The sequence below is a fragment of the Haemaphysalis longicornis genome, unplaced genomic scaffold (genome assembly GCF_048455015.1).
Source record: "Haemaphysalis longicornis isolate Haplotype H1 unplaced genomic scaffold, Haemaphysalis longicornis Haplotype H1 scaffold_1, whole genome shotgun sequence".
Classification (NCBI taxonomy): Eukaryota; Metazoa; Arthropoda; class Arachnida; order Ixodida; family Ixodidae; genus Haemaphysalis; species Haemaphysalis longicornis.
In genome coordinates this window covers 165,761,804-165,905,982 of record NW_027526203.1, presented here as the reverse complement: position 1 = coordinate 165,905,982, position 144,179 = coordinate 165,761,804, and the positions used below count along the sequence as shown (strand labels likewise).

General features: G+C 50.1%; 2 protein-coding genes across 3 annotated transcripts; one reads left to right on the top strand and one right to left on the bottom strand.

Moving 5' to 3' along the window:
• Positions 1-25,063: 25,063 nt before the first annotated feature.
• On the bottom strand, positions 25,064-86,517 carry LOC144138973 (uncharacterized). Its single transcript, XM_077671480.1, has 3 exons — positions 86,475-86,517; positions 34,412-34,650; positions 25,064-25,873 (listed from the first exon to the last, which is right to left on the bottom strand). The coding sequence occupies exon 3, from the start codon at positions 25,864-25,866 to the stop codon at positions 25,354-25,356; it is 513 nt and encodes a 170-aa protein (XP_077527606.1). The 5' UTR covers positions 25,867-25,873; positions 34,412-34,650; positions 86,475-86,517; the 3' UTR covers positions 25,064-25,353.
• A 654-nt stretch (positions 86,518-87,171) lies between these two features.
• On the top strand, positions 87,172-132,040 carry Ak1 (Adenylate kinase 1). 2 transcript variants are annotated; one of them, XM_077671471.1, is made up of 6 exons: positions 87,172-87,366; positions 114,072-114,264; positions 115,248-115,411; positions 119,273-119,389; positions 127,481-127,666; positions 131,932-132,040. In XM_077671471.1, exons 2-6 carry the CDS (start codon positions 114,219-114,221, stop codon positions 132,007-132,009), a joined length of 591 nt encoding a protein of 196 aa, XP_077527597.1. In that variant the 5' UTR covers positions 87,172-87,366; positions 114,072-114,218; the 3' UTR covers positions 132,010-132,040. The 2 variants fall into 2 exon arrangements, with proteins under 2 accessions (XP_077527597.1, XP_077527592.1); XM_077671466.1 differs by lacking the exon at positions 87,172-87,366 and adding an exon at positions 99,090-99,204.
• The last annotated feature ends 12,139 nt before the right edge of the window (positions 132,041-144,179 follow it).

The window sequence follows — 144,179 nt, the reverse complement described above, 5'->3', positions numbered from 1 at the left end:
ATTTCTACGGCTTAGCGCCATCGGGTGTGTCTTCTCTGCTTTCGTCCTGCTTCAAGCGCTAGTTAAAGATGTGACGTTGGGAGTGCTTGTTGGAGAATCTTGAGTGCCTTAGGCGAAATAAAGCCGGAGGCGAAATTTCGAACTGTCGTTTTATAATCGGTGATGATTGTGTTAGGGGTCGGCTTCTCCTTTAGTGCTAATGCTATTGCCTCCTCTTCTGCCGTGGCGGCTGGGTTGGATTTGTGGTTGATCAGAAGGTTGCAGCTCAGCTGTGGCCGAAGATGAAGAATAGGTCAGCCGCGCCAGCTGGGTGGCCTCTCCCAGCACGGCGGCCGCTGCGGCTGACCCCTGCTGCTGCCGCACCGAGCCGTCCGTGTAAACTATGGCGTGGCTGTCTAGGTCGCCCCAAACGAGGCCCCGAGCCAGCTGCAGTTGTCCACAGTGGGGCGTCCACCGCTTGCGGCGCAGACCCAGGGTATCCAGCCGCACATCAGCTGCCAGAGCAGGAGCCCGGCCACCAGGTCCCGCATCCACGGGGGCCACCACATCCTCGTAGAGTGCCAGCATGCGCGCCATGCGCGAGTGGTGGTGGCCCCTCAGTCGCTGCAGCAGCGGGCCGCCACCCCCCCCCCCGCCCCTCCCTGTGCGTGCCGCAGCCGGTCAATGTGGCCAAGCGCCCGGTGGTCAGCCGTCAGCTCGCGGGTCCATTCACGCCCCGCCGCGGCCAGCGTCTTCTCGCACGGCGAACTATGGGGCAGGCTGAGGAAAGCGCGGACCCCCTTGCGGTGGTCTCTTTCCAGCTGCCACCAGGTTGGTTTCAGCAGGCTCACCAGCGGCAGCGCACACATGAGGAAACCCACAGCCGAGGCGCTGTACAGCCGGAGAGCCGTCCGCTGTAAGCAGCCACTGTCTCGGGCCACCATCTTTTGCACTGCCGCAATGGCCAGCAGCAGCTGTTTGGCTCGGAGCTCCTTGGCTGCCTGTCGGAAGTTCAGCCGGTGGTCCAGGGTGAGCCCCAGGTAGCGCAGCCTGGTCCTTCACTGGAGCTCCTCGCCATTGATGGTCAGGCGCCGGGTCCATCCACGGGTTGCGGCGTCCGGATGCACCAGCATGGCGTCTGTCTTGGTCGCCGACAGCTGTTGTCTGACGCCCGCCAGCTTGGTCCGGACTGCATCCATGGCCGCATGCAATTGCCGCACTATGGCTCTGCCCTGACCCTTGGGCCCCAGCACCCACAGGGCGATGTCGTCGGCGTACACCGAGATGTACACTCGGTGGCCCCCTCCTCTGGGCAGGCAGCCTAACCAGGTTGAAGAGGAAGGGGCTGATGACGGAGACCTGCGCGGTGCCCACGTCCACCGGCCGGGAAGCCAACAGGCGTCCCCCACCATCACTTGCGCCTTGCGGCCTGTCAGGAACGCCTCGACGAAGCCCCCCGCAGCTTGCCCGCAATGCCAGCCTCCTCCAAGGCCAGGGAGATGGTGTGACTCTGCAGGTTGTCGAAGGCGCCCTTCACGTCCAGCAGCACCAGGGCCGCCACCTGCTTGGAGGCCCTGGCGTGATTGAGGGCCGCCACGACGTCGGCGAGAGTCGGTGGCTGCTCGGTGCCTCCGGAAGCCCGTCAGCTGCTCGGGGATGGCCTCTTCCTCCGCTGCGATGGCCTCCATCCTCAGCAGTGCCACCCGTTGCAGCCGCAGGATGTGAAGGCCATGGGCCGGTACGCCGTGATTGCCACGAGGTATTTGCCTGGCTTTGGGATGGGTCGCAAGATGGCTAGCAGCCACTCAGGTGGCAGCCGGCCCGTGCCCCATATGACGTTGTAGGCGGCCAGGAGCAGGCTGAACCCCACCTCATCCAGATTGCGCATCATCTGGTAGGTTACGCCGCCAGCTTCTGGCGCCGTCTTACGCTTGCAGCTGCGGAGGGCACTGCGGAGTTCAGCCTCCGTTATGGGGGCGTTGTTGATGGGGTGATCCACCTCTCCCGTCCCAGCAACAGCAGCAGCGGGCCCTGGTTCCGACTAGTGTGGCGGCAAGAAGTGTGCGGCGATGAGGTTGGCCAACTCCGCAAAGCGGGCCTACTTGCGGATGGCCATTTCAGCCAGGGGGTTGCGGTTCTTCTGCGGCTTGAGGATGGAGTTGGAGATGCCCCAGAAGCGGCGGCAGTGTGGGTCGGCCTCCAAGCTGACGCATAGCTTCGCCCAGCGCTGCCGGCTCAGGCGGTTGGCGCGACGGCGGCAACTCGCGTCCACTCGCCAAATGACAGACACGAAGCCTACCTCAGCCCCTGTGCGCCTGCGCCTCTTAGCTTCGATGCGCGGCCCGGCTTGTGCGGTGGCGCTGCGTGCAGCACGGCCACACTGCGCCGTGTTCGCACCAAGCGTGGACGACCCTATTCATGGAAGTATAGGTCTTGATCGGTAGCCCTGTAATAAGAGAATTTGTCCTAATCTTGGCGTCCCCAGATATAGAATCCTAAGCGTAGTAGTTTTCATCAGGTACAGCGAGGAATTGTTCGGAGCATTTAAATGAATCCTTTCGGATATTTGTGAGGTTTAATTGGATAAGACAGACTTGGGGACTTCTTATTAGTGTTGTCACGATTCAGAGCGCCGCTACCCTGTGCGCACGCGATAAAAGTCTGGTGCACTGCGGTGCAGCTCTCACTGTTGCGGTGAAGTCAGCTCATTCCGCGCTGCAAAGACATGGCTACAAGCTAGGGGCTGGCTTGCGCGCGCCTCGGCCGGATGCGTTACGGACAGCGGCGCGGAAGCTGCAGGAACCAGCGGAATCCAGTTGTAGAGGCAGCGTGTTCTTTCGCTAAAAATTGTTTCGCCAAAAAATATTTTACCGAGTATCACTTCTCAATTCGAAATTGCTAAAATAAATTTTTGAAGCATATCCGGAAGATTGAAAAACTTCCGAATCTCCCTCGGCATGGAATCATCCAGGAGCACTTATCTGGCGTTAACGCGTTTCAAATCGTGACGTATTTATGGCCACTTTAAACAACCAAAGGTTTTGCTAATGCCTTCGAACACTCACCGTCGAAAATTTACACCAACGAAACGCATATATTGAGCGTCCAGTTGCACAGCGGCTCGTGCCTCTTCCTGTATAAATTATCATTCTAATTGTTCATTATAATGATCAGTCGACACTAATTCCAGTTTCCCTCGCTGAGAACTCTTGTATGCTGCATTCACCGTACCGTAAGCGCGCTTGCTGTGGACCACACCTTATAAAGTAAAGCCTCGAGGATGATCGTGACATCGACGTGGATGTGTTGAACAACCGACAGCGTAAATATGCATCATGAAGTTGCGTCACAAGATTTGATGGTTTGCGATGAGGAGAGGCAACATTGCCGAAACAGGATTTAAAAAAAATCGGGAGCATTGTTAATCCACACATCCCACAAAGCCTGACCTTGTGTGACGTCTCTTGGAGTAAACAGAGAGACAAATGATAGAGTATGTTCACATGCTGATGTTCCTTTCTGTGCTGTTTCCTGCAAAGCAATTCAAGAGTGGTGCTCTGTTGGAGTCCCCCACTTTTTGATTGACACAGCCTTTTCGTGAGCGCTTTTTTCGTGGCATTTACCAGTTACGAATAACAACAACCTCCGCCATAGGCCCCGACTACGCTGGAGGGGTCTCGGGGGCCCGAGCCCCCTTCAAAGTTTCCGAGGAGGGAACATAGCCCCCCCCCCCCCCTCCTCTGGCGATGATGACTCCCCCTGACCCCTGCTCCAGAAAGTGTAATTACTAGCGCTATCTTTTGAGTTGCCTCCATCTTTTCACTTAAAAATTTTATTGTGGCTAAAAGCTGACTGCATCATTGTTGGCGCAGGTATGCACGGCTTACTTTCATACTTTCCACTTATTCCTTTGAATGCTTACCATAGGAGAACAAGCGCACTAGAAGCAGCAGCAGCGGTTGCACCATACGCATTTTTTTATTTCTTTTTTTTTTCTTTTGACTGCGATCGCCACGTAGAGTTATGGACAAATGAAATGCGAACACGAAAGTGTGAACAGGAACACTCAAAATAAAAGAATCTGGATAGTGGAGATAATGGCTCGATAGTGGTATATTTAGAAAGACACCTTTTTAATCTTTGTTACTGTAATAGCCACACGATAATTTCACTTGAGCGGAACGAAATCAAGCAGTTTGTGTGTTCCGGTTCATATTTTCGAGTTAGCCTTTCATTTGTCCACGCGTGTACACGCAAAATACATTTATACATACGCACAGGAATAAATAATTGTTTTGAAACGAACTTTTACTGTTCTTACTTTTCCGTCAGTAACGTGAAAACCCCCTACAGGAACGCCAACTTTCTCTGACGATGATAATGATGAATGATCGTGGGTGAAGTGAAAGAAAAAAACGCTTTGGCCGGAATCGAACCTGGGTCCCTCGCGTTACGAAGCCGGCGTCTACCCTATTACCCCCCTTTTTTTATTCATTGCATGGAAGACTAGCCCGAAAAGCTTTAAAGTCCCAACCCTTACTACAATAACAGTCCGTTCACTGACACATATTTTAAAAGTTGGGCAGGCACACACACGCCTCAAGAAGATGCAACCAGTCCGGCGGCTGTGATTGCGCCGCACAGACACCATATACAAGCGCACATTGTTCGCAAAAAATTCTCTTTCTACGCATCTATGCGTCTACGTACGTCGAACGTCGACAATGCGAACATGCTAGCCAAGCACTCCTCTTCGGTTATGGAGTAATTCCGCTCTGCCGGTGTGAGCGTACGGCTCGGCGCAGCTCGCTCTCATGTTCTCGCAACAAAACAGCTCCCACTCCGTAGTCACTAGCGTCTGTCTGCAAGAAAACGGTTTGTTCAGGCCGGATAGCAGTGTCCACTATTGCACCATCCAAAGAAACGAAGGAATCCTTTTGTTCCTATTCCCAAACCCACTTTACGTTCTTCCGCAACAGCTTGCAAAGAGGCCGTACGAGTCTCGTACAATGCGGCATGAATTGCCTGTAGAAAGCAACCATGCCTGAAAACCTTTGCAGGCTTTTCAGGTCTAGTGGTCGAGGGTAGCTAAGGATGGCCTGCAGCTTCTCATCGTTCGGTCTTAGGGTACCGTTGTGTATACAACAAACCCCTACAGATACAAATTCGGCAGCAGCTGCACTTTCTTTGGGTCGATCGGTTAAGAATAGATCACCACATGATCCAGGTAGGCAATCGTATAGTTGTACCTCGCGTCCCCCAAGACGATGTCCATCAACCGCATGAACGAAGTTGGAGCGTTCGACAAGCCAAACAGGAGTCTAGTAAATTTGAAGAGCCCGCTGTGGCAAGTGAATGCGGTCTTTTCAATGTCAGCTTCGGACATTTGAATTTGCAGGTAGCCTCTGATAGCATCCACCACAGTGAAGTAGCGTGTGTTGCCCAGATGGTCTATCACCTACCGAATGCTTGAAAAAGGGTACGCATCTATCTCGGTCAGTGCGTTAAGCTTTCGGTAGTTTACGCACAGCCACACTAAACCGTCTTTTTTTCAGTGTCAAGACGACAGGGGACGCCCAGCGGCTTCGCGAGGGTCTCACTGCGTCTGTTTCGATCATTTAATCTAGTGCGCGAACAAGGAGCTTTCTCTTATGAGCTCTTATCGGCTTCGGATTGAACCGTAATGGTCGAACATCACCCGTGTCTATCTCGTGCGCTAGCCCACCTGTCAAGCCAGGTCTCTCGGTAAAGCAATCCGAAAAGTGCAGCAAAGTTTCCGCCAACATTCGGCGCTGATCACTGGATCCTGAAAAAGACGGGACGATCGCCTGGACCTCGCAGCTCATCTTTCCTGACGCTTCTCACTGGCTCTCCACGCCACAGTACAGATTAGTTGCCGCCTGCGGTTGTCGGCACGTTTGCGAAAGGAACGTGCCGACAAGGAATGAGTGAGTGGCCCGTACTGATAGCCGTTCCTCCCCATGTTGAGCACAATACCCTCCTTCGAGAGGAAATCTCTCCCCAGTATGACCGAGGTAGAACAGCCAGGCAGGTAAACGAAACGCTGTCTGCGCTTCTTGCCGTTGCCATCAAAGGTGAGCGTAAGCCTAACGGCTTTCTCTGCTTTCGCTGACCCAGCTGCTAAGCTCAAGGGTGTCTCAGCAGACCTAACCCGGATTCTCCTTCTCCGGCAGGCTTGAAAGAGTTCGTCCCCGATTGGAGAAACAGTCGAACCTGTGTCGAACAGTGCAAAAAGTTCATGACCGACTAATTGCACTCGCATGAGCGGGTCCGACGAGGGTCCCCATGTGCCCTGCATGCGGAGGGGGTCAGATGTCTGTCAGTGCCAGTGTCGGGAAGCTCTGAGGGCACCCCCGACCCCCCCGACCCCCCCTCTGACCCCCTTCTCGCTTTCCACCGGCGGCAACGACGAGCTATAACGGCTTTCATCGTCGCCGCGATCCGAGTTTACCTTCGCGTTACGCATTTTCTCGGGACATTGACGCGAAAGGTGGCCAGGTCTGTGACAAAACCAGGACCAGCGGGCCGTTTCATCCTGCCACCCCCTTCCGACGCCTGCGTTGTTTCCCCCAGAGGAGCTTTTTGGGTGGCCGCTATCCGCTCCCCCTTGTCCACGAAAAAGCCGGCGTTTTGCCGAGGGGCCGATCGGCGGTCGTTCAGCATTGAACAGTGCCTTTGCTCATAAGAATACGGGTCTAGCGCCCTGAGAGTGGTGGAGTAGTCCACTGTTGTCTCTTGCCTCACGGCCATTGTTTCAGCCGAGTGGGCGCTAGGCACTGATCCTCCTGACCGTGCGCAACCCGGTTCGAGCGACTCCCCGGGCCTCGGCGGCAGCCTGTAGCGAAGCTCGGCGAGTAAATCCGCCTGAACTACGCGCGCTTCCTGTTCGAGGGCCTCTAGGTTGAGAAAACTCCGGCCCCGCAAGCACGGTCTGAAACGCGGGTCTGCACACACGCGCTACCTTGTCCTCGTCGGCTGCCTTGGGATCGGCCCGTTCGTATAGCTCCTGCATCGCCCGCACGTACTCGAGGAGGCTCTCCTCGGGGTGGTGGGTGCGAAGAGCGAGCTCGTCCCTCATACGATTTTCGTAATCAGGTGGCATGAACTCCGCGCGGAAGCGGTCCCTACAGCCATCGGCGCGAACGCCGGCTGGCAGCGCCTCCAACGCGCAGCGCTTCGCACCAGTGCCACCGGCAGGACTCGCCTAGCGCCATTTGGCATTAATCGAGTTGCTCGAGGAACTCGTACACCAATTTCGCACTGAGCGCTACTGGAGACGCGGTGGAAGCCGCCGGCACCGCAGGTAATCTCCGCGGACATCACGGACATCTGCCTCATCGCTGCGGCAAAATCTGCGGGCTGCGATTGCGGAGCAGCCTCTTGGGCAACGGCGCCTGCCGCTGCGTCTCCCCCCAAGCCCTGCGGGCCATCCTTCTGTCCCGTCTCACTCCTTGTGGTAGGGGTCATCGCGAGCGAATTGAGGGAAAAAAATCAGCTGGATCGACACCGCCAAACTGTACACGAAGATACCCAGCAAGCTGCGCTAGCTACATGCAGAGAAAAAAAAAAAATCCAACTCAGAAATCTACAGTGGATATAAAGAGACATCCATACAATATATGACTAAAAAAAGCTGAAGCACAGATACATCAAAATACCCGAGCGACTTCCTTCACAACGCTACATTCATCTAAAATGTAATGTTACCCCTTAAGCCATTACACAAACAGAACAAAAAAAAAACGCAAGAGAAAACTTCAAGCCTCTGCAGCCATCGTTAAAACTAAGCAAACTAAAACACTGTCATGAAAACTAATTTACAAAGCATGCATCTATACGGCTGAAAGCCCCGGGTAGCCTACTGCCAAAATGGTGCTTCCTTGCCGGAACAAAGGAATGTCGACGCAAACTGCAGTGGGCCCCTCCCCAGCAGCCGCAGACACCAAATGTCCACGGGTGGGCTTAAGATTAGCCCAACGTTCGCGCAGTTGTGGGCCTGCTCCCTACGGCATGCCAACAGATGAGGTACACTGCGGTTCTGTGAAAACAGCTCTACTTACATCGCTGAGGCGAGATAATATCTCCCAGATGCCACTAATAACCCGTCCTCGACACCTCGCCGTTGCTCACTGTCCGAAACGATAGAGTCTGACCGCCTTTTATTCATTTATTGATTCCGTGTTCCCCGTAAGAAAAAAAAATAGGGGAATGAAACCCGCTCCAGCCAAGCCATGGCAGGCTAACAGCCAATAAAAAATAAGTAAAAAGGAGCGACAGCCCAAAGGTATTTTTCCATATAAATCAATTTGTAGATGAGAAAAAAAAAACAGTGACACTTAGCACAAAGCCAAACTCTTCACACCTACCCAAATCACAGGCAGCAAGCTAATGGCGAACAGGTGAAGTACCAATGACAAAACTAAATCAGAATCAGAATTAAAAGCAGCCCCGCACACTGCAAACAACAAAAACCGGTCACACTAACAAGGGAAAAAAATTGGGCACATTACACGCGGAAAAGTACCTCTCATAAAAAGGCCAGCCTCTGGTCCGGGTGTTCGCTTGCCACTGGATAAGCAGGCAGGCAATATCTACTGGCGCCTGGGCTGCCTGGTCGAGGGCGCAGCTCGCCGCCCGCTCGTCGCTCTTGAGCCGCAGCCTTGAGCCGCAGCCTTGAGCCGCAGCCAGGCCCTCGTCAGCCAGCTGCGCCGCCTTCTCGCACGCTCCCCGCACCAGGAGCAAGCGCGGGTTGCCCTCCCGGACGCGCAGCAGGGCCACTTGGGAGCTGCATAGCAGGGCACAGCGCTCGAGGGCAAGCTAAAGCTACAACAGCAGGTCGAGGCCCAGGCTGACGCCCGCCAGCTCGGCCATGGCTGAAGACGCAGCGCAGTGCAGCCGTGCCTGCCGGGGGGCCTCGCCGGCACGGCGACCGCTGCAGTCAACCCTGTCACTGCTGCGTGGAACCGTCCGAGTAGGCCAGGGTGTAACCCTTCAGGTCACCCCAGATAATGACCCAGGCCAGCTGCAGCTGCCCACAGTGGGGTGTCCACTGTTTGCGCGCATTCCCGGGATTTCCACCTGTACCTCGGCCGCCAGGGCAGGGGACCGACCGGGGCCCGCCGGGGTCCGCAGGGGTCACCACCTGCTCGTAGAGGGCATGCACGCAACCCATGAGCGAATGCCGGCGGGTGCACAGCCGCTTTAGTAGGGGGCCTCCCCCTTCGCCCCGCTGCAGCAGGTCAACGAGGCCCAGGGCCCGCTGCTCTGCCGCCATCTCGAGCGTCCACCCCCGCCTTTCGGTTTTATCACATTATCCCAGCCGTTGGTACGCAATTTCGGAGTCTGATCTGTTTCTTATAATATTCTTTAAACCTTCACTGGAAGCCTAGCTGCTTGAAGAATATGGGGGGGAGAGGGGGGCGTGACAAAACAGGAGTCATGCCAAGGGCGGTCATAAGGCGATGAGACAAAACTGCTCCACGTGGCCTGTGACAAACATGGCCGCCTAAACGCACCCCATGTTTGCCTGCTTTCCGCCTCCTACTAGAGAACCGCAGAATCAGAAAATGTGTTGGCACGCTAATCCGACGCAAAATATACCTAACTGCCATTATGTTCGAATAGAACACGCAAAATGTACGTAAGAGAATGGGTTGCAGTAAAAAAAAATGCTGTTTTTGGCAAAAGTAATTAGAGTTGCTTGGGCTTGAACCCAGGCTGTCAAGGTGAAATGTATGTATGTATGTATTTATTGCACAAAAACAAGAAAGGAAGGTCCACCAACAGGCGTCAATTGTCTCGCCTAGGGGCGGACACCGGAACGCCTGCTGGTGTAGGGGAGGTGGGATAGGAAGGAAAGAGTACATAGGAATAGGGGGATAGGGTAGAGGGCTAACATAAATATATAAAACATGGGCAAGAATAACCTATATACAACGTTAAAAAAACAACGAAACACTAGACAAATAAATAAATATCAAAATACAGGACACGAAGGAGTAGGACACCTGCACACTTACACACACACACACACACACACCCACCCACACACACACAGGAATTCTACCCTAACAGCTACACTCCACTGCGACCCGGGCAGTTACGTAGAGTTGTAGCTTAGTGCATTGTGGAGCCCCGAGGCCCCCAGGTATGCTCCCAGGGCCTCGAGCACTTTGTCCCGTTCCCTGGAATTTCCTGGGGGCCAAAGCAGTTCCTCGAGCGGCCGCACCCCTCGGAGCACGGCCAGAAGCTCCGCCCGCCCTGCCGCAAGGTGAAAACCCTCGACTCTACTTTCGCCACTAAGGCCAAAAGGAAAAGACGTATTAGCCATTAGGAGAATAGAATGAGATTCAGGAGAATAGAATGAGTTTTCCAAGCGAATCAGGTGATGTCGCTAGTGGGGGACCTCTGCGGCAAGGTTTGTCAAACACTCCTCCAGGTCACCATGTGCGAAGGCAAACTGCCTTACAACAACATACGGTACACACCCGAGAGAGATAGTGACAAAGAAATAGTCAACATTCTGCGCACCTCCCTAAAAATGCCATGTTGATTCCTTGCGGTCTTCAGAGAAATAGTCATTGCTTTCGCCGGCAACCGCTTCATTAACACATTTTAAGCACTAGACAGCTTTCGACGAAAGGGTACTATAATTTTTGTAGAGGAGCCGAGTTTATCGGACCAGGAACTGCAAGCGCGGTCAGCGGCCAATCCATAACTAAGGCGAACATAACGGCGGCTGACCAGAATAGGTGGAAGAAGGAGTGGCGAGCTCGGGAGGGGAGAATACAAATGTTTGAACATCGGAGCTGTTCTAGCGCTGGCCTTAAAGGGACCCTGCAACACTTGCTATCGACTACTAGTAATGTGTTTTGGGATAAAGTCTATTGTCCCAGAAATCTCCTCCCGCAAGAATTATGAAAATCCGTTCACAATTAACGAAACTACGTGCGATGAGAAATCGCGCATAATCGTTCCCTCTCAACTCGACCGCGGAACGCGACGAAAGCTGCGCGCTCTCTCCCGGAGAGGGGGGCGGCTCGCGGCGTTCTCTTCGGCGGCCTTCGATATATCACATGCCGGGTAGTTTTCTCCTTTTCTCGGCAACGCGGAGGGGCCTATTTCCGGTCTGGTACCACAAAAAAGCAGGCATCGGTGCCTGCTCGCAAGCGCGCGCTCGGGCTCGTAGGGCGTTTTTGAAGCAATAAACGTTTGTAGTCGAGTGGTCCCGTTGAAAAGGAAGTATTGAGCTCATCACTCAAACTCCGCGCGCACTCAAAACACAAAAGAAACGGCAAAACTGTGCCTACAGGTTCAGACATAGAATAGGTTCGTACACAGCGATGACGACGACGGAAATGGGAGAATCTAGCCGCGAAGTTGACCAGTGACAGCGGATCGGGCAGCCATGGCCTATGTGACGTCCCTTAGGCCATGCATAATGAGGACAACTGAAGAGAGAGTGGTTGGTTTTTCCGCGTCTTTCACATCGATTTGCGCGCTCACCGCTTCACTTGCACGTGTAATATTTGGCTCAGGTATTCCTGGCAGTGTAATCTAAACGTCGCGCAGGTTTACTTGCACTGCTCAAAGAGTGTTGCAGGGTCCCTTTAACGCCCGTCTCTATCGCGTCACGCTCTCTCCGCAGCAGGTTTCACCGCTTTTAAAAATTCCTACAAAAATAAAAAAAAGGATCTAGGGCCTTCATGTTTTGATGTAAGACGTCTTATATTGCCCCTAAAAAAATATGTCTTTCAAGAAATGCATTTGTGGTTAGAGGGTAAGCGACTTTATGAAGATCGGTGTAAGCTTCGTCTTTGTAAGCTGGCTTTCTCACATAGCTTGTCGCACAGTAAAGCACGACCATCAACGGAGGGATAATGATTACAGAAAACGGCTCTAACTCTTGTGCTATCGAAAGTATTCCGGAACAAATTATATGGTAATTAGCCGATAAGACGATTCTACCACTACTCCGAGTTTCATTTACTCATCATGAGTAGTTAGTTCACAGTGAAATTGTAAACGTTACAGAATTACTGCCGGCTGGGCGCGGCTATCTACGGAGGGAGTATGGTTGCAGAAAACGGCTGCAACGGTTGTTTTTCCCGAGTCATTCGGAAAAAAGAATTAATGACAATTAGTTGCTAAGACGACTGTAACATTATGCACTAGAAAGAGGCGGAAACTCAACGGAATCTTCGCAGCTCACGCCTGGAGGATCAGCTTCAGTTGATTTCTCGGGCGCAGCTGGCTGCACGTGCCCAGGATGTCCTGGACTGAGGACGGTCCCCGCGCGAGAGAACGGCTCCACCATCTTCCGTTCTCGTCAAGACAAACATTCACTCCTCCGCCTCCTCCTCCACTCCCTAAAACTCTGCGAGTTTCGTTGACGGATCAGAGCGTCCTTGCAGGTGAGTAGCGAAGTTTTATATGTCGAGTCGAAAGGACAATCTTGCGGTTTCGCGTACGCAGAAAACTCCTCCGACGCAACCCCATGCGCATGCGCGAAAAAAAAAACTGCTGTGGTTTAGCTTTGGTTAACCCTTGTTGATAGCGAAAGCTTCCCTGCCGCTGTAGGAGCGACCACAGCTGGATGTTCGTCTTCCTCCATTGCACACGGCTCTGCGCCGCACGTCGCCTCCTGGACTTCCTTCGTGGCTTCAAGAAAAAAGAGCGCTACAAACCACGACTCTTTTTTCTTGAAGCAATATGCACCAACTAGCCCAACAGAATATTTTACTGAAGCATCTTCCTTCGTGGCGCGCGTTTATCGGTCCGGCAGCGGCATCCTTGCCTTCCTCCGCCAGGTGGCAACTCGGGTCCCGCGCAGGTAGGGTCTACGCGCAGGTCTCCGTTCCCTTCCCGCCAACCTCTCCCCGCCATCGTGCGGCTGCTGCGTACCGGAGGCTTGTGGAAGGGGGTGGGGTTCGACTTCTAGCTCTCAAGGTCAAAACTGGTCACCCCGCGAAGACTGCCCGAGGTAGCGTAGGGTAGCTGTCGCTACAAAATCAGGTTGGAGAGGGGTTACGGTAAGTGGGCAGGAGCGATAAAGAGTCACTCGCAGCAGAGGGCGCGCACAGCGAGCTACTGCGTGAATCACAGCTGAAATGATAACCGGGGGCAGGGGGCGGCCTGCGGAAGTGTGGGCGCAGCAGCGTCAACGTGAAAATGGCAAGCACCGCCCGTTGGCTACTTTGAAATGGGTAAACCACGCGTCATATGTACTCCTAACCTGCAGACAGCGTACGATCAGCGACGCCACGAGCAGGAACGGAACGAGCTTGTCTACGCCGTGCCGATGCTGCAGCCCGGTCACAACAGCCGCTTGTAATGATCCCCGAGGGGTAATACACGGGTAAACAACGGCAGCACGCTACACCTGGTTAAACATCTGTACGGAGTCCAAGAATGCATTTTTCTTCAATGAGCCCAATTAGCCAATAAATACCCCGTGAAGACTAACTGCAAATAGTCAGTCGTCTGCAAAGAAAGAATATTAACGGCGCCCCTTGCCTGTCGCGTCTCGTTGTGATTCATTTTTTGGGCTTACCAATGCGGCGAGGTTAAAGCGCGAGGAATGTCCTGCCGGTTAGAAATTGAGCATTATTAATACTGTTCGTTTTTGGGTTTTATATTTTATAACACCGGGGGAAAAAATCGGGTGCTATTTTTCAAACTGGTATTCAGGAGAAATCGTGTTTTTTTTTTTAGTAAAACCATTCCGATGTTCGGTTGTTTTTTTCGGATGAAATCTATATGCACTAATAATAAATTCAGTTTATTTCATCAGAAGGTAGCTTCAACGTGTTGAAATTGCTTTTGTTTCAAGATGGTAATCGGGGGGACATCAGAGTTTTCTAACAAATGCTTTTCAAAATTTGGCGTTTCTTTGGAAATGAATCCGTAATAGTTACACTAAAGAGCATTAGCAACCTCCAAGAAATGAAACACTTTACTCCCGAAAAGCTGGTCATCGATTTTTTACACATCCTTGTTACATACATTATCATCTGCATGCGCAACACGTTGGTCTCCATTCGAGACCTGTCCTATCGTTGAACGTATCTCAGCCGGTAGAAAGTACTCTTTTCATCACACCTTCCATTAGCTAGGCCCAACAATGTCAGTGCAGCATTTGCCAGCCTGGGGTAGCGAGCGGCATAGTCATGCCAATACTCAATGAGTTCGAAAAGCTGTGTTTGTGGGGCTTGCTTCCAGCAAGTGCCGGTTGAGAACGGCGGACCGCCAGCGCACGATTGTGCAGATCGCTACTCTCAAAAGGCCCAGTAGGGGAAAAATTGGGTATGATCCGATTGTCCTGAAACATGTTCGGGCTGCAAGAATCGGGTAAAATCGGTTTTTACCCGAAAACGAACAACCCTGTTAACAAAGAGTGCCCAACGATGGCCTTAAAGCGTGCCCGCCTTTCTCTCCGGTTACTAGTTGCGCTGAACGCTTGAAACATGAGCCAGTTGTTCGGTATAATATTCAAAATACGACGAACTGGTTGCTGCAATCATACAATACGAAAAGTAGCCTCAAAGCCATCGAGTCACCTATGAATCCGTTACATTGTTTAGTCCGAGATTTCCACATAATCAGTTTGGAGCAGCTACGTTACAGTGAAATATTTGCAACTTACTTTAGGGGTATTCCCCCCCCCCCCCAAAAAAAAAAAACCTCAAAATCGGTTTTACAGGTCGGGATTATTTTCACGGTTTATTAAAACGTTTGCCACGCCCAGAAAGACGACAAAAATTCCAAAATGTAATGCCTGCGTTTCCGGCACACTCGTAAGCTTATTCTCACGCATCAAGCTCTGTTGACATATCATATACCGACAATAATAACACGACAGTGTTTTATGCCCGTGTACACCGAGATCTCACTGACGTAATATCCGTCACGGAAGTGACATCGCCAGAAAAAGTGCAATTGACGCGGCGGAGCCCGGATTCGAGCCCCCGAACTCCCTCACCACAACGGGAGGTACGTGGAGTTCTGCCGACTGCGCTATGAACAGAGACGTGAGCAGCTGTACGAACGCGCCTTATGTCCTTCCCTATGACTGATTCAGATGGTGCTGACGTCTAGGAGAGGCGAAGCGAAGAAGCGCATCATGACACTAATGAGCGCCGACGGTAGGTGCCTCGATGCCAGCGCCTTCGTGTAGTACGGTGGACACCTGCGAATTGAGGCACGCTCCGCTCTCGTGTTGTTCCCATGACCGCTATGTGTTTCAAGCTGCTGTTTCTGTGCATGTCACTTTTACGTGGTCTGGCGAGGTCAGGCTCACGAACCCTTCGCACATGAAGGAGGTTCCTTTAACATTCAACTGCTCCTGTGAAGGCGCCTTTCACTTTCGTGTTTTACCGATTCCTACGAAAGAGGGATCAACCACATTTTTTTTACTCCTTCTGTTCCTGGCAAGGAAACCTGGGAGGAGGAGGAAGTAACTTTATTGTGTCCAGAGGAAAGGCCTAGTTATGGCCGGTGTGCTTCAGACGACGGCCAGGATGCCTTGGCTCCTAGCGGCGTCTTCGGCCCTCTGGACGGCCCAACGCTGGATGACAGGGTCCTCGCTAAGCAGCACGGTCTCCCACTGCTCCTTGGTGTGAATAATAAATGTTCCCTCTGTATTGCTGAAGTCTTTTCTTTGTATAGCAGGGCATTCCCAAAGCATGTGTGCCAAACTTGCAAGCTGAGGGCAGTGCTTACATTTACCGTCACGAATTTCTGGGTGGAAGTGCCTGTAGAGGCCTGGGCTGGGATATGTATTGGTCTGAAGACGCCTCCATGCAACTTCTTGTTTTTTGGTCAGCGAGGGGTTGGCTGCAGGGTACTTCCGTCTTTCGCCTCTGTATTGGTCGAGCACGTCCCGGTAGGTGCACAGGCGATCCTTGGTGTTGTCGGCAGGGTGTAGGGCGGATTGCAGGGGCTCTCGGTAGGTGAATGTTCGAGCAGCCTCGTTGGCCCGTTCGTTGCCCTCCAGGCCCGCGTGTGCGGGCGTCCATATTAAAGTGGTTCGGGTGTCTACGTTCTTGTCCTGCTGGGCAAGGACTCGCAGTGCCGCACTGGAGATTCTCCCCTTTGTGAAGTTGCGGATTGCAGGTTGAGAGTCGCTGACAATTTTCCTCGCTCGGGTTGTGGCTAGGGCTAACGCTATGGCTAGTTCTTCACCTTCTTCGGGGTGTCGTGTTCGGATGGAGCAGGCGGTGAGAACCTTTCCTTCCTGGTCGGTGACAACTGAGACCATAGCCCTTCGCTGTTCGTAAGAGGCAGTGTCCGTGTAGACGACTTGAGGTTCTCCTTGAAGCTGTCTCCCTAGCGCTAGGGCTCGCATATCTCTTCGCTTTTCGTTGTAGACTGGATGCATGTTCTTGGGGAGGAGAGGAATGTAGATGCCTTTGCGTAGTTCGGCTGGAACAGTGTGTTTTTCTCCGAAAGATCTCTCGTACGGGATGCGTAGGTGGTCGAGGATTTGCCTGCCGGTGGCCGTCTTGGTCAGACGCTCGAGGTGTGCAATACGATGCGCCTCGATGAGCTCTTCGAGGGTGTTGTGTACACCCAGTGCCTCAAATTTTTCATTAGAGGCACATATCGGGATTCCCAGAGCCTGCTTATGCACCCTCTTGATGAGACTGTTGATTTTATTGCGCTCTGCCTGTTTGAGGGGTAAGAAAGGGGCTACGTACGTAATTCTGCTAATTACGAACGCATACACGAGCTTTAGCAGAGTTTTCTTCTTCATGCCTCTATTCTTGTTGGTTATCCGCGCAATCAGTCTCGTGATCTGATGGGTGGCTTTCTCTAGTGTTTGCACTGTCTTGCCGTTGTGTCCGTTGGCCTGGAGATGGAGGCGGAGGATACGTATCTCGGCCACTTCGGGGATTGGGGTATCACCTACTCGCAGCGTTATGCTGTGATTTTGTGGGGTATCCTTGGGCTTTCGACCTCGTCGCGTGGGCTTGTACGACAGTTGTTCGGACTTTTCCGGAGAACAGGAAAGGCCGATTGTTTTGGCGTGTTGCTCCACAGCGTCCACTGCTAATTGAAGGCGATCTTCTATGTCTCCATCGCTGCCCCCCGCTGTCCACAAAGTGACATCGTCAGCGTAAATGCTGTGATGTACTTCATCTATGATTTGCAATTTGTTGGCGAGGTCGATCATGCTGGCGTTAAATAGGAATGGAGAAATGACTGATCCTTGCGGAGTTCCAATGCTCCCTGTTAAGATTTCAGGCGAATCATGGGGTCCCACCTTAAGCTGTGCCGTTCTGTCGTTCAGAAATTCCCTGATATAAACCTGGGGGCTGCTAAAATTAATTTTTTATTAAACTATTTATCTTCTCGATTTCTTGATTTGGAAATTCAGAATAGTTCCGATCTCGGTAGAGGACGCGACAACACGCATATGCCGAAGATACGACTATATTCTTCCTTTAAAGCAAATCTTTCAGCCTAGCACTGACCATGTCCGTACATAAAAACGCTCTCCATGAAAGCTAACTTTCTCTGACTATGATGATGATGATCGTGGGTGAAGTGCGAGAGAATTAAAACGTTTCCCTGCGAAGCTTGGCGACGGCTCCGTTAGGCCTCCTCCGCTAGAGGTTCATGTGCAGCAGAGGGAGGAGGTGCAGGCGTGTGACAGCGCGACCTATATAGGCCTAACGTCATGTTCTGAGGTGAAAGTCGATCGCCGGTACCCACAGCTCGACGTACGATGAGAATGACGGTGCTCTGCAAGCCGCAAGGCTGTTAGCATCAGGACGTTAGGCCTAGCGCCATATTTTGAGGTTTAACACATTGAACCGGCACCCACTCGAAAAAGCACTCTTTGTAAGCCAAGAAGCAGCTAGGTACCAAATCACGCCGTAGACCCGAAAACTCAAATCTTAGGCTTAACACTGTCGATGCTTGATTCGCGAACGGAATCTTGGGAGGCTTTGGTTCTCCCAACTCAGAACCCCTCCCGGGCTGTTCCCCCTCCCCACTTTTAACGATTCGGGCGCAGCATTCTGTACTTTGTCGTGCTTGACGGTTCCCCGATGCTCGGCGCGGCAGAAGGGCAGGGCCAGAGTTTAGGGCCCAAAGTGGGCTGCTAGAAGGACTCGCACCGCCGCGTTCCTAAAATGTATTTGCCCGGTAAACCAGCTCGCAAAGGAGGAGAGGCGCATGGAAGTGCGTTGCTTTCAACAGCGAGGAATCAGCCTGCACATACTCGTGCAGTAAAAAAAAAAGTTCTTGCTGCCATGAGGAGCGTCAAGATTCAACAACTGTTTTAATGATTGATTGATTGTAGGGTTTAACGCGCCGACGCAACGCATGCGATGAGGCGCGCCGTAGTGGAGGGCTCCGGATTAATTTTGACCACCTGGGGATCTTTAACGTGCGCCGAAATCTCGAACACACGGGCGTTTTTGCTTTTCGCCTCCATCAGAAAAGCGGCCGCCGCGGCCGGGAAACGAACCCGCGACCTTGTGCTCAGCACAACAACTGTTTTAATTGATTGGATTGTTAATGTGTTCCGTTAATGACGACACATTAAGTGTTGTGGTGAAAATTAGAATCTATTACCCGGTCACGAAAATGGGCGCCACTGTGCGCCACTTTGTTAATTAATTTCATTGGACAATGCGTTCTCTCAATGGCAGAAATTGAGTGTTGTGGAGAAAATAGAAATTATTTATGCGCAATACCTCCTGTGACTTAGGAGCAGAAGTGGGCACCGACAAACTGCTGTCCCTTAAACAGCTAGCCAACATTCAGCGCGAGGGTTTCACAGATCGATAGCGGCATGACCGAACATTGTGAAGCCAAAGATTCACCGCCTATTCACTGGATGCTATCTTCAAGATAGGCGAATTGCTCACTAAGGAGGGACACAGATAGAGCTCTGACGCAAGTGCCGTTCTTATTATGCCGCCACCTCGGGAGCACTTTGCTGAGAGTTGCTAAATAGGTCTTCAGTTTTTTTCCGCCAGAGGCACACAGCCATGCTTCCTACAGTGGTCCGATAGATGGGAACATGGGGTCCCCTTTAAGGCGGAGGACTGTTCTCGAAGATAAATGTTCATGAACATGCCCGTCTGGCCTACCTGAGATCCATCGAAATGAACGGGATTCGGTAAACAACCCCCTCCGCACATTTTTCTGCATTTTTCTCGTCTTTCTCCTGCATTTTTTTGCTCTTTTAGTCAGTATACGTCTTTTGCCTTCACAATTCAGTTTTTGAAGCAGTATTGTATTGTTAATGAGGTAGAAATTTTTTGAAAAGTCAAGAAACAGTCCGAGTGCCGGATTGCTCCATTCCAAATTTTCTACGAGCAATTTGTTTTGGGATATCAGTGCGTGTCGCAAACTTCCGCGTACAGCGTATTGGTGTACAAATTCATAAAAATTTACACCATCTTCCCGCGAGGTGAACCATGGGGTAGATGCAATGCATCGGGGGTTGCCGTTGCGTTTCCGTTATGTTAGCGATGTCAGCGTGTGGATCGCTGTTGTTGTGTATCTTATTTACGCAGCATGTTCACCCCCGATGCGTCGCATCTACCCCATGGTTCCCCTCGCGGGAAGATGGTGTAAATTTTTAACCAAGCGCAAGCTGCGCGCTAACGCACAGCTGGCACGGCGACGGGAGCGAGCGCAGCCGAGCGCAAGCTGCGCGCTGACCGCACTGGGCACTGGCGCACAGATGGCGCTGCGGTGAGAGCGGTGGAGCGCGCAGCTGCCGCGGCGAGGAGAATGGGGAGGGATGCGGACTACGCCGCGACAACGACGCGGGACAAGGCGAGTTAAAGAGATGCGTTTCATCTAAAATATTAAATAGCCTTTAATAATTATTGTATACCGTTTTTATTAACATGGTACAGACATTTTCATTTATTAACATGGCATTTTCATTTTCTATTTCCCCTGGGAGCCTTCCAGAAATTTCTCGAACCCAGCATCTATGAATCATCGTTCAGCCACCGACGTGAACCGGGGACAAAGTGAATTCACGCGCGTCAGAGCGCGAATAAATAACCAAAAATAAACGGCCACTGCTTCGTGGCCATAAGAAGTATCGAGATTGGCCCGGAAGCCGCGTCGTGTTACCAGCATTGAACCGCACCGAGCCTTCGAGAAGGGGAATATTCCAGCCGATAGTGATGGGAGTTGCGTGTTTTTTTTTTCTGCGCCTGCGCGCAGACAAATCAGAACCGTTGGATTGTCGTAATGATGCGGTGGCTTTCGATTGTGCGCGCATCATCACTGGCGACGAGCCTCTTTGAAGACTCAAGCGTACTCAGGGGTCTTGCACCCTAACCGTCATCATATGGCCTGGCCTGTAGTACCGAAGCAGCGCTTCATAGGTAGCCAACAACGCCCCTTGACAGCGGTGCATCATCCGGCCCAGTAGGACTTTTATTGTAGGACTTTCGTGCCTTGCATATGAACGAATTGTTAAAGCAAAGCTTTCTAGCTCTACCAGCCAACGGTTCTTTCGTGGCGTGCGGAACAACAAACTCCCAACGCGGCGGAGGCTGCGGGGGAGGGGGGGGGGGGGGGAGGAGGCGGAGAGTTTTACTCACGGAGCACACTGTAGGTGGCGCGGCGAATTTACCGCGCGCCAGAGCTGCTCACTTCGGCGGTCGCGCCGGCGGGACCAGTAGTATTAACTCTATGGGCGGGACCATTCCGTCGGCTTTGTCGTCTGCTTTAGCGATGATTGTTTTTGGCCTGTTTTGGCGCAGCTTCGCGTCCTTTCCGTGCTTCCTTCGCACGGCTTGAGTAACAATTGTTCGACACCACCTCCGGGGTAACCCAAACCTGACGGAATTAAGTGGTTGCACGGCCAACATACGTTAAGGGGGGTTTGCAAGGCGAGAAAACAAAATGTAGAGACCACATAACACATCTGGCCGCTATTGGCGATGATATGTTTGAGTGGCGCCCCCTGGACCTGACGTCAGCTTAGGGACTCGCGCCGCTGTCGTCTGCTACACTCCGGTTGTGAGGAGCAGCAGTGCCTGTGCTAGAAATCGCCCGCTTTGATGCTTTAGTGTATTAAAGAGCGTATTTCTGGTAATTCAGTTATTTTTGCCAGCTTCTGACAGATCCGAATAATTTCAAGCTGTATCCCCTACAAGTTTGCAACACACCGGGAGAGAGAAAACAACTTTCTTCAGAGCATCGGTCAGAAGATCGTGTGTAACCCGTCCTTTCTAGCTTATTAACGAGGTTCAGCGCTAAGAGCTCCTCAATAAGTGTTTAAAATGCATAGCCTCCCTTCAGTATTTTTGAGATGCTGTTATGAAGACTCAACAGTCTATTGCTAGGCACCAAGCAGTGGGCACCTACACGCGCATCGCACAGCAGGAAATAAGGCGGCTGTCTTCTTTTCCGTTCGTATCGACTTGTATCAGATGAATGTTTTTTTTTTTCTGTGCCCAACGCATTAATTTTTGTGTGCCGTCACAAACGTGTTATTAGTAGGTTTGGGGATGTACGGGAGGCTCACAAGGATCGTGTGGATATTCTCTTCAGGCTGTATGGCATGCATTCCCTTCTTCACAAATTTGCTTTCGTTATGGCTGCGTGCCAGCAGGTGTATATCCGCAGCGTGCGTTGCTTATTGACATGCAAATACAATGAGAAGGTTTTCGCTACGCCACCGCGATCGCGCCCCAGACAATGTTGTCCAGAGTACTCGAAGGCGGCTTTTGTGCTCCGAATTTCTATCTTAACCATCGTTATCATAACGAACTGGCTCTCAACCCGATCAATTTTGACAAGATTACGCTGCTGAAGGCTTGATATTCTCGCTAACGAACGCAATAAATAGCTATACGTTCATATATTACAGAAATCGAAACCGGTGAATATGTCCAAGCGGTTCTTTATTGTTTTCCAACCCCTTCAGGCTTAAACCACAGATCCTGGTTTACTCGGGATGGTGTTCTATGAAGTGAAGAAACTCTTACTCTCTTGTCCGGGATTGAGGACCACGCCCACTAATCAGCTCTATTTTACTGTTAAATAAAGGTGTCTCCTCCTCCTGCTACTCCTCCTCCTTTTGCGTGCAGTTTGCTATAACGCATATCTGAATATTGGGAAGATATGGCTGTGGGAAATATACCGAAATATCCCTCCAAGCCTGAACAAACATAGTTTCACTGTATCATTACGGTAGACGTACGTGACTCGTTTTGCTCAATAAACCTCCGTACTGGTTATAGAAGCCTGGTATAAAACCAGCACACAGTGGGTTATTTGTAATTCAACCTTCAGTTTTCGAAGCCCATAGTGCATGTCGGCATACTTTCATGCCATGACAACACATAGTGATGTGATACAATACTTTCGAGCGCTCGGCAAGGTTTCAAAAACTGTTTTACCTCACATATGATTACCGTGAACCTTAATGCCTCCTGCCAAAGCCGACAGCCCCGAAGAACTGGAATTTGTTTTGGTCTTGTATTTTCGCTGTTGTCAATTACTAGCAGCTGGCTGTTTCCTTTGTTCGAAAGATTCCTTAATACAGAAGCTGACGTATAGCTATAGCTCCGAATCTTTGCGCTCCGCACAGGACCGGCTTCGCAAGGAATGGTGCGACGCCGGCAATGTTTCTTCGGTAGCGGTATCAAAAACGATACTTTAACTTTCCCCTTTAGCTAGTGCATGCGATTTTAAGTCGATTACTATAACAAAAAGTTACGCAAACGCAAAATCTGGTGCGGGCAAGCATCAGACGGCAACCGGGCGTAAAGAAACAGCAGGGACAGAGAGCCCGAGCTAAGCAGACGACAAATGCGAGAATCCCTAAGCCGACGTCACGGAGGCCGCGCTCCGCAGCGCCGCCCTTGGTCGCGTTCACCGCCAATAGAAACGTTACCTTTCGCGCACTGCTTGCCACGAATGGGAATCCGTTGTCTAAATTGGTGAATACCAATTCGGTTGTGTTTTAAATTACAAAAGGCGAAATGAGCAACTGGTTCTGATAAAAAGCGATAATAAAAGTTCCCTCAGCTTTCTTTCAATCGTCAAACTTACTAAACTAACTAGTTTGAATCAGTATAAATGGGAATCACTAAGTTCACATGCCGAATTGTTTCGGTGTGTGCGATTGTGTCTCGCGGAATGCAGCCCTAAGCTAGCAAATCAGGATGGCTAGGTTCCGCTGTCTCACCCTCCGAAAGACGCTCCTTTCCGTTATCTCTCACTTCCGACTAACGGGCGGGCTACAGCGGCGGCGTCCGCCGCTCTAGCCCGGCCGTGGCCGACGCTGCAGCTGCGTTCGGTACGCCACTCCCGCGAATTCCAGGTAACGGCTGCAAGAATCTCTGGTCTCGTCCTTTGTAGAGCCACTTGTGTGAATTCAAGTGACGTGGCATGGCCGTTGTGGGTGTCGTTTAAAGCTTTGCTTTCCAACCACCTTCACAACGTGGATTGGAGCCAATTGTTTTTAGATGCGACGACATCTCATTCACTCGCCTTGTCCCTCCATACGGCGTTGTCGTTGTCCGTCCACACCCCTCCCCCATTCTCCTCGCCGCGCGAGCTGCGCTCTCCGCCACTCACCCCCTCTCCTCTCCGATAGCGAACACTCTCTCGCTAGAGTGAACCAAGTATTCCAGTTCACTCTACCCGCGAGGGGCATTGGATTGGATTCAATTGGATTGGCTTGGCTTGGCTTGGCTTGGATTGAATTGGATTTTGATTGGATTGTATTGGATTTGGATTAAAGTGGATTGTGTTGCGTCATAGCCGCGCCACGTTGCGTCATAGCCGCGGCAGGGGGTTCACGGCACGTTTCACCTGATGGGAGAATCAACCTAACCGAAACAACGGAACCCCCTATGCGTCGCATCTACACAGGGGTTCCCGCGAGGGGAGGTGGGAGTAATTTTTTCTCCTCTAATCTGTAACATTGTGTTAACGCTTTTTCTCCGGCATTTGTACTGTTCTTTCATTACCTGTGGTCGATGTTCATAATCCCACGCGTGTTCTAACATACGTCTCTTTGTTAATTCATTCAAAGCCTTGTCTCATTCTTTCCGCTCTGGTCGGCGACAGCCGCGCATTAGACCACCAACCCCTCGTCACCGGTGCACTGGAAATTCGGTGGAGTTGATTCCTCGCCGGAGTTGACTTCCCACATCATCTTGACAGCGCACCCTCGTAAGCAAACGGTGACAGCGTGAGTACTGTGGACTTGTTGCTACGGAAGCCATATATTTTCCCCAATACTAGGGAATATACAGGAAGAACAGACCCCAAACAGTAATTGGACGTTTCTGTTGTAAGTAATAATGCCATTTCTGTAAACATTATTGCATACAACTGTTAGTTAGCTCTCTCCGTATTACGCGGGGAAATTTCCATCATAAACAAGTAATTAAGGTATGGGTAAGACGGGATAAAATCTAAATGACGCATTTCACAAGTTTTGTTTCAATATTGTCGGCATCCGCAGCAATACTATTGCTGGGGTAAGAAATGCAGCTACAAGCTCGCAGCCAGAAATTCGCTCTTAAAATATAGTTGGTTTAGTTCGGTCAGTCAGAGTGGGTCAGAGTGGCAGGCAGTAACGTCACCAACTGATGGAAGGTGCTCACTAAATGGATGCTTCAGTACCATCCTTATTAGCGATTTTAGTTACAGCCTCAGCTGCATTACTCAACACACTGTTAAGTACTTTCCAAACCTTTCATGTGTGTCGTGTTGAGCTCAATTGCCACTTGAGCTCAACATGTTCGTGATGTCAAAAGAAACATTTTTCTAAGCCGCTTAGAAAAATGTTTCTTTTGACATCACGAACATTTTTAGTGCCAACATTTCTATATTCCTTGAGTACTTCGAGGGCTTCAGGTGGTTTATTCAACCTTCTTTGCGTGTTTTATGCCTCTTGTCAGGACAGCACTGGAAATAAGTGGCAGAGAACTTTTTTTTACTTAACTCGTACGCTTAATTGGGATCCGCTTAAGAAGTATCCTCTAATGCCTAGTGTGCGAGGAGTAATGTGCCTGCATGCAAATTGCGAACACAGTAATGTGGGTGGGCTAATGAATTTGCTTTGTAACAACAAATCTGTATTTAAAAAATTATCCAATTTATAAAATCATCGACGATTATTTTTCGCATGTAGTATTTCAAGACGGTGTGCCCGATTTATTCATCTGGTGCATAGTGCAACGCCATCTTCGTTCCAACACATACACTACAGGCTTACGCTTCCAGATCCTCACATCTTTTTCTTGTGCCCAAGCTTTCCGGTCCAACCGAAACAACTGTCTCGTTCGATTAGCAGTCTTCGTTCCCTAGGAAGCCTTAGCAGGGCCCTCGGTGCTGGTCTAGCGGTTCCTATCCCGTTTTCCGGGACAAACCGGGGTTGGGGTCCTTTCCATCCTTCACGCTGAGCCCATACCACGTAGAGGACAAACCGTTCCGCTTCCCTGCAGCGGTGGGCACGTTGTATTCCGATGTAGTGTTGCCGGGGCTTTTACCGAGATGGGGTGATGGGAAATGCTGGTGCGTAGATGGTTTCCCGGGTTCACTGCGAACAGAAGCGGGAGCAGCCACGTTGCTAGTAGCCACCTTACGCTGCTTCTCAGCAGTTAATTTTGGCGCCTTGGATGAATTGCCGGGGATAGTGGATTTGGTCGTGAATTTGTAGATGCTGGGAATGGCAACTCCTGAAATGGCGTCGGTACTGTTGTTTTTGCTGGCACCCCTCGCGCCCTCCACGTCCAATTCGAGAGCCACACTGCTGTGCTCTTGAGTGCGCCACCCTGCCTCGGAAAGGAAGCAGACCATGGCGACGGATGCCGTCATCGCCAGCGTCACCGAGACGGCCGACACTTGAACGATCCACATGGTAGGCCTGCGGAGCGGCAGAAAAGCTGGGTTGCAACGTTTTCACCCATGTACTCTGGGCAAGTGCTCTAGGTGCAACGCGTGGTAAAATCGCGTCTGTCGCTGTGTCCGCGTGTGAAGTACGTTTACCAAGATAACAGGTGCAAATATTCCGCGCGAAGAAAAGGCAGCATGTTAGGCAAGACACACACGCCGGGCATGCTAATCACCACGACGCTTTAATCAAGGTCACCGAGTCAGACGCCACCACACGACTAACAAAGAAGTTTATGTTTTCTAAATGACATGGGAAGCTTTGCACAGCGCAGTGAGACACAATTCTTTCTGGCGCCGCTTTCTTCCGCAGCCATGTGCTTTCTCTATCATGCTGAGAGTATGCAACTACGAAGGAACTGGAAGGGTCGCTTGTGTTTTAAAAACCGCTTACTGCACTGTGTATACAGAGCAGCCGCGTTTGTTAGCGTTCTTTTATCCCCCATGTCCGCGAAATGCAGATCGACCACCGTCCAAAGGATAGCTTCAACGAAGCTTTGCTTCCTATCCTTGACGCCTAAACTTCGCGTTACATAAAACCAACACCTGAAACGCTACGTTCGCCAGGCTGTACATGTCGAACATAGCAGCCCCTAAAAGCGTTGATATAAGCAATAAACACTGCATCGGCTTACAATTGTCACACAAAATTTCCCTGGTACCAACGAAGAACTACTAGACAAAGTTTGCTCTCTATATGTCCCCACTGGTGACACCCAACAGCTCCCAGTATATAAAGGACCACCCAATACTGATCTTGATGCCGATATTACAGAGGCAGAGGTACGCAGCATTGCCCTCCTTGATCTCCGCCCCGGGTCAGCGCCGGGGCCGGATGGAATAACCAACAAAATGCTCCGTAATCTGGACGACTCCTCCGTATCGGCTCTTACAGATTATTTTAACCACTTTTGGAAGCTCGGTTATCTCCCCCAGGCATGGAGGCACGCCCAGATCACCCTAATTCCGAAGCCCGGGAAGCCTCTTACCATCGATCACCTCAGACCCATCTCACTCACCTCATGCATAGGTAAAGTCATGGAACACATCATCCTCTCTCGCCTCACGCTCCACCTTACACCTACTGATGCTCTTCCGCATTCAATGATTGGCTTTAGGTCCGGATTATCCACCCAAGACGTCCTGCTACAATTATCTCGAGACGTAATAACACCTACTACTAAGCGCGACACAGCAGCAATATTGGCTCTAGACCTCACAAAAGCCTTCGATCGGGTCTCGCACGCTGCCATCATGCGCGGCTTAGAATCGATTGCCCCTGGAGAACGCGCTTACAATTACGTACGTGCGTTCCTCACGGCGCGCACGGCATTTCTTCAAGTAGGAGGTCTTAAATCGAAAATTATCACTCTTCCTTCCATTGGTACCCCGCAAGGGGCAGTATTATCACCCCTCCTTTTTAATCTGGCTATTCTTAATATTCCCAAACGCCTAGAAGTAATACCCCACCTTCACTACAGTCTGTATGCGGACGATATAACGCTATGGGTAACAGGTGGTAGTGACGCACTAATTGAGGACACCTTGCAGCAAGGGGCCCAAGCGGTTGCCGAAGAGGCTCTCTTGGCAGGCCTTGCGTGTTCACCCGCCAAATCTGAACTGCTCCTTCTACCATCTAAATTCGGATCGCGAAGCCCCCCAAACATGGCAGTTTCCATAGATGGCCACCTGATCCCAGAGGTGCCTGCCCTTAAAGTGCTAGGGCTGGTAATACAGCGCAACCGAGGCAACACGCAATATATCTCAAGATTAAGTTCCCATGTAAATCAAACAATTGGACTCCTTAAACGAATTTCCGGTCGAAATCATGGACTCAAAGAACAGGACAGGCTACGACTCGTACAGACATTTGTCATCAGCCGGATTACTTATTCCCTCCCCTACCTCCGAGTCACCAATGCGGATTTGGCCAAAGTTGATACTCTAATTAGGAAGGCATACAGGGCAGCACTACGAATTCCCCAGAATGCACCCACTGCCAGATTTGAACAACTAGGGATCCACAATACGGCTCAGGAGCTTATTGAAGCCCACCACATCAACCAACTCCGCCGACTTTCAACTACCTCCACTGGTGAGCACACTCTAAAACGTTTGGGTATCCGCGCACCAGAGATCTCCGACCCGAAGGTCCGCACCACAGGGCTCGCAGGGAGGAGCGAGCGCGGGCACTAGCGAAGAAATTGCCAATCCGCCCAGACATCATGTATGTTGACGCGGCAGAATACCGCCATCACGATGGCTATGCCCTCGCAACCATCAACAGCCCGGATAGCCCCCCGGTTACCTCTCTTACCGTGCGTACCACTTCCCCAGCGGTGGCGGAGGAGGCTGCAGTAGCACTTGCATTAAAGGGACACTAAAGTGAATTTGTCAAGCTCCCGTTTTTGCTTGGACTGCGTAGACTGGCTCAAATTAGCACACTTTTCATCGTTTATCCGGTTGACAAATCGGTAATTATTTTACAAAGCGCGAAAGAAGAAAAACTACCATGCGCGGTTTGCGGCGGCCGCACCAACTAAAGCTGTGACGTTAGGAGGAGCGGGCACCGTGATTGGACGATGCCCAAGGTGAGCAACCAAACAAGTTTCGGTTTCGGTTCTGTAAAACACAACTGGTGGCGTTGTTGGATGGGCATTCTGAATAACTCAGTAATCATCGTACCGCGCTTCTGCCATGTTGTCAGCTGTCAAAATGCATAAAGATAAGCCTCCCAGAACGGCTTGGAATCGTAGCATTCACTAGCCGAGGTATACGCAGTGCATGGACGCCCTCCGCGTACCCGCAGACGCCCAAATGTCATGCGCTTTGCCCCCATATTTGGAGCTTGCCTCACTCATGCCTGTACCGTAAAAAATTTCCCCGCATTTCCCCGAGGGGAAGAATGTGAAAGTGCGAATGCACGAGTTGAATTTGCACGGTTCGGTAATGTTCGCGAAAGAGAGATCACACACACACACACAACTACAAAGAAAGAAAGATGCATTTATTCACAGACACCTATTTGTGTTGTCGTTGTACTTGATTCATAAGAAAGGCGACATGAAGGACTTGAAAAATTACCGGCCGATCAGCTTACTGTCAGTCGTCTACAAGGTATTTACCAAGGTAATCGCTAACCGAATTTCTACAACCTTAGATTTCAGTCAACCTAAAGAACAAGCAGGGTTCCGTAAAGGTTATTCAACAATGGACCATATTCACACGATCAATCAGGTGATAGAGAAGTGCGCTGAGTATACTGAACCCCTATATATAGCCTTCATAGATTATGAGAAAGCATTTGACTCGGTCGAAACCCTAGCAGTCATTCAGGCATTACGGAACCAGGGGGTAGATGAGCATTATGTAACAATACTAGAGGATATCTACAATGGGTCTACAGCTACGATCATCCTCCATAGGGAGAGCAGTAAAATACCTATAAGAAAGGGTGTCAGACAAGGAGACACAATCTCTCCAATGCTATTCACAGCATGTTTACAAGAAGTATTCATAATGTTGGATCGGGAACAGGTGGGTGTAAGGGTTAATGGAGAATACCTCAGTAACCTCAGATTTGCTGATGACGTTGCCTTGCTAAGTAACTCGGGGGACGAATTGCAAATCATGCTTCCCGCACTGGGCGAACAGAGTAGAACCGTGGGACTGAAAATTAATATGCAGAAAACTAAAGTAATGATCAATAACCTCGGGTCAGCACAGCGGTTTGACATAGGTGGCGAGGCAGTGGAAGTGGTAGGCGAATATATCTACTTAGGCCAAGTTGTGACCCCAGATCCAAACCATGAGGCAGAGATAATTAGAAGGATCAGAATGGGGTGGGGTGCATATGGCAGACATTCTCAGATAATGAATAGCAGCCTACCATTGTCGCTGAAGAAGAAAGTGTATGACAGCTGCATCTTACCGGTACTCACCTACGGGGCAGAAACTTGGAGGCTCACTAAGAGGGTTCAACTTAAATTGAGAACAACTCAGCGGGCAATGGAGCGGAAAATGATAGGTGTAACATTAAGGGACAGGAAGAGAGCGGAGTGGGTCAGGGAGCAAACTGGTGTTAAAGACATATTAGTAGAAATTAAGAAGAAGAAATGGACGTGGGCAGGACATGTAATGCGAAGGCAAGATAACCGCTGGTCATTAAGGGTAACAGAGTGGATCCCTAGAGAAGGCAAGCGTTGCAGGGGGCGGCAGAAAGTTAGATGGGCAGATGAGATAAAGAAGTTTGCGGGGATAAATTGGTCACAGTTGGCACAGGACCGAGGCAATTGGAGAATAATGGGAGAGGCCTTTGCCCTGCAGTGGGCGTAGATAGGCTGGTGATGATGATGATGATGATGATGTACTTGATTGCTAGAGCGGATCTCAGCTTTGAAATTTCGTGTCAGTACTCCTTTAAGCGGGTGCATTAGCCCTTCTCACGCCCGATTCCTGGCCAATCCCCCACGTGGGTATGTGCCATGCACAGACAACTGTTTCTTTTGTGCCTGCCCTAAGCAGCGCTAGTATTGAACCAAAAGTGTAAAACATAGGTATATTAGTCTTTTTTGGTAAGATGACATGTCATCACCCCGATACAAAGGGGAAACCAATAGAAATCATCATCATCATCATCATCACCTATTTGTGTTGTCGTTGTACTTGATTGCTAGAGCGGATCTCAGCTTTGAAATTTCGTGTCAGTACTCCTTTAAGCGGGTGCATTAGCCCTTCTCACGCCCGATTCCTGGCCAATCCCCCACGTGGGTATGTGCCATGTCAGCGGCCAGGCAGCGCGCGCCCATCTCCCCCCGTTGCCAAGGAAGACGAGGAGCGCGCGCACCCGCAGCTGTTGCTATGTGGACGGACGGCGGTCGCCGGAATTCAGGGTCGCTTATAAAGTGCATTAAAAGCGTGTTCGCACCAGGCCAGGGGTCTGTTCATTCTGGCCTGTGCCCAGTGCCCGCAAGCAGTCGGTGCTTATGGCAACAGCACGCCAACGAGAACTCGCTAGCGCGCCAGTGCCAGCCTGCGCGCGTTCTGTGAACTAGTTCGTGGAGCCATGAACGTTGCGGCCCAAAAAAAGGTGAACTCAATGTAGAAAACATCGGAAGAAAACGAAAAAGTTAACTTACAAAAAAAAAAAAAAACACGTACCCGCGGGGACTCGAACTCGCGAGTTGCAAAACACTTACGACAACACACCTAGCGCACCAGACTACTAGGCCACGAGACCGGCTCAGCCGACCTTGGTAATATAAGGTATATATTGTACAACACGTTTACACTTTTATTTAGTTTTGGCATTTCAAGCAGCTTAGGTGACTATTTGTTGTATTGCGCTCGTGCAGTAAGCGTACCCCGAGTTTCCACAATAGCTCACGTCTAGCAATTGCATTTCGTAGACGGAAAAGCGTTCGCAGATGCGTAGTCGTGCTGCTGACCGCCGTGGTTGTTCGCCCAGCGCAAAAAAGTGCTTCCCGCACCCTAGTTTTACGCTGTACGGTAAAAATATCAGTTGATTTTATTTCCTTAGTACCTATATTGACTTCGCTGACTCTTCTCCCGCCTTCAAGAGGCCTTATATTTTCCTACTGGCGTACCAGTCAGCGAAGCGTCGCATGTGCGCTTGTGCAGCGCTTGTGTGAAGCGACCTTAACTTGGAGCTAGATACAGTGTACAAACTAACCAAGTAAATAAAGGCACATTCTTCCATTCACAAACGTGTCCTGGCTTCGTTTCAACTGAGCGAACGAATTGCGACGATCCGTCGGCGGCCGGCGGACGAAACGCTGGGCCGACTGACTCTGTCTGAAGGCCGGGGAGCCGTGCAGTAGCGCAGCCAATTGCGAGCTCGGCACCTCCTGACGTCACACGAAAACGCCACAGAAAATGGGCGAGCGTAAAGACAGGAGGACAGCATTTTCGAATTAATTTTTCTACTAAATAAAATCGCGTAAACGCGCCCAGAGTGGTCGAAACATGGCCTGGGGACTCCGGGCTACAATTTGCGCTAGTAATCCCGCAATGTTTACATATCACTTCAGTGTCCCTTTAACAACCCGGCCTACTCCAACAATTATAATCACAGATTCGAAAACGGCCATTCAAAACTTCGCCCGTGGGTCAATTTCCCTCGTGGCATCCAAAATCCTCTTCAAAAATCCCCCGACCTATACGGTCGAACTCATATGGACCCCGGCGCACACTGGTCTGGGAGGGAACGAGGCGGCCCACAATGTGGCACGAGGGCTTACTATCCGTGCCGGGGCTAGCGATCCGCAAAGGACCGACTAATTACCTATCACGACATCGTCGTGCATTACCGCCTCGCCCGCCGCCATTATCCCCCCTCTCATCCAGGGCTCACCAACTATCAGGAACGCCTCTGGCGACTCCTGCAAACTAATACCCTCTTTTGCCGGGCAGTACTCCATCGAATGTACCCCGATCAGTATCCCTCACCGAATTGCCTCCTTTGTGGCGCCCCCGAAACACTTGTCCACTCTATGTGGGCATGCCCCCAAGACCCCTTCCCGTATGTAAATAGGGATGAACAGTGGGAGCGTGCGCTGGGCAGCTCGGACCTGGACTTGCAAACACACCTGGTCACAAGAGCTGCCACCGTCGCCGCCAGGCTTCAACCGGCGGCCACCACGTACCGCTGACCACAGGACTCAATAAAAGTGTTTCTCTCTCTCTCTCCTGGTGAGTTTAATTTAATTTCACTGCCACTTACACAGTCCCTAAATCAAATATTGCAAAACTACTAAATTAGCCCTATGGGAAAATAGTTCATCCAGAATAAAACAGCTGAATGGTTGTTCCCACAAACATGATAAAAACTTGGAGCTCTTACTCCCTCAGCAGAAGCCCGTCCACATCAAATAGTTACTAATGCAAGTTCTCATTCGCGGGTATTGGGAAACTTATTTCGGGAACAATATGCATAGGAAGGGGATAACCAAGAGCGAAAGTTCCCGTCCAATGCGAGTTCCCGTTTAACGAAGACGGACGAGGCACGACGTGCGTGCAATCGACTGCCTCCGGTGTTGTGCCAGCTGAACAGAAACGCAGGCAGTCAGAGATGCCTCGTGGCAGCCAGATGCATACTGAGCAGCAGTGGCGAGGCGTCGGACTGAGGGATACGTGTGATCCGAGTAGCTCGCGTGGGCCGTTACGTCGCCCCGTGCTTTTATGGACCGGAACTGATCAAACGGAAGCGAATCCCGCAGGAGAGACAGTAGGGTTCTGCGGCTAACGCTAATTGGGTGGCCACCTGGCTGCAAGAACCGGAACTGAACGAGCCCCGAGAAAAAATTGGCCGCGCATCTGTTCCTTTCGTTGCAAACGTCGCCAAAAGACGATAGTCTTTGTGGACATTTGCCAAGGAAATGCCCCCCTTTGCTTTCCCGCTCACCGCTCATGCTGTTCCTGTACCGTCGCACTAAAGGTTTGCTCAAGGTGATTTGAATTTACCGCGTTCCACTCTACAGGCCGGGTACATCGATGCGAGCGCTGCGGTACGGCGGAGACGCGCGTGAATCGAGGCGGCCGACTTGAAGGCTTATAGAACCGCGTGGCCGTGCTTCCCGTGCGTTCCAAGCAGAACGTGGAACCTAGCTAGTGGAACCTTTCGTTGCTGTTGCCGCGTGATTTTTCATATGCCGCCAGGAGGTGGCGCGTGCAACAGCAGGCGGCGGTTTTCTGCAGCAGATGTAGAATATCATTTGCTATCGAAAAACCAAGCATCCATGATTTTTTTAATAAAAGAACACTGTCAATATCCCTTGTGTACTAATTTCCTGCCTTATATTTGCGTAATGTCTTGTTCTTGTTCAACAAAGTTGACAAGTATGAACATATAAATCGGGCTTAGATGTTTACCTTTGGCTGTGAGTATATAAGACTATTGCGCAACATCTATCTTGCTTTGGCCGGGTGAATGAATCGAGTCACAGACAGATGGACAGACAGACCAAAATTTCTGGGTTTAAGTAGTCCAAGAAAGACTGTCGTCTTTAATAAAAGGCTGCCACCGCTCCGTCTGTCTCTTGGATCTGGCAGCCCGCAAGGAGCAAGAAGTGGAGAACCGAAGGTCATGTCATGTTCTATATCTAATAGGGCTTGCTGCCTCGCTGCTGCGTTTCTAAAAGGCAAATATGTTCAACGTATGCACACACACAACCTCAAGATAGTGGGGTCAGTCAGGGACAGCATTGTGAGGGACACAATTACATAAAGCAGTATTTCCAAATGCCTCGATTAGCAACACTTTGTTTGGGTTCCTGAATACCCTGTGCAATAGTGGGAGATGCTCCAATAATTTGGATTGCTGAAACCTACTCACGTTACTTTTCCCTCCAAGTTCACATGACGTGTGTCCCTTCTTTCGTGACTTCAGCGTCATTTTGCACGGCGAGACACAGCGTATTGGTGACGGGCCTACATTATTTTTTTGGCCCGGCAACAACACGTTCACACCAAGGGAGAACGGACTTTGCCTTACCTAGCGGCCGCGGGAATCGAAGGCCTGCGTCGAGGCCGCCTTGCGTGTCTCCTGGGCCGGTCGGCGTGCAGCCGTTCTCCGGGAACCACGACCACATGGGAAGGCGAAGGTGCTGCACTATGGGACCCCGGGCTGTTCAGGAGTATCCCGGCTTGCTTTGTCGCGCCATCCTCATCCTTGGCTTCCGGTATGAGTTTGGCACCAGAGGACAGGCAACACTCGTCCTGCTCCTCGCTTTTCTGCAACACGATGAGCGAGCCGTCGACTGAGTTTTCTGCTTCGCCCTTTCAAGTCACCTTGTGATATAAATTCGGCTTTTCGGTGAAAATTGACTGCTGCGTACAAAACAATAGAAGTTTCCTGGTAGGACTCAATGTTTTTTTTTTTTACAAATCGCCGCGCAGGTATCTATGCTTGCCAACGGATAAGCCGTGCTGTGCAAACGATACGCACGTTATGGGTTTGTTCTAGGCAACGTGGCAGACAGCTGTATCTGGCACGCCAACGCCCAGCAGTTAAGAGCTCCAAAAAATTTGAACTGAAATAAATTCACTGGTACAAAGAGATCAAATAGGAGGACGGAGAAAACGAAACACGAAACCACACCGACAAGGGACATAGGAGGGAAAAGGGGAATGTCACTTCACCATATAGATCGTATATTGTATTTTTTTCTGAGGCTTCTTTCCACGTGCAAATTTTCGCAATGGAATATTTGATGCCCGATCCCTGAACGAACAACGTTCGGAGCATAGTATTCGCCGATATAGTTCCATGGCCTTCCTCGTCTGTACGGCACCTCACAAGCTCTACTTCCCATTCGAGAATTCAAGCCCTGAATGTTGTTGTTGTTGGAAAACGTTTATTCCCTCAATGTAGCTCACGAATTTATTCAGCGTCCTTGTAAGCTCTCAGTGAGCTGTGTCTTGCTCCGCGCCACCGGAAGAGGATTTTCCGGGAAGGCTCTTTCTAGGACAGGTTGGAGGTCTAGCTCCCGATCGATTTTGACACTGTCTAACAAACGTCCGCGCAAGATGATTTTCAGTGAATTGTCTGTATCTCCCATTTTCTTACTTGTTTTGTTCGGCACAGGGACAATCGTGCAAATGAAGATAAGCTACCCCCTCTAGTCGGTTCCTCTACCCCACAAATAAATATTTTTTTCATTTGCGCTCCTATTGGTTGCGAGGGCAATTTTTTTACGCTCAATCTGAGGTTTATATGTTACTGTGGCATAAAGAACGGAGTTTCAAAATAGACTAATTTCTTGCGTCCAAGGAATCCATGTTTTGAAATTGTAGTCTGCGGTTCGCTTTCGTTCAACAGTCGCAAGCCAGCAAGAGGTAAATGGTATACCCTGATAAAGGTCCACTTGGCATGCATAGAAGCAAAGTTAAACTACACAGCGAGATGCAAAACCATCTCGCAACGCAGTGCGCAGATACTGCACGCACGCAAAAAAAAAATCAGTATCCATAGCATTAGAAATAACACAAAAAAGGCAGTAGCCAACTGCCCCAGTAGCAGCACGTCATTTAAATACATTTACAAACAATAGGTCGTGGCAAACATGACACAGACCCCTATTCCTTTTTTTTTGGAGGATATATCTGATGGAATAACTATTTAGAAGGCAAAAAAGGCGTTTCCAGCCTCTTTTTATGCTCGCCAGTTATTAGACAACATATTTTTCTATTTGTTAACCCCAAGTACAATGCTTCGATCCCGGCTGCGGTGGCAGTTTTTATGTAGCTGTGTTTGCGTTTATTGAATAGCCTCAATACTTAGTGGAAATTAAGCGAGTCGGATCTATATCCAGGACACAAGGATAACCTCAAGAACACTAGGCAGTGCCATGGAGCCCCCGATGGTAATGGGCGTCTTTCAGCAAATTTATGCCTGCCCCCATCAGATATTTCCTACGAATTAGTTCCAGCCTGGGCGTTTCCATAATAGGTAGTGAAGGTCTGTCGGAACCGTTTCATCATAGCAGGTTGAACATTTGACGCCCCTTTCCATCCACTAGTGCTTGCAGGTGTAAGAGCCACCCCCAGCCGGATCCTTCGTAGTACAACAATCTCCGCACGCGTATGAGAGGACACGTTCGGCGTCGAAGATACTCCTTTGCAGCCATTCGTGTGGCCCATGAGTCACTTGGGAGCTGGGCAGGGGATGTTGGGGCCGGGCAATCATTCACAGGAAGTCGGCCCTTTCATTTCCTACAATACTGGTGTGACCAGGAAACAATGACACAACCACCTTTGATGGTATTTTGCTGTGGAGCTGGTGAATTCGTTGGCAGATGATGGGAGTCTGCGCAACCTGTTTCAGATAATGGACGCCCTCTGTAGAGTCATTACGAAGGTTGATGGTTGTCAAGGCTCGATGGGAGGCGGCTGCACTAAGCAGGAAGTCGGGTATAGCCTGAGCAGGATTGAGGTGCACGTGAAAGAGGCGTAGGATATACGGCCTTCGAGGCTGGGATGAGTGTGGCTGGTCCACGCTGGGACTCCCCCTGTCGCTGTGCATGAAACGTCGGTGTATAAGAGGCCTTCAAGGTCTGGTCCCGGGTTATTTGGGAGGGGAAAGAGCTGTACTTTACCCTCCTTGGTCCGCCGTTTCTGCGGATGGCTTGTCTTGTTAGAGGTGATAACGTATAAACAAAGGGTGGAAGGTCATCCTGACTTTCCGAAGGAGTTGAGGTGCCCGGATTCAAGTGGTCGTACAGTGCGTGGCCGTTCTGCTAACATTCGTCAGTAGTATTGATCTGAGCTTGTTTTTGGAGGACGGGTACCAGTGTGATGCGAGGGAGACCGGTGATAGCTCTCATGAATTCTACATTAATAACTTTGTTCGCAAACGGTTAGACGCTGAAACTGGGCTTCATAAACCAATCGTGGTTGGAGCACCGCGTACACCAGCCTCCGAGCGACCTCAGTTCTTGCACCACCCACTTTTAGTGCGATGCGGCGGATTAGGCGAATGGAATTTGCCGTCGTTTCCCTCACTGCTTTCAGCCATTCTGTAGCAGTACCAGCCTGGTGAATATCCAGGCCCAGAATACGGAGCTGCATAGCTTCAGCAAGCCGATGAGTGCCTGCACGTAGAGATGGAAGGTAGACGGCAAGCTTCTAGCGGCCAGCTTTGTTAGCAACTGTCATCTACTTCCTATTCTCGGCGGAGAATGTAAGACCAACCTTCATTGCAAATGCCTCGATAACTTCAAGACCATTTTGCAGCGCTGTATACTGTATTTGTACGTTTTTGTGTGTAGAACATACTGGGACATCATCCGCATAAATGAGGTAGCGTGTGTGCTGCAGTGTCGATTTTCCACGCTAAGTGAATAAATACAATGTTAAAAAGTATGGTGACAGCACAGCTCCCTGGGAGGCACCACGCACCGAGTGAAATAGCTCCAGTGGCTTCCCATCTACACGGACCGCAAATGTACGGTTCTTTAAAAAGGCGGTGACACAACCGCACGACATTGCCGGCCCAACTCGAGCATAGCACGAATGATAGCGCTTGGGATAGACGGGCGTTTGTATGACGGAGGTGAAGTGAAAAGTCCCGTGTGTGGAAGCTGCGGCGCGCTTTAAAGATACCCAGGTGCGGGAAATATATACTCAGCCCTCCACTGAGGTGCCCCTCTTTGCCCTGTCGCATCTTCGGCGTCGAAAAACCACGGGAATAAATTTTTTTTGGCGGGAGTGCCTTAAGTGCACTCCGACGGTACTATGTATAAGCACTCACCTAAAGCGCCGTCCGCGGGTGTTACGATGAAAAAATTCCGTGCCTGTGCACTACTTCACCCTTAATTAACCTAACGTAAACTAAAAGAAAACATAACCTTGAAAACCAAAAAAAGAATCATTTAAACACCGAAAATTAACCTAAACCATGAAAATTAAAATTAAACTTATGTAAAAAGTATCGGAGGAATTAGGAGGACTTGACCCACCGCCTTTTGTAATTTGTAACAGGAATCTAAGATGGAAGCTCTACGCCGCAACGGGAGCCGCCATGGCCACTGGCAGTTGAGTCTTAAAAATTCGAATGTCGTCGGACGGCACACTAGCAATGCCCGTAGTACCGAGCTGAAGTGCCGTCGCACGGCACTCCAGACACTGCAATTTTTTTTCATGCATAACAACTCTTTTTCGTATACACGCTGGTATAGCACCTCAATGATTAGGCGAACGTCTTACCATCGTGGGAATTTCCTTCGCTAGTGGTGGTCGGAGCTGGATCAAGGGGCGACCATGCGGACACTCACTCCCAGCCTCTTCCTCTTCCCCCTCTAACGACTGACTGGTTCGCTGTCTGCAGTCTGTAATCGGCAATTCGGGGTTCCCCGACTCCAATGGTTCATATTCCTGTTCTACGAGTAAGGCTATGTTCAGACTACCGATGTAACAGCCATATCGTGCGCTATGGACGTAAAAAAACGGCGTTTCACGCGTTTCGGTTGGCCGAGACGTCAAATGACGCCATATTTAAAGATATTACGACAGTTGCGACAACAGTCTGAACATTTAGGCGATTTCTTCGAACTAGGTCTTGGTGTTCCGCCGCTTTTCAGGCATTTGTGGATTCCGAATATGTGGCGACGTCTGACGTACGAGGGTGCCTGGCAAACTTATCGAAGGCCACATCATCGTCATCGCTACCACGACGACCATCATCACCATAACAGTCATGTAATAACCTCGACACGACGAGTGTGTGACGAGTGCGACGGAGAACGCCAACAGCGCCAACGTAGCCGGTAGTAACCGCAAGACAAAGAAGTTGTCAACTGGAAACACGGCGTCTGGGGTATAGGCTAAAGAGAATTCGGACCGATTTGCCACCTGTACGCACGTGTGGGACCTCCAAATACCTGTCTCAGCACACCGCACTGGATGTGAACACTTCAGAGGGAGTGCCTGATGTTGAACTTTTGCACGAAACTTAACAAGGCTTCCTAGAAGCACTGCGCCATCAGGTTGTGGTTGCAGTCAAACTAATACCAATGAGACTTACTCACAGAAAAACTTACACGAAGCAGCATCAACTTTTGGCAGAAGTACCCTTCCTCTTTCTATCAAGAACCCACTTAGACGCTTCGATCTCCCTACGGAAATACCACCAAAATTGTGTATTAACAATGAAGGTGTTTAGAAAATCGTAATTTTCCGTATCCGCAGATAAAAATACCATGAAATTGGCTAGCGCGCGCACGTGAGCGCGGGCCACGCGGCGACCGCCCGACAGTTAACAAAACTAAGAAAATGCCGAGCGCTCGTGTCTGCGTACTCGCGACGATCGCCCAGCGTCCCCTGCGCACGTTTGTCAAGCCAAGCATGCATACCCATTGATGGAGTTTGGCCAAAATTGCGGCTACCACCCGGGAGCTAAAAAACAAGAAAATGCCGAGCGCTCGTGTGGACGTGCCTCTCGAGACCGCCCAGCGTCCCCTGCGCACGTTTGTGAAGCCTAGCATACCTGCTTAAAGAGATTGCCGAAGATTGGGGAAAAAAACTCCAGCATTTGTCGTAATCGTGGCAACACTTGCTCGGAACGAGAAAGGCACGTCATGGCGTACGTCCCTCCAAGGCGATTTCTAATGACTATTACTTCCAAAAAATGTTGGAGTAATGGTCGCCGCGCAGCAAAAAGAAGCAAACCGTCTGCAATCATGGACTTAAACCATCGTGATGGCTTTGAAGGTTGCGTACAGTTTCTGTATGAGCAGAGTCCTTCAATGCTTGTCTGGTCATGAAACTCCCGGCCAAGTTTCGTATGGGGACAAAGGCTACCGCGAGTGGCGCCACCGCAGATCGGAGGGCATCGGGCGGCCGCCGCTGCTCTGTAGCCAGACCGGCGGGTAGGAACGCAGTAGCAGCATGCCCGTTCGCACCAAATTTTTTCGCCACTCACAAAATGATAAGTACATTTGAGCGGCCCACGACACGTAAAGTGAAAGCGCACTGCTGATAAGGCGGCGAGAGTCTGTTTTATCGTACTCTGTGGTCCGTTCCCTGCCAAACGAGCTCTGACCACGCCCCCGGCTTCCCTCCGACCAACACCAGCGCCGCGGCGCGGCATCGTACGAAGCTCTCCCATAGCCTGACGGTGAAGTTTCATGACCAGAAAGGCATTTTAGGCATTGAAGGACTCTGGTATGAGATTGAGAGAGGTGGGTCACGTGAGTATTTTGCACTCACCTAAGATTGTTTGTCACTCTGGCCAATGAGTGGCCTAGGGTGGGCTAATCAATACGCCATCCTCACTCTCAAATTGTGACGTCCCTTTTGTGGGCGGAGTTTCTGTGTAAAACCGAGAAGTTTGATGTTTTGAGAAAAAGAGACCGGAGCCCCCATCGACACGGCTTTGCCCGACTTTTTTTATAGGATCATAAGCCTTGAGAGTTATCAATATGTAGTGTAAATAAAGTGTATATATTGTACATCTTGTTTGCTTGGAGTAAATCGTCGTCGGCCACGTGCCGTCGGCCAACGAGCCATCGAGTAATCGTTTGAGCAACCATCTCTTCAATCCTCCGGCGGCCGATCCACCTGATAGGGTCACATGACCTTCATCAATTTAACTACGTCTATGCGCCCTTACCTCCCCAAACTACGCTGTAAGTGTGAAAGCGGCCGCGGAAACCGGTCCACAGACAGCCGACCTTTTTACCCGCATACGCTGCTTGCATCACCAGCCCAACCCTGCAGCCGAAACCCTTCCCTCGGAATCGGATGTCACAACCGCTCCACAGCAAGTGTACGTCGATGCAGGAATGTACCAAATCCTCCCAGACACCAGCCTGGTGTGCAGGAGATATTCTGATATCTCACCGACGCAACTCTTCTTTCAATCGTGGCAGAACTTGCGGCCATCCGGGATGCGTATTTACAAACGCTTCGCTGCACTGAGCAAGCACGTGACGTGTCTGTTCGCGATGCAAGACGAAGACGGTAATATAATGTCGTAATTGGCTGCGCGGCCCAAAGCTAAGGCGACCTAAAACATACCAAATCACTATTATTAGCAAAAACAACTCGTATATCTGTGTTTAGAAGAAAAGTAAATTCAGAAAAAAGCTACGAAATGAAAAAACTATGAGATACTGGGGCTCGAAACCAAGCCATCAGCACCAGTACTCAGTACTCTACATCGAGGACACAGAACACGAATGGTAGTCTCCTTTTAGCAGGCGCTCAAAAGAGTAGCGCGTGCGGTGACGTCACACATGTTCGTGGGTTATCTGTGCAGCGAAGCGGTTGGAAGCACGCATCCGGGGCGTGGGTTATCCGCGTTAGAGCCCTGCCTCCCTATAAACCCGCCGCTGCGTATTCACCTATACACAGCATTCACCCAGGCTGTTCGGGAACTCCGACGCGTTGCCGAGTCCCTGGACTGCACCTGTGATGTGCATCGCATTGTTAAATAATTCTTGGACCCCGTGCGAGTTCTCTGGAATCGACGGTCGACACTTGGCCACACCGACCCTGACGCGGATTGTCATCCCCAGATGGGGACTAGGCCGCTATCACTGCTACAGATATCAGATATCAAGAGTGGCACCATCTTTATTCACAAGCTGTTTCGCCGACGGTCCACGTGTGCCGTTTTTCCTCCGCGTGGTTTGGACCCTTACTGACGGTTTAACCCGCTGCGGTAACGCACTCCGCTACTAGTCTTCAAAACCTGGGTCCTATCCCTATAAGAACTTCTGCGTGGAAACTTTTGCTTTCATGCTGAGTGATTGACTGTATCAAAATTAATTCCCACACTCACTTCCACAACCTTCCAAAACTTTTATAAGTGTTTTGTGCTTTTCACAGCGGTGGCTATTTCTGTTATCAGACAGTGCCGTTTTTTCACAAAGGTGCAGTATTTCGCCTTAACACCCCAAGTTGCCAATAATTACGTTAAAAAATAATTGGATTGGCATTCGTATTACATTACAGGCAGAATAAGTAGGCGCCAGTAAATATTGGGTTGTACGCAAAATGAGGAACGCTGTTTATTATCATTTGCGTGCCTGCTCGCCGTTAATTAGCAATTTCGGCCGCTGGACGGACGCAGTACAGGAAAAAGTGCCGTTCTCACATACCAAGTCCGGTAATTGTCCAGTGGAGCTATAACCTTATAAGTCAGCCAAGTTGTGTTTCTCCGATTTCTTAAATCTTTAATGACTTCACGAGAGCGAGCGAGCGGGAGAGAGAGGGGGGGAGAGGGAGAGAGAGAAAGGATATTTGAAGGCGCCTAAACGGGTGCTCCGCGAGATTCAGGGCCACCACGTGGGCAATGTGGAGGGCGAGGCGAGACCTAAGGACCGGGCTAAGATCTGGTGAAGGAGTGGCCCATGTTTCACAGGTGTACGGTAAATAAGGTGGTTAAAAGGGGGGGGTATAGGAAGGGGGTAATCGCCTGGCGCGACAACAAGTCCAGTAGCTGTGCTTCGCATCAGGAAAGGCGCCGCACACCTGGTAGGTAGGTGCGCCAGTTCGGGGTGTAATGAGCTGGCCAATGAGGTCGCAAGGGAGGGGGAATGACGTCTATGCCTGGCGATTCTAAGTTCCTTCGGGACGTGTAACCTCACGAGTGGGAAGGGCGGAGGTTCTTCACCTGCCTCAAGAAAGGCGGAGGTTCTTCACCTGCCTCCGAGCGTCACGACGGACGGCGCTCGTATTCCGGGCCGTAGTCCGGGGGCTAGGGTTGAGGGTCGCTTGGGTATACTTGCACAAGGCAGGGAACGAGCTGTTGCATTCCTTACGATGTCGTGGTGTCCGGAGACACACTCCAGGAAGTCAAACGAATGGATGGCTGGGACTGCTGTGTAGCATGTGAGTTCGCGATGGATGTGCGTTGGTAGCTAGGGGGCTAGTAGCAGTCCCGTCTTCGTGTGTCCATTTGACTGGCTTTACGGATGGTTATATGGTTGATGGAGTGGGGTTACAACATGACTGACTCAGTAATGGCATGTGTCTCGGCGAGGTGTAGCGCAAGATACATGTGAATCTTGGTGGATTACCTCTGCGTCAGGACCTCGTACGGTTTCAATTGTGCATATGCTGTCTGTAAGCATAGGTCGGCAAACTCACTCACGAGTGCACTCACACACCCCCCACTCACCACTCATGAGTGAGTGGTGAGTGAGCCTCGCCATCGTTGTGGGCTGGTGAGTGCGAGTGCGAGTGAGTGCGAGGGCCACTCGCGGCGAGCTCCACTCGTGAGTGCGAGTGCTACTCGCGGCGGGCCCCACTCAACACTCGCGAGTGCGAGTTCCACTCGCGGTCAGCCCCACTCACCACTCGCGAGTGCGAGTTCCACCCCCGGCGAGCCCCGCTCGTCACTCGCGAGTGTGAGTTCCACTCGCGGCGAGCCCCGCTCACCACTCGCGAGTGCGAGTGCCACTCGCGGTGAACCCCGCTCACCACTCGCGAGTGCGAGTTCCATTCGCGGTGAGCCCCACTCACCACTCGTGAGCGCGAGTGCTCTCACCACTCACGAGTGGCGGGTGCACTCGCGTGATGTGCGGTGCTTACCGCTATGAGCGCCGACCCTTGAGATTCTACTCGCGTTGGCTATTCTTCGCAGCAGCCGCTCGCTGTGGTGGTCCACCACTGCGAGCGGCTCCTTCGAAGAATAGCTCGAGGGTCGGCGCTCAAAGCGGTAAGCACCGCACATCGCGCGAGTACACCCGCCGCTCGCAAGTCGCGAGCGGGGCTCACTACTTGCGAGTGGTGAGTGCACTCACACTCGTGAGTGGTGAGAGCACTCGAACTCGTGAGTGGTGAGTGGGGCTCACCGCGAGTGGAACTCGCAATCGCGAGTGGTGAGCGTGAGCGTGAGTGAGTGTGAGTGGTGAGGACGGAGTGGTGAGCGTGAGCGCGAGTGAGTGCGAGTAGTGAGAACGGAGTGGCGAGCGCGAGTACGAGTAAGTGCGAGTGCTAACGACGAGTTGTGAGCGTGAGCACGAGTGGGTGCGAGTGGTGAGGGCGGAGAGGTGAACGTGAGAGTGAGGGAGTGCAAGTGCTGGGCACAAGTGGAGAGCGTGAGCGCGGGTGAGTGCGAGTAGTGAGAGTGGAGTGGCGAGCGTGAGTGTGAGTGAGAGCGAGTGGTGAGGGCGGAGTGGCGAGCGTGAGTGCGAGTGAGTGGTTTAGTGTAAATATATTTTTTTGAGTGAGTGTGAGTGAGTGGCATTCAGTTTTGTCGAGCTATGTGTGTAAGTGAGGAGTCTGTGCAATGTCTGCCATGCTATGCTTTCGAGAGATGATCGGGATCGCACATCCAAGCTCCCTGGGCATTCTGTGTATAGGTGAATGCGCGGCGGTGGGTTTATACGGAGGCAGGGCTCTAACGCGGATAACCCATCCCGGATGGCCGCAGGTACTCCCACGATTGAAAGAAGAGGTGCGTCAGTGAGGTATCAGAATATCTCCTGCACTTCCGGGAGAGTGGGGCACACCAGGCTGGTGTCTGGGAGGATTTGGCCCATTCCTGCATCGACGTACACTTGTTGTGGAGCGGTTGTGCCGTCCAATTCCGAGGGAAGGGTTTGGGCTGCAGGGTTGGTATGGTGATGCCAGCAGTGTATGCGGGTAAAAAGGTCGGCTGTCTGCGGACCGGTTTCCGCGGCCGCTTTCACACTTACAGCGTAGTTTGGGGATCTAAGCGCGCATAGACGCAGTTAAATTTACGAATATCATGTGACCCTATCAGGTGGATCGGCCACTCCAGGATTGAAGAGATTGTTGCTCAAACGATTACTCGATGGCTCGTTGGCCGACGGCACGTGGCCGACGACGGTCTACTCCAAGCAAACAAGATGTACAATATGTACACTTTATTTATACTACGTATTTACAACTCTCAAGGCTTATGATCCTATAAAAGAGGTCGGGCAGGGCCCGCGTCGATGGGGGCTCCCCCCTCTTTTTCTCAAAACATCAAAACTCTCGGTTTTACACCAAAACCCCGCCCACAAAAGGGACGTCACAATTTGAGAGTGAGGATGACGTATTGATTAGCCCACCCTAGGCTACTCATTGGCAACAGTGACAAGCAATCTTATGTGAGGGCAAAATACTCACGTGACCCACCTCTCTCAATCTCATACGGAAACTGTTCGCAACCTTCAAAGCCATCCCGATGGTTTAAGTCCATGATTGCAGACGGTTTGCTTCTTTTTTGCTGCGCGACGACCTTTACTCCAACATTGGTGCTATTAGTCTATGCTTCTTTTGTTTTTTGGAAGTAACAATCATTGGACATCATCTTGGAGGAACGTAGGTTATGGCGAGACTTTCTCGTTCCGAACAAGTGTTGCCACGATTACGATGAAGGCTCGAGCTTTTTTTTTCAATCTTGGCCAAACTCCCTAAGTGGTATAATTGGATTGACAAACGTGCGCAGGAGACGCTGGGCGGTCGTCGCGAGGCACGCACAGACGAGCGCTAGGCATTTTCTTGGTTTTGTTAGCTGTGCCGTGGTCGCCGCGAGGCCCGCGCTCACGTGCGCTCGCTCGCCAATTTCTTGGTATTTTTAATGCGGACACGAAGAATTACGATTTGCCAAACAGCTTCGCTGTTAATATACAAGTTTGGTGGTATTTCCGTAGGGAGATCTAAGTTTCTAAGTAGGTTCTTGATAGATCGAAGAAGAATACTTCTGCTAAAAGTTGGTACTGCTTCGTGTACATTTTTCTGTGAGTAAGTCTTATTGGTATTATTTTGACTGCAACCACAACCTGATGGTACAGTGCTTATAGGAAGCCTTGTTAAGTTTCGGGCAAAAGTTCAACATCAGGCACTCCCTGTGAAGTGTTCACATCCAGTGCGGTGGGCTGAGACAGGTATTTGGAGGTCCCACGCGTACTGTTGCAACCGTTTCATCCCAGCGCTGACAACAGTTGTTGCGACCGAGTGGGGGCACCCGATCCGAGCTCCGTCGCCTCCGACATACGAATGGTAGCGTGGTATAAAGCGAGCGGCCAGCCGCTGTTGCAGCCGTGAAGAAGTCCAGAAGCCGTACGCTAACGTAACTGTTTACGTCATAGCGAGAGGTGAGCCGAGGCCAAACAACAATGCCCAGACGGGCGAGGTTACAATACAGGACTCGAGCAGAGTGACAGCATGCATTCGCTGCTCTAACAGGAATGGGTTATAGCGCTTGCGGGGCTTCTATTTATACCCAAAAGCGGTAACGGTCAAAACAGCGTTCCCTCTCCATTGTGCGCACGTTACGAGAATCACAGACACACACAACGCTCTTTCCAGAGTTCGTAAGCAGTCAGTTGCAGCGGTACATGCTCAGTCCGAGAGACGGAAGAGAGGAGGATTCCGCTGCGATCGACGGGGCCACTGTGTCCTTGAAACAGGCCTGAGCTTGTTGTGTCAGCGCGCCATCGAATGTTGATCGCGCTGATAGCGAAGCGTCTGAGCCGGGCTTGTCGAGGCGTGAATGTATGAGTCACCGACACGGTGGCGCCTTGCTCGAAAGACGCGCGCAGTGGCTTCGCCGCACAGCCGAGAAGTGATGCGGGAAAGTACGACGGCGGGCCGATTCGTAACAGTGCGTACAGCTGGGAAATCGGTATGACTTGTCTTTAGACTATACCCCAGTCGCCGTGTTTCCAGTTGACAACTTCTTTGTCCTGCGGTTACTATCGGCTATGTTGGCGCTGAACTTCAGCTCTCCGTCGCACTCGTTCCACATTCGTCGTGTCGAAGTTATTACGTGACTGTTGTGGTGATGATGGTCGTCGTGGTAGCGATGACGATGATGTGGCCTTCGATAAGTTTTCCAGGTACTCTCGTACATATGAGTCGTCGCCACGTCCTCGGGATCGACAAATGCTTGAAAAGCGGCGGAACACCAAGACCTAGTTCGAAGAAATCGCCTAAATGTTATTACTCATAGAACAGGAATATGAACCACTGGAGTCGGGGAACCCCGAATTGCCGATTACAGACTGCAGACAGCGAACCGGTCAGTCGTTAGAGGGGGAAGAGGAAGAGGCTGGGAGTGAGTGTCCGCATGGTCGCCCCTTGATCCAGCTCCGACCACCACTAGCGAAGGAAATTCCCACGATGGTAAGACGTTCGCCTAATCATTGAGGTGCTATACCAGCGTGTATACGAAAAAGAGTTGTTATGCATGAAAAAAAATTGCAGTGTCTGGAGTGCCATGCGACGGCACTTCAGCTCGGTACTACGGGCATTGCTAGTGTGCCGTCTGACGACATTCGAATTTTTAAGACTCAACTGCCAGTGGCCATGGCGGCTCCCGTTGCGGCGTAGAGCTATCATCTTAGATTCCTGTTACAAATTACAAAAGGCGGTGGGTCAAGTCCTCCTAATTCCTCTGATACTTTTAAGTGCGAATGCACTTCTTAAGCGAGCCTGAATCGTCCGCCGCCGTCGTCCGCATAGCAACAGCTGCGGGTGCGCGCGCTCCTCGTCTTCCTCCTCGTCTTCCCTAGCAACGGGGGGAAATGGGCGAGCGCTACTCTCCTCCTCCTCTCTCCGCTCAGTGACTGCGGGTGTTGGGCGCCTCCTCTCCACTTCGGGCGGGAGAGCTCTCGCTCGCGTAGCGGGCGCTGCGCATTCCGACGCGTGAGGGCGCTCGTGTAGCCCTCGCCGTAACGGCGGGCGCTACTCTCCTCCTCCTCTCTCCGCTCAGTGACTGCGGGTGTTGGGCGCCTCCTCTCCACTCCAAGATCACGATATCCACCGTAATCGCGCAATCAACAACCGTGCATTCGCACTTACACACTCTCCCCCTCGGGGAAGTGCGAGGGAATTTTTACATAAGTTTAATTTTAATTTTCATGGTTTAGGTTAATTTTCGGTGTTTAAATGATTCTTTTTTTGGTTTTCAAGGTTATGTTTTCTTTTAGTTTACGTTATGTTAATTAAGGGTGAAGTAGTGCACAGGCACGGCATTTTTTCATCGTAACACCCGTGGACGGCGCTTTAGGTGAGTGCTTATACATAGTACCGTCGGAGTGCACTCAAGGCACTCCCGCCAAAAAAAATTTATTCCCGTGGTTTTTCGACGCCGAAGATGCGACAGGGCAAAGAGGGGCACCTAAGTGGAGGGCTGAGTATATATTTCCCGCACCTGGGTATCTTTAAAGCACGCCGCAGCTTCCACACACGGGACTTTTCACTTCACCTCCGTCATACAAACGCCCGTCTATCCCAATCGCCATCATTCGTGCTATGCTCGAGTTGGGCCGGCAATGTCGTGCGGTTGTGTCACCGCCTTTTTAAAGAACCGTACATTTGCGGTCCGTGTAGATGGGAAGCCACTGGAGCTGTTTCACTCGGTGCGTGGTGCCCCCCAGGGAGCTGTGCTGTCACCCATACTTTTTAACATTGTATTTATTCACTTAGCGTGGAAAATCGACACTGCCGCACACACGCTTCCTCATTTATGCGGATGATGTCCCGGTATCTTCTACACACAAAAACGTACAAATACAGTATACAGCGCTGCAAAATGGTCTTGAAGTTATCCAGGCATTTGCAACGAAGGTTGGTCTTACATTCTCCGCCGAGAATAGGAAGTAGATGACAGTTGCTAACAAAGCTGGCCGCAAGAAGCTTGCCGTCTACCTTCCATCTCTACGTGCAGGCACTCATCGGCTTGCTGAAGCTATGCAGCTCCGTATTCTGGGCCTGGATATTCACCAGGCTGGTTCTGCTACAGAATGGCTGAAAGCAGTGAGGGAAACGACGGCAAATTCCATTCGCCTAATCCGCCGCATCGCACTAAAAGTGGGTGGTGCAAGAACTGAGGTCGCTCGGAGGCTGGTGTACGCGGTGCTCCAACCACGATTGGTTTATGAAGCCCAGTTTCAGCGTCTAACCGTTTGCGAACAAAGTTATTAATGTAGAATTCATGATAGCTATCACCGGTCTCCCTCGCATCACACTGGTACCCGTCCTCCAAAAACAAGCTCAGATCAATACTACTGACGAATGTTTGCAGAACGGCCACGCACTGTACGACCACTTGAATCCGGGCACCTCAACTCCTTCGGAAAGTCAGGATGACCTTCCACCCTTTGTTTATACGTTATCACCTCCAACAAGACAAGTCATCCGCAGAAACGGCGGACCAAGGAGGGTAAAGTACAGCTATTTCCCCTCCCAAATAACCCGGGACCAGACCTTGAAGGCCTCTTATACACCGATGTTTCATGCACAGCGACAGGGGGAGTCCCAGCGTGGACCAGCCACACTCATCCCAGCCTCGAAGGCCGTATATCCTACGCCTCTTTCACGTGCACCTCAATCCTGCTCAGGCTATACACGACTTCCTGCTTAGTGCAGCCGCCTGCCATCGAGCCTTGACAACCATCAACCTTCGTAATGACTCTACAGAGGGCGTCCATTATCTGAAACAGGTTGCGCAGACTCCCATCATCTGCCAACGAATTCACCAGCTCCACAGCAAAATACCATCAAAGGTGGTTGTGTCATTGTTTCCTGGTCACATCAGTATTGTAGGAAATGAAAGGGCCGACTTCCTGTGAATGACTGCCCGGCCCCAACATCCCCTGCCCAGCTCCCAAGTGACTCATGGGCCACACGAATGGCTGCAAAGGAGTATCTTCGACGCCGAACGTGTCCTCTCATACGCGTGCGGAGGTTGTACTACGAAGGATCCGGCTGGGGGTGGCTCTTACACCTGCAAGCACTAGTGGATGGAAAGGGGCGTCAAATGTTCAACCTGCTCTTATGAAACGGTTCCGACAGACCTTCACTACTTATTATGGAAACGCCCAGGCTGGAACTAAGGGCATTCGTAGGAAATATCTGATGGGGGCAGGCATAAATTTGCTGAAAGACGCCCATTACCATCGGGGGCTCCATGGCACTGCCTAGTGTTCTTGAGGCTATCCTTGTGTCCTGGATATAGATCGGACTCGCTTAATTTCCACTAAGTCTTGAGGCTATTCAATAAACGCAAACACAGCTACATAAAAACTGCCACCGCAGCCGGGATCGAAGAAGAAGAAGACATGTATTTGCAGTAAACATATTTACATAACAAAATATACAGAAGGAGGTCCCAGAGCACGAGGCTGGAGGGGGACCTCCTATTAAAGATAGAAAATAAAAAGTTCAATTCTGCAGCAAAGTCAGCAGTGAAAAGAAGATGTAATGCGTTAGTGCGAAATACAACTCAAAGAGCTTTTTATGGATGTTATATGTGCACTGTGCGAAATTTAACAAAGATTGTTAAAAACAATGTCGCAAAAATAGTAAAGCAATAAACAGGTCAGGAGTGCGTAAGTGAAAATATAGTATGAAAATATAGCGTAAAAACATAGGGCCCAACCAGTTAAGCAAATTATTCATTGAGGTTGAGTAAATATGCACGGAGATTTTTCTTAAAGCTTGGAGATTTTTCTTAAAAAAGCACGGAGATTTTTCTTAAAGCACGGGGCGACGTAACGGCCCACGCGAGCTACTCGGATCACCAGTATCCGTTAGTCTGACGCCTCGCCACTGCTGCTCAGTATGCATCTGGCTGCCACGAGGCATCTCTGACTGCCTGCGTTTCTGTTTAGCTGGCACAACACCGGAGGCAGTGGATTGCACGCACGTCGTGCCTCGTCCGTCTTCGTTAAACGGGAACTCGCATTGGACGGGAACTTTCGCTCTTGGTTATCCCCTTCCTATGCATATTGTCCCCGAAATATTGTTCCCAAAAGTTTCCTAATGCCCGCGAATGAGAACTTGCATTAGTTTTTCGCTATTCTTTAACTATTTGATGTGGACGGGCTTCTGCTGAAGGAGTAAGAGATCCAAGTTTTTATCATGTTTGCGGGAACAACCATTCAGCTGTTTTATTCTGGATGAACTATTTTCCCATAGGGCTAATTTAGTAGTTTTGCAATATTTGATTTAGGGACTGTGTAAGTGGCAGTGACATTAAATTAAACTCACCAGGAAAAGGGAACGTTTCACAGTATATGACTGCTTTTATTTTAGTAATTTCCTCGTACAGTTTTAGAAGGTAGGTGCAGTGTTTATTGCTTATATCAACGCTTTTAGGGGCTGCTATGTTCGACATGTACAGCCTGGCGAACGTAGCGTTTCAGGTTTTGGTTTTATGTAACGCGAAGTTTAGGCGTCAAGGATAGGAAGCAAAGCTTCGTTGAGGCTATCCTTTGGACGGTGGTCGATCTGCATTTCGCGGACATGGGCGATAAAAGAACGCTAACAAACGTGGCTGCTCTGTATACACAGTGCAGTAAGCGGTTTGTAAAACGCAAGCGACCCTTTCAGTTCTCCCGTACTTGCATACTCTCTGCATGAATGGCTGCGGAAGAAAGCGGCGCCAGATATAATTGTGTCTCACTGCGCTGTGCAAAGCTTCCCTTGTCATTTAGAAAGCATAAACTTCTTCGTTAGTCGCGTGGTAGCGTCTTACTCGATGACCTTGATTAACTCGCCGAGGTGACTATCATGCCCGGCGAGTGTGTCTTGCCTAATATGCTGCCGTTTCTTCGCACGGTATATTTGCACCTGTTATCTTGGTAAACGTACTTCACACGCGGGTACAGCGACAGTTGCGATTTTACCACGTGTTGCACCTAGAAAACTTGCCCAGACTACATCTGTATAAACGTTGCAACCCAGCTTTTCTGCCGCTCCGCAGGCCTACCATGTGGATCGTTCAAGTGTCGGCCATCTCGGTGACGCTGGCGATGACGGCATCCGTCGCCATGGTCTGCTTCCTTTCCGAGGCAGGGTGGCGCACTCAAGAGCACAGCAGTGCCCCTCTCGAACTGGACGTGGAGGGCGCGAGGGGTGCCAGCAAAAACAACAGTACCGACGCCATTTCGGGAGTTGCCATTCCCAGCATCTACAAATTCACGACCAAATCCACTATCCCCGGCAATTCATCCAAGGCGCCAAAATTAACTGCCGAGAAGCAGCGTAAGGTGGCTACTAGCAACGTGGCTGCTCCCGCCTCTGTTCGCAGTGAACCCGGGAAACCATCTACGCACCAGCATTTCCCATCACCCCATCTCGGTAACAGCCCCGGGAACACTACATCGGAATACAACGTGCCCACCGCTGAAGGGAAGCGGAACGGTTTGTCCTCTACGTGGTATGGGCTCAGCGTGAAGGATGGAAAGGACCCCAACCCCGGTTTGTCCCGGAAAACGGGATAGGAACCGCTAGACCAGCACCGAGGGCCCTGTTAAGGCTTTCTAGGAAACGAAGACTGCTAATCGAACGAGACCATTGTTTCGGTTGGACCGGAAAGCTTTTGGCACAAGAAAAAGATGTGAGGATGTGGAAGCGTAAGCCTGTGATGTATGTGTTGGAACGAAGATGGCGTTGCACTAAGCACCAGATGAATAAATCGGGCACACCGTCTTGAAATACTACCTGCGAAAAATAATCGTCGATGATTTTATAAATTGAATAATTTTTTAAATACAGATTTGTTGTTAAAAAGCAAATTCATTAGCACACCCACATACTGTGTTCGCAATTTGCATGCAGGCACATTACTCCTCGCACACTAGGCATTAGTGGATACTTCTTAGCGGATCCCAATTAAGCGTACGAGTTAAGTAAAAAAAAGTTCTCTGCCACTTATTTCCAGTGCTGTCCTGACAAGAGGCATAAAACACGCAAAGAAGGTTTAACACCTCCGGTACATAAAGAACGCCTCGAGTTTATGAAGCATTTATAGTGAATAAACCACCTGAAGCACTCGAAGCATTCAAGAAACATAAAAATCTTGTCACTAAACATGTTCGGGAAGTAAAAAAACATTTTTGTAACCAACTGCGCTCTACACGACACACGTGCAAGGTTTCGAAATTAACAATGTATGAAGTAATGTAGCTGAGGCTGTAACTAAAATCACTAATAATGGGATGGTACTGAAGAATCCATTTAGCGAATACCTTCCACCAAATTGGTGACGTTACTGCAGCTTCCTGTTTTCTGCGCGCGGGGGAGGAGGAGTAACACTTCTTTATTTAAATGTTGCTATCGGAAAAGTGCGGCCAGTTCGAACATAGTCGCCCGTGAAATTAACTTGCTACAAGTGGTTAGCTGACCGATCCGCCCGTTCGCTTCGAGCCGCCGTTGATAATCCGTAAAGCGTGCGTCCTTCAGCGCGGGCAACGACGACTAGACACGGCTGCCGTGAAGAGGGTTTATTTCAGGCTAGCTTCGCGTTGTGCGAGAGAAGATAATACGCAATGGCTGTTATCGCCAGAAGAGGTGATGTAAAGGCGCCAGCCGGGAGCCCAGGACGCTGCGCTTGATATTCTCTGTTTTGCTATAGAATGACCTGTGGCATAAAACAACCTATTCGCAGGAAGAGGGGCACCCGTTTTTCGGAGGAAGGCAAGAAGGGAGCGGTGGTGGGGCCCCCCGTGCCACCGCTGGAGGTCGGGAGGCTTTCCAGGGTGGAAGCCTGTGCCTGTACGGTGACGACTTCTGGCTGAGTTCATTGAAGGACACGCCCATAATAGATGATCCGCATCAGCTTGTTCGGCAGGAGCCGCCGCTTTTCTGATGGAGGCGAAAAGCAAAAACGCCCATGTGTACGAGATTTCGGCGCACGTTAAAGATCCCCAGGTGGTCAAAATTAATCCGCAGCCCTCCACTACGGCGCACCTCATCGTCTGCGTTGCGTCGGCGCGTTAAACCCTACAATCAATCAAATCAATTGTTCGGCAGGAGCTGTGCAGAAGGGGCAGGTGTCATCGAACGAGGCATCGTAGAGTAGTGGCCGCTCCCGGGTCACAGCTGGCACTCCAACGCGCAGAAAAACCTCTTCCCAGCGAGCAAGTCTACTGGGGACGTCCGTTCTACACGGTGGGATGAGGGCACATGTGGCTCGACGCAGATCGTCCTTCCGTTGGACAAATTTGTGTAGTGGACAGATAGCATTGGCAGCGAACGAGGAATAGACGTAGGGTGTCAAGCCCTATCCGCTCCAATGTGAGCAGGGAGCGTATTCCGCCGAACCCACGACAGCCGGAAAGGGCAGGGGTACGTGTCTAGTAATTGAAAGAATGCGATGGTTGGATACTCAACGTAAATCCCCTATCGCCCCCGTGGAATCCGTATAAAGATGCAGGAGGGAACCCACTGGGACGCGCTGTAGGGCCAACGTTAGTGTCTGCAGGCCACCCCGGATGGCTGTGAGCTCCGCCAGTAGAGATGGGAGGGTGCGGATGGTTTGGTAGAGAAAAATTTGAGAAGCTTCTGGGTAGACGGGACACTGCATCACAGTAGATAAAACGCCATCCTGGGCCCTAGCGTCCACGAAGGCCTCCGCCTCGTAATGGGTCTCATTTGTCAGTAGTGTTCCTCTCGCACCTGCTTTTCTGGTCGATCGAGTGTAAAGTCGAGTCAGTGGTCGATAGTCGGTAACCTGGTGATACAGCCATGGCGGCCTGGTTACAGAGCGATCTGGTGAAGCAGGTAAGGAAGAACCCATGTAACTAGCTAAGGCCACTGCTTCCGCAACAAATGTACGTTTGTGAAAGCGACGTCGTTCAACCAGTTCTTCAAGCGTGCTCAGCTGAGCCTCAGCCTAGAGATATTGTCCGGGTCATTCTAGGGAGGCAGGCGATGGTGCGCATTGCGGCTCTATTAATAGCCTCAAGTCGGGCACACTCCATCTGAGTAAGGTACTGGAATTGCACCTGATAAACCAGTCGAGGCTCTAGTACAGACATCACCAGGAGACGAGCCATCTTGGAGCAGGAACCACCAGACGTCTGCGAGGTGCGTCGGATCAGATGAAGCATCTGGCCTGCTTTTTGTCGGGCAGATCGAAGCCACATGGCAGCTGACACAGACGCAGAAATTTCCAACCCTAGCACGCGAAGAGATGTGGCAGTGCATACGGGTTGTCCGGAGAGTTGGAGTATGAGAGGGGAATAGCCAGTTTGCGACGGCCCGAAGCACTGGCCACGGGCAGAACAGCTGTTTTTTTTTCGCTGAAAGTGTCATTCCAGCGTATTGACACCATTTCTGTGTGTCTGTCACGGCTTGTTGAAGGCACACGCTTTGCTGATGCAGGTCTCGGTGGACGGTCTATACCGTTATGCCGTCCGCGTAGACGAGGAAATGCAGGTCCGGTATGGAGTCCAGATTTCAGGCAAGCGCAGCATCATAATATTGAAAAGGAGGGGCAAAATAACCGGCTCCTGGGGTACTCTGCGAACTGGTGTTTAGTGGTCATAGCTTGTCCCGCCAGTTCTTATAGCAAAATATATTTTAGTAAGAAAGGTCTGGATGAAAGAGCAGAGCTTTTCTGGGAGAAAAGGCTTCGCAGAGTTTTCGGGATAGCCCCGCGGCTGACGTTATCGTAGGCCTTGTGGTTGCCCATGGCAAGGACTGTCCGCACTTCGTGTGAACGACCGCCTAGTAATACCATTAACGACGAATGGCCAAGCCCATTCTCTGTACCCAGACTAGGTATAAATTCAATCTGGACCAGGTGGTGCCATAACTACCATAGAAGTCGAGCTGCCAGCATGCACTCGAAGGGCTTGCAAAGCGTAGACGTCAAGGCGATTGGGCACAAATTGGGAAGATGGTCGGGTGGCTTCCCTGGCTTCGGTACAGCCACAACATCCGCGTGAAGCTACGACTCTGGTATTTGGACAGACAGCCAAACCTTGTTGATGTAGTCGAGGAGATGGCTAAGCGCAGGTTCATCGAGGTTCTTGTACACCTCATGCGCCGTCAGGTCCCCGAGCCGTCCTAAATTTGGCGTGGTCAGTCGCAGCTAGAGGGCGCGTCGTCAGAGGGCGCAGAGCCAACCTGGTGCGACAGAAGAAGCGGGCACGGGCTAGTAGCTGGAAGGATGTCATAGGCACGCTACAAGGCGCGGGCAACATCGGTGGCAAATTGATCCGGATTCTTGCCCGACGCCAAACATGCACTCGCTGCCGCATCTGGAGTGCGTCCACCAGTTTCCATCCCCTGAAACCTGCGCCAGATGGATGATCTGGCAGCCGCTGTCAAACGTCGGAAGCGTGTTCGGGCCGTTACAGACAAGGGATCTCGTGAGGTAGCCTCTCCAGCCCGCTTGCGCTGCGCCCGTAGCTGCATAAGTCGGAGGTCAGGTTTTGGCCGGGATTACTCTACCCAAGTTTTCTGAGAGGCGTCATTCAGAGCCTGCCTAATAACAACGGTGGGATCCGGGCTGAGCCCCGTGACGTTTGTGTTGATTTTACCACGAAAATTATCCCAATTTACCACAGTGCAGCTACGTCGAAGGCGATGCGTCGAGTTCGGGGTGATGCCAAGCCTAATGGAGTGATCGTCACTGTCCCAACAGCCTGCCTCTCGCTGCCATGATACCGTATCAACCCCAAGTCAATATGTTAAGTGGGGTGAGCACGGTGGCATCCGAGGACACGAGCACGGTGGCATCCGAGGGCACGAAATGTCATTAAGTAGCGTAACGGTAGCATCGCCAAAGTGGTCCAGTAACACACGCCCGCGTTGGCTTCAGGTGGGGTACCCCAGTCACAGTGACGAGCAGTGGAGTCCCCAGCCACAAGTATGGGACCGGCTGCGTTCGAACGGCGTAGAGATGATAGCCAGCCCAATTGTAGCCGAGGTGCACGTCCGCTGGGTGGGTGCACATAAGACGACACAAGAATTACAGTGCACCGGGGCAGTTGAACCTCGATCGCAACCACTTCTTGCGATGCCGTGCACATGTGTGTAAGGGGACCGGAGTTTGTGGATGAGACGTTAGTACATAAATGGCGGTTTTGCTGGCGGAGAGGTGGTAGAGCCACAGTGCCGATCAGGTATGGATGGATTAGCGTAAGCGGTGAAATTGGGAAGGCGAGGCAGAGAATTTGTCTCTTGTCGCAGGAAAGGACGATCACGAAGTTTGCCCAGGCGAAGACGTTCTCGAAGCTAACTTTAATTGTGAGCCCGCGACAGTTTCACTGCACTAAATATTGTGGTTCAGGCATACTGGAGTGACACCTAGTGAAGTTGGGCTGCTAAAACCGACACCAAGTGCTGTAACTGGTTCACCACAAAGTGTAGAGGTTCTTGGTGGTTGATGGCAGAGGTGACAGGCTTGGGCGTGTTCCGGTTCCAGGACGAGAAACTGGTCTGATTGGAATGACCTTGTTGTTGTGGAGGCTGCTGACGTTGTGGGTCACGAATTAGCCGAGCACGGCGTTGGGTGAGCTTCGTGACCTCAGCTTGGAGGAGGGCCAACTGACGGTCCACCTCAACCATCTCGTCCGTATCAGGAGATTCCATTCCTTTTTGGCTATGCTTATTCCACTGGCGGAGGGAGCGTCAGAGCACGTCGCGGTATGTCGGCCGGGGAATGCTGTGGTAATATTGGACTGGGAGTTCTCTGGAGGCTCCATATTGTTTTCCTCTATAGCATCCTACCCACCTTCCTGCAAGCAGCCAAACCGGATAGACGTAGGGATTCCGCTGGGACAGGACTGGAGTCGCCAAGTGCGCCGCTTGGCGCGCATTGCTTTGCATTTTGTTGGACATTTTTGTCCGTGATTGCATGGTCATCTGTACCGCGCAGGCCACACCGAAACTCGGTCTGTGGCGATGCAGCCGACGGCGTAGCTGGTGTTTCCGATGCATCGGTAGTCGGGGGGGTGCGGTGCAGGGAATGGGCACGACTTGCTCATGTGTCCCTGTCGAAAGCATCGATAACAGTGCACCGGTCCGGCCTTGTATGGACGTGGGCGAAGTACGCACCCGTTGTACAAGAAACGGCCCAGTCGCTCCAGCGCACCTCGAAGAGTAACAAGTCAAGTACGGCCGGATCCCATGTACCGAACAAGGAGCACCTGGTGGGTGGCGCACCGGATCCTAGAGCGGAGGTCTTCTGGACTTTCTCCAGGGTCCGCACCTGAAACGACATAGCGCCTCACGTCAGTTCCTGATAGCAGGTATGCTTTTATATATACAATTGTTTTCAGGCTTCACAGGAATACAATCCAGGGAGCAAAATCGCTGGACAGCCTCTAGGGACGACACCAATACGATATTAAGTTGGTGCGATCGTGGTATTTCTAAACGGCGCTTGATGCTTCAAAACGCAGCTCTCCATAGTCGCAGCTGGCTCGATAGGGTCTGGGACGCCGGAGTATGAGGCACACCGACCGCTCAAGCATCTAAACACGTTTCTCATTCCGTCAGTTAGAAATGAAAAGTCCGAGTCAGCCTCCTTGGCCAAAAAATTAGCAGTGGCTTAGCTCGGCTACGCCAGGATATACGTAGTGTGAGCTAAGGTTCAGCTGGTTGTTCTTACCTTTCCTGGTTGTCTAGGATTAGCTTGATTATCATGCTTACTGCTGCTTCAATGACACACACTCACGGTATAAGCATTATGGGACACATGTATATTTATCAAGCGTCTCTGGCGCAGCGTCACCGATTGCCCCAGTGCTAAGCTGGTTCCACAGGCGCACGCCGTTGTTTCTTCGACGCACGAGCCATCGGTTCTACACCCGGCCATCCCTCGCATGATCATCAAGTGGACCGCGCCGCCACGTGCGGAACGGAGTCGCCGAAAACGCTGGGCGCGTCGGTAGTAGTAGTAGTAGTAGTGCCACTTTATTTTACACTGGGTTCAGGGTAGGGGGGTGGCGGAGGCCCAAAGGGCCCCCGCGACGTCCAGGGCTCTGTCCGTGACGGCTTCTTGCGTTGCGATGTCGGAGCTCCCCAGAGCCTGCTCCCAGTGAGAAGAGGAGGGGTAAGGGGGAAGGGGTCGCGCGGACACTCACAGAGCGAGTGGAAGAGAGTGTCCAGCGCACCACATGAGGGGCAGTGAGGGGAGGTGAATTGGTGTGGGAAAGAGTGGGTTTGTAAGAGCCGCCACATGTGCGCTGCCGGCGGAGTAAGTGAAGGGTGCGGGGGAGGTAGGTTCCTGCGGAGGAGGCGGTAGTGTTGAGTTATGTCCCTGTACGTAAGTAGGTACGCGTGGGACATTTCGGGGATGCCGTATGTAGGCGTAAAAGAAACGGGAGCCCGGGATATCAAAGCTCGGGCGTGTTGGTGTGCCGTCTCATTACAACCTACGCCGGTGTGGGCCGGAGTCCACAGCAGCATCACGCGGTGGGCAGGGGGATTCTGAAGAAGAATTTTGAGGGCAGCTGTGGAAATGACGCCCTTTGTGTAATTTCGTATGGCAGTTTGGGAGTCAGATAAAATGATCTGGGGGGTAGGTAATTGAGTTAGGGCCAGGGCAATGGCTGCCTCTTCCGCAGTTACCGAGGAGGTGGTGGCGACTGTAGCTGAAGCCTGAGGGATTGTTGGAGAAGCGCCTACTACAGCGAGTGCGAAGGCAGGATGGGTGGGGTAGGCCGCTGCGTCTACGTAGAGAGTATGCTCAGAGGGAGGGTAGCAGGAGAGGTGTGCTTGGGCTCGGGCTAGACGGCGTCCGCGGTGGTAAGCTGGATGCATATTTCGCGGGATCAGCTTAATGTGGAGACGCCCGCGGAGAAGCCGGGGGATGTGAGCTGGAGGATCTAGTATAAGCGGGGGGTTGGCATGAATTCGATCGAGGATCTGCCGACCAGCCGGGGTCTGGGAAAGGCGCGTAAGCTGGGCCAGGCGATGTGCTTCGATTAGTTCGTCTATGGTATTATGTACACCAAGCGCGAGGAGTCGTTGGGTGGGTGCGTGGGGGGGCAGTAGCAGCACGGAGCGATAGGCTCTCCGAAGTAAGGCATCGAAGGAGGTACGTTGAGAGGGGGTGAGCTGTGCGTACGGGAGGTGATAGCAAAAACGGCTCACCAGGAAGCACTGCACAATTCGCAGCCGTTCTAATTCCGTTAGCCCATGTTTCCTAGACGTGATACGTTTAATGAGACCAATAGTCTGGATGGTGTGAGTGCGCAAGAGATGTATGGTGTCTGTGCTGCTCCTGTTGGCTTGGATATGCATGCCGAGAAGGCGAAGCTGGGAGACCCGGGGGATTGGTTGTCCGTCCAGCATTACCTGAATGGTGGTCAGGGGAGTGGGTCTAATTCTAGGTGGAGGGAGGAAGAAGTAGGAGTGCTGATTTAGACGCCGAGCAAGTCAAGCCTGCTTGTGCAGCAAGACAGGAGACTGTGGCAGCCCCTGCTGAGAGTGTGGCCTCTATGTGGGCGTCGCTGCCTTGCGTAACCCAAAGTGTAATGTCGTCCGCGTATATTGTCGAGTGGAGGGACGGTATATTTTCTAGAGCATTTGTGAGAGGGAGCATGGAGAGATTGAATAGTAGAGGCGAAAGAACGGCCCCTTGGGGGGTGCCTCTGTTGGGCATGTCGAAAATGTTTGATTTGACGGTGCCCAGTCGGAGAGTGGCGGTGCGATCAGTGAGGAAATTGCATATGTAGGTGTATGTTCGATCGCCTAGGTGCTGTGTGTTGATGGAGCTAAGAATGGCGGAGTGCCCTACCTGATCAAATGCCTTATGGAGATCTAAGGCGAGGATTGCCGCATAGTCTCTGGTGGGGGGGTGTTGTAGAATATCATGGTGTATTTGCAGAAGGGAGTCCTGTGTGGACAGTCCGGGGCGGAAGCCTATGAGGTTGGGGGGAAAGAGGAAATGTTCTTCAAGGTGTGCGGATAGCCGATTATGAATGACGTGTTCGAAACGTTTTCCGAGACAGGAGATGAGCGAGATTGGTCGTAGATTAGGCAGTGCGAGAGGTTTGGCTGGCTTGGGAATCAGAGTGATATCGGAGTGTTTCCAACTACGAGGTAGTGTACCAGCGTTCCAGTGTGTATTGAAGAATTGGGTGAGGTGGTCTATAGATGTGTCATCCAGATGGCGAAGAATTTTATTCGAGATTTTGTCCGGGCCGGGAGCCGTTTGCCGTCGAAGGGCGCGTAATGCTGCCTCTACCTCCTCTCGCGCAATTTCAGCATCTAGCTCCGAATTAGGGGTGCCGGTGTAGAAAAGGGGGGTGGAGTCAGAAGGAAATGGCTTCGGGATGTATGTAGTGTGGAGCTGTCGAAGAATGGCCTCTTGGGACAGGTTTAAACCATGGAGGAGCTGGGTTATACGCGTGTGTTGATGCGTTCGGGATTTTGTGGGATCGAGGAGATGACGGAGTAAGGCCCATGTGCGACGCATGGAAAGCTTGCCCCTCATATCGTCGCATAGTTGGATCCAGCTGGTTCTGGCCAGATAGGTTGCATGTTTCGTCATTTCCTGCCGAAGTAAATTTAACTTTCGGCGGAGGCGATGGCGGTGTTTGTGACGCTTCCACCTTCGCTCGAGACTGGAATATGCTTCCCAAAGGTGAAGCATTTTGGAGTCTACATACTCCGCAGGAATGTCCGGGTCGATTGGGCGATCGTGCTCTTGTTTTGTACGCAGAATGTTAGAGACCCACTCCTCTAAGTCCTCCTCTGTGCTCCCTTGTGGGGGTGGTATGTGTTGGCTTTCTAATCGGAAGGCGTCCCAATCTGTGATCGTAGTGTGGGTGGGATGTTCATGGGGGAATAGCTGTAGCGAGGTGCTTAGCTCGGTAATATAATGATCACTTCCCAGTGTATGTGGAGTAGGTTGCCAAGCGGCCGGACCGAGGCAGTGGGAGAGTGTAAGGTCGGGTGCCGTGTCGCGTTGGACGCTGGTACCAATTCGGGTGGCTAGATCGGGCTCATTGTGTGCTGTAATGTGGAGGGCTTGAATAGTGTCCCAGAGGAGGCGACCCTTCTTGGTGGTGCGGTGATAACTCGAGGCGATGTGAGGGGCGTTAAAATCACCTAGCATGACGAGTGGATGACGGTTGGCGGTTGTGAGAGCAGAGTGGAAGAGGTCGCGGAAGGCATGTTTTGTTTGCTTCGGAGAACTGTATATATTGAGAACGTGGAGCCTGGTCTGTCCGAGTTTCTTCCGCCGTATAACGGTGAAAATGTGGGGGATGTCCGAACAGAGAGTGTGCTGCTCTACGCTATAGTTGCGTTCAATTAGCGTGGCCACTTAAGGAAAGTGAGGGTTAAGGTGGGGTGTGTCATTAAGTAGTTTTACATTGGGTCCAGTCTCTTGTAAAGCTATAATATCAGGGGTTTTGGGCAATGTGGTGAGGAGTGCCTGCAGAGTGTACCGCTTGTTTCGGTATCCACGGCAGTTCCATTGCCAGAAAACAGTGCATTTAGAGTTCTTGCTCGGCGTCAGCATCAATAGGAAGGGGGGCGTCGATGGGCGCTAGTAAGGGAGGGGCTGTGATCAGGGGCTGTTGGGTGATGGTGCGCATCCAGTCAAGTACCTCTGTGTGAAGGTCATGCATTGATTGTTGGAGCGCAGTTATTTGCTCAGTCGTTTTGTTTTGAAATGATAGAAAAAGCTCTTGACATTCGGCACGTAGTTCCTGCGTGGTGGGGGCAGAGGCCGCAGTTTGGGGAGGTTGATTGGTTTCTGCTTTTCGTTTGAGAGGGGGAGGGTGGGAGTCTGATGCAAGGGTAGCTTGTGCTTCTGGCTTCGTTGGTGCAGCAGGGGAGTTAAGGGTGGGGGAGTTGAGACGTTGGCGGAGAGCATGATTTTCCTGCTCGAGGCGCGCGTTCTCTTGGCGAAGTTGGAGGATTGTTTCGCGCATTGTTTGCATTTCGCGAAGTAAGTGTTTAGTGTCTAGTGCACTGCGCGTAAGGTGTGTGGAATTGGATAGAGAGGAAGGGGATAGTTTGGGAGGGCTCTGGGGGCTCACCTGTGATGCGGGGCCTCCGGGTGAGCGAGAAGGGAATCCTTGTGTGACTTGGCTGTAGGAAGGTTGGCCGGTGGTATCGGTGATGGTTCGGGTGAGTGCTGAAGTGGCAGGAGGCGTACTACTTGTCTTCAGGGAAGCGAGGTGTTGCCCAGTCATGGCTTGTGAAGTGGTCCTGCGCCGTGGTTTGAAGCGGTTGGTGCCTCCAGTCGACCCAGTGAGGTGGGCCGCGCCACATAGGATACACGACGGCCTGCAGGGGTGGTTTGGCTGGGGTGCTAGCGTGCCGCAGGTGGTGCAACGGTTCTCGGTGGGTGGATGAGGGCATACGTCTTTGCGGTGGCCGGGGCGCCAGCAGGCAAAGCATGCCTCTTGTTTTCTTTTGAAGGGGTAGCAGCGCATAGTGGCTGCCCTGTAGCGTATTCAGTTGGGTACTACGTTGCCTTGAAAGAGCGCTTGCACAATTGTAGAGCTGTTCAGCCGCTTTGCGTCGTTGATTCGAAGCGACTGGTTGTAATTCAACAGGCTCTCAAGGATAGTGTTTGCATCATCTTCTGGCGGTACCGTGAAGATGGCACCTACTACAGTGGCGCTGGGAGGAGGAATGTGGTTGGCTAGGGCGTAAATGGCTTCCTTCCAGAAGAGGGGGGGGAGTTCAAGGTAACACTGCGCCCGAACTTCCGAAGGGGTGCTCACGACAATGAAGTTAGATCTGTAGTGCAGGCGTAGTTGGTCTGCCGCGTGTCGAGGTAGCTTGGCTTGGTCTTGCAGGACATCAGCTAGAGTCGCTGCGTTGACGCTGGTAAGGTCAAGGCCTCCATGTGGACGAAGAATCACCTTAATCTCATTGTCCGGTAGAGGGTCTTCAGGTGGTGTGGGCTTGCGTTTGTGCCGTTTCGGGCGGCGCTTGCGTGGCTGGTCGCCAGCGGTGGGGGCTTGGGTGGTCCGTACGTTGCTGCTGTGGCTTCAGCTGCGGCGATCTTGCGGCGAATGTTGAGACATCCGGGTTCCGTGAGCACCTGGGGGGTCAATGTCCTCGCCCTCGACCACGTACTCCATTCGGTGGGAAGGCGAAGCCGACGAGTCACTTGCATCTGCAGGAGCGTAAGAATTTGAACCGTCTGCCATGAAGGCCGACGAGGAGGAGGCGCGTCGAGTGTGTGAGAGACGCCGGGCAGCGAGCAACGTTCTGTGCGCCGTGTAACGTCACTGCTCCTCGCACATGCGCAGCACGGCTCTCCAGGAGCAACGCCAAACTGCTCAGCCTCGGCCAGTGTAGACCACGCTACACAAACGTTGCCGAAGTAGACGTGTGCGCCGCCCCGCCGCGTCGCCGCCGCCAGCTGCTTTGCTCTCGCCACTCTGCGCCGCCTCTCAAGACACCAGAGAGAGCACGCTGCCGGAGATTCGCTCCTATTTTGTGACGCAATGGCTACGTCACGAAACAAATGATAGAGAAGCGGGTGAAAGAAACACCACGTTTACTTACTTATTTCTCAGAAAATTACGCATCGTTGCTCGTCGAACAAAAGCCGAGGTAGCTACAAAACGTATGATCTTTCAAAGATCAGATCAGATCAGATAAACCTTTATTGTTGCCACGGGTGCGACCGTTTTCAGGAAGACTTCAGTGTCCTTCCGGTGACGGCAGGATTCATGTAGATCTCTGCGGTGTCTTCGGCCACCTGGGCTAGGGAGACCTGGGTCAAAGGGTCTGTGCTGAGCAGCGCGGCCGCCCACTGTTCCTCATTCGTAATTTGCAATGAAATGGGGTTCTTTTCAAGAGTTTGAAGGGGTTTTTCTTCACAGGACCAAATCACATGTGGTAGGTCTGCGTATTTATGGCAAACAGGGCATCGGTTAGAGTCATACTATTACTACTATGTATTTTTTATTGGCGCAAGGGCGTCTGAGGCCAAAGAGCGCCAAGACAATGTTTGTTTTGTCACATTTGTTGTTAAAATGCCATGGCGATGATTGTGATGTACTTGATAAAAAAAGTGTACGTTAGGGTGTAAAGGGCCCTTGCTCTAAAAAGCGAAGATGAATAAGATGAGAGTTAACAATGGCGATGTTTAGGTGTGTGGTGGGGGCGTCATAACATAACAGGGATGGCAGTGGCGTCCCTGGCACGTTATGAAAACGCTCAGACCCACCCTGACTACTTGCATCGGGTAGCTCTGATGTCTCACATGGTATGAGAGGAGTGCCAAAATCCAATGTCAGCGAGGTAGGCTAAAAGGCGTTCACTTCTGATCGGAGGTTCATCAGATAAAAACAATGATGGGTGTAAGGGTATCGTGTAGGTGTATAGTTCGGGGAAGCGTCATTTCCTTGCGTCCTGGTATGCCAAGCATTCAGTCAATACGTGGAGGACTGTAAGTCTTCGTCCGCATTTCTCACAAGCTGGTGGTGGGGTTCCGTTTCAAAGATATGAATGTGTAGCGTGTGTGTGACCTATTCTTAATCTGCATATTGATATTTCTGTGAACTTATTCCGTTTCTGTGTGTTGTATTTCTCTATGTGTGGTTTTATAATGTGCAGTTTCTTTTCGATTTGTGTGTCCCACTGTACCTGCCAGCAACTGCGCAGCATACTCCGAACTAATGGCTTCATGTCTAGGTAGGGAACATGTGGGATATCTACAACACTGCGGATGGCCGCCACAGAGGCATTCCGGTCAGAAATTTCATTGCCAGAAATTCTGCTGTGCCCAGGTACCCAGCACACTACTACAGGTAATTTTAGAGCGTAGGCAGACATTATGGATTTTATAAGACGGTTTAAAATGAAGTTTCTCGTTGGTTTTCCTGAATGAAGAGTTAGTACTTAACTCAGGAAATCTGTAAAAATAATGGAACTCTGTATTCTGGTTTCTGTAATGTGTTCCACAGTCGTTAAAATGCCGTGTGCCGCAGCTGTAAAAATACTGGCATTTTTGTTCATTGTCTTTGTGATAACAAAGTTTGGGCCATGTGCAGCGCATGACACAGAATGGGCGGATTAGGAGGCATCTGTGTAAAACGTTGAGTAAGGATATTTGTGTCGTAGGTGTAGGAAGTGCTGCAAGATGAGTTCTCTTGGTGCAGTGCTTTTGTTAATGGCTCTAAAAGACAAATCACAAGAAACCGGAGACATTTCCCAAGGAGCAACAAGGTCTGGGATCGAAGTTTTGTAGGACTCGCTAAAAGAAATCCCAAGCTCCTCAACTTGCACTTTCACTCTCAACGAAAAAGGCATGATATACAGGGCCGACCGAGAAACGAGTGCATGGCAGAGGTGTCATTGACAATAAACGAAGAAGGGTGATTTTTTACGTATGTTGTCTTCACGACATACAATAGGTCTGTGTGTAAGCGCTGGTCATCCAGGCACCACTGGTCACATTCCACATATAGGCTTTGTGCAGGACTCGTTCGGAAGGCTCCTGACGAAAGGCGAAGCCGCAGGTGCAAAACAGGGTCAAGCATTTTTAAAGCGGTTTTCGAAGCTGACCCGCATACTACGCTCCCGTAGTCCAACAGCGACTTCACTAAACTGTTGTAGAGACGCAGCAGGCACATCTTACCTGCGCCGTAGGAGTGGTGAGACAGAACTTTTAGGATATTCATTGTTTTTATACTTTTTATACATGTTATTTTGAGTAGCTTTATATGTGGAATAAATGACAGCTTTTCATATAGCACAATGCCTAAAAACTTGTGTTCCTTCTTCACAGGCACAGCTACTCCGCTGAGCTGGACGGTGGGCTCAGGGTGAATACGCCTCTTGGACAATAAGACACGTGTGCTCTTTTGAGGATTTAGCTTAAAGCCATTTTCGTCGGCCCATTTTACAAGCCTGTTTGTGGCATGTTGTAACTGCCGTTCACAGATAGATAGGTTACAGGACCGGAAACTGATATGAACATCATCCACATAAACGGACTAAAAAATGGTACAAGGCAGAGCTTTTCCAAGTGTGTTCATCTTAGCTATAAATAGTGTGCAACTAAGTACTCCACCCTGAGGAAAGCCGTTTTCTTGCATATACAGTGCGGATACTGCAGCCCCGACCCTCACTCTGAATGTTAGTTCAGACAGATAGCTTTCAAGGGTGTTAAGCATATTCCCACAAATACCAAAAAATTTTAGGTCCTGCAGGATGCCGTAGCGCCAGGCAATGTAATATGCTTTTTCTAGATAAAAAATATGGACATACAAAGCTTTGTTAACAAACGCATTTTTCACATAGGATTCAAAGGAGGCGACAAGTTGGTCTGTTGATCTCCCCGACCGAAAACCTGCCTGGCAGCTGTCGAGAATACCATTGTATTCCAGGAAGTATAGTAACCTTCTGTTGATCATTTTTTCGAACAGCTTGCACCAGCAGCTGGTCAGGGCAATTGGACGATAACTTGAAACACAGGAGGCATCCTTTCCCTGTTTCAGCAGTGGCACAACGATAGCCTATTTCCATGCCTTATGAAAGTGCCCAGCACGCCATATTCTGTTAAATAAAAACAGGAGAGTATTGATTGTGTCTGTATGCAGGTGTTTGATCATGTTATAGGTAATGTTATCTGCACCTGGCGCCGAAGACTTGCAACCAGCCAACGCAGTCATGATCTCGTGAAGGGAGAATGGAGAGTTATAGGAGTCATTTGATTGCTTGGGGTCACGTATGGACTTCCGCTCAGCTGACTTTTTGTAGTGTATAAATGTGCTTGTGTAATGTGAAGAGCTTGATACGTGTTCGAAGTGTTGTGCCAACGCGTTTGTCTGGTCCCCTAGGGTGCCACCAGTGGTGTTAACAAGGGATAAGCCATGTGTGCTTTGTCCATTAAGTTTTCTTATCCTGTTCCAACCCTTTCGTGTATCGGTGAAAGAATTTATTGAAGTTAAGAAGGACCTCCAGCTATTGTTTTTGGCCTGACGGCGAATGCGCCTTCTCATGGCTTTGGTGCGCTTGAACGCTACAAGGTTGTCCGCAGTTGGATATCTGCCTGTTGGATATCTAGTTGAATATCTGGACCTAACCCTCGTCTAGGAGAGGCCGGCCCTGCGTGGCCGTAGCCCCCTCCCTCCGCAGGAACATTCAATAAAGTCATTTTCTCTCTCTTTCTCTCTCTCTGCTGTCGAGGCAGGAGCTGGTGGCTGCTCAGTGGGGGATAATGACAGCGACACACCAGCCAAGCTGCATTGTGTCGCAGTACTAACCAAACGTAGCCCCAAATCCCGGCGGGCGGCGTCTGCATAGGATGCAGCCGAAAACATCTTGTGCTTTTGGCGTGCTTCAGGGAAACTGATATTTTCGGTTACTTTGATCTGAATGATCTCTTTTTCTTTCTTCAAAGATGGGCAAGATTGTGAGTATGCAGCGTGTGAGCCACTGCAGTTAGGACAGTTCATGATCGTGTTTTTGCAGTCATCAGAAGAGGGATCATTTTCGCCACATTTCGCGCAGGTGAGCTTTCCACGGCAAGCTAGAGTTCCATGACCGTAGTGTTGACATTTAAAGCATCGCCTCGGGCTTGGAATGTAGGCGTGTACACGACAGCTAAGGAAAGCTGCTTTCACTGTTTCGGGCAGGGTTGAGCTAGCAAATGTTAGGATGATGTGTCTGGTCTTGATCTCTGCTCCATCTCTTCTCATAATAATTCTACGGCCACCAACAACACCCTGGTCACGCAGTCCCTCAAGGATATCCTCATCTGTCTTATGGAGGAGTTTTTTGTCAGAGATAACACATTGGACAGTGTTTAGCGTGCGGTGTGGCGTAACGGTGACGGTCAAGTTAGCAATTTTTTTGCGTGAGGACGTTCTCGCTTTAGTTTTTTTCGCATAACTTCAAGAAAAAGGTCTCCAGAGGGCATCTTTTTGGCATTGTAGTCTTTCACAACAATGTTTTAAATACACTTGGCAATGAAGAAGACTGACAGGTCGGTGATAGGTTTTTCGTCGGTCGAGTGTACAAGTAGGTATTTGCTGAAAGCTGCCTGAGGTGGTTGTGTGCGGAGCGCTTCGGTGCGACCCCTTTTAGGAGGTCGATCACGGTGTTTTGCTGGAGTTGAAAAGATAGCCATGGAACATGGAATAAATTCGGTGGCAAGGCCAGTCGTCCACCCCCGAGCCCAACAAGGGAACGTGGCTTTGAAGTACACGTTAACTGTACCTCGCCACTATAACCCCATGGTTGGAATCTAGGGTGATGTCCTTGCACAGGGTTAACCCTCGCCGCCTGGAGAAGAATGTAGAAGTGGGAAAGAGGAAAGACGACAGGACAGCGATGGAAAGAAAATAGGAACGGGAAAGAGTGAAGAAGAGGACAAGCAAAGGTGACTTGCTGATTCCCCCCAGGACGGGTCAGACTGGGGGCACCGTCTAGGAGAAGCGGGGGCCAAAGGGGCGTGTTGCCGCTGCCAGGGGGCCGTGAAGGTCCAAATCAAACCCCGACTTTGGCTCAGCCACCAGGATGCCCTTTCCCCCGGACACGGCAAAGCCACGTGGCCACGCGGCAGCCACACGGCAGCCTAGGGCGTGGGTGGGTCCAACCCACATGGGCTTGGGGTCCGCGGTGTCGCCACTACCGTCCCCTTGAATAAAAAAGGTGCCCCTGCGGGGTCGGTTAGAGTCATGGAGGAAAGAAAAGCTTGTGCAACTGGGGGGGAAGCGAGCTCTGGACAATCGGTAGTGATCGAGTACCGATCGGTAGGTCAAGAGGCAGTTCCTATGGAAGAACGGTTGAGGAGATTCCGCGGCGTCACTGCGCTCTCGGATTATCAGTTCTCGAGCAACCTCGTGTGCCGATTTATTTCCTGGGAGTTCGGAGTGGTCCTGTGCTCAAACGATATATATTTTTCGTTTAGGAAATTGGCATGCCTGCAGAGTAGGCGTAAATTTCGGGGGTCAACTCGCCCGTTGAAGTAATTAGTAATGGCCGATTTGGAGTCGCTTATTATAGTAGTAATCTTAGGGCTGGGGATAATGGCAAGAGCGATAGCCATTTCTTCGCCTACGGGGAGATTGAGTAGGGAAGGAGAGGGCGGCTAGTGTTCGGTGAGATGAACCAACTACGACCGCTGCCATGGCTTCGCGTCCTGGGTATTCTGCAGCGTCCACGAAGGCTACTTGTGAGTTAGAGGAGTGCTGCTTGTGTAAAGCCTGTGCTTTCGCTCGGCGCCTTTCCTCATTATGAATCGGGTGCATCTATTTAGGGAGGGGTGGATTACTAGTTGGTCTCGGATGAGTGGGTGAATGTCGACATGGGTGTCAGAGTTAGTGCGGTGACTGAGGTCAAGACTCTGAAGAATGTGGCCTCCAGTGTCACTCCTCGTGAGTCACTCAAGTTGCAAGACCCGTTGGGCTTCTATAATTTCGTCTAGTTTATTGTTAAGACCGAGCGAGAGTAGTTTGTCTGTTAAGAGTGTAACGGGGAGACATAGTGCCTGTTTGTATGATTTACGTATCATAGCTTCAATTTTGTGTTTCGCTGACTTTGAGGTTTAGGAAAGGGGTGACTATGCTATGCGACTGATGACGAAGGCTTGTACGAGACGGGTTGGGTTGTTTTCTTTCACTCCTCGATGTTTTGTAGCTATGCGAGAGATGAGTCGTGTAGTCTGGTAAACCCCATTCTGTAGGGTACGGAGATTATCTACATTACATCCGTTTGCCTGTATACGGAGACCTACAATCTTGATGCAGTCAACTATAGGGGTGGGTTGGCCGTCAGAGGTAGTGATTCGGATGAGGGGGAGTAGGGCAGGTGATTTTTTCTGGTCTTTTAGGTCAATATAGAAGAAGCTCTGATTTTGTTGAGGAGCAGGACAACGAATCTATAGGTTAGGGCAGCGTGCTTGACTGGGGATTTTAACGCACACCACTGTTGCTGACGTGCCAGGAAAACGATGATTAAAGGCCGGCGCCTTTTGTAAACCGCTCATCGGCAGGCTATGTGCGTCGTAGACTTTGAAGAGCCAACTTTCTTCCGTGGCGTGGTGTCAAGCATCCTAGTCATCGCTATATCATTTAAGCGGAAGGACAGGGGCAGGGTGACTCCCAGACAGCAGCTTCTATCATCACATCCCATGACCCTCTCAACTATAGACTCACCTTCACCTACTGCACACAAAGAAAAACACTACCTCCGCAGCACCACACCTTACTGCGCCTACGCCAGGTCAAGGCGAGAGCTCTAGACACACGTTTCCAAACTTGCGCCACAAACACTTTCTTTCCCACCGAGTACCCTAGCAGTAGCCCGTCTTGTGATCGCCCCTACTCACACCTTCTACTATTGTGTATTGCAGTGCCCGCGACCACCAGACGGGCTCACCGCTATGCACATCTCCACCTTTCTCTGGGAAGGCTGCTCTGCCCTGCACGGCCCCACAACGCTAGCAATGGCTGATCGAGAGGGCCGGCCAGCTAGCGTCTGCCATTGGAGTCCTGGACTGAGGACCACCCCACTCATTGAGGCTGCGGTCCACCACCCAATGAGTGCAATGAATGTTTTCACCACCGTTGCAAGTTCTCTCTAGGTCGAGCTGGAGAGCGGACATGAACTTTACGGCAGTGACTTCATGCAGAGCTACATTTATATGAATGGTTTCCCGGGTTCCCGCCCACAACGTGTAATTTGCTGCTCTAACCAAGAGGCATTCACAACTGCGATAGGGGAGTGTGCGTAGTCGGGGAGCTCATACTACGCCCACGTGGGCACGAGGTCGAGGATTAGAAAGTCAATCACCAAAATTCTGAGGCTACCGCATAAATACACACGCCCACGTGGGCACGATGTCGAGGACCAGAAAGTCAATCACCAAAATCCTGAGGCTACCGCATAAATACACCGCCACTGGCTTGGAGTTTCAGAGGTTGGTTTTGCGCCGTAGTCCGAAAAGTATAGAGTCGAGAGCGTTTAACGCAAGCGCCAGAAGATACCGATATTCCAGGCGTGCGCAGAGTGCGATTCAGAGGCACAGGTACAAGCTTGCCAGGTTTGAAGTGGAGTCCGTCTGCTTGAAGCTGGACCCCACGAACCCAGCGCCTGGTCCGAAGTCTCAGGGCCCCACCAACTCAACTGCAGCAGTTTTACTCAATCTGACTGAGCACGAGCACTATTTACCTACACGTCGCTAACATCTAGCTTCTGCAAGAAAATTGCTACTGCCCCAACAACTGTTCTATCCCCATGTTCTCCTTGGACGACGTATCCTCCAAGACGACGTCTCCCATGGACGAGTCATTCTCTAAGGCGGCAGTGCTAGCGGCACTGGTCCCCTTCATGAAGACCACGTGGTCAAATCTACATGCCGTCAGCAACGCCACCCTTTCTCCTCTAGGTGAAAAGGAAAAAAAAGGGTGCCTTCTAAACGTTTTCAATCGCTCTAGGTAGACCGGCCGCCAAGAGCCCAGATAGAAACACGCTTGCATTTCGCCGTTGCTCAAGCCAGGTAAGGTTTCCACTGTCATGGAGTCTTATACCTCACCGTAGCTCTCCTGAGCTGGTGCTGCATCACCTGGATTAGAATTTGACAACCAGAAATGTACACCCGGCACTGATGCCTGGGATCCGCAGGGGTCATTGCAGCAACGACGACGTCATCGTCCTTTCAAAAAGCATATCAAATAAGCTAATTGTCGGCGGAACATCCTCATTGCATGTTCCTTAACAAAATCAATTTACGAGGACGTGGCACATGAAACCAGCCGCTCGGTGGTGAAGCCTACACTCTAAAATTGGTCACGCGTAGTAAGCGTGAAACACGCCGCTTGGTGTCGCAAACTTCTTTTTGAGTACCACGTGACTCAAAATACGCGTTGTTCTCTACCTTCTAAGCGTGACGCGGGTCGCGAAAACCCACATTCGCTTTCTTTTACGCGTGATACATGATTGTATGCGTTCGAACCGGAAAAATCACGCTTAAGAAAACCCCGTGCCGGCGATCGCGCCACGCATATACATACCGGGATACATATCCCCAACGGTGCCGTGCGACGGGTTGGTGCATGCGGGTGTGACTCACGCTTCTTCTGTTTCTTTTTTTCTTTTCTTTTTTAACGCGGAGGCATTGAAAGGTGGCGCTCGCTTCAGTTATTTTGGCGGGAAAACGGAGTTAGAGCCGTTGGAGGCATCGCCCGAAGCAGGCGCTTTGTGCGTCGTGTCTGCCTGCCCTTCAAGTGTGTGCTTCGCGGAGTGCTCGCTTTCTTGTGGTAAAGTGTGGTGAAGAAGGAACAACGTGACGAGTAACTTGACACAAACTGGCCCGTGTGGTGTGCCGCGCGGTAGGTGCGAGAACACCGAGTGTCGACTGCCGGGAATTCTCGGGCGACACGGCGAACTCCACTTTTCTTTCCGGGTGGCATTGTTACAGTGGGCAGTCAGCTGTCATCCACGGTCACCTGGAACATCTACGTAAGCAAATTATTTACTGACATCTTTGCTCATTATGTATTTTAGAACTATCTTCAGAATAACGACGTTTTTAGTGTATTGTGTACGTCTTTCTATTGACCTCGGAAGGTCGCATTAGTGGCAGGCCTAGTTCTCTTTGAAGCTTCTGTTTGACACGAATCATGCGGTCGACCGGGAAATATGACCATAAAAAAGGAAGGGATGCGTTTCTTGTTCTCGTGGCTGTGAGTCGTTTCTCTCTTTCGCCGTCCGGTTTCCGCCGGTCTCGGCGCCTCGCGCTAGGCATCTTTGGCTCACTGGAGGTAAATTTCGCGGCCGCGCTCGCGGTTCTCGTCAGTGGCCGTTCTCGGGCGAGGAGGCGCGACGCGAAAGAGCCGCCTGCTCTCTCCGTCCCCCGCAGAGCACCCAGAAAACGACGAAAGATATTGTATACAGCAATTCACACAGTCGACGTGCACATTACGAAGCGTTGAAAATAGTGCCCCATTCTAAATAGATGTGCGCATTTATGCTGCACATCGCGGCAGCAGTTTGCGTGTTGTATGACGGTTCGAACGCATCAGTCTAAAGGGTGTTCCAGCTATCATGCACCTTGGAAGATATTTAAAAACAGCAATGGCGTAACGCGAAGAAAACCTAGTGCATAATGTTTCCAGTACAGTTGAGTAGCGGCCAGTAATTTCTATGGTAATTATATTTAATGAGCTAATTGTAATTATTTTTAAAACTTGAGAAGTACTGTCCCAATCATTAAAGTGTCAATGAGGCACTTGTAAGTTCCCACGAGAGACATATGACTGCGGTATTTTAACCGACGTGCTTATTGCGTACTAATTTCTTCTGACTGATAAGGGAAGCCCGCGAAATAGGGAAAATAACACGCGACTGCGCTTTAGCCCGCATCATAAAGCATTGCCCTCGAACAGGCGCCCTCTGAGTTAGCCGGAATGCACTAAACAAGAGAAAGAAAGAACAAATCGCGACCGAGTTGTGCCTTTTGCCGCGTGCGCCCCGCGAAACTTGCTGTTGCTGCTCCTTCCGTGTATGCCATCATCAAGGTGATGCGCTGAATCTCTGGGCGAGTGACAGGCAAAGCAGGTATTTCCATCAGCTTATATGAAAGCGCTAGTTTACGACGCGGGCGGGCCGCAACAGGGATTGGTGGCCTCATGTATGCGTGGTATCAGAGCACCTCTAAACTACGTGCGTGTACCTGTGTCCAGTGAGAGGCGACTCATGCTACAGAGTGACTCGGGTCGCTCTGCTGGCCCTCGCACGCTGCTGCCGTGCCACAGTAGCCTTCAAAACAAAGGAAGCAGAACGCTTTATGCGCCAATGAAAGCAGTGACCGGGTCACCTTCGCCAAACCGAGGCGCTTTCTTTGGGTCATTTGGATATGTGAGTCCTGAAAAATTACAAGAGCGCCACGGTGTTCACCCCCCCCCCCCCTCTCTGAACTGTCTATATTTAACAAGTGTATTCGAATCCGGTTTATTCGGTGGCTCAGTGGCCAAGGCGTTGTGCTGCTGAGCCCGAGGACGCGGGTTCGATTCCGGGCTGCAGCGGCCGCTTTTCTGATGGAGGCGAAAAGCAACAAAACCCGTGTGCACGAGAGTTCGGCGCACGTTAAAGATCCAGGGGGTCGAAATTAAACCGGAGCCCTCCACTATACGGCGCGCCTCATCACCTGCGTTGCGTCGGTGCGTTAAACCCTACAATCAATCAATCGATCAAATGTATAGTCGCGTGTCCTTTCTCGGTGTACTGAATATTTAGTAAATATTCAGGTTTATTCGCATAATATTATGCAAATAAACCTGTTTTCATTGGAAAAACGGCGATGTCGTAATGGCGCAATTGGACAGACGTCGGCTTCGGAACGCGAGGGACCGAGGTTCGATGCCGACCATGGGACTCGTTTTTTTTTTTTTTTTTTTACTTTCACTTCACCTCCGATCATCATCATCGACAAAGAAAGTTGGCTTTCCTGCAAAGCACTTTCGACGCGGCATACGCCGTCAGTGCGTCATAGAAAGCATAACTTTAAAAAATAGTCACCAGACGGTTAACTGTACGTTCGCATTTAGGTTACACGATCAAACGGAACTAGAGGCCCCATATTCGCCCCGTCATGCTTCTTCGCGGTGGTTTTGGTCGGTGGCCGCCGAACGCCCGAGAGAGATCCCTTGACGCCATAATACCTTGCCAGAAAATGGCTGTGCTGCTTCCCCTGCTTTCCTGATCAATATCTCCTTTACTTGTTCGAAGTCTGCAATAAGGTTGCTATCATTATTATCGGGCAAAGGTGTCTTTTTTAATGAACCAAACCTGTGTTTTGTCTTCATAGCCCTTCTTATCTCCGCATGAGGGCCGGGTTGCCACAGATGCCTCATGACTGAGCCAGCCGCGGAATGAGTAGCGCAGGCACAATCTCTCATCTCACAAGGGATAGTATGCAAGGAAGGGAATAGGAGCAAAGTGTGCGTGCTTACACGTACAGTCTTTGTCAAAATGTTGTGGGCCACGGCGACCGTGGCCAGAGCAGGCGCGCGGCCAAGCAGGGGCGCTGCGCTTGGCGCTGTCGGCTGGTTACGCGGCTAAAGAAAGTGAGGGGAACTTGCGCTTCCTCTCGTAGTATGGCTGGCGCGATAAGGGCAGCACCGCCGGTTTCTCAGAGCAGGCGCACTTCGCTTCAGCGCAGGCACTTTGCGCAGCGTTTGTCGCACCGGACACACTACAAAAGCAAGAGCAAACTTCCTCTCGCTCTCTTTAGCCGCGCAACCAGCCAACAGCGGCAAGCGCAGCGCCCCTGCTCGGCCGCGCTCCTGCTCCGGCCACGGTCGCTGTGGCCGACAAAATTTTGACAAAGACTGTACGTGTATGCACATGAATACTCATCACATGTCACCATATTTAATGTGCTTATCAGTTCCTATGATTTTGAAAACCCACATATACATTGTGTAACATATTTCTTTTCTTCTATTTATTGTACACATGCTTTCGTTTTTCTTTATTGTGCACTTTGTCACCATGTCTGGAAACCCAAATGTACATTCTGTAACCTGTTATGTTCATGTGACAATACGCTGGTCACTTACAAGAAAAAGCGAGCCGCCGGGATTCCCGTCGTCTTTGAACCAGCTGAAGGCTGCAGTTTGTGGAGAGTTAACCCCAACGTATTGGCGTCAGAAGTAGTGACAACGACACAAGAAAAGGTTTTAACCCTAAACAAGGCTGGAAGTCTTATTGTGACTGTGTCGTCCCTTGCCGCTGTCAACCGACTTCTTCACGTCTCCTCCCTAGCTGGCATGACAGTCGAGGCGCGCGTGCCTCGTTCATACATGGCGACGTATGGGAAAATACAAGGCGTGCCCCTGGAGTACACGGATGAGGCACTAGCGAGTTACCTGTGCGATCAAGGTGTGATATCTGCCCGTCGGCAAGTCACCTACTCACGCGATGAAAATCAAGTCGCTGAGACTCGCCGACGCTCCGTCATCTTGGAGCTTAAGCCCGGTTCCCCTCTGCCTGCTAGGGTGTTCCTTGGTTTTTACAGCTTCCCCGTGGCAGAATACATCGGATCTGCCACACAGTGCTTCAGGTGCCAGAAACATGGCCACATCGCCAAGAATTGCAGAGGAAAGCTTCGCTGCAAAATATGCTCTGCTGACCACTCTCACAAGGACTGCACTTCGCGCAACCAACCCCGCTGCTCGAACTGTAACGGCCCGCATCCCGCGTCGAAGAAAAAGGCAGCTACTCTTGCACGCAGTGCCGAGCAAATACAAGGGAAAGCTCCTGCACGACGTGAGCCGCCGTCGAACCCTGAAGTCGTACTTTCAACTGTTATTGTGGCTTCAAGTGACCCTCCGCTGAATGGTGAAGTTCCCACAAACAAGTACTATGCGCAAGCTACACGGGATCAATCTTCTAGCAAAGCTTCTCAGGTCACACCTGACGCGCGCCCACAGGACGCAGCCTCCCCACCAACTCGACGTCCCCGCAGGGAACAGGAACGAACGACAGGTCAGCCCACGCAGGCCGATATCACTGGTATGCTGATCCCAATGCTGTTCGCAGCAATCAGGGCCCATCCGTCGTATGGACATATCCCTGAAGTTGAAGCCGTCTTGTCCCTGGAACCTCTCGTGGCTGCGTCTTCAACTTCGCGATATGGAGTACACAGAAGCTGACTTCATCGGACACCCCTTCCCCGAAACCGCTCATCAACGAAAATCTCAAGACCTGTACAATTTTCCAATGGAACGCACGCGGTCTATGCTCAAAACTTGCCGATTTTCACCAACTTGTGCGTACATATCGATTTCCATTTATTGTAATATCCGAGTCTCGTGTTGAGGATGACTTTAAGTTAAAAAACTACAATTCGCTGCATTCTCAACGCTCGAACGGCATCAGTCGTCTTTTTATTGGTGTCCGCAATGATTTGCCAGTAGCCAGATTCGCTGTGCCTGCTCATGAAACTGAAGAATATGTTTGTGCCAAAACCTGTGGGATTCTAAATTTCACACACTAGTGATTTCCCACCCCGAAGCCATCCGCGCTCAGCAAACATGCCTTGCGAGCCCCGGCTGGGGACGGGTCCGTTGTTTGCGGAGGCAGACAAAGGCAGGAGGCGGCGAGGGCAAAACATCAATGGTAGCGTTTATTGCAAAGTGCGAATCAAATACACTGCATACAGACTAATCGTAGGCCATAACGGTAACACTGGGAGCGAGGCATTATACAACGCTAGAGATCGAGATGGTTCGACTCACCGATGGCATACCGGAGCAGCGGAGCGCTGCGCGTGCGAGCGGGACGGCAGTATCCCAGCTCGCCCGGACGCGTCCCATTGTGGCGCGTTCCCTAGGTCCGGACCGGCGCGCCGAAACGTCCGCGCGCTGCCGCATCCCCAAGACCAGAGAGCGTCCTCTCGTCATGCGACAACCCACCAGACCTCGCCTTTTGGTGGCGCTAGTATCGAGGAAGAACTGGTTCTCGGGTAAGGCAGAGGGGAAAAGGGTCAATGCCTCCACCAGTGCGACAACAAACCGTCCGGTCGCTGGCGCCATCCCGTATGGTTCCCGTCGCGTGAGCGAGGCGCGTTGTGCACGCCGGCCGCGATGGGAAGCTAGCCAGAAAGGGGTTCGCGTGGAAGTCGCGATCCCCACAAACCATGATTGGAAGACAGCAATTTACTTTTATTGCTGCCTACATAGAGCCAGGCAATGGCTTTGACGCCTCGAGGCTACAAAGCATTCTCGCTAGCACGGCCCCACCTTACCTAATTGCGGTGACTTCAACGCGCACCATGAGATCTGGGGTAGCGCACATTCAAGTTCCCGTGGAACGAAATTAGCGGAGCTGCTTATAAGACACTATATTGAGCCCATTAATGATGACAGCATCACATACATGAAAAACGCGACAGTGAGCAGCTGTATTGACGTTTATTTCGTATCAAGCTGCATCGCTCAAAAATGTTCCTGGTGCACAGACCTGGAAGCGAAGGGGAGCGACCACTTCCCAGTTCTACTATCCTATCTCGAGAAAGATGCACTCCGATTGGGAAGGAAGGTAAAGTGCACTAACTGGGTTGCTTATGAACAGAGCGTGGACCTGAGGATCACTGCAGCGACTTCAGATGACGACCTCATTCCCTTCATGGCTCGATGTCTCAGGGAATGAACGTGTGTCACGCGAAGGCGTCCAAACATCAAGACAGATGGGGAGTATGAACGTTTACGAGCCATTCGCAGGCGTGCGGAGCGGAAGGCGCGTCGCACCAAAACTTTAGAAGACCTGCGAAAAGCTCGCAGGGCACATGTAAGACGCCATCTGGAAAAGTTGAGCAGGCAGCAATGGAAAGATTTTTGTGCACAATTAGATGTTCACAAGCCGTCATCGCACATTTTGCGCGTTGTAAAGGGAATGCGCACCAATATCCCGCAGCTACACCCATTCAGCGCGCTGTCGTTGCACGAAAACATTTCCCAGAAGGAAGCAGCTAACGAATACTGCAAGCTCCTGTCTGCAAGCTCATCTACTCAGATACGCGCACACTTCAACCCTTCTGCGCCACCGGTAGCTGCCTTACCTGCCTTGGACCTGCCATTCTCAATACAGGAACTCAATGCAGCGATTCCCGACGTCAAGAAACGGTCTTCTCCTTGTTACGACGAAATCACTAATGAGGCAATCTCGCATCTTTCCCAGCACTCCTGCCTGCGTCTTTTGGAGTATTACAACGCAACGTGGCTGCATGGTACCGTCCCGTCTGATTGAAAATTAGCGAAAATTATTTCCATCTTAAAGCCTGGAAAATCACCAACACGTTACGACTCGTTTCGACCGATAGCCTTACTTAGCTGTGTTGGGAAATTAATGGAAAAGATGATCTTCAAAAGAATGACTTGGTGCGTGGAAACTAAAAAACTGTACCCACCTCAAATGAATGGATTTCTACAGAACCGATCGGCTATTGACAGCATCATTACCCTCGTATCGTCTTTGGAAGAAGAACTAAATTCCGGACACCTACCAAATGCGGTATGGAAAATCACCAACACGTTACGACTCGTTTCGACCGATAGCCTTACTTAGCTGTGTTGGGAAATTAATGGAAAAGATGATCTTCAAAAGGATGACTTGGTGCATGGAAACTAAAAAACTGTACCCACCTCAAATGAATGGATTTCGACAGAACCGATCGGCTATTGACAGCATCATTACCCTCGTATCGTCTTTGGAAGAAGAACTAAATTCCGGACACATACCAAATGAGGTGTTTAGATATTAAATCAGCCTTCGACTCCGTATATCACGATGCAATTCTAGCATCCCTTATTTCACTTGGCTTAGGTGGAAGATTATACGCATGGATTTCAAGCTATCTTGAAGGAAGAAAACTTTTCATGTGCACAGAAGAAGGGCCTACACCGTGTTATGAAGTAAGAAGAGGGGTACCTCAAGGAGCTGTATTAAGTCCTTTACTATTCAATATCGTGCTCATTCACCTGAAGCGTGTTCTCCCCCGTAGGGTCAAGATCACTCTGTACGCTGACGATATCTGCATTTGAAGTGCTTCGAGATCACGTCTAGTTACGCAACAGAAGCTCCAGACGTCACTTGCAAAAATATCAGAACACCTACAGCCTACATCTCTACATCTCTCCTACACCTACATCTCTCCCCCCAAAAAACAGCGCTATGGCCTTCACCCGTAAGAGCATGGATAGATATCCTTTAGTCCTCGGTGGCCTGCCCTTGAAATACGTCCGTACCCAGAGGTATCTTGGTGTTACAATCGACAGAAACCTCTCCTGGGCTCCGGAAGTAAAGAGACTACGTATGCGAATTTCCACGGCATCCCAAATTATTGGATATCTGGCTGGCACACGCTGGGGCAGCCATTGTCGTTCCATGGTGCTTCTCTTCAAGGCGTATGTTGACTCCGTGTTGTGCTACAGCCTCCCTGTCCTGGAGCAGCTGTCCCTTACAAGCAAAAGACAGCTTGAAGCGGCGAGGAATAACTGTCTCAGGAAGCGCCTCGGCCTTCCTAAAGGATCGTCGCGTTCTGGGACAATTTCTGAAGCCAGCTTCCTGCCCTTGGACGTGTTACGACTTCAAGAAACACTACGAATTCATTTGAGGCACAGGTTACATACAAGAACGCATTCGTTGGCTCATATCGCAGATCGAAGCAATTCCAGCTTTCGGTAAGCAATCAGGGTTATGAAAGCTGAAATTTCAACTCAAGCACCGCAGACAATGCCCATGGGATTCCCGCCCTGGACTCTGTCGCCTCTTCGGATAAAAACATTTTTACCGGAATTGATTCAAAAAAGCAAATGCCTCAAATCAGCCTATTTCAGATGACACTCGCACACATTAACAAATTTTACAGTGCAACGAATCACATTTTTACTGGTAGGTCGGCAACACTTGAGTGCAGTTCATCAGGAATTTTTATTCCATCAGCTGGGAAAGCCCTATCATACCGCCTTGAGCGACCGACTTCGTTCACGTCGGCTGAGCTTCATGGGATAAAAGAAGCGATCCGATACATTCTTCGCCAGCCGTCGACACAGTGGACCATTTTTGGCGATTCGAAGGCAGCTCTTCAGACCCTGCAACGCGCTAGCTGCTTCAGCCTTCATGAACGTGACCAGCGAGAAGTGAAGTATCTCCACCATCTCGCATTCGTTTCTGGACATCGTGTGACACTACAGTGGCTCCCAGGCCACTGTGGCATATTGGGTAACCAAAAAGCGGATGAGGCTGCCCGCAGGGGCCTAGAATTGAGAACGCCAAGAAGGATTTTTTTCACGAAAAATAATGCCTCAGCCATGACTAAGGCAGTAGTTTTGGCTGAAAGAAACCGCTTATGGTCCCTTCCGGAGTTTTATCAGGCCTTTCTATATTGCATAGACCCGTACATGAGAATGAGGCTGCCAGAACGACTACCTCGCCGACTGGAGACACTGTACCATCGACTGCGCCTTAATGCAGCGTTTACAAATTCGTTCCTTCATCGTATAGGCCAGACTTCCAACCCATACTGTGACAACTGTGGTTCACCCGAAACCGTCGAACATATACTACTAGAGTGCTCTGCTTATGCTGAATCAAGGGCCCGTTTACAGCAAAGAATTGAATGTCTCCAACCTGGACTAATAATACTAAGCTTGATGCTTGGACCATTCCACTCACCATCCTCCCAGCGCAACGCCCTGTCTGCATTATTTGAGTACCTCGAGGACATTGGCATCGCTACAACACTGTAGCCATCTCCCTAGCGTGTACAGTCAAGTTTTTACTCAGCGCCCTTAAACAGGACTCTATTCATTTTTAATTTTTATTCTTTTTTTATTCTTATCTTTTGTCTCCTACTCTTCTTCTTCCACCTACTTCCCTTGTTTCCTCCTCCCGCCTTCCCCGCAGAGTAGCATGTCGGCGAATTCATGCTGGCAAACCTCTCTGTTTTCTCTGTAATAAAGAGTATCTCTCTCTCTCTCAATACTTATGATGTATCAGTTTGCTTGTTTTTATACTTATGTTGTTTTCACTAGTTTTGTACTATAGTCTAAGCCACTGAACCCTTTATCGTGCCTTAGACCATCTATTAGAGATAGGAGGTCCCCCCGACAGTCGCTGACTTTGGGACCTCCTCCTAGAATGTTTTCTCCATGTATTTTCCCTCTATGCTGGAATAAATTCAATTCAATTCAATACCGAATAGCAAGGAGTTATGAATTTTTAACAGGGAAGCTGTTGTTGCTGGCAGTAACGTGTGCGGCGTGCGGCACCGCCGGTTACAGCGCACGTGAGCACGCGCCTTACGAAGAGCGCCCGGCATTGCCCAGGCTTGCGCGTGGCGCTCGCAAAAAAAAAAATACCAAGAAAACAGATGGCATGCGTCCGCGGCACAAGGGGGGAGCACAAGACAGCTCGCGCTACCGACGCCCAGTTCGCGAAGCCGGTTGCCGCCGGTTCTAGCGCGTGCTGACACGTTCCACTTTGGGAGAAATGTGATTGGATTGGATTGAATTGGAAAAATGTTTATTTGACCTGCAGTAAAGCGCAACCTGCGGACAAAACGATCCTGGCCCGCCAGTCATGCACGAGGAAGACGACGATATAGATAGATATGACTTTCACTACTACTACCACAGTGAAAAGCGACGACGGAGCAGGTAAATAAACAATTTCAAACCTAATGCAGTGCGCGGAGGTGTGTCCTTCAGTGCTTACATAAAAAGAAAACCTAAATTTCAAGCCTTGCGCGACCTAGTGCAAGCTTCACCAATTTTTTTGCACCACCCAAACGCAGTACGGTGCATGTAATAGCATGGAGGCCACACACTGCACAATATTGTCGTGACGTCAACGTATTTTAATCATATGTGATGATTATAGACACCTGAACTTTATGCAAAATGCTTATTTCCCCTTTGAGTCCGTAAAAAGCCTATTTAACATTAAGCAGGAACTGAAAAAATGGGAGCATTTTAAGCAATAATTTATTGTGCCTATAAGTGCCTATTTTTGACTATATCGGCCTATATGGGCTTTTTAGCGCCCAGAAATGCCTTTTTTTGTGTCGTATACCTTTCTTTGATTCAAGCTACAGCGCAGTGCGTTGCTAAGCTATATATATTTTTTTTCGAGTCGATGTTATGCAAGGTGTGTTCTCGCTTTAGAAGCCCGCAACTCTGTATTTGTCGCACGTCATTTGCGAGAAAAATCCGCGAGCCGTGAACACGCGGAGAAACGCAAACCATGCTCAAGCCGTCACCACCTCGACCTCCTCACATCGGCCGAGATGCCAGAAGCCTGTACGCAGCGACACTGAGGCAGCCAACCTCACCGACGTCTCCCCTGTCCACACGAGCTGTTTTGTTCTATGCCCTTCTGACGCGTTGTGTCCGCGGACCCACGGCGCAAACTTTTGCCCACATGCCCTATCCATTGATAACTGCAAACCAAGCAAAGAAGAAAATGAACGCGATGCCGCCACGCACCACGCAAGGTCAAAGACGCCTCCTGAAGGAAAGTTTTAAGCCAAAGTTTTAGGATGACGCCACGAACACGTGCGCAGTCATCCGCCGATCACAGGAACAGCACCGGACGGCAAGATGCAGCACGTGTAGGACGAAGAATGACACTTTTGAAATACTCTAGTCGTGAGAGTCGCCATTTGCCGTGCCGGGTAACTGTCAAGGGCATATGTAAACCTACTAGTTGCAAACAATCTTGCGTGCTGTCTAATATTGATAATCGGTATACAGTCCCGCAGCTTCGCTAGTCATCTGGCAGAACGGAATAGCTCAGCAATTTGTACGGAATTATTGCACTTTCCGGCACTATCCATGGGATTGATCGGTGTTGTGAAGCGCAGACGAGGTCGTTTTGTTCTGTCAATGAATAAATACGTGCAAATAAGATCTTTCTTCAAGGCGGAGTTGTGTCTTCCAGCAGTAATTACTGATGGTGCCTCTTCGACAAGGGCCCGTTATTACCCCATAATAAACTCGGCTATGGGTGGAAAACTACTGCAAAACACTCTCCGGTGGTATTACCAGCTTTTTTGCAATCGAAAGTAGCGTCGCAGCCTAAATTATTTACACCACGCTACACTTGGACATGACCTGGCCCATTCGTGTACTTATGTTACACTCTTTTTTCAGAAAGCATTTCCGCAGCTGAGAATTCGGTGCCACTGGGACGAAAAAAAGCTAAGTTCATTTCGAAGGTACAGGGCAGATCCGCCACCATCCCCGAAGGACCGGTTACGGATAGAGCCATTCCCATCTGACATTCTTCCAGTCTGTCTAACATAAAACTCCTGGATTCCCTGTGCTGAAATACTAATTTTCCAGATGGATTCAGGTCATGCAGCGTCCCGAAGTACAAGCACGCTCCCCAAGCTTGAGTGGACGGTGAGCGTTGCTTTTTCGCCCACAATTATCAACAGAAAGGAGGTACAACTTCAAGCCGCCAATTATTGAGATGGGTCTGGCTCGTCACTGACACAAAATTTTGAAGGCGAGATAGCTTCGGAGATAGATTGGTAGGAACACGTTTACATCATCTGCAAAATATCAGCGGCGAATACAGCCTAGAACATATTTAAAATCAATTTTAAAGTGTGCGAAACGCAACCGAGCAGCCAGCAGAGGACCACGCGCAATCGACATCCCGAGGATATTGTGTAAATAAACAACGTCCAAACACGTCACGAGTTTGTGTTTGCCGCTTCCGCACTGCCAACGTTTTTCGCCGGCTCGCCCCGGCTCGCCGCTCTAATCGGAGGGCCGGAGGGCGGAGCTTCTGCTCTCGAGAGCGAACGACCCGATCGTTGGCGGCGGAGGCGCCGTGATTTCGTCAGCTCATCGGGCAGCTGGCCGCGACCAAAGTTCTACAGCGATTCCAGGCACTCTGTTTCTATTACTGTTTATTACCATTGGACGGGAAAACGCGGCGGAGGCACGAAAAGCCCACTGAGCTAGCCGCACGGTCGCTGTGCAGGCGGCGGCCACGGCCGCGAAGTGGCCCAGGCCGGCGCAGGTAGCTCGAGTGATAGCTTGTTACCGCTGCACGAAATTGTCCCCAAGTCCCGACCATGGTGGCTTGCATGAGAAAGGAGTTAATGATGCGATGGCGGGTTGCATTAAAAATTGTCATCTGCACCGCTTACGAGAGCGGCACTCGAATATCCGCCGCAGTGCTAAGCCGAACACATCTGTAGGCGGACCTGTAGGCAGACCGGACGGCTGCTCCCAGCGCGCGTCGCGCGTCGTTCTTTAGCCGCGGTAGCATTTGCACTCGCAGCGCCTGCGTCACATCCACGGTCGCTTTTTAATTAAGCGCCTCACGAGATCAGTACGTGGGGGCATTCGCAGAAACTGCCGTCGATGCGGATTCGACAGTGCTACGGCGGCTCTGCTCTGTGATATCCCTCCGATGGTCACGTGGTCAGCTTTGTTCACACAAAATCCACAAAATCCATCGTTTCGCGGCACTCGCTGAAACCGAAACTTTGACTGGCCGCATTGAAAATGCCTCTAATTAAACAACCGTCGCACGCTGAAGCAAATGAGGTTTCTACAGGTTATAAGTAGGTCACTAGCTACTTATCGCAACAAAAAAAACAAGATGCAAATTTTTGTGTCAGTGCCCCTTTAAGCTTTCCTTTGCTGTCGAATCCGCCTTCACTTTACGTAAATCTGTTAAAATAACAACTCTAGTTTTCACGACTAAAATAAAACTACTTTCCCAAACACAAGACTTGTCCGCTGTTTCAAAGCAAAGCTTTTTACGCCTACCCCCCAAGGGTTCTCGCGACCTTTGGTGTGAACAGAAAACTCCAGCGAACAAATAAAAGAAGTTACTGGCACCGCCAGCAACCGAACCTGGAACGAATAGAGAAACGAAGCGAGAGCCCGTTGTCTTACCGATTGAGCTACGAGCCCACGCTGAGAGGGGAGAGACAGACGGTGCACTTAAGGCCCATAAACGGTACCTCCGGCGAGGTCGTTCCGTTCCGGCCAAAATCATTCCGGCGGCCGGAACGCGGTGCCTTGTTTACCCCCTGCGTTCTCGCTGAATCGGTGCAGCAGCAAAATTGTGGAAAATTTTAATAATTTTTCGCTCTTCGCTGCGCAACATCAATAGCTTATTTTTCGTGGTGAGGGTGTAGCTGTCGCTTCGGCAAGAGGGTATAGAGAGCTCTTTCTTAGCTATCTATTTTGCCGAGGGACAAGTTGGGCAGTGTAACTGAGTGATTGAGCCATTAACTTCAGCTTGGCTGCCTCCCTATAAAGTTACTATCTTATAGGACCAATGCCAGCTTGTGGGCGTAGAATTCCGAAGCGGCTGATGTCGACAATGGATAGATGTGTTCGGCTGGCTACTGGGACTTGCGTCGGTTTTAAGGAGTGGACAGGAAACAGGTGGCGCCAGGACACATCCTTTTCTGCCCGGACAGACGTGAGCGAGATCCGAGTATAGCGCCTCAATGCGAATCAGGCTCGATTGCACTGCGTCGAATCGACCGGCGGACATTTGGCGGCGAGCCACGACAGCAGTGGCGCGCTCAAACCGCGCCACTTGGCCGGCGCCCTCTGACGTTCGCTGCTCCAATTCCGCAGCGAAGCGTGGTCCCCAAGCTCCCCTCTAGCCGGGGCTGACGCGCCGCTGGCTGCGGGGCTCGGGCATCCATCGCGGCGCGCAGCTTTGCTTTTTTTTTTTTGCGCTCGCAGCTACTTGACGTCGAGCAGCGGGACAGCGGGATCAGTTGCCGCACTTTCTGTCGCGAACAAGCTCTTCGCCCTTCTCGCCGGCAAGGTAGGTGCATTCCCCCGAACGTTTCTCCAAGCCAACAAGCGCGTTCTGCTCTGGTGGGGTGTGTAAAATACGGGTTTTCCACCCGAGTCTCATCGTAGAGATTTTGCCCCTGCATTCCACCCTGCATCCCGCCCCTACTGCCCCATTTTTGTTTACACTTCGGCTTGGGTAATTCCGGAGTAGTGTATGCCAGGCTGTTTCCTTTTTTGGCGAGTCGAATGTGATATATTTGGGGTGGTGGCTAGGAATAGCCGATACAGGCTCGGGACATTCATCGAGTACTAAAACGTACAGGCCTGTCTCAGAAACACCGCATATCTGAAAGCAAACTTTTAAGCGTTGAGTTCCTTAGGTGGAAACAATAAACCATCAAGTTGAACCATATGCAAATGTGAACCTGCAGTTTAGTACATTTATGGCAAAGGCATGATGCATATTCGAACTTTTCATGGTGTCTCACCTAGCAAATTCTAATTAAGTATAATTTCTTAAATGATGAAGTTTCGCTTTCTTGGTAGTATTTAGCCGCCTTTGTAATGTACAAATTTCAAACTCGTTGAAAAACAATGACTGCAAATAAGCGGTTCCCTGCAAATCAACTTGGAGCCGTTCAGTTAATTTGCGCTCCTCCTATTTCTTTTATGCAAAAAGCTATTAGTTTTTGTTCATTTATGTGGTCTTTCCGGCTCACAGCCTGAGCTGTGGTCCGGGAAGCGATCCTTCCTTTCAGTGGAAAATGAAAACAACTTCTTTGGGATGCATGGAAAATTCAAGAAGAAGGCGGGCTAAGCTACATTGCTCTTGTCTTCTCAGCGCCATTAGCTTTGATTAAAGTACCTTGACAGCACTTTTTTTTTATATTTGAAAGTGCCTGAAACTATTTTAGAACATAGTCGATGAGCGCGTCCAGTCCTTAGACCAGTTGCCAAACCACCTAGCCAAATTTTACTGGCTTCCGCCCATAGAGAAACTTAATAACTCGCACAAAAGGTGTTTCTTTCTTCTCTGCGTTCTTAAAACTCCGGGCACTTGTCTGTGTTGACGTGACGTCACAGAGGTAATGTCACCTCTATTGGCCGACTTCCTTACAGTTGTTGCGGTAAAAGCTTTCGATAGTCGATTTAAGGAAAATTGCAACAGAAGCGAAGCATAAGCTAAAAGAGGTATCTGCTTCGGTATCTGCGAGGAAACAGCGCTAAAACAGGACGTAGACCCAATAGACTCCGGTTTTTAGCGTAGTTTCTTCACGTTTAATAAATTCACCAACCAGTCCACGTAATTGCTCCTTAGTCTGACAAAATTTCAGTACTGTGCACGCAGGGGCGAAGGAAAAAGAGAAAGCGTCATATCAGCCCCGCTGCGAGGTCTCTTACGCGTTAACTTACGTACCGTGCAGTTGTCGGCCGTCAAGCACCAGAGTTGGGCAGTATAGCGCGACATGCAACTTGCTATGCGTCCTCTTGCTCGACTTGTTATGCTTGTTTGTTCTGTTGGGGCTAGGCTCTCTAATTTCCTGCCCATCCGCTCTCTTGCAACATGCGGTATACCGCAGGGCCTTATATCGAGTCAGGCTGTTCACAGACCCAAAATTAGGCGGGCGACGTGCAATGAAATTTTCATGTCGTCGGCGTCTTCCTTTTTAAGCCCGAGTGTGGGGAACCCTACACCATAGCCTTATTACGCGTATATATACCGAAGCCCTGTATACAAACAAAGCCTGAGAGCTCCGACCGGACGCGGCCTGGCCGAATGCCAGCCGCCAGCTATTCAGCTTTCCGGCCACAGCCGGCCGCCTCCGCAAAGGCGTCGTTAAGCTTTGTTCGGGCGACCGCGCTGGGAAAGTTGTAGGTTAGCGCACGCGCTCCCTGAATCGATGCGTCGCTGCTTGCATAAAGTGTGCCAATCGATGACTTTTCTGGCTCGCGCGTGGCCCTGAAGCCAAGTGCTTCTGTCGGTTGCCCACTCTTCCACGGAGTAGGAAATCCGTATTTTCCCCTCGTTTCCTTGGCGCCCTCTCGCTAGGTGCAGGCGTGTCGACGATTTGCGCGCCGTTTACGGTCGAGGTTTTAGATTCGCCTTTAATGTCACCGGGAAGCGTCACACATACGAAAAATGTGTAAACGCGTCCTGCTTCCTAAACTTGCAGATTTTGTACACAAACGGCCAGCGCACGCAACACCGGGCCTATTCGCAATTTCAAACCAGTAGTCGGCTAACGACCAATGTTTACTCTTACTTCAGAAACACACCCCGCGGAAGCAAGGGGTGGCGTAGGGGTCACGGCTGTTCTTTAAGGGAGCCTGCAACACTTTTTTCAACTTTTTCGAAATCCTAAATGCTTGCAGAACGTAGTCAACCAACACATCCAGTACTTAGATTAGGGGGTGGCAAAGTACTTCGGCCAAAAATTGCTGCTCTAATGTCCATCAGGTAACTTTGAAGCTTGACCAAAAGATTTTCTCTCTTTTCCGGTCTTGCCGCTCTTCAGCCGCTAGAATTACGTCATTACAACGGTGTAGTGGCTACTGGCCGGCTTTCCTCCAGTTGCAGCAAATGAGCACAGTCGTTGGCCAATTTAAAAAGAAATCCACAAAAGCAAAGCAGAAATGAAGGGGTATCTGGTGCGACGAGGAAATCACGCATGGCCACTCCGTGCTGGCGATAACTATAGCTTTCGCAGTGCTTCGAGACGCGAAGCAAAGAGGGAAAGCGGTTATCGGGAGTGTTGCAGAGTCCCTTTAAGGTGGGAAAACACGTCTACATTACAGAAGTTTCGCCCTTTGTGTACAATATTCTCAAGGACCGGGCGCGATTATTGATCGGATGGAAGCCCTGCGCTATCAAGCAAAACCTGTACATCGCTGCGTGCGAAAGATGCAGGTATTATGGGCATGTAGCCAGCCGTTGTCCTAAGGAGCCCCGCTTCTGCCCGTTCTGCGTGTTAAACACACTCTGCGGCGGACTGTATGCTTGCCGACGAAAACATTGTCATCAGTCGTGAGGGTTCAGCCTAACGGCGGTGTTATGACCATTTCTTTAATGCGCCGTGCTGCTTATAGTGGCTTCGCGAAATACAAGACGGTCTATGACGACGCTGTACGTGCACCCTGCTACCTCTGCCTAGATTGAACGATGCCGTCATTCCTGATCATACTCCGTGCTTGTGTTGTGTGTAACCAAAAACGTTAACTCTAACCATACTCCCTTACATGTGTTGTGCTTAAGTTTAGCTTCTTCTGTTATTATTTGTGTGCGTTTACGTGTGATTGCGTGTTGCGTGTTTTCGCCCATTTTCACTTTTTGTCACTTCCATACGGGGCATAGCAAGCTAAGGCGCGATGCTAGGCTCACTTCTTCGCTGTTGTTAAAGTTTTTTTCTCTCTCTCTCTCTCTCTCTCTCTCTCTCTCTCTCTCTCTCTCTCTCTCTCTCTCTCTCTCTCTCTCTCACACACACACACACACACACACACACATCATCAGGACCTCTTTATCATTATCACCCTTGTGGTGGAGGTATAGTGAAAAATTACTAGTGAACTAGAAAACCCTACCCTATGTTCACTATTGACGAAACAACGAAACCCGCAATAAATTAACATGAGACGAGTGTAGTGCGTAATAGGAAGTGATTAACTTGAAACAGGTAAGCTAACGCATTTAGTCGGAAGGTCAAAACAGCGCAAGGGTGCCACAGCGAAAAGTTATTTGCTTTAGTGTAAGAGCGTTGTGCTCAAGACAATAAACTGCGCGGCTTATTTAGTCGGTTGTTGTCTTCGCGGTCTTTGTTTCTGCGGTCCCATCTCTACGCTGTCTTTTGCTCTGTCTTTTGACAGAAAAAAAAAGCTTTGACTGTTCCTCGATCTCGATCGAACAATTGTAAGCTGAAAGACATGACTCATATGAGAGCATTTCCCCGAGGGGTTTCCCAGAATACTATTGTAAGAAGAGGTCAATGGGACGTTATGGGGGCACGACCATGCACTACACGATTTTTTTCCGTACACTAGCAGCGGCTGGAAAATCGGCGCGCTGCAGTGAAGGGATGCACCTGTGGCCTTCTGAACGTTTGCACACTATAGGGCATTTCGGTCGCAGCACCGTGATCGTGGCTGCTGCCCTTGCTGCCATTCACATGCCTGTAAATAAAATTGCGGCCCTTTCTTAGTTCCCGAGGCACATCATAAGCAAGAGAAAGGTTTATGCTTTAGGATGGCGTGATATTCAACCGCGTCAGTCTATAGTCTCGTCAGTGCCGGTAGGCTTCAGTGATAGCGGTCTGAAGTCAAGTCCTAACGTGTCTTTAAAGAGCATATCGGAAGGCTGCTAGAATGAATTCTGCCATTGATTGTGAGAAGTATAAATCGCTCTCTGCAACTTTGAATCAAAAAACGAAAACAGCTAAAAACCCCACCATTTCAACGAAATTCTCCCTAATACGCTAAACTGTAATCCTAAAAAATGTTGGCGTGCGGTTAATCCGAAGGAAATCAGTCAGTACTTAACCTTCCTGACGAAAGTTGAGGCACTCTTTCTCTAGCAGCTTGTCAAGAGCTTTTTAACACGCACTTTAGAGGAGTGCTTACAGCCAAACTTTCTTCCGATGCTCTCGTACCTCTTCAGTCTCTTGTTATCGCAAATACTAATCACCCGATAACCATATCCAGAAATGGTGTAGAAAACGCAATTGACCCCCCTTCCCCTCAGCTCTAGTCCGGGGTCAGATGGCATTAGTACAAACCTCTTCAAAACGACTGCTCACACGTTGGTCACTCTATTACCACTAATTTTTCAACAGTCATTAGACACAATCAGTATACGTGATGATTGAAACAACGTGCGGGAGGGGATAATGCCAATCTAAACAATTGTCGACCCTTTTCCTTAACTTCAGTTCACTGCAAGATACTGGAACAGTATTCTCCGAAGTTATGGCGTATTTAAATGCAATAATTTACTGCTAGAAAATTAGCATGGATCCAGATATAAGCAATCATGCCAAACCAAACTATTCGAATCGGTAACTGACCTTCATAAATCTATCCACATGTCCCTTTACACAGACGCAATATTCATAGATTTTTCTAAAGCTTTGATCACGTGCCCCACAATCGACTAATGCTTAAAGTTCAGCACTTACAACTCAACGAAAAAAACTACCGGCCGGATAAAAGAATTTTGGACAAACCGCTCTAAATTTTTCCATATTAATCAGTTCATAGCAGCTACCGTGTTAAGTATAGAGTCCCGCAGGGCTCACTTTTGGATCCCCTTTTGTTTCTAATCTATATTAATGATATATCATCTGGCATCAACTCGTCTTTGCGGATGACTGCGTTCTTCATAGGCAGATAACTAACACTGATGACGTCATCAGTCTACAGGATAACTTGTCCAAATTAATAGAATGGTACAATAAATGGCAAATGGAGATTAGCGTATCAAAAAGCGAATACATGACTTTTTCTACCCTCTTAGATACTCCTTCCTATCAGTATTTTGTTGGAAATGATCGAATTGAAACAGTTACCTCAATTAAATATCAGGGTATCTTTTTTTTATTTCCGATCTGAGCTGGAGCACTCCCATTGAATACATCACTAACGAGGCCCTCAAAAATCTAGGATTTCTTAAACGCCGCCTTTTTAAAGCGAACAGAAATACCAAACTGCATGCGTACATTTTCACAATAATACGAACATTATAATTTGCATCTGTTATTTGACACCCACACCAGGCATTCTTTATTAACTCGCTCGAAGCCGTGCAGAACAAAGCTGAAAGATTCTTCTTGAATTCCTGCTGTTCTGATACAACCGTATCTGCTTTGAAACGTCCTCTTGATCTATATGCCTAACCTGGATACCTGAAGAATATTTTCGGGCTTGTCGTTTTTGTATTCTTTTTACTACTGTGAGTAATCCAATATTCTGCCGGCTCATCACATTTACTCCCAAACTGATCATGCGCACAAAGTACGACCGATTTTTGCTAGCACCAAAAAATATCAGAACTCCCCCTTTAATTTGTCGATACAGGAATGGAACTGACTGCCGGCAAGTATTGCCCAACTAACAGAGTCATGTTTTTTTTTTCAGACCACGTTGCATTCATTTATCACCCAAAATATTGACCCCTAAGCCTTAGGAAATACTCTGCTGAAAAAAAAGGGTTGTTAAATGCGCATTTTTGTTTGCAGTTTCAGTTGTACAGCGTAGTCTTGTAATGTGCACAAAGTTTTGAAATGGTTTATTTTAATTTGTATGTATACTTTGCAATCTGCCTACGGACAATTTTGATGTGACGCGCTGCTTTTGCGTTTGTTGGCACTTTAAACGAACCACAGTTGCGGCGCTAACTTATTCCCGTTTATACATGCTTTGTTAAACAAAAAAGGACACAAAGAAGAGAAATGGATGATCGATGTACTCTGAGTGTCAATCCTCGTTCAACTGTAATATGGTGTTGTGTTCTTTGTTTTTAGCCCCCCCCCCCCCCCTCCACCCCCCATATAATGCCCATCACGGGCCCTTAGGGTACTAAAATTTAAAAAATTAAAAAAGTAAGCTCGTGGACTTGGTCCATTTAAACCGGAGGCTCGACGATGGCCTTCGCGATTGCGCGCTTGTTTCGGTCCACCTTGGCTTCGGGGCACGGCGACATGGCGAGCCCGCTTCGGTCATCCGCCACCCTGCCGCCTAACCTATAGCGTCCACGCCGCCAGCTGTGACAGCGCAAACCGGCGTAAAACAGGTCCTACCGAAGAAGCAGCAAACATATGTGCCTTCCTAACATCAGCAGGGATGACTTTTTATCGCTTCCTCGGTGATGCAAATGCCAGGGAGTGACGGAGCAACATCCCCCCTTCAGCGAATGCAGTGAGGAGAAGAACTCATCACAGCACTGTCATCATAGGACGGCCAAACAAGAGGCATCGCTTACATTCAATAGCCCCCCCCCCCCTTCCCCCCATTGCGAGGACGACCGACAGGCCCCACGGACTCGCACCCAGCATAGGTCACTAAGTACAGAGCAGCCCCCTGAACAGAGGGGACTACCACCGGCATCAAGCGAATGTTTTAATTCATTCATTCATTGATTCATTCATCCCGTGACAAAAACAGGCCGCCATCCGACGCGGGCGGTACGCATGTCGGTGCATTATGTAGGGTTCATGGCTGCTAACAGAGCGCACAGACGAGGAATGAAGAAAGAATCAACACTGCAAGCGCTGTCCTGCTGCTTCGTTGTTCGCCCCTCGTCTGTGCGCTGTGTTAGCACTTAGCAGCCGTGAACCAACACAAACTCGCTGAGTTGTCCATTCTGTTGCATTATGTACGGGTTGAATACTCGTAGTTAGGAATGTCTCGCGCCATCTCGAGAACATCATAAGCGCGCAAACACCAGATTTATAAACACATTGAATTTCTTACAAAGCAGCTAGCCCAAACTAAACAAACTAATCTCGGTTTAGTGACAGCACGTTCAATTATAGAGCCGCTGCTACGTACCGGTTTTCGCAACGGGCATCCGATTGCCAGTGAAAGTAAGCGTACACCATGAGGGCTCTAATACCGCCCACTGTTGCAGGGTCCGCGAACGCGTTTCGATGAGTTTCGCTTAGGTTTCGCGGACTGCCCCCCCCCCCCCCTCCGCCACGCAGTGGTGGGCGAGTAGTATTACGACAAGGTTGTTGTCGATATCCCATGCTGGCGAAAACTTCGAAAGCAAGTTAAAGGACCTGGTTTCTGACTAGTTGATTCATGGCACATGAAGGAAGAAGACTGCGCGAAAGACGAGGATGAAGACAAGAGGTGGACAACACGAGTGCAACTACCAACTTTATTTTTGCGTGAGTTGGCAACACACGTAGGTGTATACTTCATTGGTCGTGGAACGACACGTGTTGATTTTAGACGTCTTGTGTAGTCTTTACGTTGATTCTACGTTGATTCTCGTACCTACTGTTTGGTTACCCCGTTTTGATTGATTGATTGATTGTAGGGTTTAACGCGCCGACGCAACGCAGGCGATGAGGCGCGCCGTAGTGGAGGGCTCCGGATTAATTTTGACCACCTGGGGATCTTTAACGTGCGCCGAAATCTCGTACACACGGGCGTTTTTGCTTTTCGCCTCCATCAGAAAAGCGGCCGCCGCGGCCGGGAAACGAACCCGCGACCTTGTGCTCAGCAGCGCAACGCCTTAGCCACTGAGCCACCGCGGCGGGTACCCCGTTTTATCGACTTTTTGCTTGTTGTGTTTGACATATATTGTTACGTCGAATGGGTGGTGCGGCTGTTAATTAGCTTGCGGGTGATACCGGTGGGAGGTATACATGTTCGTTGTCACTTCAAGCAAAAATGAAGTTGGAAGTTGCACTCGTCTGTCACCCTCTTGTCTTCGTGGTAGTCTTTCGCGCAGTCCTTCGTGGGCGAAAGGTAAACTGTAGGCACCGCAGCAGGCACATGAATCATCCCAAGGTTTGCCGCGGTCCTACCGGAGCTGTGCAGCTAACGTGCGCAGTAAGAGGCACAGTTTTGACCAGACGCCCGCAGCGGAAGTATGCGGGCGGTGTGCGCCGTTCCCGTCCAGTTGGGGTTTCCTAGTGGCGTGATTATCATACCACCGAGTGCTTCCTCGGGTGCGGCGGGCATGCAGCCCAGGCACGAAGCGCTGCAGCGTTAATTTTCGTGAAATCTCGCTTCCGCGCGTGCCGGAAACGTTGCGGCGACGGCTGGACGGCCCCTCGTTTGACGTTGCAGTGTTACTTGCGTGCGCTGCCGGCACCAAGTGCGGGGATTTGCGATGCGTACGCGTACCCCTCCCGGAATGTAAGAGGAGCCATTACTGCTAATCCCCACGCTTGCTACCATTAATTTAGCTAGCTATATTCCGGCTTCAATGTTGCGGTAACTATCCATCACAGGATCTTACTATTATGTTAGCTAGCTTATATATTATATGATAGGCATTCATATACGTTAATTCTTATGTTGACTCTACAATTACATTAGCCGCGCTTGATTAATAAACCGGGGTACTCGTATACGATCTCGCGTTTCTGATAAGCAGGACCCAAGTTCGTGTGTTTTCGGCCGCCAAGAGCATACGCAGACGCGATCTGTTGACGCGTTCTTCATTTTCTTAATCCTTTTCTTTGTCTGCGCATATAACAGCCGTAAATGGCGGTAGTCCTACAGCTCTTGCTGGAAAAATGTACAGGTCACTGTAATAAATGTACGTGCATGGTTTAAACAGACGTAGTTCATCGTGCTTCTGCCTTTCGGATTTGGTCGTCCCGTGAGTCGTGGCAGGCCCTGGGTGGAAGAATAACAGGGTTCAGAAACCTTTTATCAGTAGTGTCGCTTCGTTGTAATAATAATAATACTTTATTAGCATACATATATTCTGGGAGACCCAAGCCTGCAAGGGCCGCAGAAGGCAGTGTGCCCATACCAATAGGCCTGCGGGCCCAGCCTGGGTCCCAATGTTCATAGCTATTCACCACAGACTACACCAGTGCTGCACTACGCAGTCCGTTGGGCAGCCCTCATTAGAGTCATGAGGTCGTCGTCATCGGGCGGGAATGTTCCAGTGTAGTCATATGGGAGCTGGCGCCATAGAGCTGCTGCAAGGGGCAGCCAAGATGAGCCATGGCGTCGCGTGCGCGTAAGGAGTGGCTGAAGGCGGCCTGTTCGTTGGCTCAGGCGCGGCCGTAGGGCAATTCTTGGTGGCCTGGGGACATAATTCCGCACATCAGTCGTACTGTTGAGGCCCGTACTCTTGAGTCAAGGGGGTTGCAAGGAGGCATGCCGGAGCAGGTTGGTGGAGTAAATTCCAGCATAGGGGAGTTGCTCCCTCTTCGGCGTAGTACGGCGATAAAAGGTGTACGCCGCGCGACGTTGGACGCTGGCGAGATTTGTTTGAAGTGCCTTGGACTGGGGCAACCATACGGCAGCGCAGTATCCAAGGGTAGGTCGAACGAGCGCTGTGTACAAACTTCGAAATGCACTAGCTGGCATTCCATTGGTCACGCGTGTCACGAAACCCAGCAGGCGGCGGGACTTGTACAAAGCGCGATTGGTGTGCATGGAAAAGTTCAGCCAAGAGTCAAGCTCGACTCCAAGCACAACTGCCGGGTTGGCTCGGCTTATTACATGCTGCCCAAGCTTTAGATGAGATGGTTGGAGAGAAAACGGTGGGCGGGCGACTTGAACGAGTGAAGGTAACTGTTGAGCATTTATCTGAATTGATGGGGAGATGGTGCAGCTGTGTCCAGTACAGACAACGGTCAAGGTCATCCTGAAGACTGACGTAATCGGTAGGAGAGCGGAGGGGTTGGAGCAGGGAGATATCGTCGGCGAACAGGATAGGAGTGGATGCCAAGTTATCTGTAATGCTGTCGATGAAAATGGTGAACAAGGTAGGGCCAAGGATGCTGCCCTGTGGGACGCCGGAAAGAACAGGAACAGCTGTTGAGGAAGCGCCTCGGTAGATAACTCGCTCGGAACGGCCAGTGAGAAAAGAACCGAGCCAGCGAAGCAAGGGCCCACGCAGCCCTTTTGAGCTCAGCACTCGCTAACAACCCAGGATGGGGAAGCCGGTCAAAAGCCCGAGAGAGATCGAGCTGGACCAACTCGACGGGTGTGCGGTCGTCAAGGTGCGCACTGATGGTGTGAACCAGAGTACCAAGGGCGGTTTCACAGCTGCGGCCGCGACGGAACCCATGCTGTGAGGGTGACAGAAGGCTATTGCTGTCAAGGTGCAGGCGGATTTTAGAGTTGAGAATTCGCTCGAACGTGCGGCACAAGACTGAGGTGGATGCAATGGGGCGGTATGAAGACAAATGATCAGCGCGAGCGCCATGTCCTTTGTGTACTGGTGTTACATGGGCCAGTTTCCACAAACGAGGGGTAACACCAAAGTATACTCTGGAACATCCGGCAAAGGGCTGGGGCCATGAAGGGAGCTGTGGTCTTAAGTACAAGAGGGTGGATACCATCAGGGCCAGGGTTCTGGAAAGGACGGAGCTGGGACACAGCTTCAAGGACGTCGTCAGTAGTTATCGTAATGGGGGATAAAATGGATCTAAGGACTGGTTCAGTACGTGAACTCATAGCGAGCGACTCGGTGGTGAGCGGCGTTGACCAGACCAGGCGAGCAATATAATCTCTCTCTCTCTCTCTCTCTCTCTCTCTCTCTCTCTCTCTCTCTCTCTCTCTCTCTCTCTCTCTCTCTCTCTCTCTCTCTCTCTCTCTCTCTCTCTCTCTCTCTCTCTCCCAAGAGAGAAAGTTTCACGTACGCAACACGGCTGCAGCGAAATTGGCCATACACTTTTCGTATGTTAACTAAAACAAAGCAGACGGTGCAAATGGCGTGGTAAGACACGTGTAACGCAACAAGTACTACTCAGTTTCTGCGCAAAACCGAAAGCACGCGTTCCTATAGACCTGCCTTCCCGCTATGTCATTCATCTTTCTTTCCTTACTATAGTTAGCTTTCTTCTCCTTTTCCTGGCATTACTTTTCTTGCATTTTCGGGCCCTTTCTCTTTCTTTCTTCACGTCTGTTTTCACCAGCCGAACGGCAAAGTCACGAAGCAGAAAAAAAAAAAAAAGTCTGCAGCTCGTTTTTGCCGCTACTTCAAAACGAAATGAACGAAGAGTGTAGCTCTGTGACGAAAATCCTGCTTGTGTATGTTGTTGAGTCCCTCTGCGTGCAAGGCGAGGTCGCAGCATCCGGGCAGCTGCGGGAAACTGTCTTAGCAGCCAGTGCAAACACAAATGGCCCAGCAGTGCGCGCCAGCCGGCAGCGCAGCGCCTCCGACACAAAAGCCGCGGCGGTAAGAGGAGCACGACGCTTGGCCTCGCCGTCTATTTTCAGCACGAGCGCGAGCGCAGCGAGACCACAACGGGCCGGTGGTTTCATGAGGTCACCTTTTAAGTTCCAGCAGTACGCTGAGCCAAGAAGGGGTGCGATGTCAGGGTCACAACAAACACTGAATGCCTAGAAATTTTCTCCTTTCTATCTATATTTTTGTTGTAAGCGATTGTCAGAGGCGTAATGGTAAAGCAAGCTCGGAATTATTTGATTATGAGGATGATGATGTGGTTTAACGCACCGAAGTTACACATGGGCATGAGGTGCGTCCACCCGTTTTGAATTGCGTCCTTCCATTTATTGCGTCAATTAGTTTAAGTTGCGTCCATTCGTTCGTGTTGTTTTTTACCCCCATCCATGTTTTGTACGGCCTAAGCAGCAACCCGGTAGCTAACCCGGTTGCCAAGTCACCGGTATTAACCCGGGCTTAGCTGCAACGAAGTGGTAACTCAATAAATACTACAGAACTAGTGACATCCGCCCGGTCTCAGCGGCCATCAGTGGACACCGGTCTCAGTCTCTTACCCCGCACATCAGCAACCATCAGCTTGTGAAACTAGTTTTTATTTTCTGTTATTGTTGTTTGGTATATATGGGCCTTGCGAGCATTCAAATACGAATGCCGAGTGGCTGTTCGATCAAAGTTCACAGTCCCGCCTTATATAGCGGTGACAATAACAACTATTATTAGTTGTAATAGTGGTAAACGTAGCAGTGCAATGGTAGCTGCAGCAGTAGAAGGGGCTCAACCCCAACTAGCCTTGCCACAGTGAGACAAATCATGGCTATAAAAACAACTTGTTGGAGTGGTCCAAAGCGGGATGCTTAACCCCACTGAGTGATTTGACAGAGCACACATTCCTGTCTGCCAAAGGTAATCGTTGTTTAATTCCTCATTCGCCGTGCTTGTTTTGACTTTTTTTCTTCTTTTTCGTGTAGCTTTTTACTGAAAATTAATTAAAATAGAGTTTTGCTGCGAATGAAATTCTTCCTGTAAATGAAATGCACTAACGTGACTATCTGGGCGTGTTGGTTTAACATGATTAGGAGAAGACAGCGCGGTTTACACACGGACACAGGGGAGAGTACTTGACACACACGAGAAGCGAGGACCGGCGCAAAGCTCCTCCCTTTTTTTCTGAGTTTCGATGGCGGTTCCGAGTACGGTAGATTGCGATAACGTCAGCCAAGACTGAAAGGGTGCCAGCTACCATTGTTGCCTATGGCTCCACCCCCTTGTCAAAATAAACACCGTACACAGCAGGCACGTCACAAAAGGGAGGAGATTTGCGCCGGTCCTGACTGTGTAGCATGCGTAATCATGCGAACGGCAATTAAACTTCGCAGTTTTATATCTCGGAGTACGGATGAGCTAGAAGAATTCTGCCAAATGAAACTGCTTAGAAACATGATTGCGTCCAACTTTTCAACAGGAACATGCCTGATTACTGCAGCCACTAAAAAGTTAATTATTCAATTTTAGTTAATTAAGCTACCGACATCAATAATTACCACCTAATTATGTGTCCCCCTGGGCGCATAACCTCTCTGTAGAGGTGGTCTTCACGTAAATCTAAGCGCTTAATTTAAAAAAAAAACCTGTCGACTTAATTTTGTAGATTGGCAACGCAAAAGTAGTAGAAGAGTGCGCGCCGCGTGACACCTGAACTAGATTGCACGTGAGTAGAACAGCTGCACGCCAGCCGCACAGAACTCCGATTCTAGGGAAGCTGTGGCGTGTGCCGGCCTGCTTGTTGGATTAATTCGCGCCAAAAGAGGAGGAAACGAAAGCTAATAAACAGACGCAAGTACGATGTAGCAGCTAAGAAGTCATTGATACGTATTGCCAGGATTTCACCTCGGAAGCACGTAGGCATACTTAAGTGCCCAGAAGATTTTCTTAGTCTCTGCGCCGTCTGCCATTTTCGGAACCACCACACGGTGACGCCGGAAGGGGGATTGACGCGTAAGGGGACATTTAATGCTTTGGCCCTGAAATATTGCACAGACCACTCGATAATTCGTCTCCAGATCTCGCAATGCGCTGAGACCTCATTTTCTGGCCCCTTGATTTGTGCTCCTACTAGATTAGCCAACGCGCTTGGCTATGTTATTTTATGTTCGAATAAAATCCTGCTTTTGCGTACCTGGACACCTTTCGCCACGCAGTCTTTTTTACATAATGTTTACCATTATATGCAATGTAACATTGCATATAATGGTAAACAAGCTTTCACTGGAGGATGCTTAAATTACGAAAGCGAGATTGTATGAGCGATCTCCCTAACTGGACCCATGCGACTGCTCAACGAAATGAAACCTGGGCCACCGGCCCTGTGCGCCAGAAGGGTGTAAAGGGCCGGCAGAGCTGAGAGGCTCCCCCAGAGCGACGGGTTTCTGCACAATACTGCAACGACGCGTGTGTTTTTTTTAGAGGGGGAGGGGGGGTGGGGGGCATAATGCAGAATGTTAGAATGTTACGACCCTAAGCGGGAACGCGGAATCTACTGATACAAGCAAGCAAACAAGACATCCGAGCGCAAGAGCCTAAGCCGAGTCTTTGCGCACCCCTCAGTCCAGTTCTCTGTCTTCCACATACGTGCACTCAAAGGTAAAACTGTCCACGCGCCTCTGGCACCAGTTCTGAAAATCGAAGTAGACGTGCTATCGCGCTCAATTTGGCTCGCAACACGCGAGCAGTGGCTAGAGTGTACTAGAAGTTCTAGTACACTCTACAGTGGCCGGAGCTGCTACTCTGATGGGGTGGAGCCGCGCGGCGAGGCATTCGAGAACTAACGAGAGAGGGCTTAAGCTCTTCTGATAACCGTCAGCACCCCCCGTGTGTTCTTGGACCCCTCCGGACAGTGTCTTTTGGTTGAGGACCATGATTTGTGTAACCGTACAGATCACAAGGGGAGGGAAGCCGAGCCGGCCCTTCTTTTTTAAAACAGGGAGTGTTCGACCCCCCTCTTCACACCCCGCAAAAAAGTGGCCATTTACCTAAGCAGAGCTCCTGGCAGTGCAGTATGCGCTGCTACACACAACCGCGTTTTTTCTCCGGTTTCGACGCAATATACTATCTGCACTCATTCGTCAGCTTGCAGTTCAAGAGCTTCACCGGACTCTCACGTCGAATGCCTTTGTCTTATATAGGGCAAGCGCAAGGCGCCAACGCAACCGCCACCCCGGCATCCAGGCTTCAGATGACGGTACCCACGCCGGGGAATATCCCGCCCTTTTTGCGCTTTCCTCAGCGGCTATTCACCTAGCCAATGCAAAGGAATGTCTTCGCCGCACCACTCGCGCACTCGTACTACCGCGCGGTACGGACCTCTCTGGCATGTTGGCCCGTCAAGATGAGGTCTTGCTCCAGTGACCTTGCCTGACGGCGGCCCTCACGCCGGCTGTGACGAGGACCTGGCCACATAATTACCACGCCACATTTGTTTCAGCAATTTCTGTCGAGATCCTGTCGAGCAGGCTACAGCGGAACGCTCGGTGTGGAGCGGCCCCGCCCAGCACCGTCTCCGCCTCCTGTGGTCCGCGCCCGTGCCGCCTACCTGACTTCAGCACATGAATACGGGGTGCACACCAGGCCCTCTGCTCCAAGTCCTCGAGTAATGTGAAGTGCACGTATATAGGTGACTCAATTTGTGACATATGACAAACTTTCGCACGGAAAAAAATGCGTAACTTGCAAGTCTGACCGTCTAGGGGGAAACAATCACATCTTACAATAAAAACAGAATGGATTGTGCAACGCACACCACCTTGGCAATACTCAAGGTTCCTTGCCCCGAACGGGAAAAAAGCTGCAACCACAATGGACTTTTTTCTAGTAGCGTAGCCCTCTTGCAGCAGCCGCCCGGACTACACTTGGGGCATTATAGAAGAACACTCCCCCTTTTGTTTTCCTCCTTCCCTCCGCAGTTGAGGAAGCCGTCCCAAGCGCCACGCATGGTTTTTGGGGCAGAGAATTTTTTCAATGTAAGCCGTAGCGCCTACCTGTCGACCGCTTTGAGGGCTCAGAAAACGGAGCAGCACTTAGCTGGCTCGGCGTTCGCAACAGGCTAACCCAATACGGCGTCGTTTTATTTACATTTTGCCCCCCAATAATGAGAGAGGTGCCTCAAAATTGTGTTGCTGAAGAGAAAATCAAACATTGGACTGGGGTGCTTCAAGGTGTCACGTCAAAAATAGCAAAACAATTGATGCGGAACGAAGCTATAAAGTTAGAATCGTAAAGTTCTAATGCGGTAGTGACAGCTAGGGTGCCATTAGGAGAGCTAAGGGCACTATGTGGGAAAAGCGTTGGGGACCATGTCTCCTCGAAAACAGTGCGGCGGTCACATAGGCACAGGAGGGTCAGCCGGAGTCACAGAGCCATTCAAAGCGTTACCCACGGGAAAATCGACAGCTTGCGTGTACGTGAGTGACACCATGCCGACCAGAATACCGTCTTGGCCACCGAAACAGTGGGTGCACCAGTTACTTCCCGTGCCGGCAGGTGAACATCCTCACTTATACTACCGCGCCTCCTAATTTTCAAGGGCGAGACAAATGTGCCTAATTTCTCAGCACATCGGACATTTTGCAGGGCCATTATACCTTTCAGGTTTCTTAGACAATGCCAAGGCCAATTTTCCAAGCGGGTATGTATCATTCCTTGAATAAGATGGAGGGAGAGTTCCAGTGATGGCGGCGAGAAGGCGGTAACCAAAATTGCATTAGAAACCGGGGGCCATTCGCCTCCCCTTGCGACCGTCGAGCAGTCCCTGAGCTCTGTGTAGCGCAAGATTCGCCAGTGCAGAGGCCCCGACTGGCATGGCATCGGAGCAGTCGCAGAGCGCGGTAAATATGAAGCCTTTCAGTCCCGTTTTATGTGGCGGGCCTCAGTTCAGCTTGTTTCGTCTGCTTGGTTCCCAGGCCAATGAGAGGCACCGGGCGAACTGCAATGATCTTGAAGGGGCACACGCCAAGGTCGGCAGGCGTTCAATGCTAGCCAGAATGGCTTTCGCTGAGAATAGCCAAATGATACGTTAGTACAATGTAACTATGCGTATCGCTACGCGGAACAAGCGTCTACGGCAGAAGGTCCTTATTAAACAAGTCGTACACATCCAAGAAACATTGTTTCTGCGATCTGGCTGAAGGAGTTTCTGCGATACAATTGAAGGAGTTTAGCCCAGCTGGATATTTTTTCTTGGTCGCTCCCAGGCTTCGAACATGTGGCATATCTGCCTCCTTTCGAGCCTCATGATAGGCTTTGTTTTGTGTCGTGAGTTCAGCGTGGATTGCATGTTCTTTAGCTCGTGCACGTTTGCGCTCTTATCCTTCCTGTATTGTTCTGCATAAAACTGCCACTGATGTGTAGTGTAGGACTGTTGGCCAGAATAACTAAACAGGGCAGTTGTACCTTGTGCAGTGTAGTGGACGGGGTACGCAGTGGTGTTGAAGGCTTCATTTCATTTCATTTATTGCAGCCTTAAAGGCCCGAGGGCATTACATAAAGGGCGCAACAAATACTCAGTGACAGTGTACAATTTGATGGAGACAAACAATACACATTATACAATAGTAAACGCGCGTAGTAATAACGAACAACAAAACAATAAAGGAACACTTTCACCTGGGATTAGATTCAAGAACAGGAACTATTTGGTAAGAATAATTATACTGTGCGCTGATGCGCTACCGCTGTAGTGTTAGGTTATTGGCTGTAATCAAGTGGGTTTCCAGCTTTTGCCGGAATGATGTCTGGTCAGGTATAACAGCAATGTTGTCGGGGAGGTGATGGCGCAGTTTAATTGCATGGGGGAAAAGGGAGTCGTTCATCGCTGATGCACGGCTGTTAATTCGTGCAATAGGGTTTGAATGATTAGGGTGGGAAGAAGTTCTGTTCGGTGGCTTTAAAGTTCGTGACTTGACTGTGGGCGGAAAAAGAAGCTGTGCAGGAGGCATAATTGTGAGATGATGCGACGTGAGGCGAGATATCGCAGGTTGATTGACTGTTTAAAAGCGGTGACGCTGGTTTCTCTAGAAAATGGTGAGGTTATTAAGCGAGCTGCGCGGTTCTGTACTGATTCTAGTTCGTTGATGAGATATGCCTTGGAAGGATTCCGAGTGGACGATGCACATTCGAGCTTTGGGCGCACGTATGTTAGATATGCTAGTTTTTTAATGTCGGGAGATGCAGATTTTAGATTACGACGAAGGAATCCGAGTGTGCGAAGAGCGTCTGAGCAGATGGACTGCACGGGCGGCGCGAATGATAGAGACGGGTACATGCGCACTTGACTTAAGTCAAGCCTTCAGCACTGTGTCGATGTCCAAAGCACTGTAAACGTTAGAATTCTGCGCTACTTCTGTGCACAGCGTTACGCGCGCCTTAAACTAAGCGAACGTTTACAGTGCTTTCGACATCGACACCCTGCTTATGTTTTCTTTTTGCAAGCCGACACACGAAACGACAAAAATGTGCAACACAGAGGGGCATATGCCTAAGCCAACTGTGAAACTTGTGAATACCCATTTAGAGTTTCCCACAGGCCTCATGGATCAGTAACGTTGGCGCCTTTTGTTTATTTATGACGAACTTAAGCTTTCCGTCACTTAGTTGTGGCGACGACGAACTCATAATATTGCTGAGTAGTGTTGTCGGAAAGGGTAGGCGCATGTGAGCCTTCATTCGCATAACTTTGTCTGATGCCAAACGCTGTCAGACTGCTGTTTTCGAACAATGTGTAAATTCAACTCCCGATTTCACACATCGTCCTTGTTATGCGGAAAAAATAGTAGCATGTGCATTTTTTTCTGCTCCAATGGCAATGGAGGTCAAAGAGGAGGGCTAAATCAATGCCCAGCAACTTACTTCATGCGACATCTCTGCAGGAAACACTGCGCTACCAGAGCAACACCGCTTACATCATCCACCCAAATCGGCCTGAAGCGGCACGTGGCACCACCCTTGAACAGCTGCAGACAACACCGCAAACCATCATCACCTCAGTAGCACCGAGCAACAACGTATGGCAGCCACCTGGTATGGGTGCCGATCCTCCGGCCGTGGCCGCTCTCGAGGCATCCACAGCGGTGCAGATCGGGTCGAAAACTTTCATCGCGAAGCCATCACCTTCCGAACACACGAGCCCAACGCCCCCGCTTTCCCAAATGGCCGTGTCACTGTCCCAGCAGTCGTCGGGAGGCGCCAGAGGCCCAACCGTTCTGCACAGTTCGTCTACGGTCTTCACGAGTTCCACGGATCCACCACTCCCGCCCCCTCAGCTCAGTTACGCGCAGCGCTTCGGAATCCCTACTCCGCTGGCAAGGCTTCCATTTGTGTCCGACCGGTATTCGCGGTCGGAAAGATCGGGCTCGGTGGCCTTCAACAGCATGAGCGTTATCGGGCGACCGAGGAAGGGTGGTTGGAGCGGGGCCGCTGAAATGCCGCCGCGGGAAGGGATGCCACCCGCCACGTATCCACAGCGCACGACGCCTCCCGCGGCACCGGTGCGGCGAGTTCCGACGCCGCGATTGCGTCCCCCCGACAATGCAATTCTGCCCCAACTTATGCCTACCGTCGACTTGTGCCAAAGACAGAGCTTTCATGAAAATTGTAGCATTGAGGAGGGCCACGTGTCGGCAAGATGGCCGAAAGGACCCCCAGTCCTTCCATCCCGGTTTAGAGAAAATTCCCCGCGACCGGCTACCCTTCCGAAGCCGAAAAGTGGCTTGAGACCCCCAGTCGCTTCTATCCGGGTGTTCCAGTTGGAGCGAGAATTCTACTCGACGGAAGACAAAGAGCCTCCTAGGCAGCGACACGATGCTCTGCCGTCACCTCTGAGAATGGGCAACAAAGAGGGCATGCGCCCGCCTACTGGGAAGCGCCGCAGCATAGAAGATTTCAGCACCTACGACGACATCGACGACACTAGGACAAACAGCTGCAATTGTCCTTGCAACACTATGACCGGCCGCCGCCGCGGCTCCTCGATCCGAGATGGTGACGATGACCTGTACATGGCGAGGAGATCAAAATATAAGAAGCAAAAACAACCCCCTCAGGCGGCCTCTTCTAGCGGGCTCATGGGCTTCTTAACCCGCCTGTTTGGGAGTACGAGTTCGCCACCACCGCCAAGCCAACCCAACTCGGACAGCGACGAGCTGTCCGGGTCAGTAAGTGACTTCGAGCTACGGAGATTCGAAGGGCGGAAGTTGGCGAGCCTTGTGCGCAAGGCCGATTTCAAGCGGCTCTCGGACAAGGGTGAGGGCAAAGAAGGCAAAAGGGCCCAGGCCAGAGAGGAAACGACGGAGGAAAGGAAAGAAGAGAAAAAAGAGGAAAAACCACGTAGCGAGACTAAGGTAGGGAAGGATCTTAGCTATACCGCCTACGCTATGCAGAGACGCCAGTCGAAGCCCTAGAAGCGTGTGCATCCTGCAATCCTAAGGCCACCGTTCTCGTGACAAGATTCACTTGAATGGCATTCTTAAGAAACAAATAGAAAAAAAGATTTTGATTCAACTTTACGGCGGTGAGACTAGTTTGGTCCGATTAAACTTTCTCGGATATACGCAAAAGTTACAGCGTGAAAGAAGCCAACCTCATACGCGTATGGTAAGAAAACGGAGGCACCATAAAGCAGTTCACTGACAAGAAAAAGCCTCGGCAGTAATCTGGGAGCTGCAGGATGCACAGTACGGGGTCAGCAATGAGAAAATGCAGTACAACCGCCCCGATCAACTGCTGATCGTTCGAAATAATTATCTGCTCGATTGAGAATAGAAGCTGAACTCTCATAAAATAACACCAAGAATACTGCACGGGCTACACATACTCCATGTAAATGATATTAAATTCCGCTAACCTAAATCCCGCGACAAGTTACTGCAATCTGTTAGAGTACGGGGTGCATGAAGTTTGCAGCAAAGAATGCGCCATTTAGCAGTAGACTCTCGTTAAGACGAGCTCGAAGGGAACGTAAAAAATGGTTCGTATTATCAGAAATTCGTCTTAAGTGGAGGTGTTTTGCATTGTGGACATTACAAGAGATCAAAAATGTTGTTCGCCTTAACCGTAGTGTTCGTCTTAACCATAGTGTTCGTCTTAACTGAGTTCGTCTTAACGGAAATCCACTGTAGAAAAGCCTCCGGTGCGAAGGCTTCTACAGTGGACGCACTTTCAGGTAATCTAATCTGCGTTGGCATCGTGTCATTTTCGACTTGCGAATTGTATCGCTGAAGAACCAAGTCCCTCATTTCTTTTATTACAGAAAAGCCAGCACCTGCAACCGAGGAAGCCGCTTTCTTGCGTGTTTTAGAACGCAGCCTATCACCGCGTAACAGCCGCCGGGAGTTCGCAGGGAGATCTACTTACTAACAGGGATTAGGGTCTTGTCACACGGATAGCCGTAACCACGGTTAGGCCTAAGGCGCGCCCCACATTGAGCGAAGTTGCAGCAAAAAAGAAAAAAGAAAAAGAACACGGCGAACGCCGCTTGGTTGGGGCCGCCGCGTGACCACGGAGAGGACAAAGAGGTATTTCGTCGGCGAGCTCTGCCAGATACATCGCGTAAAGTATCCTTCCTTCCGTGCTATAGAGTGAACTAGAATATGTAGGGCCTAGGCAGACGGAGGGACCGCGGTGCGTCCAGACGACCGCTGTTCATAGCCGACATTCGACGGCTATGAACAGCGGTTAATAATAACTGCGATTCGATGCTGTCGCGCACAAATCAGGGTTCCCACTTTGCGCTGTAATGTCCTCGCGTAACTTTTACGGGAACTATAAAACTTCGTAATGCTTTAGAGCTCATTATTAACGGACGAGCTTTGTACGAGTTATAACTACTGCACACCCGGCAGGCATGCAAAGAACGAGTGTTTATTTTGTAGGCACGCAGCGTGGCTATAGTTACATTCCAAAATGAGTGTTCACGCCATTTTAGCCCGTGAGAACCGCTAGTCACTGCGCCTTTCGTAAGAGGCCTCTGCACTGCCTTGGCCGGACATAAGTGCCTCGTGGTCGCCACAATTTTGTCGATTTGTAAGGATCGCTAGCCGCGGTTGGCGGGTAATTCCGCGGTGCACTTACATTTCCGTGAAGCAGACGTCAACTTGATTGTTTGTAACAACGTTTTTTTTTTTTTTTTTTTTTTTTTTTTTTTTTTTTTTTTTTTTTTTTTTACGGCGGTTAAGGCTGCACGCGTGTGCAAATGGTATCAGAGGGCCCTTCACAACGTGACAAGGGTCCTAATACTGGCGCAAGCTTTTCGGCGCCACGATCGTGCCGACGCGTACGGATACCCTCAGAACTGCCGACCCTAGCGTAAACTCCTTTCTGGGAGATGTTTTGGGCAAAAGAAGAGAGAAGAACACCCATGGTAACTTGAAAACGTAACTCAGCATGCTCTCCACTGATTTTCGCTCTGCGAGCATGTATCCACTCTAGAAAATGTCCGCGGACCTGCTCTGCGGCGCGTGTGTTGTTACTGAGCGGTACAAAATGTGTGTGCAATGTTTCATGCAGATTGGTCGCTTTTTCCGTGAAACACAAATAACACAGTGCGCACCAGTGACCACACGTAACGCTCCGTGCTCAGTGATTGCCTCAGCGAAAAATCGAAATACTAGGCAGAAATATTTTTTGGAAACTACCAACAGATTAAAATTTTGGATAATAATATACCTCAGCGTATGCTTCTTCCTATTTAGGTGATCTTCGTAAATTACTTGCCTTACATAACAAGCGTGCACACCACCCGTCAACGGCCCGCCCGGACCGAAAAGGAAACTTGTTATTGCCAGGATTAGAATTCGTACGCGCAAAAAAAATTTATGGCTGCATGTGTAGGTATGCGCAAGGATTATAGTTCCGTGGGAGAAAAGCTTCCCGATTGATGTTTCTGCATGTCGTATACCTGTACAGAAAGCTATCCAGGGCAGCGAGTGCGGCGTTGCGGGTATTTCCCGTGTTTCAGCGCCAGCACTTCGCAAGTGGCACATCTAATGGTGTAGCCGTTCTTTCTCCGGACTCAACCTAACCGGATCACACCGATTTGACCAGAAATGTTTTTGAGGACAGCGGCAGCCGAAGAACGCTCTTCAGCTCAGCAGGCCAACCCCCGATGCCGCCTCCCCGGCTCTATATTCCTCCACGTGGCTCTGCGCGTGCCCAGGCGTTGCTTTGCGACGGAGGGGCGACTCCTTTTGATTATTCTTATTTGTGAGGTGCGGCGCGTGCTCGATGACGTATTTTTATGTGCATCTTTGGGTTACAACACCGACACCAGCTTTTCTTGCAATGGAACATATAAGGCTTTCGCCATTATAAATACCGTATTCGGGTCATTTAGATGGCGTCACGGAGCTCCTGGTTGTGGTAGTCCAGATGGCATCTGTCGGATCTGTCGGATCCTTCTAACGGTGGATCCGTGTGGAGGGGGGGGGGGGGGGGAGGAGGGGGGGGGGGGGGGGCGGGAGCCACGGTATTTGAGTTTTCGGCAGTGGCGCTATTCGCTAGACGAAGCATGTACAGTCGCTAAAACGCTTGTCTATAACAGCGATTTCAACTTCAACCAGCTACATCCGAAAACGGCCGAAACATACTCGTTCCAAACATGTCGGAGTCAAAAGCGAAGGGCTAAGACTTCAGAATTCCGCAGTAGTTTTATTCAAATCCCACTGCGGCGGGGCAGGACAGGGCTGAGAGTACGAAAGCTGTGTTATAGACAAGCCTTTTACCGGCTGTACGTACACGAATACGCACGAAAGCTCAGTTCCCATATACCGGCACAATATCTGCGCAGATGGAGAGTTCGTTCTGTGCTTGTAAAAGGCTTTTTTACATACGTGGCTACCAGTATGAATCTATAGCTCATTTTGGGAATTCAAAAAAAGCGCATATAGTCACTCAATCTTTCTTTACATGAGCTTGTTATGGAAGGTATGGAAGGTAATGCTTTATATTACCTGTACTTATCCCATACACTCGACGGAAGCTTCTGTGGGTTTCAATCGCTAATAAGTAGCAAAATTCTGCGTACAAGGAAGCAAATTTCACCCATGACAAGACCCAACAGAGAGATGTGAGTCTTGAACGTGGTCTCTGCTGTGACTTCAAGCAATGCGAAACGCCACGCTTACATTTCGTAATGTCATACGCAGGCCGCAGCACTGTTCCTGCTGAAATCGTATTCTAGTACTCATCATTGGAGTACTTTTCCGCATTGATCACAATTAGTCACCATTCGGATCCACTGTGAGAAAGCGGACCGACGGGTGTTTTGCAGCGTTGGCAATGTGAGGAACATGTCCGCTGTTCATCATGCCCATCTGTCACGGGACCCGTGGAGAGGCGAAAATGAAAACGCCCGTTTTATAACGGTGTGTTACGGTAATTTACGAACATTCATAAAAATATAATGCCAAGTTTTAATAATTATAACGCAAATATTTTATAATTATGCCGCAGGAGGTACAAACGGGAACGCAACACCATCATAGTCGCGTACATTCGTGCTGTGGTCTGCTCAATACTTTAAAAAAAATCGCGCCATCCACCCTGTGAATGTGGTTGGAAAGCACAGCTGTAAACGGCACCCACAACGATTACCCATGCGGCGTCACTTAAATTAATTCACGTTGCTCTACAAATAGTGAAACCAAAGAGAAGTGAAATGTACTTAACCACACCCTCTATTACTTCAAAGAGATATTCTTGGTAAGGTTAAATTAATGCATGATGTACGAACGGTGGTTGATTGAGTTGTATTGATGTAGCACATGAGTGGAAACTTTTTTTTATAAAATTAAAGGGAGCTCAAACCCGGTGTTAGACGGTCTCACTTCTCCGTCTCTGCCGTCGCGGACGGAGGCGACGAAATCGGCTGCAGGAAGAGGAGGAGGAGGAGGTGGAGGAGGAGGTGGAGGAGGAAATACCTCTATTCAGATTTCTGGACGGCCCAGAGCGGCCCGAGGGAGTGGTTCCTTCTTCACTGTAGCCCATATTCAGTCCACGCCGCCTATGCTCGGTCCACCAGCTGAAGCAGGGTAGGCAGAGAGGGGCTGGACAGCAGCATTTCCCATTGCTCTTGTTCGGTGGTTGACGGAAAGAGAGGAGGGTGCTCAGGGCTAAAGTCGCACACACCGATTATGTGGCGGAGTGTTCCTACTTCTACATTCAGCGTCGTAGCGATTCGGGTGCATTAAGTGAGGACGCGTCGGGTGTGGGAAGGAGCCGGATTGTATGAGCCTTAGAGTAGTTTGTTGTCCTATGGAAAGGTCAGAGTAACACGAAGGTAGGGTCTGTCTCAGAAGGCGATAAGGCTGGGTTATGTCCCTGAACGAGACAAGCGGGTGACTGTCATTGTGCAGCTCTGTGGCACGGGGGGTAAAAGCGCAGGCTTATTGGTGGGCGTATACGTTGCCCTCCACGGAAGCGTGAGTGGGTGTCCAGATGACCTGAATGGAACCGTTTGCGGAGTGGTTTTTTACCACATGCAGTGCAAGTCAGGACACCCAACCCGACTGGTAATTCCGGTAGGCTTCTTAGGAATCGGTGACTACCTCCCGAACCCCTGGTTGAGTGAGAGCCAAGGCGATGGCTGCCTCTTCTGCAGCCGTCATGTCTTTGGTTTTGAGTGAGGTACACGCAAGGAGGTTGGTTTTGGAGGTAGCCACGATGATGGCGTATTGCCCCGGTCGATGTTGGGAGGCGTCTGCGTAGATAACTGCATGATCCCCACCGATGGTAATGTTGAGCGCTGGTGGTGTTGAGCACGATGGTGGCGTTGAGCACGGGCTCTACACCACCGATGGTGGTGTAGAGCCCCGTGCTAAGCAGCCTCTCTGGGGGCGCACTCATGGGACGACCAGTGGCTTGCTCAACCGCCTTTCTAGTCATTATATAAAGCATCGTTATGTCCTCCTTGCCGAGAAGAAGACAGGGGGTTGACGTAAGTGATTCTCGAGAGGAAAAAAGCTTGAATTAATCGAAAGGTGTCGGATTCCTTGAGGTCTCGCTTCTTGGTAGCAACTCGCCTGATCATGTGTATGATTTTATTGATGTTGTGTTTGAGGCCCTGCAAGAATACGTCACTCTTAGTGTTGGCCTGCAGCTGTAGGCCCAGGATCTTGATGCTGGGGCTTGGAGTGATGGCCTGGCCATCAAGGAGTATTTGAATGTGTTCCTTATGGTGTCGTTTGGCGTGAGGGCGGATGACAAGAAGTTTTTTTACGTGAGTACTGGAAGCCACAGGCTTTAGCACATTGGCGTACTGGAAGTGAGATGCCATGGGTTGGTGTGAGCTTCCTTTAATTGCTATCGCGTGGCATTCAGGGAGAATTCAGGGGTTAAACCTGTAGATGTACTTGGTGAGTGCACCACTTGTATTCCTCGTCTTCGCGTGGGCTCGTAGCTAAATCGGTAAGAGAACGGGCTCTGGCTTTGTTACTCTGTTAGTTCCAGGTTCGATTCCTGGCGGTGCCAGTACATTCTTTCATTTGTTCGCGTGAGTTTTTTGTTGATACCAACGGTCGCGAAAGAAACCTTGGGGGGTAGAGGTAAAAGCTTTGCTTTAATATGTGAATACACTCTACTATCGATTTCCTGGAGGCCAAAATTTCATGCATGTCCGAATGTTTGTATAGGGAAACAATGAGAAACGCAGCAGAGCTTTTAAGTGAAACGCTCTGCTTCCATCGCCTCGACTAGAAAATTGGTCATCGACTGTTCGAAGCCAAATAAGCGTACAAAATGCGAACGCTGCCCGTGTTTTGCTCGACATCGCAAGTGTTGGCTTGTAACCGCCTTATTTTCTCTGCCCACCGCAGCCTGAAGCACAGCTTGAACCGCAGCCTGCCCCGAAGCCTGTCGTGCCGACTGAACCGCAGCCTGATCCGCAGTCAACAACAAAACCTTCGCCGAAGTCTTCCCCGAAGCCTTCCCCGAAGCCTTCCCTCCATCCCTCCGCCGCGCCAATGCCAGAACCACTGGATGTCAAAGTCCCGGTGGTGTTCGTCTTTGGTGAGAGGTCTTACGCTGTCTTCGTGTTTACAAAGCTCGTGTATCGGTGATATGCAGTGCTCTCACCAAGGTTGGAGCTGGGCCTTATAAGCTCGAGCCATTAAGAAGGCGCTGAAGCAGTTCTTAAAAATTCTATACGCTGCATTAAACAGGCTTGTTGAGATTGTTGTTCGTTCATCGTTAGCTTCGTGATTTAGCGTTGTACATCACCCCCTATAGCACACTGCAAAGGTTCACCCAGCACCTCCCGTTGACATGTTTTTAAGCAAGTTATGCGTAATTTTAACGATTTCATTTTGCACTATAGGTTAGAGAAGGCGGAGAAAAATAGATTAGAAATAGGCTCCCTACAGGCTACAAGCGATGGCGCCGACCCAACTCCATGCGAAGCCAATAGGAGGCAGCCGAGCACAAACCGTTTTTCGTTCGAAGACTCAACCGGTCGTATCAAGTCCTCGTACGCCAGGCATGATATTTCTCTATATGTGGAGCTCTCTGGTTACTCCAGTATTATAATTGTCATGTATTATGTATTTTGAAAAGTTGGCGGTCGCTGTTGAGGTGCTAGTAAGGGAAGACATCATTTTAAATTGACTTCATTATCGCTGGACACACACACAAACACGCAGGGGCCCAAAGCACCCAGCAGATGATTAAACACGGCATGGATCTCAACTTTCGTGAAAGAAACTGAACGCGGTGTGGGTGCCCTTGGAGGGATAACGCAGGTCTACGTAGGGTGGCCTTCCACTAACACCGCAGTCTGTTGCACACTAAAAATGCAGCGTGTGGTGCGGCGTGCTCCCAAAGCAGCATGTATACCGATGCCGCGTCGATAGAGAGCACGTGCGGCAATTCACTGCTCATTGGCCCCGCACAAAATTGTCGGGTTTTGACGCAGCGCGACTGAGCTGAAGTTGCAACTTGTCAAGGCGTTGCTCTGCAGCAATACACAATGCCGTGTTCTTTGACAAACTTTGCAGGTGGGCCCGGCTCCGGCAAGGGCACGCAGTGCGAAAAGATCGTACAGAAATATGGCTTCACGCACATCTCGTCGGGAGACTTGCTGCGGGCCGAGGTGGTGTCCGGAACCGATCGGGGCAAGGCGATGAACGAGATCATGAAGAAGGGAGAGCTCGTCCCGCTGGTACGCTCCATTTGTCCAACTGTCGAAATTCCTTTTTAGTCGATAATAGCACACATTTTTCAGAACGGACGACAGTAAAGAGACCGCACATAGGGCGTTGTGTCATAATTTTTTGTAACCCTATAATTTTGTAAAATAGAAAAACATCAACTCCAAAGGATGCAATACCAACTATCCCAACATTTCACTGTTGGGCCAGTTGGTGTGCGACTGTGATGAAGCAAACAGCGCAAAAGCAAGGCGTAGTGAAAGTGGGGGGCAATGGAAATGTTCTTTACAAATAACAGGAAGAGTAATAGTAAAAAGACTCCATAAATCAAGAGCTTATGATGTGCTTAAAGACAGCCTATAGGCCTCAGCCATATAAGCATCCGCAGAATAGAAGGTACGTGTGCTGTGCAGCTTCAACGGGATGGTAAGAGAGGAGTGACATTTTGGGGTTTTTTATGAACAATTGTTTGCTGGATCCAAGAAAAAGTTCAGCACAGCCAACTTGTCCATTGATTAGCTTAAAAATTGATATAAGGTCACCTTTATCGCGCTTGGCTTTTATACAAGGCAGCACCCCCTGTGTGCAGCGGTACTGAGTTAAAAGTGTGGGGCTCACGAGGGAAGATGGACAACTTCAATCAATCAATCAATCAATCAATCAATCAATCAATCAATCAATCAATCAATCAATCAATCAATCAATCAATCAATCAATCAATCAATCAATCAATCAATCAATCAATCAATCAATCAATCAGTCAGTCAGTCAGTCAGTCAGTCAGTCAGTCAGTCAGTTAGTCAGTCAGTCAATCAATCAATCAATAAATCAATAAATCAATCAATGGTTTATTGGCATGCCCAGGAACAGCCCCACAGCCTTTGAGCCTGCGCATGGAACAAAAATGAAATAAATACAAGCATGGCACAATATGGGTGTAGTAACTTCCGAAGAAAAGAAATAAACGCACAGCATATTATTCACACGACGAAAATACCGTACACACACGCACACACACACGCAGACGTACACGCATGGGCAAATGCACATGCGCACACAGACACACTGTATATTTCTTGATTTGATTAGCAGCGAATAACATACTTTCTTAAATGGGAGGTAACTAAAATAATCCCCACGGGACATGGATGAAACGTTATCCCATGTTTATCAGCAATACGAGTCTAGTCATTCGTTATCATACCGCCCCGGGCCTTGAGTCGGATGCACGACGATTCACGCCGCAGTGACTTGCGGTGACTCCGGTGACGTATCTTCCCGCGAGAGCTGCCTGTCTGAGGGGTGGGTCTAGAACCCTGCATTGTCATCGCCGTCCGTCTGAAGTAATTCGACACGCATCGCGGCAAAGCTAACTTTATAGGGAATGGGAATGAGGATTGCCAGCGCATCTATAATCACTACAAGCCCATAAACATCACTTGATCCCGTTAAAATTACCCGAGGACATATCAAATGTACTGCAAGGACGCTGCAAGATTCCCGTTATGGGCAGAGGGGAGGGGCGGATGCAAATCTTGAACAGCTAACGCGAGGACGCAACTGGAAGGGGCGCCACTTCCGGAGTTTCCTGCGTTAATCAATCCTCCCGTTAACTTTAATGTCGAAGTTTCCCCTCCCTTCCCAGAAGCCCCCCCCCCCCCCCCCCCCCCCCCCCCGCACCCTTCCCCATTTCTGGTTTGATTTCTGGCGAAACGTGACAACCCTAGCAAAGCGTGTGAGCGCCGAAGTGATAGGGCAAGTGGCGTGGAGAGGGAGGGGGCAGTTCCGTTACGTATATGATAGAAGATAAAACGGAAGATTGGGCGAGTTGGTACATATTCATAGTAACAGCGCTAACAACACGAGACAAAGAGAAGAGGGCACAAACACAGCGCTGACCAACAACTGAGTTTTATTGCTTAGGCCAGTGGTTTTGTGCCCTCTTTTTGTCTCGTGTTGTTGGCGCTGTTACTATGAATATGTATATGATAGAGCAATGGGGCGTTCGGAACTACGCGGCGAAATGCAGAAAGAAGTTGTAAATTTGCCACTGACCCTACGGGGTGGCTCAGTGTCTAAGGCGTTGTATTGCTTATCTCAGGGACGCGAGTTCGATCCCAGCCGCGGCTAATGCTTTCCTGATGGAGGGGAGAAACAAAAACGTCCGGGTTTTGAGATTTTGGCGCCCCACTACGGCGCGCTGCAGACTCCCAAAATTAGAATTCAAAAGGCGCCATCACCACGTAAGCAACCGCATTGACGTAGTGCACTAAAATCGTATCAACACGTAATTACAAAGTGTTTGGCGACACATTTCCCGGAACTGGCAATCTCGTTGGCAGCATTTGTCGGGCATTTGTTCGTTGTGTGTTCGCAACAACCCTGAGCTCCCAAAAGTCGCCGAAAGTCTGCTTCGCCACAATGCACATCGGGAGACAATCCCTGCGGCGAACGAAGAAAATTCCACAACACTAAAGAGGCGCAAAGAAACACCGCAGGGCGCTAAAGACGAGTACGAAGAAAACCCGAAACGATAAATTCAGGCGCGAACTTCCAACTCAATCCAGGCGCCAACTTCCAACTCAATTAGAAGTTGGAGGTTGGAGTTGTCGAGGCAATTCTACCACATAACGGGGAACAGTTACGGCCACGGCCGTGAGCACACGCGGGTATTGTTTTAACAGCGAAGCTGTTGAGCGAATCGTTTGTGTATGGTGTTCGTAGTTAAAACACCAAGAAAAAGTCGAGTGCTCGTGCACGCGTGCCTCGAGCGCACGCTCGTCAAGTTAAGCATAACCACTCAGGGAGATTGTCCAACATTGGCCACACACAAAAGAAAAAAAAAAAAACTCCAGCGTTCGCCGTGTCGTGGCAACACCTGCTCGGTACGAGAAAGACATGTGATAGCGTACTCCCCTCGTTCGTTGGTCCTCGTGTCGTCGTGCACATGCGCTTTGTACCGTAGAACATCGGCGACGCGAATGTCGAAGCTGCTGTAGGTGATCACTGACTCCACATGGCCCTGCCGCGGATAGTTAGCACTGCCGAGGAAGTGGCCGCGCTTCGAGATGCTCGGCGTGCAAAGCATCCGCTAGAGACGTTAAGTCACGCTTGCCGAGTGGCGCGCGAAAACTCCGACCAAAACGATGACCTCACTCTAACCTTGCTTAACATAAGGTCATTGAAATCTGCCATGCCGCAGACGTAAACCACGACACAGAAGCGACACTAAAACTCAACTTTGTGTCCGTCAGTGATCACCTACAACAGCTTCGCCATTAAAGCCTTGCGCGTGAGTGCAAGTTAACGTAAGCTATACAATAATACGTTGCCGTACTCCTGTGCAGATGTTCCGACACTGGATCGCAGATTGGTCATTGCATTGACCTTCTTTTTCTAAAACAACACAAAATGTCCACCCGCTGTCCCGGACGAAAGTTCTCTGTGTACTAATCGGTGACCGTATATTGTTTCCGCCGCGTGGATAAATCTCGGCTGACGTTAATGAGGCTAAGGTGGCATAGACTAATAGGCCACAACTACGACACACCTCGTGGCCCAGGCAATATAACTTCAGGCGCATAAAATCCCACCTTGAATTTTTATATTTCTCCGGCATGCTGCGAGTGTTCTTGCAAACATCTTCCATTACGAGAGGTTCAACTTTTCTTTATCGTATACGTGCGTATAGAAAAATACAATCCGGTGCGCACAAAAGCTTTAATGCAGCCGATTGCAGCGTTGAATGCATACGGCAAGCCCGAGAAATCATGCCTCCGTGAGGGGAGGCAGTTTGAGTGATTTTTGGGACCCCGCATTTTGCGAACTCCGGCGCCACCTTCACATGCTGTTGTCGTGTCCTCATTTTGCAGGAAATGGTGCTTGAACTGCTCAAGGAAGCCATCAAGAAGAACCTGGGAACAGCCAAGGGTTTCCTTATCGATGGGTACCCAAGGAACGTGGAGCAAGGGCAGCGCTTTGAAGCAGAGGCAAGTCTCGTTTTTCCGCACTCTAACCCCGCCTCTTTTAATGATGAGTCAACGCACCGTATTTCCCGGGTTATTCATTTAACACAACCTGCAGCGCCAAAGAGGTGTCATAGCAGGGGGGAGGGAGACCTCTTTTTCATAACAGTGCAACACACGACAGTCATATAAAAAAGGAACGTAATAAAACTGGAGATCTGGTTATGCAGGTGATTCAGCAAATCACGAAGCATTAGTTCAGTCTGACAATAAACAATGCCTTCTTGAGAGAGACCATTCGATTCACTAATTATGATGTGCAACAAAAGACTATTTACGGGTATTATCGTTATATTTATTTCACGAATCTTGTCATTCTGATCACGCTTGTTCGATACAAAATTCGGGGAAGGAGGTAACCTTTAGTTATATGTAAGGATAAGTTAGTTGAAGTAGACGCAGTGCGAAATTTCTCGTTTGGTACTCAATCTGTGCTTCGCGGGTGAATCCCCAGGTAGCTGCTGCTTCAGTGCTGTGACGCTAACACGAGGATCATAGCCGCTTGGAACAAAACGGTCGGCACGACTCTCTACTTGTTCAAGCATACAGACGTAATGGTCAAGACGAGGGTCCCAGAGTGTGCAGTCGTAATTGAAGGTAGTTTACAATGTTAGCAATGTATAATGACAATTTTGCATTCGAAGAAGTGTGTTTAAAGTTTATTGAAATTTAGTTTCTCAAGTTTTCGATAAACATACTCGCCCGGTTTATTCGATGTTGAATCTGGTCGAAAATAACCACCAAGATATGTGTATTCGCGTGGCACGCGTTTGAAGGAAGGTGTTGCGGAAAAAACTGGCTCATGTTTGCGTAAGGAATCGTGCTAACATTTATAAGGCTTCAGCGGCATACGCCACGAGTCACAATAGTCGCAGTTCTAATCACTTGTAAGAATAACATCATTAGCGCATTACCAGCTGTGCGGTAAACGACTCAGTCATCGGCGTAAAATCATACTTTGCAGTCAAGTCCTCTGCCAATGTCATTAACACGTACTCAGAACAGCAAATGTTTTAGGCCCTTGCTTTGTTGTTCATTAGCGTGGGGGTACGCTGAGGGCGAAGTGATAATCTCCCAACCTTCATCTCCCTGTAAAGCGTGCAGCCCTGCACACATTGTCAGTATAAGGAAAAGCCACCATTCGTCCCGCGCCTATACTCTAATCCGTAGGGCGTCTTCACCCCAGCGCTCCATAACGACCAATCGAAGTGACCGAGTGTGCAAATTCGACGAATGACGTGGCCAATCGTTCAATTTTACTGAAAAATGGCCCCTGCGCTGGGACATTGCGCAATGTAAAACGCCATGTATGCGTGCCTTGCGCGTTGTCCCTGCGCACGTGCATCTTTTTAGTCAAATCATATGTTGGGTTTCGTCATTCGCAGAATTTGAACACTCCGTCACTTCGATTTGTCATTATGGAGCGCTGTGGTGTAGACGCCCTACGGGGACTTCTAAAAGTGAACATCGCAAGTAATACGGGAAACGCCTAGCTCACAACGCAATCCTGCTGCGCCGTAAGTTTTCGACTTACAGCACGGTACGAAATAAGCTGTATACGCATCACCCCCCCTGAGCAAACTTGCAGGCTTTAGCTTGTGACTTTCTTTAGCTGAGATATAGATACATCCCTGTATACTCCGTTCGTGGGGATCTTCTTCGAGCCCTATTCTCATGTCTGGCCCGCAGTATGCAAATCCTTGAAGCCACTCAGATGTTCTTCGTATCTGTTCTCCCTTCACTAAAAAAGTGTCGGAAGTTTGTGCGATCTCAAAGCAGCTGTATTGGTGGCCCAATTCTTAAGGAAGTCGCGGGGCCCGTTGTTACTGTGGAAAAGGAAACTCTAAACTCTGCGGGGATAGTATCAAAAACTGACCCGGGTGTGGGACTTCAGGTCGCGAACTATAGCTGCATTAGTGTAGCCTGAAACCCTGTCTAATAACGGCTGCGCAATTAAAAAAATCAAGGCAGCCACGACATCAGTCGAGTGCAACATGATGCGAAGCATCCTGGCTATGATGCAGTTGAACCTCGTTACAGTGAACACTGATCAATCGAATCATCGGTTGTAGCGAACTAAATACGAACTTTGGTTGGTCACGCTTCATTTCAGTGACACTTAATTTTTTTATAACGAAGCCGAAACCACGAAAGCCACGCGCGATATCGGCTGGAACGAAGAACTATTTGGTGCGCAACGAAAAAGTCACCAGTTGAAGATCGCATCCTTCTTCAAATAAATAAAAACGCCGGCCTGTTTTGTAAAACTAACTTCGTTCTGTTGTAATTTCACGCTCTCATGTCCCGGACCATTTAGTTAAAAATGCCGCAAGGAGACCCGCAAGGATTACCTCGTTTATGTGGCTTCGACGCCTAGATTAATGCGTTTTTGCATCTAGGATTTTTGCGCGAGCTTGCTTGCCGGTTTGTTAGAGCCGATTTTTATCTATACCGTTACAGCGAATACCGGATATAACGAAATAATTTACTGCGCCAACACTACTTTGTTATAATGAGGTTCGACTGTAATGACACTATGTATGAAATATCGGCTACACGTCCGAGAAGAACCAGCGCCTGTCGCGGACCCTAAACGAGGTCCCAAACAGGTCGCTAGGGGAGTGCTTCTGAAAGTGGCGGTCCGCTGCCGCGTAGACCCGGGTACGCGGCCGCTCTTGCCACTCGCTGCCTCTCGGCAACACCACCTCTCTCGGACACCCCTCACTTCTCCAAAACAGCGTCCCGTTCTCGCCGCATTCGTATGGCTCTACGTTTGTGTACGCTGTTCCGCGTTCTTTCTCGTATGTTAGAGCGAGCCTCACGCATCATGGCAGCATAACAGCGTCAGGCAGCATCGGTGCGCTTACGTTTCCGCTAATCGAACTCGGCTTTGTTGAACATGGTTGGAAAAGCGCTTTTTTGTAACACAAGGGACAAACGTAGACCGAAAAAAACCAGACAGAACGAATGAAGCGCCTCATTCATTCTGTCTGGTTTTTTTCGTTCTACGTTTGTCCCTTGTGTTACAAAAAAGCGCTTTTCCAACCATGTACAACTACCGATACCAACTAACCCAACTACAAGACTTACTGGGCTTTGTTGAGCAGCTTCTTCGGGCAGAAAATTTCTGCGGGAGTGAAGTTCTTGGCAGCTCCGAAAACACCCTAGTTTTGGCGGGAGAGATGCTGCTCTTCATACAGCGTGTGACGTGCCGAGAGAGAAGTCGGCACATCCTCCGTTCCCGCTCCGCACTAGTGGAGGGCCAAGTCGTTGTTAGTTACCCGAGAGGGATCCTCGGCGCTCCTTCCTTCACTGCTCTGCGAAACCATTGAAAACTCCGTGAAATCGTGGCGAAGTCGGGAAGAATACTTCGCATTGAAACAAGCAGATCATTCCTTGAGCTGAAAAAATATTATCTTATCAAAATGACAGAAGGAAAAATTGGTCGCCATCCCACCCTGCGAAAGTGGATGTCCATCAAAGCTGTTGTAAACCACTACAAACGGTGATGGAGGAGGGGACGAAATGTTTCTCGACGTCTCGGCGGGTTTGTCGCTTGCGCTCGGCTAGTGTCACTAGATAAGGGTACGGAGTATCGGCACTCTCTTCTCCTATTGTTCCGTGCCGCCGCCAGGATCACTTGTATTACGTGACATTCGTTTACATTGCGACGGTGCATGGGCGCCGCCATTTTGTTTATGCGTTTTAGTCGGCGAACGCTGCTAGGTTTGGCTTGTCCTCCCTGGTCTGCGGCTGCGCGCGACTGATGTCGTTCCGAGTGCTAATCAAAGATAACGTTAACAAAGTTAACGATAACAAAGATAAAGATCGTGATTGCCCACGGAAATGAAACCGTGAGTGGGTAGAGGTATACAGCTTTGCTGTAATAAGCTCGGTACCCGCAGGTTGTGATACCATGGACTATTTTAAGGACCAAGTGGGTGGCATTCAAGAGACCTGAAATTCACGCTCGTTCTATCTCTCCTATCCAGACTTTTTTGGTGGCTTAAGTTTCGATATCGAACACGTCTACACGAAAATTATGCCGACCAAGAACAACAAAGAGAGCCTATTGATCCTGAACGTATATAGCAACCCGTCACAGAAGCACCAACGATTCAAGTCACTGCTGCACAAGGTCAGAAACATCGCTTTAGACTCCAAACTACTCGCGTGCGGAGACTTCAGCGTGATGGACCAACCGTGGGGCTACCTCAAGAACAACGCCAAGGGCAGGAATCTAGACAAAGACGCCACCGAACTCGACTACATCCTAATCACGGACCCGGCGTACCCGACGAGTATCGGCAACTCGGTATCGAAGGGCACCACGCCAGACCTTACGTTTGTGAAGAACGACGCGGACGCCGTCATAAAGTGTAGAAACACTGGAGACGACCTGGGAAGTTATCATGTAATAGTGGAAATCACGGTTCCAGTCCCGGCCGACCAGAAGAAAAGCGTAAAGAAATACACGTGGAATGACTGGTAGGAGTTCAGGAATATCAAGGACCGAGAAGAATAGGACATCGAAGAGACAGACGACATCGACGAATGGACCGGTAAAATAGCACGCAACGTTCGAGAGGCAACAAAGCAGACCGAAACGGACGTGGAAACGGAAGCCATGGACATCAGGCTGACACACCTGATCGAGGCGAAAAAAGCCATCCAAGACAGGTGCAAAAAGCAAAGATGTGACAGAAGACTACGACAGCAAGTGGCCGAGCTCAACAAAGAAATCGGGAACCACTGCAGAGCCCTGAGCAACAAAAAATTGAACGAAATGTGCGGCGCGGTCGACGGCCAGCTACACAACGGTAAGGCGTGGAATCCCCTCAAACACCTTATGGATGAAACCAAGACCAAGTCACGTCAACGAGACATACTGGCCGAGCTCCTGCACCGGGATGTCACCGAGAATGGAGCCGAAGCCGCCAAACACAAGCTCAAAGACAAGCACGTGCCGACGACACCCACGGTGGAGCACGGCCCACCGAGGGCGACCAAACGAACGCCTCAATAAGGACATCGAAGTAGAAGAGGTACGGACGACACTGTACTATCTGAACACCAGTTCGGCGCCCGGGCCGGATCACATCACCAACAAGATCCTCAGGAACCTTGACGACAAATCCATCAAGAACCTGACGGCGTATCACAACAAATGCTGGAGAAGCGGCAAGCTCCTAAAACCGTGGAAATAATCCAAGATCATTCTCATCCCCAAGCCAGTGAAGCCACTGAACACGGACAACCTCCGCCCAATTGCACTAACAGCGTGCGTGGGCAAAGTTATGAAGCGTACGTCCTACACAATCGGTGACAAGAGTACTTGGGGGAAGAAGAGCTGTATCCCGAAACCATCATCGGCTTCCAACAGCATCTGCACACAAGACGCGATGATCTAAATCGTACACCGAATCATTGACGACAACAGAAGAGACAACAAGTTCATACTGGGACTAAACCTGCAAAGCGCCTTTGACAAGGTCACCCATGCGGCGGTCGTAAGACAAGTGTCGGAGCTCAACAAGGGTGAACGATCGTACCAATACATCAAGGACTTCCAGACAGGCCGAACAGCGGAACTCAGGCCAAGAGAACTGTAGGCAGACGAAAAGGAGCTGGGCAGCCAGGGCACACCGCAAGGGGCAATCATCTCGCCCATGCTCCTTAACCTCGTCATAATCCTTGTGGCCAAAAAATTGACCCAGATGGAAGACCTATGTCACCGTCGCAGCAACCAGCTTTCGCAACGAATAGCCAGCAGCGAGTACAAGCGCAAGAGCGGTGCTCACAGCGGTAACACACGCAAATCGCGCGAGTAGCGCGCGTGCACACGCCCCTCGCGTGTGGGGCTCGCCACTCACGAGTAGTGAGCGGGGCTAACGATGAGTGGAGCTCGCACTCGCCAGTGGTGAGCAGGGCTCCCGCGAGTGGCTCTCGCAGTCGCGATTGGTGAGGCTCACTGCGAGTGGCGTTCGCACTTACTCGCACTCGCCAGTCCAAAACGATGGCGAGGCTCACTCACCGCTCACTCGTGAGTGGTGAGGGGTGGGGGGGAGGGGGGTGAGTGCACTTGTGTGTGAGCCTGCCGACCTTTGGGTAGAGGCGATAGAAGAAAGCCTGGAAGGGTCTGTCCTGAGATGTTCTCCGACAAATCAGAGCTGCTGATCTACCAGCCAACGAACGCGCACTGAACCAAGACCAGGGAAAGCGAGAAAATCAAGATCATAACCTGCGACGGCAACGAAATCCCAAGTCAACAAGATCCGAATCCTGGGTATGCTTATCTAAGCACACGGAACCAACGGCGGCACCATCACAAGGATAACAGCAAAGGCAGCAAACGTACTAAGAAGTCTCAAAAGAATCACGAACATGACAGGCGGCGTGAGAGAAGACAGCCTCACAACGCTAGTCCACTCCTTTGGGATATGCCATATCACGTACGTTGCGCCGTATCACAGATGGAACCAAACCGAAAAGAATAAGCTCAATGGGCTCATCAGGAGAGCGTGTGAGACGGCCGTAGGACTACCGGAGAACACGAGCACGAAGGGACTACTCCGGCTGGGCATGCACAACACGCTCGACGAACTAGCGGAAGCGCAGCGTGCAGCCCAACTGGAAAGACTCACTACAACAAAGGCCGGAAGAAGAATACTGGACAATCTAAACATCACGTATCACAGACAGCAAGGCTCCTAGTGCTCAATACCGGTCGAAGCCAGAAGATGCATCAGGGTGGACCCTCTACCCCGGAACATGCATCCAGAACACAATGCGGGCAGAAGGCAAGCCAGAGCGAGAGCCACGGTGGACACACACGCAACGGATAAACAAGTCAGATACGTGGTCGGGACGGAGTACGCTAACAGATACAGTTATGCCATAGTAGTGGTGGACAACGGAGGTGAGACAAGAGCAGCAGCCAGCATGGACTGTAAGAAGGCTGAAGAAGCCGAAGAGATAGCCATTGCCTTGGTCCTTGCAGATCAAGACTGCAGGACAATCGTCAGTGACTGAAGACAAGCAGTCAAGAACTATGCCGAAGCAAGGATCAGCCCCAAGGCCGTCAACATCCTAGAGAAGCAAAAAATAAAGAAACGAAACGTCACTATCAAGTGGGTACCGGCACACACCGGAAAAGTGTGGGAGAAAAACACAGACCACAACGAAACGGCAAATGCTCGGGCACGGGAGCTAACGGACCGCGCCCTAGGGGGATACCCGACGCTGTGGTACATAAACAAAGACAATGACAGGATGCGATGAAATCACCAAACTGTACAGGCTGGCAAGAAGAGAACTACCACCTCCACACAAGAGCCTGAACAGGAAACAGGCTGTCCTGTTCAAACAACTACAAACAAGAACGCTACCGAACCCAGCACTACTACACGAGATGTGTCCAGACACGTACCCAGACGACAAATGCAGGGTGTGGTGCGAAGAAAGAGCCACCATAGAACACATACTGTGGGATTGCAGGAAGCATCCGGATGAAGCGCGAAGGCGAACGTTCCCGCCGTCGCTCGAAGGGGCGACGCGGACCGCAGACGAAGCAACCCAAGGCCATCAAACGGGTCCTCGAGGCGTGAGCTAGGCAGGGACTCGACGAGCCTGAAAAGGCGAGTCGAGACACCCGCGGGCGCCACAAGACGACGTAGGCTGCGTCTAAAGCGCGCCCGCTATGCTGCAGGTCAAATAAACGTTTTTCCAATCCAATCCAATCCAATCATGGGTCGCAGGCTATAGGTTATTGTACCCATTTTTAGTATACTATGAGTCCATTTGCTTTTACATACCTTCATGCTGCAGGGCAAAGCCTGGGTACGTATAAACAATAGCTGTTAAGTGAAAAATACTGCTTCGGTTTCTCTATTCACGTGAATATATATAATGTCGGGAGCAAAGTCCTCTCCTCCTAAAACTTGTTCAAATGAGGAGGTATTCCGGCTCGGGTTTAAGTGTCAACGTAGCCATAGCAGCCATTTCCTGTGCGTTGGGAAAACATAGCGAATGCCTTTCACCCCGCACCGAATGCAGGTGTGCAAGTGTTCCAACCTGGTGTACTTCGAGGTCAAAGACGAGACAATGAAGTCACGGCTGATGAAGCGTGGCGAGACGAGCGGTCGCGTGGACGACAACGAGGAGACCATTGCAAAGCGCATCAAGACCTTCCACGACGAATCAGAGCCCGTCCTTGAAAAGTACAAAAGCATCCTTCACAAGGTGAGTGTATGTGCGAAGCAAGCCGGCCTAGAATTGGCCCAGTTTCGGTGGTAAGTGTACGCCTGGAAACAGAAAACAGCGCAGCGAACGTGGCGAAATTAGAGCTGAAATAGACTGTCGGTTTTAATGCGTAGCATTCTTTGCCGAGTACCCCCACAGCCAGGAGCGTGTAACGCCCTGCATTTCCACAAAAATGCAGATTTCGCGAATTTTCCAAATTTAATCGTTAGAATAGCGTAAATGGAGATAATTTGTCGAACGAAATTTTGAAAAACTAAAAGTAACAAATATTTTTAAACATTCGGAAAATGTCAAACGTATACGGCATGGTATTTCCACAATAATGTAGATTTCGCAAAAGTTTCACTTGTAATCGTTACAATTGCGTAACGGAGATAATTGGTTGAACGAAATTTTGTTAAAGTTTAAGAAAAAAAGAAAAATTCGAAATAATTACGGAAAATAGCGAACCGTGTGACGCCCTGCATTTCCACAATAATGCAGATTTCGCGAAAGTTCCAAATGTAATCGTTATAATAGCGTAATTGGAGATAATTGGTAGGGCAGGATTCAGAAAAAAAAACCAAAAATTTGGCTGAAAAAAAAAACTAACACTCAAGACAGGCGGCATAAGAATGCTATACGCATTAGTAGATAATTCTCTGAATTTTTTGCAGAATTTTTAACGCACTGAAGCTACACCTGGGCTATGAGGCGCGCCGTAGTGGAGCAGAGCTCCGAAGTAATTCCGACCCTTTGGGGATCTTTAACGTGCGCCTAAATCTCGACACAGTCGTTTTCCCTTTCCACCTCCGCCTGAAAAGCATACCCACCGCGGCAGGGACCCAACCAGCACCCTTTGGCTTAGCACCACCACGCCGCGGGTAGAGCTGAAGAAATGTAGGGCGGCGCTTGTTCTGCGCATTTCTTCGACTATGTGCATTGCCTTCGCGCTGCTTTTAAGAGCAGAGCTGTTTAAGCTTTTCGGTTCTGTCGTGAAGCGTTACCAGAAAACTCAGCCCAGCCCAGAGCACGTGAGCATGCGCCTGCCTCGTGAGGAGCGCCCGGCGTCGACCCACTCGAACTTCGGGAACACTCTGCGCAGCGTTGCTGGCGTTATCGCTCGCGGGTTCTTTTTCTCGCCAGTTCACGTGCGTTCGCGCCTTAATTAGGTGGGGAGAACAGACGCCCAGTTCGCGAAGCCGGTTGCCGCGGGTTCTAGCGCGTGCTAACGCGGTCCACTTTGGGAGAGATGTGAAAGCCTGCGGACAAAACGATCCGGGCCTGCCAGTCGTGGAGAACTTTCAGCGGCACGTTCGGAAAATCCGTGTGCGGTCTCCGACGAAGGGAAAGGGGCCGCACGCTCTGCTGTTTTCCCAGCTTTGCAACACTAGTGCAAGCTGCGCCACTCTTTTTGTTTGTTTGGCGATATTGAACCGGTGCTGTATAAAAGATGAACCAAAGAAGAGCAAATTAAAATATTCCCTATTTTGGCAGCAGACGTAGGTTCCAAGAGCACAGAGGACAAACGGAACAGAACTAAAGGCACAGAAAAAAAGCCGTGGCGTGTTTTGTGTCCCCTGACTTTAAATAAATAAATAACAAATGCACACATTACAATCCCTCATGTACCTACTATCCACGTTCACGCAGACACGACAACATTCCTTACAATAACTTCTATCGGCACCAGCGCTAAGACCGCACTTTGGTTTTATCGAACATGTAATCCCACTGGTGTCAAACTTTAAACGTGGCTGCAATTGTCTCTCGAGTTCAAACAGATATCTAACTACTTCGAATAATTATTTTCCCGTAAAACGAACGGATGTGCGTCATATAGTATCGCACGAGAGTTGAGTAACGGCGGTCTATTGCGCACGAGTAACTGAATACTATGATCGATCGCGTATGGGGAGAGAGAGAGAGATAATAAACTTTAATTAAATCAAGGAAATGCTTCGTGGGGAATCAATCATGTATCTACCTGACGTGAGTTCTGAGGAACACAGTTTCGTTTGATGCGTAATATCTTAGACTGAATTAAGTTCATTCAGGTCGTGGCGTTATGAGGAGTGGAATACCGATTCCGCCCCACATTTCGCTATTTTTGATAGCGAGGAATTTAATGATATCGTCACGAGTGCATGCCTCACTCCCGTAGACGGTAATGTAAGCTGAAGTCTCATGTTGGAAACGAACAAATCAACAAAGGCTAAAAGAAACGTGCTTCCCGACTATGTTAAAACTACGTTGGATTTTTTTTTTTGTCTCAGGCCATGCAAAAAAAACGCGAGGACGAATGAAAAGATTGTAGTAATGTATATGCACACCGCTCAGTGGACATGCTTTGGAAGCGCGCGTGAGCGCGCACGAACAATCAAGTCTTATACCGAAGCGGAAGAAACGAGTTTCTGCACCTGAATGAGGCCTCCACGCGAGTAACGCCGTTTGCCGATGAACTTTGCAAATGTTCACTTTCGTACCGCGGTTATCTTGTTGCAGCGAGTCGATACAACGCAAAGAAAACAGTGCCAGTTTCTATAGGCCGGTGGCTGTTTACGCCTAATTGCAGTATCAGGTGTAAACTTTCCATAGTTCTTTTTTGTTCTTTTCCTGGTCACTGGAAAAGTGGTGCGTGCTTTCCTCCAGCGGAAATTCTAGCAGTGTATGCACGTACAGCTAAGCCCGAAAATCATTTTAAAATGTTGCAATGTATTATTGTGAATCTTGAGCGCCTATACCACTGGTGTGCAGGCTTTTCGTGAGAAAGACTTCTTTCTAGGTTATTCATATTCCTAACTGCGAAGCGAAAATTCCCTGTGCGGTGCTTAATTTAGTATTCCCCACACGCGGTCGCCAAACGGAAATCGTCGCCATGCCCTCCTATTAATCACTAACCGTGGAGTGAGTGATCGGGTTATTTAGCGGGATGGGGATCGGCATCACTGTCGTTAGATTCGCTTCACGCGCTTCAGTAACGTAAGAAGCGCATTGAGGATGAGGTGATCACATTAAGCGTTCCATTATTTCGCAAAAGGGATAAATCATTGAGTGCTGCGTGGAGACATGGCACTGTCACTTTCCCGAGTGTTGATGTTCAGGCTATAATAGCTTCACTTACCCTGTGTGCCAGCGCTAAGAAGCCAATAGTTGACCATGGAGTGCCTTCAGTCGTGCCGGATCCGAGCAAAGTTTCGAGGCATGGATTCCTGCTTACGCCAACGCGATTAGCAGGCGACTCTGAAAGGCATACACAACGCGCTGCCCTGTTCCCTTAGACGGTGGGCCCCTCTGCACTTCGTGGAATCACTGAGTCAACACTATAAAAATCTCCACGAGTCCATCTGCTCCCCCACAAGGCACAAAGAAGGCGATCGAAGCGGTAAAATGGGCCAGTGACGACACCCAGCATACGATTTCGCTCAAAAAATGTGGTCCGCGCTATCAAATGCCTCGCCTAATGCAAGCATGACTGTTTGCATTTCGCGATGTCACATCGCGGATCCATTTTGAGTCAAATCATATATGTCGGGCCTCTCCATTTGCAGATTTGCTCCCGCGGACCCCGTGATTGGTTATTCGAGTGCATTGTGCCAAAGCAGACCCACGGACTATTTTTTAGAGCGACGAGGACGTAAATTGCTCGAAACATGATATCTGTGGCGAATCACTGGCGCACAATCACTAAATGCAAAGTGTTGGCAGTGAAACTAGTACTCGCCAAAACTAGAGTTTGATGTGAGAACACCCTGTCTATCCACTTTCTGCGTTTGTACTATCTTTTTTTCGATGGTCTGATAATTATCCAGGCTCACCAGAACCCTCTTCACTTTGAGTCAAAAACGTTAATACCACTGGAACGATCAAGGCAGGATAAACTGCACTGCACACTATGTGTTCGTTCTTCCTCATCCCGCCGTAGAAGCTGTTCTCGCCTTTGGCATACAACACTTTAGCTCGCTGCTCATTCATTATTCTCTACCCTCTATCCAGTCATCGTGGTAATCCTTTGTTATCCTCCAGTACACGAAATATTAAAAAAACATTAACAGAGCATTATAAAACCAGCCTCCTGGAAATGAAATGCAAAGCTCTTGGACGCTGAACAGGGCGCTTTCATTTAAGTGTTTCTGTACTAAACAAGAAAGCATAAAACACAGTCTTAATTTTCCCTTGCCCAGTTTAAAACATCTTTTTTTTTTTCAGGCATTAATTTGTTCTGGAGGCAAAAGTCATTGCTGAATATTTTTTCTTGACTACAGGTGTCGGCGGAAGAGGATGCGGACAAGGTCTTCGAAACCGTGACGCCTTTCTTCGACGAAATCACCAAGCCGAAATAGTGAAGCAATAAAAGAACGTGTACATACTTGATGTTGCGTTTGCGTTCGCTTTGACGTCCAGCAGTGCAATCGTGATACAAAAAAATAAGTGCCCGAGTTGTAGTGACGAACGATTCTTACGAGCAGGGCTTTGTGAATCTGCCCCGGAGTGTTTAGCTACCCGTGGGTTAAACTTCTTTGTCCCATTGCGTATTTTAACTGAAATCTACGCTTCAAACTATTAGATACAAGTATAAACAACTCCTAAATTGAACCAAAAGCTTTGTGAACATTTTTTAACCATTTTATTGCTGTCGACAATACATGCCTATGTACTCAGTTCTCGCACTCCTCTCCTACAATAGTATGTTTAAAAGTAGTGTTTGCCTTTCGCACTGTTGTCACAATACCATTTCGGGATGACAGCTGGGACTTTATGCTTACCAGTCCCCGAGACCGCATTGAAATGGCTACGAGCCCGTTCACGTTATATGAACGGTGCCTCAATAAGCACCGTATATCGTCAGACAGCCATTCAGCATGAGATAGAATGAAGTACAATTGTTTGCCAGCTCGCCATCGGAATATTTCACGAAGTTGTTGACAGGGCTCCCGTTTGTCCCTTCGTGCAAGCTTTATCAATTAAAACTCACGTCTCCGGCCACACCATAAAACAAGATTATTTGATTTGAATTACGCAATGTAGTCACATGCAAGCTGAGGCCAGTAATGGCATAGCTTGAAGGCAGAAATTCTCTTCGATGTCCCTCTTAAAACCATGGAGCATGACGAGAAGTTCGTTGTGATGGAGCCTTCGCCAAAAAGGATCACAGAGAATCACCGAGGTCAAAAGAGGGCGTAATAAAAGTCACAGGTGACATTATTAAAACGTGATCGGTGACTTGTGACCTATACTATAAGATAATGATTATAATTAATAGTTACTCGGAAGCAGTCCACGACCGAATCCCCTAACGCGAGGGGAGACTGATGCGAGGTGAACTTTTGGCGTTTATTTTGCCACATGACATAAAGTGGTAGGGGTGATTAGAAGTGTATGGTAAAGTGATCACTGCAAAATCGTGTAAGCCGTCGTCGTGTAAAGTCTAACAGAGAACGATGGGTTTCTTGTGTCTGCATTGAACGTCTGCATCGAACGAAGGAGCATCGCTGCAAGATTCCGTGGCTGGGTTGGACGCTGAGGTGAACAGGAGCGCAGTAGAGGGGCGAATGTCGGCTTCGGCGTCGCTACAATGGCAAACAGGACACCCAGGACACAAGAACCTCGAAAGCGAGGCCTGTGGCGGATTAAGGCAGGAGTTCGTGGGATTCACGTTAGTTATTCTCACCCCGCAGCTAGTCATCCGCACTCAGCAACATGTTGTGTGAGCGCTGACTGCAACGGGCAAAGATACTGCACACAGAGTAATTGTAGGCAATACATTAACATGGGAGCAAGATATTGAACCCCGCACCGCGAGACGGCCGGGACCTCGCAGGACGTCCGCATATAACGCGTGTCCAGGTCCAAAGAGCATGTTAAATACGATAGCCTTTCTTAGGATTGCAGTTAGAAACGTAAACTTTTCTGCGTGTTCGCGTGCAAACAAGCGTAATTGGATGTCCTCCTCACCTTTACGAGAAGTGTTGGGATCACTACAGTGGTCCCCGCACCACTTTCGAACGCGCGCCTCGGGTAATTATATAGGGTCTCCGGTGAGTGCTTCAGCAGAATCTCGGCGTTTCTCGCTTGTATGCTCGTAAGAGAAGGCAACTGCGGACGGCCGCATTTACTCGAGAAATTAGTGTGAGCATCCAGTAGCGCGCTTGCCAGCATGCCCTATACAAATATCTGCACGCACTCCTTCCTATCGTTATCGCGCTATTCTATAAAAGCAGGATGCGTGAACTGCTTTCCTCCCTCGACGTAGACAGAGGGCTCCGGGTCGTACTGCACGGGCTGCATGCACGTATATACTAACAAAAAGGCGGCATAGTGCACTCAGGTGCAGTGTGGATGTGGATGGGAGGGAAAAGAGGGATTTTTATTCGGGGTTCCAGATGGCGCGCTATCCCCAGAGGCTTCGGCGCCAGCTCCGCGGGCCGTACGAGCTTCGCGTGGAGGAGTCGTAGTAGCCGTCGGCCCCCGGGGAAGTGGGCCGCCACTTGGCGAGGAAGATGAGCCTGTTGGCGACGATGTAGCAAGTGGCCACCATCACCACCACCACGGCGAACGTCAGGCAGGCCTGGGAAGGGTTGAGCGCGTTGGGCCTGAAGAAGGGGAAGCTCCCGTCCACCATGGGAGGCTGCAGGGCCTCTCCTCTGCCAGCGTTTGTGGAAACGAATGGAAAGCGAGAAAAGCACGCTCGCGCCCATCTCGCCAGCCACTCGCAGCGACCACCTGCGTTTCGGCAAAACAGGAAGCAGGCTAAGGTTCGTCCCTGAAGGAAGCTCCCCAAGTTGAGACGTTTGCGGGGGAGAAAAATACAATAAGTAGCTTATTTGACTTGGCAAGGTAGACAAATAAACCGTGTTCTTAATGACGCTGTAGCTACCCCACTTACATGTTGCCTTTTCAGCTCGTTTTGGGGGCTATAGAGCTGCGTGCTTTTCTCACCTAATACATTGCCAATTAAGACTTTCTTTTTTCCTTCTAAGTGCGTTCACGGGGCGGATCTATGGTGAAAACTGTTCTTGTTTCTTCCCTTGTTAACGCTCACATGCAGTATCACCTAAATCAGAAGACGTATCCGTTGAACAACAAAAAAATCGACCTACGTTTCTTATTGGGGAATCGTCACATAGTGCGCAGCATTCATAGCTAAACCGTCTTCGTCACGCTTTCTCTTTGTGCAGCCGCGGGGAGTTGACTGGCCCTGTGCGGTTGAAACCAGTCCATCTGAAAGCGGCAGGCAGCGCCTTTTAACTGTTTCACTACCGCGCCTATCAAAATCGATCAATTTGATCGATACTTTTGGGAGCACCTTATCATAGCGTTCCACGCGTTTCTCGAACAAGTAAAGCTGTTCGGAGTTAGATCAGAAAATGGCCTTTCAAAATCAGTTTTGTTTTCATTTTTGCTACAGAAACAGAATTTCTGACACGCTTTTGAACCACCTGGGTGTGGAAAAGGGGCGTGGTCATCGCGCGTCACTGCTACCAACGAAGAATGCGTGCAACTCGTAATTACTCTGCACCAGCGCTTGTTTTTTGCTATCAGGGCGTGAATGGGGAACTAGCAAACGATTTTCAATCGTCCGGTTCACGCTCTGACAGTAATAATTCCAGAAGTCGTCTGAAAATGTCAAGCAGTGCCTGGTTGCAAAGCTACTTTATGATTTTAGGCAGTTTTATCGCCTTTGCGCACGTTGTTCTAAGTACTGTGGTAGTTCTACTTACCCCAGGACCATTCGCAAACAGTTTACAACAGTTTCGGTTTCGTTTCTGCATCGCGAAATTCATATTTAGCGCTACTACGCAGTTACCCAACTTCAAGGCTTGAGCGTCCGCGACTGATCCTCGAGCAAAGCATGCTGCTCCTGATTTCACCGAACCCTAACCCGATTTCTGCGATAAGAACTTCAGATGCAAGTCAAAAGATCACACCCAGTCGCCAGATATCTGTTCCGCCGAGGACAGCGCTTCAAACTGGCCTTACACTGCCAGCTGTTCGACTTCCAGTTTCGTTTCCATGCGAGGGTATATCCGGGTGTCTAATGTTGCTACTTAGTTGAACTGTCTATTCGGACGGAGTCTCCGAGAAGTTTTTGTACTGTTTCATTTGAAAAATGTTAGGTAGCGCTGCAATAGAGGAGGCTCGTTGTGCTGATCTTTTTCATCGCGCAACTGCTACTCGGCCAAAGATCGGAGGGCACGATTCTAGCTCATCGTACCTCATTTTTGCGAGCAAGGCTACAATTGCGAGTAAGAAGATGATAATAAAGCTCAGCTTTATGTTTTGAGAGATAACTGACCGTGAACGACAACAAGCTTCAGCGACGGCGTGCGGTTTTCAACTTCATGCATGTTTTTTTTCCGCATCGCGTGCTAGTCCCAAATATTGTGCTCGCTGTAAATGAAAAGTCAGCCATTGACATGATGTTTTTACGTTATGTGGGGGCAAATTGGTGCCTCTGATAATGACAAACCACCAGGTTTATTCCAGGAAACCACCCGAAATTGCACATTTTGAATTGGAGGTTGGGCTTCACCGCACGACACTACCACCGTGCATGCTAACATATTTTTTTTTATATCTGACAAACTGTTCCGCGAAAGTCGACATTTTTTCTAGGGCGTGCTTTTGAAATGTTTCCCTACAAAATATATATTCTAATTTTTTTCTACTACCGGTGGTTTGATAAACACAACTCCTTTTTTGTCATTTTTTTCGACAACTTGACAGAAATTTTGATTTTGATATTTTTTTTACAACTATGATATATAAAAACCTTTGAAAAACTGCTGTTATTGGAAAGGCCGTTAAATAATCTGCATTTTGTGTTCCTGCAATTACTGCCTTACCAATTTTTTAGCAGGAAAAAAAATGTTTTCTTGGACCCCTAAAATTAGTCAATTTTCCGGCGGTAGCGAAAGAGTTAAGCGAATGCACTTTATAAGCGACCCCAAACCATCCACCGCCGGCGGCGGCGGCGGCGGCGGCGTCCGCAGTGCTCCTCTATATTTAAAAAAGAAACAGCATCCGGCGCCAGGTTTCGATCCGAGGACTTTGCGGCCGCAGCGCGACGCTCTACCGACCACGCCACGGAGGCGACGCTGATATCAGTGTTAGTGACGCGCCTTATATCTTTAACGCATTCAAACTACGTCGTCAGCGGCGTGCGTTGGCGACTCAGCGGCATTATAGCGGCTTGATAACTGCGTGGTGTACACGTGATACTACAAACCCGATGGAAGAGATGGAAGAGAAGGCGGCGAGGCGGTGGGCTGCGGGGGCCGAGCGCAAGCGCCGCAAGCGGGCCGACAACCGTGCATTCGCACTTTCATATTCTCCCCCTCGGGGAAATGCGGGGGAATTTTTGTTTTGTTTTTGTTGTATTTGGCGCCGCTCGCGACAGCGCGAGGCAGAATCGCTTTCCTTGTCTTTTGTTTTTGTTCTTTCAGCTCACCTCTCCTCGACGCCACTTTTTAACCCCGGTTATTCATTCGTTTTCGTAAAAAAAAAAAAAAAGAAACACGGGGTTGTTAATTAAAAGCACGCTGTAATTTCCGTTTCTGCGTTTGTGTTTTGCCGTAAATCTGCCCAATGCTACCTGTTCGCTAAGCAATGTGGACCGGAATGAGGCGTGTCACCAGTGGTAAAATATAAAAATGTTTCGGCTAGATATACTTCACCTTCAGGCACGCTGTTATGGGAGGTTCATAGACGGCGCTAGGGGTTTTCCGGACCAGGATTGGATTGTATTGGGAAAACTTTATTGATGCCTGCAGTGCACGCTTTCGCGCGTAGACTGGGCGTATACGTCGTCCTCGTGGCGGGCGTACGGCGCGGATCCCCGCTTGCCGTTGCCGGCTCGCCGAGTTCCTGCCTGGCAAGCGCCTCGACGGTCTGCTGGACGGCCCATAGTTATTGTTCTTGGTTGTTTCTCGTCGTCGCGGCCTCCAGTCACGGCGGTATGCGTCCTGATTTAACCTCGTCCGGATTCTTGATGCAGTCCCACAGCATGTGTGCGAAGGTGGCCGTCTCCCGGCGGCATGCCTTGCACTTGTCGTTCGGGCGTGACTCGGGGCACATTATGTGTAGTAGTGCCGGGCGCGGCAGTGTGTCCGTTTGTAGTTGCCTGAATACAACGGCCTGTTACCCGCTTAGCCCCGTGCTAGGCCGCGGGAGAAGTCTTCGGGTCAGATGGAAGGCCTTGGTCATCTCGTTGTTGGAAAAAACTAGTGCAGGCAAAACTTCGGTCCGAACCCCCAAAACCACGGTTATTAGTAAAGGAATGTCGCACAATAAAAAAACACTCCCGCCCACGCCACTATGTGCCCCGAAGGTGCCTCTTGTTTACGGAAAAAGGGCCTCAGTACCCAGCAGCTGTAGAGCATCTAACCACTGCGTCGGTCAGGCCGGCGATACAGCAGATGGTGCTAAAAATCTATTGATCCGGACAGGCCGCCTTTGGAACTTGAAGTTGGCAACGCTCAACGCGAAAACTGTACAGCGAAGGACGCTTAGCTGCACTATTAGAGGAGCTTACGGACATAATTGGGATATCAGGACAAATGCGAGGTTCGACGAAAAGAAAGCTTCACGGAGTTGAGCTAGTGGGCATATTCTGTGCTACCGAGGACCTTGTGGGCACATTCTTAAACCTTAGAATTAAGGAATAATAGAATAACGCGTCTTCGTTACTATCACTGCTCTCGCGCAGCACCGAACTGTCGAGAGACCCTGCCCACAACAGGTTCGAGAGCGAGCCACGACTCTCGCCGCGCGTGTACGTCGTCAGTCCACGAGGGAAGCGATATCTTTCATAGTACATGGCTTTATTACGTGGACTACCACGATAAATAAAAAATCTATTTTGCAGTGCGCAGCCAGAAGTGGCGAAGACCGGAGATGACGAGCGGAACGCGTTCCGCTCCCCGCTAGCAGACGACGCTCGCTTTCCTAGCGCAACTCGCAACCGCAGCGCCGCGGTGGCGAGAGTCGCGGCCGGCCGCCTTCTCTCCACGGCCGCGGCGGGGAGATACGGAACTGAAACTAAAGCGTGGCAAACTGTTCGCATGGCGACGCAGTGAAACATCCCCCTCGCGAGGGGCACGATCAAATGCAGAGCATTTCAGGGGGCGCACGACGTTAAGTAGTTTGCGTTACGTTAATGTTGTTGCACTTGTGGCAACTGCTGACGAGAGAGCGCTCGTCAGCAGTAAAATTGGCAGCCTCGGCGCACGTTGAGTCCGAGAGAGGGGAGAGAGTGTCCTTGAAACGTGCCTGGGCGCGCATCGAATGTTGATCGCGCCGAGAGCAAAACGTCTGAGCCTGGCATGTCGAGGCGAGCGATGCGGACAACTACGGACGCCAAGAACGGGTGAGATCGTGAGTTAAAGAAATGCTCTGCATTTAAAAAACCCGCCCGCATCTTCTCACGGGGGGAACTCGAGTAAATGCATCGCAGAGTGGTGTGGGTATCGCGTGAATGTTGCGTAATTGGGTATGATTTGGGAATGCTTAATTGTTATTTCGTCTTTATTATTCTTATTTATTGAATGAAGGAGAAGCGAAGGCAAGGAGTGTAAAGTTAAAGTCTGTCTTTATTGCTTGGTGCCGTCAAGCAAAGCGTCAAGTCAAGCGAAAGCCAAGCAAAGACGTCCTTGACTGAATTCCGAACGCGCGCTCCGCCGCTTATATACACACCGCCCGCGTTCGAGGGAGAGGAGTACGGGGGAGAGACGCGCATGCGCACACTTCCGTACACAAGCGCGCGAACTTTCTACGCACCCACCGCGCCGTTATCACGTGTACACGCCCTGCCGCCGTTACTGTTGAGCGCGACGCAGCGCACGGGTAGCTACGACGCATGCGCGCACAGACGCGCTCCCCCCGCACCGCCGCACCTGTTGTTGAGAGCAAGGAGGGTACGGGGGAGAGACGCACACCTGCGCCTCGACGCGACGCGCATGCGCAGTGAGCGTGTGGACGGCGCCGACAACATCGACGAGTGACATCGCGAGCCTATGGAATGCTGAGCATTTAAAACACTACATTGCACTACACACCTAGCCCTGGGGCATACACCCGTCAGCGTGTGCCCAGCCCATCCTCGGGCAGCAGTTAGCGTCCGCCGGCGTTGGCTGGCTGCGACGCTCGCTGAGATAGGGTAAAAGGACTCTCTGGGGCAGCTATACATTTCAGGTTACTGGACTCGACCGGGCGGCATCGGCGCTCGTCCGCCGAACTTAGACGCCGCAAGCCGTCACGGACGTGGGCAACCCCGCCAATGGAACGGGGGAAAGCCCGGAGACTCACCGGACATCCTAGATGAACGTACTGATGCAATAAAGGCATGCGCAAAGCGACACGGTGGGTGCCGTGACTGGGAAACAACGGCCAATGCAAGAGACGGCCAAAAGTGGCCGAAAGGCATTTACGTACCGTGCGTTGCGCGTCCGAAGGCGGTCTCTCGGGGAGTCTCTCGCGCGTCTCGCGTCCTCCGTAGAAAGAGGAGGGAGGTGCGCGAGGATCACCCTCACCCCATTAAGGAAGAGGGCGTCGCCAGCGCCTCCTTGCCCCGAGTGGAGGGGTTTGGTCCCCACAATCTGAAGATAAGGAGCACACGGTGGGGCTTTTGATCCATGTGAAATAGCAGGGAACGTGAAGGAATTCTCCAGCATTAACGAAAGAGTATAGCAGTAGTTGTGATCAAGCTAATAAACAAGCGATACAGGTAGCACACACCTATGCACCAACCACTAGCTACGATGATGAGACCGCAGGTAGTTTTTGCGAGGACATCGAATCAGCAATGAAGAAGGGAAAACAGTTCATGATTTTGATGGGAAAATAAGGTGAGAAGCGAGTAGGAGAAAGGTCAGTGGGAAACTTTGGAATATGCAGTCGCAACAGTCGAGGAGATACACTGGTTGGATTCGCCGAGAGAAATAACCTGAGGCTCTTGAACACATTCTTATTTCAACGAAGAAATTGGAAATTGACGTGGAAAAGTACCAACGGTATGACAAAAACAAAACATGACAAGAAACACAAAATCCTAAGTGACAATTGCAAAATAAGTCTGAATTCCAAAACAGAGAGAGGGAATCCAACGAAAAGTAGGAAACCTAATATGGGGTCAGAGACGGGTCGCACAAGTTTAAAATAACCATTCAGAACAAATTCGCACTTTCGAATTCGAACAAATAGCCAAAGCAACATTAGTGGCATATCAATGCTGCGGTAAGCCATACCGTCTCCTATTCGAGAACTATCATGGTTCCCGAGGCCACACGGACGCACGCGTTCAAAGTTGCTAAGTGGTTTAGCGCCTCCTATCACCGGCGAATCCTATAGTACTGCTGCCGCGTAAGTGCTGCAGCACCGAGAGTTCTGCGAAGCAAGCTAGGCGAGTTGTACAGTTCTCCCTAGTACGGGAAGTCCCAAGAATACACGGGCACCAATCGGCAAAAGGTGGGCCGCTAGGTCCATTTAGCTGGGTCATGAACGAATCACTTTTCGCGCTTCCTTTTTAGAGAAGCGGAAGTGCACACTTGTAAGCAACGCCAACTAGCGATACGCCGAGGACCTTGCATGCGTGACCAGCTGGAAACATCGACAAAAGCAAGCCGTCAAGTATTTCGGCGCCATCAAAGCATACAAGAGCATAAATCTGCCCTGCAGATGCTAATCTCTGTATTTATTTTTCTTTGCCTATGCATGCGGTGCACACACTTTTGTGTATAGCACTTTTATGGTGACAACTGTTGCGCAGTCTCTTTTTCTACCTGTATAAAGGTTTCTAGTGCAGTGTTTATTAATCGTGAATGGTTCGGTACCTCGTTTGTGCATATACAACACGGACAGGTTATAGAGACCCTATATTGAGGGTGAATGGAGAAGTGGCATGGGCGACCAAATTAATAGCCTACAAGGATACCAATCGCAGTCAGGCAGTTTTGCGCGACATCATCAGGCAACGCAATCCGTGTGCTGATCAAGAAAGAGTAAAGAAAAACTAAACCCAGTTCCACCCATTGTGAAATCTGCTGAAGCAGCGGAGCTGTGGCTCTCTTGTGTCGGCTCGGACGTTAACGGGCACTCGCCCGAGAACGGCAGCGCCGTCGCCGCGCAAATTCTACGGTTCGCGCAAAGGAATCGGCCACTGAACGGCAGCGCCGGGGGGTTCTCCCTTCCCTAGCGGAAGGGAGAGGAGGGAGGGAGAGCCTCTGAGTTTGCCAGCTCAAGTGTTGTCTCCTCTCTCTGCCCCGTCTGACGCGCTGCTGTTTCCCTTCCGACAGTTGTTCAAACGAGCCCAAGCTTCAACTCTTCTATGGGTAGCTCATATAGTGGCACTGCCACTGTCTGGGCAGACCCAGTGCATACACCAGGTGCCGAGATGGAAGGAGAGTGGGCCCCTTGTGACGAGCAGGAAGAGGAGCGCATTTGTGTTTTACACCATTCGCAATACGTTACAAAAGCCGCACGCACGCACGCACGCACGCACGCACGCACGCACACAAAGGAGGGCCATACAATATCGTTGCTGGCCTCTGTTACGCGCTTCTACGGCAAACTTTTAAACTACACCGCATTGTGAAGACGCATTTCAACGTAACCGTCGATACTTTATTCACAATTGCATAATCGCACACTGAATTTGGCTAGGAACTCTATTTAGAGCCGCGACAAAGAACGTTTCCGGAACAGAACCTTTGCAAAAGATTTGAATGAACGCGGGGCTATGCTGCACGACAGCCCGGTGGCTCCTCTCATGAGAGGAGCCGCCGTTGGCACTCGCGGTCAACGCAGTACAGAGCTCGCTCGTTCACGATGGCCCATTATAAGCCGTTTTTAGGCAGCTGTCCTCCGCTAAACGAGCATTTGAGCTTGAGATGAAGTGTACGCACCTCTCGGCTCAGCGTCGCAGAACGCACGCTCGTCAGATGTGGCCGAGGCCATGAGCTCCCCTTGCCCCGTCTCGGGCCCGGTGCGCCCGTCTTCCATCGAGCGCTCGTCGCCACACCTTGGAGGCCTTGGGGTCGCCAAACCTTGGGGTGACCTCCGCCCTGGATCTCCCATCGCTTTGTGGCTCGCCGCTACGATTGTCGGGGGCCGCAGGCTCGGGGGGAAATTTTCATCGCTATCTGTGCCTAGGAACGTGCAGCAACACTGCGTGCAACGTCTTCTGCCGCGTGCTGGCGCAGAAACAATTTTTTTTATTCAGGATGAGGATTAGTGACCGGTGAGAGATATGATTTTCGACTACACTAATATGAAATCTCTAAACGCTTTCTGATTTTTGGTTCTGCTATTAGCGGGACAATTTTTGCCCCATTTTGGTCGGTCTTTTATATGGGGTAAATTCCTATTAACCTCAGAGCACCCACAGTATCAAATTTGATACGCGGCGTTTGAGAAGCCAGGTACTGACAATAAATCGCATTAAGCGAAGACCAAAGCCCCCGAGTATCGTTTTTGAGACCCTGGTGGTGGTGGTAACAGGCATTTATTTTATCTACAAGGGTACAAAGACGCCATGTTACGCTTTAGCGAATTTAGGGGTTAGGGTAGAGGGATTAGGTACTGGGAGTTGGGGGAAAAAGTATGATACATCCAGTGGGGTACGAAACTAAAGGAAATGGTGGAGGCTAGATGTCTCGAGGAAGTTTTGTAGAGCGGTGAGCATGCGCCGATATTACAGTTTTCTCATGTGTGTAGTTAAGGAAGGCGCCGCCAGGGATTTGTTGGCAGCTCAAGAAAAATGCCCGCCCCCGGGTAGCATCACGTGGTGGCATCCACCGGAATCATTTTACTCAAAAAAGCATGAGTATTTCCTGTCTCGCCCTACATCCGGCGATTTTCTTTTTTATAAAATGTTGCGCGACCAAAATATTCTCTTCTCGTTCTTGAAGCCCGCCCACTGTTTATCGTTGCCGCATATTTTTGTGTATCATATTTGTGACAGTGGGCCATCAATGATAGCACAATTTTTGTATCGCTTTTATCACGGTTTCCAATGCAGCTTTGAAAAGTACGCATTTTAACTGTTTGCTATTACTTTGTTCCTCTTTTTTAGGGCCTGAAGTTAGGAACACATCGGACCGCATCGTCGCCGGCGAAGATGTCTGCGATTTTAGTGACTTGTCAAAAAGTGATAATAAAGGTTATATTTCCCTAGCCATCGCGAACTCTTCCGAGACAAGCGATGATGACTGTGCAGACAACAAATGGCCAAAGGAATTACTCAAACACAGTCATACAAACAGGCCATCCAACAGGTGAAATGGTATGAGCGCAAGGACAAACCCCACGTTGACGTCCCCTGCCTTGCAATGGTTGGTGTGTACAAGTTTTATGAGGGGTTGAGCAGCATAACTATCAGGTGTCGCTGTCCAAGTACACCATCGCTGCAGGCGCTGGTACATGTATCTTCTTTACCATGCTGTCTTCATCTGCGTCGTAAATGCGTGAAAGGCCCAAAGGCACCAGACCCACCAGTTTAAGGATGGCCACTCAAGCT

Coding starts and splice junctions, on each gene's coding strand:
- LOC144138973 (XM_077671480.1), bottom strand. CDS start 25,866: ATGTGGATCGTTCAAGTGTCGGCCGTCTCGGTGACGCTGGCGATGACG.
- Ak1 (XM_077671471.1), top strand. CDS start 114,219: ATGCCAGAACCACTGGATGTCAAAGTCCCGGTGGTGTTCGTCTTTG. Junction 115,412..119,272: donor AGGGAGAGCTCGTCCCGCTG/GTACGCTCCATT, acceptor CTCATTTTGCAG/GAAATGGTGCTTGAACTGCT. Junction 119,390..127,480: donor GGCAGCGCTTTGAAGCAGAG/GCAAGTCTCGTT, acceptor CACCGAATGCAG/GTGTGCAAGTGTTCCAACCT.